General features: G+C 44.9%; 1 long non-coding RNA gene across 1 annotated transcript; it reads right to left on the reverse strand.

The window, feature by feature from the left end:
• Positions 1–49542: 49542 nt before the first annotated feature.
• On the reverse strand, positions 49543–110706 carry LOC133044513 (uncharacterized). Its single transcript, XR_009689960.1, has 2 exons — positions 110665–110706; positions 49543–50027 (listed from the first exon to the last, which is right to left on the reverse strand). It is a non-coding gene; the product is annotated as an uncharacterized LOC133044513 (long non-coding RNA).
• Between the last annotated feature and the right edge of the window lie 33473 nt (positions 110707–144179).

A 144179-nucleotide genomic window follows, 5' to 3' on the forward strand; every position in this document is an offset into this window, starting at 1 on the left:
GGCTTTGAATGAGCTTTGTGGAGTCTTTATAAAGCAAAAGAGATAAGAAAAGCAAAGTGAATGGGGAAATAGACGGGCTGTGCTTCAGAGTGCGGCTTTGTGCAGCATGGGTCACCGCACTCCCCTTGTCGCCGTGTCTCATTCTGTCTCCCTTCTACCATCCACACATCCTCCACTTTTCTGCTTTTCTAACTCTCTTCCTATATGTTTTTTCTCAAGTTCCCAGTCTTACACTCCACTCAGCCAGTAGGTAATTAGGGCTTACACAGGGCGTTAATTAGGGCGAGGGTGGAAACTCCAGTGCTGTCAGGGCTGTGGCCGGCATCTGTGACTCTTTCTGGTTACTCAAGGGTAGAAACCCCTTCTCACCTCTGGGACCCTTCTCCTCAAGGAGCAGAGCTGAGAGCACCAGATAGTCGTGTCCAGCTTCCCTTGCAGCTAGGGCACAAGCACGTGACCTAAATTCTGCCAGTCAGACACCCCCAGCCACCGTTGAATTACAAGTCTGCACGGGGCAGCAGGGAACTCATGGAACCCCTTCTGGGGAGAGAGGAAGCTGGCGCCACTGTTCTGGGGCAGAAACAGCACCTCGGGCCTGGAGCAGGTGACACATGCACAGGCGGCCATGTCTGGGTCTGCGGGAGGCAACCACGGCTGCGGCCAGGTCTCAGCAGCCTCAGCTCAGGGGGAAGAGCTGTGTGCCCCCCTGGGTGCATCAGTCCCAACCCCAGGCTTCCGTTCTCTAAGAGCCTATGAGCCACTGGATGTGAGTGCTCAGCACTCGGTCCTGTCTGCCTCTGCGACCCCATAGGACTGCAGCCCACCAGGCTCCTCTGTCCATGAGATTTCCCAGGCAGGAATACTGGAGTGGGTTGCTATTTCCTCCTCCAGGGGATCTTCCTGACCCAGAAATCGAACTCATGTCTCCTGTCTCCTGTGTCTTTTGCATTGGCAGGAGGATTCTTTACCATTGAGCCACCTGGGAAGTATCAAACCACTGAGTATACTCTAATAGATTCCTTTTCTACCAAATCAGTCAGTCAGCTCTTGTTGCTTGCAAGTGTGAGTCCAGATGGACACTGGGGCTAATCAGGAGCCATAAATGGGTGATGTCAGAAGGAGGGAATCGTGGAAAGGTAGATCATTTCCACCTCATCTTGAACAGGCAGCTGCTAGTAAACCTGGTTCAATGCCAGATGTTTGATTTTTCAAAAAAAAAGATAAGTTCTGATTTTTTGGTGAAACTTTCACTTTTAGATGTTAGCAACTCGTCCAAAAATGTTTGGGAGGTACACAAACATGACTGTATGCTACAAATAGCTCCAGAACTGCCAGTCCACATTCTCTTTACTTTGTATTTTTGTCATTTATGTGTTTGTGGTGTTTTTGTTTTTGCTTTTTGTTTTGTTCTGTTTTTTATTTTTAAGAAACATTTCAGAATATCTGTGACAGAGAGGCTTCTTTGAAGTAATATTCCTTTTTTGAAGTGCAGTGCTTTTTTAAAAACCTTGATTTTTGGCCTCACTGAGCAGCTTGCAGGATCTTAGTTCCCCAACCAAGGATCAAACTTGCACCCCCAGCAGTGAAAGTGCTGAGTCCTAACGGCTGGTCCGTCAGGGAAGTTTTGTAATGTTCTTATTTCCCGCTCAAACTCTACACTTTACAGGCGCTCGACTAGCTCACAGATTTATTTTTGCCTGTGCTGGGTCTTCCTTGCTGGGTTTTCTCTGGTTGTGAGCGGGGGCTGCTCTCTGATGGCGAGGATGTTCTCTTTTTTATGAGGATGCCCAGGCTCCTCACTGTGCGGCTTCTCTTGGTGTGGAGCGGGGGCTCTAGGCACTCGGGCTTTGGTAGGTGTGCCTCGGGGGCTCTCGAGTCAGGGTCAGTAGTCGTGGTGCACAGGCTTAGTTTCATGTGGGATCTCCCTGGACCAGGGATCCAACCCGTGTCTCCTGCATTGACAGGTGCATTCGTGGCCAACAGGGAAGCCCTACCTCACAGACAGAAAACTGTTGGGGAGTAGGCTGGTTTGAAGGGGAAGTAACAGTGCTGGTTCCAAACCATCACAGCTGCCCAGGTGGCCCCGCTCACACCCACCGCCCGCCTGGTCAGAGGTTTGACTCGCATGACCCCTCCAGCTCAGACATCACCTCTGACTCAGGGAAACATCTGAGCCTCCTCCCGATGTGCCTGCTCCAGCTGGGACGCCTGGCTCTCACCGGCCACGGGCCATGCCCTTTACTGTCCCAGCCTCACAGAACAGGCTCAGCAAATGCAAGAGAGGCTGGACTATGCATTCCTGGCATCTTTAGCCTTTAAAATGGAAGGTAATCCTTCCTCTTGGACTTCTGCTCCTGGGGACAGGCAACTGAGGCCACTTGTTCAACAAAGCCCATATGTCCTTCTGAGACTCAGAGCAGATCAAGCTGAATGTCTGCCTCTGCCAACCAAGACCTCCCAAATAACAGGGTTGTCTTTTGCTTTCAACAGAAAACAGTAAAAGGTGACAAGGGCAAATGAAATTTCTGTATTTTGGTAACCAATGTGAAATGCACATTTGCCTACTAACGTTTTATGACTCTCAGCTCTACCTAAGAAGATGCTTCAATTAAGGATTAAAGCTCAATGGTAAAGAATCCACCTGCCAGTGCAGGAGATTCGAGTCCCATCCCTGGTCCAGAAAGAGCCCACATGCTGTGGAGCAACCAAGCCCGTGCACCACAAGTGCTGAGCCTGTGCTCTAGGGTCCCACGTGCTGCGACTACTAAGCCCGAGCACCCTGGAGCCCATGCTCGGCAACAAGAGAAGCCACGGCAATAACAAGCCCTGCAACAGGGGAGGAGCCCCCTCACTGCTCCTAGAGAAAAGCTTGAGCAGCAGTGAAGACCCAGTGCAGCCAAAAATTAAATAAATAGATAAAAAAAATTTTAAGTATTAAGCACAAGGAAAGTATTAACAGAGGAACCAATGCAATGAGTGATGAGAAGGAGCTGTGTGTGTCCAGGACCTTTTGAGGATGACTCAGTGAGGACTTCAGTCCAAATGAGCTGTGAAAAAACTGCTCTTAACAAAGGCAATTAAAATGATGAGACTGAATCAATAAGAAGCCCTGAAAGAACCCTTATTTACTGGATCTTTGACAGAAGAAGCCAATCCTTCTGCTCAAACCCCAGTGGCTCTGAGGCTGGCAAGGGCAGCGAGGACAGAAGAGGCTGAGCCTTAGATACTGAAGGGAGAAAGAATGCGTTTCCAGTTGCACGTGGGACACAGACACAAACCCAGCCTCCCGCGAGCTTCCCCCAACAAGTGGATGCCGAAGAAGCCAGACGCGCGTGCAATTAGTGATTTTACATGGCTTGCCAGAGCCCCATCGAATAGCCTCTCGAAAACTCAAGTTCACATTGTTCACATTGCTATGGAAACACTCTCCTGTCAAACAGAAAGAAAACCACAGGATTGACTCTCAAGTTCTATACAAACTGTTACATCTGTACCTGCATGACCATGTGTGAGCACGCGTGCAGGTGCACACACATGCACACACAGACACACACCACACACATCCTGGGAGAAGCATGCAGATGCTCATCCTCTGGACTGCAGATTTACGTGAAATAGCCTTTTCCAAAAGGAAATGGCTAACCACATCTCCATGAAGGGGATCTACAGAAGTCATTTCTTGTTTGACAGGTGAGATGCGGAGGAGAAAAAGCACCAGGAAGCGTGCTGTGGTCTTTCAGGGAGGAATCCCTCCCAGTTCCCTTCCTGGCTTCAGCACTCACCCCCTTCCCTTGAACACCCCCTCCTTCTCAAGCACTTGAAGTCTCCTTTCCCTTTTTTCTTTTCTTTGTCAGAAAGTTCTGAAATTGTAACTTTCTTGGGACTAAATAAGGTATCTGCATTATAGTTCCACAAGACAGTGTCTAATGCTGTGATGAAACGTGGGCAGAACTGGAACATTCGCCTTTTCTAGAAGTAGGGGTGGGCACTTCATTTCTAAGGGTCCCCTAGACTTTCTTCTTGAAGACAGGTCCTCACCTATGTTTTGTCTTCATCCCCATCATTCTGGTTAAGCCACCAACGTCTCCCAACTGGGTACTGAGAGGCTTTCTAACTGGTTGGCCTGAATCCAGGGTGGCCCCATCTGCCATTCCCCCGCTGATGACAGAAGACCAAAGTCTGATGGTTTCATACCCTGACGAGACCGTCTCACTTGCTCGTTAGCTGCCATATCATGTCCGACTCTTTGTGACCTCGTGGACAGTAGCCCACCAGGCCCCTCTTTCTGTGGGATTTCCCAGGCAAGTATATTGCCATTTCCTTCTCCAGGGTACTTTCCTGAGCCAGGGATCAAACCTGTGACTCCTGCATTGGCAGGTGGATTCTTTACCACTGAGCCACCAGGGAAGCCCCTTACCTCTGAGATAAAAGCGGAAGTCCTCACCAGTCCACTCACCACCCCTGGAGTGCCCACACCTCCCAGACATACTCGGTTTGGGTTTCTTGTTGACTGTCACAATTACCACTCATCAGTATATTTTACTTTCTGATAGTTTACAAACTCTGTAAGACCTAGGATCACATCTGTCTTGTTCAGAATGATAATTCCTCTACTCTGCACAATACCTACCATACAGTAGGAATTCAATAATTTTGTGTTGAGTAAATGAGTGAATTAACAAATAGGTTCTGGAAACTGATGGTCTAGCTGTAAACCCCTTAAAGGAAAACTCCTTGGTGCTTCAGCCTGCTGTGTTGTTCAGTGTACAAGTATAAATCTGCATGACAAAAACAGATCTCTACTTATCCAAAATATAAGTGTCTGTTAGGCCCCAGATTAATATTATCCAGCCCTCTGCCCTCAAGGTGGGGGCAGGGGAAAGCAGGTGCAGGGAATAAATGAGGAGGAAAAGATACCTTTGGAGAAGGACTTAAGAACCGAGACTGAAATGTCCTGGAGATCACATCAAGACAGATGTTGGGCAAGACAGCTTGAAGTAGACTTGACCTTGGCAAAGGCAGTCAAGGTCACAGCAGCAGGATCTCAGGGCACAACCCCAGTACAAGGTCAGGCACAATATGGGAGGATGAATAGCACATTTGGTCCATCTGCGAGTGGAGAAGAGCTTTGTAACAAGCAGTTCAGAACTAAATCCAGGAATGGAAAATTCAAACTGGGGCATGGAGTTCACTTAGTACCCAGAAAGCGCATTAGGGACGTGAGTGCTGACTCTGACAAGCCTTGTTGGGCTGGACTTCATTCCCTGGGGTTTCCTCGATTCCTTTGGCCAGAGTTCCTCTCGCCTTCTCCAAAGACTGGCAGCAACCTGTGTGGAGCCCCTTCACTGCACTCAGCACATCTGGGCCTCAGGTCTGACTTGACCTTGGGCTTCTTGGCTGGCCTGGGAACGCATGTGCTGTGCTCAGTCATTCAGTCGTGTCTGACTCTCTGTGACCCCACAGACTGTAGCCCACCAGGCTCCTCTGGTCATGGGATTTCCCAGGCAAGAATATTGAAGTGGGTTGCCGTTTCCTTCTCCAGGGCATCTTCCCAACCCAGGGATCGAAACCATGTCTCCTGCATATCCTGTATCTTCTGCATTGCCAGCAGATTCTTTACCGCTGAGTCACCTGGGAAGCCTAAAGCATCTCAGTTCAGTTCAGTTCAGTCGCTCAGTCGTGTCTGACTCTTTGCAACTCCATGGACTGCAGCACACCAGGCGTCCCTGTCCATCACCAACTCCCAGAGTTTACTCAAACTCATGTCCATTGAGTCAGTGATGCCTTCCAACCATCTCATCCTCCGACAGCCCCTTCTCCTCCTGCCCTCAATCTTTCTCAGCATCAGGGTCTGTTCAAATGAGTCAGTTCTTCGCATCAGGTGGTCAAAGTACTGGAGTTTCAGCTTCAGCATCAGTCCTTCCAATGAATATTCAGGACTGATCTCCTTTAGGATGGACTAGTTGGATCTCCTTACAGTCCAAGAGACTCTCAAGAGTCTATTCCAACACCACAGTTCAAAAGCATCAATTCTTCGGCACTCAGCTTTCTTTAGAGTCCAACTCTCACATCCATACATGACCACTGGAAAAACCACAGCTTTGACTAGATGGACCTTTGTTGGCAAAGTAATGTCTCTGCTTTTTAATATGCTGTCTAGGTTGACCATAACTTTTCTTCCAAGGTGCAAGCATCTTTTAATTTCATGGCTGCAGTCACCATCTGCAGTGATTTTGGAGCCCAAAAAAATAAAGTCTCTAACTGTTTCCATTCTTTCCCCATCTATTTGTCATGAAGTGATGAAACTGGATGCCATGATCTTGGTTTTTTTTAATGTTGAAGCCAGTTTTTTCCCTCTCCTCTTTCGTTTTCATCAAGAGGCTTTTTAGTTCTTCTTCGCTTTCTGCCATAAGAGTGGTGTCATCTGCATATCTGAAGTTATTGATATTTCTCCTGGCAATCTTGATTCCAGCTTGTGCTTCTCCCAGCCCAGCGTTTCTCATGATGTCCTCTAAGTTAAATAAGCAGGGTGACAATATACAGCCTTGACGTACTCCTTTTCCTATTTGGAACCAGTCTGTTGTTCCATGTCCAGTTCTAACTGTTGCTTCCTGACCTGCATACAGGTGTCTCAGGAGACAGGTCAGGTGGTCTGGTATTCCCATCTCTTTCAGAATTTTCCACAGTTTCTTGTGATCCACACAGTCAAAAGCTTTGGCATAGTCAATAAAAGAGAAGTAGATATTTTTCTGGAACTCTCTTACTTTTTCAGTGGTCCAACGGATGTTGGCGATTAGATCGCTCATTCACGTCTATTACCTCCTGCCTGCCACAGGAGAAGCACAGCTTCTGACACACAGGAAGCAGACTCGTGGTCCCTCTCACCTGTCTCAGTGAGCTGCTGTAAGGGTTGTGTATCTTAAAGTGAAAGTCTTAGTCCTTCAGTCATGTCCAGCTCTTCATGATCCCAACAGGCTCCTCTGTCCATGGGATTCTCCAGGCAAGAATACTGCAGTGTGTTGCCATTTCCTTCTCCAGCAGATCTCCATGACCCAGGGATTGAACCCAGGTCTCCTGTACTGCAGGCAGATTCTTTACCATCTGAACCATCACGGAAAAATCATCTACAAATAAGTTCATAAATTGTATACATATTACCTATGTGTCCCAAGGTTGCATATTATTTAATATTCAAACTCTCACATGCAGAGATGAGAAAGAAGTCTAGTCTTTCTCTCTCTCTCTCTCCCTTGGAGGCATGTTCAAGAATCTAAGGAAGACATATCCAGTTCAAAGGGTCCATCCTGATAGCACTCAGGAGCTTATGGGGCTGGACAGTCCAAGTAGTCGAAAGCCCCAGGCTGAGGCGCTGTAGCTAGAACCACTGTTGTGATGGAACGCTGCCCTACCCCTTGCTGCTGGTACCGCTGTAATGGATCCCTGCCATGGCTCTTCAGGGGCCAGGAGGCAGTTCCTTTCCTATAGTTCTTTGTGTAGCCATGGGTGATCCTTGCCAAAAATGGCTCACATCCCCAAACTTAACTTTAATTCATTTGTTCCTTCTGTTTGGGTACAGAGAGCTGTTTCCTCTGAGACACAGGGATGAAAAGAATTCTGCATCATCCACATACTGTCTCCAAAACCCACCTTCCTATCCAACAGCATAGGCTTCGGGTTGGTTGAGGTCACCATTTCAGACTTCCTAATGATAAGTTAGTTTATGAGGCTTTTCATCCTCATCTGATACCCAGGCTCAAGGTCACATGATATTATGGGAAATGTGTCAGTAATTTTGAACCACAAGGGAAGGGGTCAAATTTGTATCTACATCCTCTTCAGATGCCCCCAGATTGCCCATTGCTCTAACACATCCCCATAAAGCTCCACGCTGCGATAACAACAGAATTGAAGTCCACGTGTTTCCCAAAACCGTTATCTCAGAACAACAGCTCAGTGCTTACTTTTCATTTCTGTAATAAAAGAATCAATTCTACTGTTTTTCAAAGTACAAAGGGTGACCCAAGGTGAACCTCAGTTCACCTCCACCACTAGAAAAGAATAGTACACCTCCCTTTTTAATAACTAGTTCTCCATCTTCATAAAGAAATAAAATCTCACCTCCACCAGGTACTTGATTATATGTGATATTAATGTTCTGGAGGTATTCGTATTATGGTGGGCACATACAAAACATCAATGCTTGAATGATGATCAAATTCTAATGCTTATTAAAATGGTGATGTGAGTGGTTTAGGGCCCACATAATTCACTTCAGAGCAGTGTGATGGTTAATTTTATGTACCAAGTGGACTGGGCTAAGGGAGACCCAGATAGCTTGTAAAACACTCTGGGTGTGTCTCCGAGGATGCTTCTAGAAGAGATTAGCATGTGAATCAGTGAACTGAGCAAAAAGAATGTCTCTCACCAATGCCAGTGGGCATCAGCCAATCCACTGGGAGCCTGAATAGAACAAAAAAGCTGAAGAAAGGTGAATTTCTCTCTGCTAAGCTAGAACACGGATCTTCTCCCACTTTGGACATGGGTGTTCCTGATTGTTGGATGGCTGGAATCAGACCAGGACTTACATCAATCCCCCTAGTTCTCAGGCCTCCAGACTCAGACTGAATTATACCATCTGCTTTCCTGGGTCTGCAATGTGCAGACAGTAGACTATGGGACTTCTCAGCCTCCATAATCACATGAGCCAATTCCTATGGTAATTCAGTCTCTCTCTAGAGATAGATTTTTTTATCTGATTCTCAGGAAAACCCTGGCTACTAGTAGAGATGTTGAGAAACAGAATTTTAAAGATGAGATTTTTATTATTTATTGAAGTGTAGTTGATTTATAACGTGTTAATCTGCTGTACAGCAAAGTGATTCAGTTATACATAAATACATTTTTTTACATTCTTTTTCTTTATGGTTTATCACAGGATATCGAATACAGTTCCCTGTGTTATACAGTAGGACCTTGTTTGTCCACTCCATATATAATAGATTGTATGTGCTAAACCCAACCTCCCACTCACTCTATCCCCGCAACAACCACGTCTGTTCTCTATGTCCATGATTCTGTTTCTGTTTCATAGATAGGTTCATTTGCGCCATATTTTAGATTGCCACAATAAGTGATATCATATAGCATTTGTCTTTCTCTTTCTGACTTACTCAACTTAGTGTGATAATCTCTAGTTGCATCCATGTTGCTGAAAATGGCATTACTTCTTTCTTTTTTATGCTTGTGTAGTATCCCATGAGAAGAGTGGAGAAATAACTCCAGAAAGAATGACTAGATGGAACCAAAGCAAAAACAATGTCTAGTTGCGGATGTGCCTGGTGATGGAAGTACAGTCCAGTGCTTTAAAGAACAATATTGCACAGGAACCTGGAATGTTAGGTCCATGAATCCAGGTAAATTGCAAGTGGTCAAACAGGAGATGGCAAGCATGAACATCCACATTTGAGGAATCAGTGAAATAAAATGGGCTGGAGATGGTGAATTTAATTCAGATGACCATTAAATCTACTACTGCGGGCAACAATCCCTTAGAAGAAATAGAGTAGCCCCCATAGTCAACAAAAGAGCCTGAAATGCAGTAAGTGGGTGCAATCTCAAAAACGACAGAATGATCTCTGTTCAACTCCAAGGCAAATCACTGAATATCACAGTAATCCTAGTCTATGCAACAAACACTAATGCTGAAGAAACTGAAGTTGAATGGTTCTATGAAGACCTACAAGACCTTCTAGAACTAACACTCCCAAAAGATGTCCTTTTCATCATAGGGGACTGGAATGCAAAAGCAGAAAGTCAAGAGATACTTGGAGTGACAGGCAAATTTGGCCTTGGAGTACAGAATGAAGCAGGGCAAAGGCTAACAGAGTTTGGCCAAGAGAACACACTGGTCATAGCAAACACCCTCTTGCAACAACACAAGAGAAGACTCTACACATGGACATCACCAGATGGTCAACACCGAAATCAGATTGATTATATTCTTTGCAGCCAAAGATGGAGTTCTATACAGTCAGCAAAAACAAGACCAGGAGCTGACAGTGGCTCAGATCATGAACTCCTTATTGCCAAAGTCAAATGTAAATTGAAGAAAGTAGGTAAAACCACTAGACCATTCAGGTATGACCTAAATCAAATCCCTTACGATTGTACAGTGGAAGTGACAAATAGATTCAAGGGATTATATCTGATAGACAGAGTGCCTGAAGAACTATGTACAGAAGTTCATGACATTGTATAGGAGGCAGTGATCAAGATCATCCCCAAGAAAAATAAATGCAAAAAGGCAAAATGCTTATCTGAGGAGGCCTAACAAATAGCTATGAAAAGAAGAGAAGCTAAAGGCAAAGGAGAAAAGGAAAGATACACCCATCTGAATGCAGAGTTCCAAAGAATAGCAAGGAGAGATAAGAAAGCCTTCCTCAGTGATTAGTGCAAAAAAAAAAAAAAAATAAAAAAGGAAAACAATAGAATGGGAAAGACTAGAGATCCCTTCAATAAAACTAGAGATACCAAGGGAACATGTCATGCAAAGATGGGCACAATAAAGGACAGAAATGGTATGGACCTAACAGAAGCAAAATATATTAAGAAGAGGTGGCAAGAATACACAGAAGAACTAGACAAAAAAGATCTTCACGGCCCAGATGGTGTGATCACTCACCTAGATGCCAGACATCCTGGAATTCGAAGTCAAGGGGGCCTTAGGAAATATCACTATGAACAAAGCTAGTGGAGGTGATGTAATTCCACTGAGCTATTTCAAATCCTAGAAGATGATGCTGTGAAAATGCTCCACTCAAATGTCAGCAAATTTGGAAAACTCAGCAGTCACCACAGGACTGGAAAAAGTCAGTTTTCATTCCAGTCCCAAAGAAAGGCAATGGCAAAGAATGCTCAAACTACCCCACAATTGCACTCATCTTACACGACAGTAAAGTAATGCTCAAAATTCTCCAAGCCAGACTTCAGCAATACGTGAACCATGGACTTCCAGATGTTCAAGCTGGTTTTAGAAAAGGCCGAGGAACCAGAGATCAAATTGCCAACATCTGCTGAATCATCAAAAAAGCAAGAGAGTCTCAGAAAAACATCTGCTTCTGCTTTATTGACTACACCAAAGCTTTTGACTGTGTGGATCACCACAAACTGTGGAAAATTCTGAAAGAGATGGGAATACCAGACCACCTGACCTGCCTCCTGAGAAATCTGTATGCAGGTAAAGAAGCAACAGTTAGAACTGGACATGGAACGACAGACTAGTTCCAATAGGGACCAAATCCAAATCAGGAAAGGAGTACATCAAGGCTGTATATTGTCACCCTGCTTATTTAACTTAAATACAGAGTACCTCATTCAAAATGCTGGACTAGATGAAGCACTAGCTGGAATCAAGATTGCCGGGAGAAATACCAATAACCTCAGATATGCAGATGACACCACCCTTATGGCAGAAAGCTAAGAACTAAAGAGCCTCTTGATGAAAGTGAAAGAGGAGAGGGAAAAGGTCGGCTTAAAGCTCAACATCAGAAATCTAAGATCATGGCATCTGGTCCCATCACTTCATGGTAAATAGATGGGGAATCAGTGGAAACAAGTGAGAGACTGTATTTTTTGGGTTCCAAAATCACTGCAGGTGGTGATTGCAGCCATGAAATTAAAAGGTGCTTGGTCCTTGGAAGCAAAGCTATAAAGAACCTACACAGCACATTAAAAAGCAGAGATATTACTTTGCCAACAGAGGCCCATCTAGTCAAAGTGGTTTTTCCAGTAGTCATGCATGGATGTGAAAGTTGGACTATAAAGAAAGCTGAGTGCCAATGAACTGATGCTTTTGAACTATGGTGTTGGAGAAGACTCTTGAGAGTCCCTTGGACTGCAAAGAGATCTAACCAGTCCATCCTAAAGGAGGTCAGTCCTGAATATTCATTGGAAGGATTGATGCTGAAGCTGAAACTCCAATACTTTGGCCACCTGATGAGAAGAGCTGACTCATTTGAAAAGACTCTGATGCTGGGAAAGACTGAAGGCGGGAGGAGAAGGGGATGACAGAGGATGAGATGGTTGGATGGCATCACCAACTCAATGGACATGAGTTTGAGCAAGCTCCAGGAGTTGGTGATGGACAGGGAAGCCTGGCATGTTGCTGCCCATGGGGTTGCAGAGTCGGACATGACTGAGTGACTGAACTGAACTGAGTATTCCACTGCATATACATCTTTTTTATCCACTCATCTGTTGATGGACATTTAAGTTGTTTCCATGTGTGGCTATTGTGAATAGTGCTGCTATGAACATAGGATGATTTTTTTCCTATTTCCACTATTAAAAAGAGCATCAACTGTCCATGACATGAGCTATTAATGGATATATATATATATATATATATATATATATATATATATATATATATATATATATGTCTGCACTGAACAGTCCTAATCAACCACTTGTAAGAAGTTAAGGAGCTAAATGATTCTGTATATATTTTCTAAAAATTTTAGAAAACTAAGGAAAATAATGACATTGGCTGTTTCTCTTAATGTTGCTGGACAATGTGGATGAAAAGAATGGGCTCAGGGATTCAACCATTAAATCCAAGTGATGATGCTGATTATACTGATCATAATTACTTAATTGTTTTAATTAATACTGATTATATTTGATCATATTGACAATGCTGATTAAAGCAGTGATGTGAATGATTTAGGTCCCACATAATTCATTTTAGTACATCCATGCATTAAATGAGAATTTAGTCAACACCCATCCCATATTTATTTACAGCTATCAGGTACCACATGTGCTCTGCACTCTTGCAGCCTCCAGTCCATTCTCCTCACTATAAAGTGATTTTTTTTGTTGTTGATGTGAAATATTATATAAGGTACAGGTTTAGCAAAGTGATTTTTTGAAAAACCAAGTCTGCTCATGCTTGGAACCACACAACAGTTCCTTCTGCTCACAGGAGGAAGACCCCACCACTGAAATGCCCTGCAGGTTCCGACACCCACCCTGACCCTGTCCTTGTACTGAAACACCCAGCCTTCCTGCAGGTCCGACCACATTCCTTCTCACGCAGCAAGTGCTCATGAAAGAGCATCTAATCCTAGAACGCCCACCTGCTCATTGCTTGATTAAATCACATATGTTCTTCCAAGCTGCCCAGCAGAACTTTCTACAGTGATGAGAATGTTCTGTGTCTGCACAGTCCTGTAGGCAGCAGTGGCTGTTGAGCACCTGAAATGTGACTAATGAGACTGAGGAACTGAATTTTAAATTTCATTTCACTTTGATTAAAATTTAAATTTAAATAGCCACATGTGGCTAGTGACTACCATACTGGATAGTGCAGCTCTAGTATTCAGCTAAGGGAAATGCAAGTGAAAATATCTTTCATTACCCTCTAAATCTAGGCAGATAGAGATGTTAACCCTGTACTTTTTAATCATGAAATTTACCACAGAAATGCCAGGTGTTAGGGTTTCTATGGTGGCTCAGTGGTATAGAATCTAACTGCAATGCAGGATACCATTGGCAGTGCAGGAGACGGGTTCGATCCCTGGGTCAGGAAGATCCCCTGGAGAAGGAAATGGCAACCCACTCCAGTATTCTTGCCTGAAGAATCCCAAAGGACAGAGAAGCTTGGTGGGCTACTGTCAATGGGGTTGCAATAGAGTCAGATGCAACTTAGTGACTAAACCACTAACCACATTAGTGTGATTATTTCTTATCTTCAATTTCCCCCAGTTGTCATCAATTTCCATGAAGTCAAAGGTGGGTCTGTTTTCTTCCACATTGATCCCTAAGACCTAGTACAAGTGCCTGGCACAGAACAGACAATAATATTTGTGAATCAATAAATTAATACAGTTCTGTGACTATCTGACTGCAAAAACTGGCTGCATACTTCTAACCTTCGATTTTGTCATCTACATGGTCTGTGGGTTCCTTCAAGCTTAAGCACTTTGTAGGTCAAGTCTAAATAGGAAATTATAGAAATGCGCACTAGACGAAAAGTTCTACTTATCACTTGAGGCCGTTCTGTCTGCACAATGAGTTTTCCTAGAGCATTTCAGAAAATGACAGTAATTTATCGTTCAAAGACCAAATACATTCCGAAGTATTATCAAAGCCCATTTCTGCCACTTCATTAAGGCACACAAAATAGATACAATCCATGTTTGACTATCGAAACAATTCATCGGGGTGACCACTTTATACTTTGCTCAGACTACAACACTTTTCAAACTGAAAAGTAAAATCTGGGACCTCAAAATATGAGAAACACTCCTGGTAATCACTCCACCTCTGATTTATGCATCCTCGCAACTAATAAAATATGGATCAGAGAGATTTAATACCAATTTATAATTATCTGTTACTTCTTATTACTTTTGGTAATAACTTTTGTAGCTTTCTCATCACACATGCTTCTTTCAGAACAAAGTAAACCATGCCAAACATAGAGAAGGTTTCATTTGGCCAAGTTGTAAAATAAATTGTGTAAAAAGTGGGATGATGGAGGGTTTACATGGAGGTTGAAAGCTTGTCATGAATTTAAACTGGCCGAGGTCTTATGTATTGACTCAAGATGCAGAATATAGATACCGCATAGTCATCTTCTGGACCTAGCTTAAAATCTATGCTTCTTCCTGTATTGCCCTGGCTGGGCAAAGGCCCTGCCCTCCTCTCCGTCTGGGGTGAAGGCTTAACAAATGACCTCAGTGACGAGCTCCCAGGGGTGACAACAAGCGGCACAGCACGGTGGTCACACGCACAGGCCCTGGAGGAAGACTGCTTGTTTGAGATGTGGCCTCCGCCTCCTCACGTGTGAAATGGAGGTAACCGTTGTGCCTTCAGAGTTGGCGTGAGGATTAAACAAGATAGTTATGTGAGAAGTGCCTGCCACACTGTATATGTGTCAGAGAAAAACAGCTCTCCTGCAGTGACAGAGGAGCAGAAGCGGACATTCTACAGATCTGTGTGCGAAGCTCCTTTGCTCAGCGACTCTGTAAAGCACACAGTATTGCCAACAAGTTTATTGCGCCACCCTCTTTAGTGGCATTCATGCTTAATAACTACCACTTCTCAAGCACCCACTGAGAACCAAGTACTCATAATCTCATGACATCCTCCTGGAAGGGGAAGTAGTTGCTGCAAAGGTAACAATAACAAAAACAACAGCCATAACAATAAAAATAATACTTAGTCATGTCTGAGTATCTGTTGTGCTGGGCACTTTGTGGTAAGTGTGTTATGTTCATCACCACATCTAACCTCCCTTGTCGTCCCATCCCTTCCTGCGATAATGAGGGAGTACGGTTTGGGGCTTCCCAGGTGGCTCAGTGGTAAAGAATCTGCCTGCCCACGCAAGAGGTCCCTGGGTTGGGAAGATGCCCTGGAGAAGGAAATGGCAACCCACTCCAGTATTCTTGCCTGGGAAATCCCATGGATGGAGGAGCCTGGCGGGCTACAGTCCGTGGGGTCTCAAAGAGTCGGACACGACTGAGTGACTAAACAACACCAGCACACACCTATGCTAGTAGAATGGCAGCTGCTGTTGTTTTAGAGAAAAGGAGCCATGGTCTAGAGAGCTAAGTAACAAGTTCAAGATCTGACCATCTATACACGGTCTAGACGGTCTCCTAGACCACCTAGGTCCAGTCTCCTAGACACAGTGTGTCTAACTCCTAACAGCTGCTACATCATACTCCCTTAAGCCTGCTGTCACGGGAATTTAGAATTGGAAAGCAGTATGAATCAGCTGCCAGTAAAAACATGAGCAGGGTAATAATGTGGAGGAGGGCTGGGGCTAGGATGAGGCAAATGAAGTGCCCAGGGTGACAAAGTCAAGGAGGAACAAACTCTAAGGAAGAACCTACAGTGGTTGGGACCGGACTGGAAACTTGCTGTGTGGGTCACTGGGAATGGTGGTTAGGGGGTCCCTCATTCTTCTACCGCTTGATTCCAAAACCCATGTCTTTGACCTACTGGGAGCACAGCATCATACAATGAACTTGACTCAGGGTATCTGCTGAAACCTGGATGATGGCAGCCCAGCCTCTCCGTGGGTCTCCAAGCCCCATGGTGTCTCCTACCAGGCAGCCTTGGGGACTGCAGGAAACAACAGTGCAGCCAGTGACCCTGACCACACCCTCCTCTACTGCAAAGGGGTCCACCACCACCTTACGGGCTTCCCAGGGGGCCAGTGGTAAAGGGTCTGCCTGCCAATGCAGGAGCCGCAAAAGACACAAGTTTGATCCCTGGGTTGGGCAGATCCCCTGGAGGAGGGCATGGCAACCCATTCTGGTATTCTTAACTGGAGAATCCCAAGGACAGAGGAAGTGACGGGCTACAGTCCATGGGGTCGTAGAGAGTTGGACATGACTGAGCGTGCAGGCACTGTGTTATACAAGATTCTGTATTTGTACACAGTATTCAAATACTATAAAATCTTTGGACATGGTGTAGGCACAGGCTCTGTGAGCAGGACAGGCAAGGCGGTACCTGGAATAGGTATTGACAGCAGTGAGAAAGTGTAGGAAGCAGACTGATGTAATCAACTGACCACCAAGTGGCCAGATGGGCCCCTCACGGAATGGCATTTTATCAGGGCCTCATGCGATCCAAGCCTGCTATGGGGCCCATATATATTTTTCATCCCTGCCACCGTATCTCCTCCATCATGCACGTGTGGCAGCACTGGGTGTGTCAATGACAGGTACTGCCTGGCACCAACCAGCAGAGTTATTCCGTCTCCCTGATTATTTGGTGCTTCTCTGCCGGTTGCTCTCTAGTGGGTGGTAACATGCAATGAAGGATCTTCACGCTTTGCACCTACTCCCATGGTTCACCCACATTCCATTCTCCAAACCATGTTGATCCTATTCTTCTTATCATTCTCCTTCCAGTCTCCTAACCAATCATCCAAGCCATTACTCACTATCCAGGAGTCCACGCTCTGTCCTTAGGGCCCACCTCGTTCCGCATAGTGTACATGTGGGTTCACCATCCAAAACTCTGTCATTGGGAGGGTTTCTCTTCACCTCCATTTTCTGGGACATTCCAAGTGTGCAACAGCTTTATTCCCACATGCTGAGCCAACTCAGTTCAGTTCACTCAGTCATGTCCTACTCTTTGTGACCCCATGGACTGCAGCATGCCAGGCCTCCCTGTCCATCAACAACTCCCACAGTTTACTCAAACTCAGGTCCATTGAGTCAGTGATGTCATCCAATCATCTCATCCTCTGTCATCCCCCTCTCTTCCCACCTTCCCAGGATCAGGGTCTTTTCCAATGAGTCAGCTCTTCACATCAGGTGGCCAAAAGTACTCGAGTTTAAGCTTCAGCACCAGTCCTTCCAATGAATATTCAGGACTGATCTCCTTGAGGATGTACTGGTTGGATCTCCTTGAAATCCAAGGGACTGTCCAGAGTCTTCTAATTTCATGGCTGAAGTCACCATCTGCAGTGATTTTGGAGCCCCAAAAAACAAAGTCTGTCACTGTTTCCATTGTTTCCCCATCTATTTGCCACAATGTGATGGGACTGGATGCCATGATCTTAGTTTTCTGAATGTTGAGTTTTAAGCCAACTTTTTCTCTCCCTCTTTCACTTTCATCAAGAGGCTCTTTAGTTCTCTGCTTTCTGCCATAAGGGTAGTGTCATCTGCATATCTGAGGTTATTGATTTTTCTCCCAGCAATCTTGATTCCAGCTTGTGCTTCACCTAGTCTGGCATTTCTCATGATGTACTCTGTATATAATTTAAATAAACATGGTGACAATATACAGCCTTGATGTACTTCTTTCCAGATTTGGAACCAGTCTGTTGTTCCATGTTCAGTTCTAACTGTCACTTCATGACCTGCATATAGATTTCTCAGGAGGCGGGTCAGGTGGTCTGGTATTCCCATCTCTTTCAGAATTTTCCACAGTTTATTGTGATCCACACAGTCAAAGGCTTTGGCATAGTCAATGAAGCAGAAGTAGACGTTTTTCTGGAACTCTTGCTTTTTCGATGATCCAGCAGATGTTGGCAATTTGATCTCTGATTCCTCTGCCTTTTCTAAATCCAGCTTGAACATCTGGAATTTCGTGATTCAAGTACTGTTGGAGCCTGGCTTGGAGAATTTTGAGCATTAGTTTACTAACATGTGAGATGGGTACAATTGTGGGGTAGTTTGAGCATTCTTTGCCATTGCCTTTCTTTGGGACTGGAATGAAAACTGACCTTTTCCAGTCCTGTGGCCACTGCTGAGTTTTCCAAATTTGCTGGCATATTGGGTGCAGCACTTTTGCAGCATCATCTTTTTGGATTTGAAATAGCTCAACTGGAATTCCATCACCTCCACTGGCTTTATCATAGTGATGCTTCCTAAGGCCCACTTGACTTTGCATTCCAGGATGTCTGGCTCTAAGTGAGTGATAACAGCATCATGATTATCTGGGTTGTGAAGATCATTTTTGTATAGTTCTTCTGTGTATTCTTGCCACTTCTTCTTAATATCTTCTGCTTCTGTTGGGTCCATACCATTTCTGTCCTCTATTGTGCCCATCTTCGCATGAAATGTTCCCTTGATAGCTCTAATTTTCTTGAAGAGATCTTGAGTCTTTCCCATTCTATCGTTTTCCTCTATTTTTTTGCACTGATCACCGAGGAAGGCTTTCTTATCTCTCCTTGCTATTCTTTGGAACTCAGCATTCAAATGCATATATCTTTCATTTTCTCCTTTGCCTTTTGCTTCTCTTCTTTTCATAGCTATTTGTAAGGCCTCCTCAGATAAGCATTTTGCCTTTTTGCATTTATTTTTCTTAGGGATGGTTTTGATCACTGCCTCCTGTACAGTGTCATGAACCTCTGTTCATAGTTCTTCAGGCACTCTGTCTATCAGATCTAATCCCTTGAATCTATTTGTCACTTCCATTGTACAATCGTAAGGGATTTGATTTAGGTCATACCTGAATGGTCTAGTGGTTTTACCTACTTTCTTCAATTTACATCTGAATTTGGCAATAAGGAGTTCATGATCTGAGCCACTGTCAGCTCACAGTCTTGTTTTTGCTGACTGTATAGAGCTTCTCCATCTTTGGCTGCAAACAATATAATCAATCTGATTTTGGTATTGACCATCTAGTGATGTCCATCTGTAGTCTTCTCTTGTGCTTTTGGAAGAGGGTGTTTGCTATGACCAATGCATTCTCTATTAGTTTAAACTCTAAACTCTATTAGTCTTTGCCCTGCTTCATTCTGTACTCCAAGGCCAAATTTGCCTATTACTCCAGGTATCTCTTGATGTCCTACTTTGGCATTCCAGTCCCCTATAAAGAAATGGACATCTTTTTTGGGTATTAGTTCTAGATTGTAAATCTTCATAGAACTGTTCAACTTCAGCTTCTTCAGCATTACTAGTCAGGGCATAGTCTTGGATTACTGTGATATTGAATGGTTTGCCTTGGAAATGAACAGAGATCATTCTGTCGTTTTTGAGATTGCATCCAAGTACTGCATTTTCGACTCTTTTGTTGACTATGATGACTACTCCATTTCTTCTAAGGGATTCTTGCCCACAGTAGTAGATACAATGGTCACCTAAGTTAAATTCACCCATTCCAGTCCATTTTAGTTCACCGATTCCTCAAATGTGGATGTTCACTCTTGCCATATCCCGTCTGACCACTTGCAATTTACCTTGATTCATGGACCTAACATTCCAGGTTCCTATGCAATATTGCTCTTTACATCATTGGACTTTACTTCCATCACCAGTCATATCCACAACTGGGTATTGCCCCGGCGGAGGCATGGGTCGGCAGTGGCCTGCTGCAGGGTTCGGGGCACTGAGTGTAGCAGTGGGAGCGTGGGACCTTTTGAAGGAGGTCACCATTATCTTCATTACCTCCACCATAGTTTGGCCTCAGGTCAAATAACAGGGAGGAACACATCCACCCGTCAACAGAAAATTGTATTAATGATTTTCTGTGCATGGCCCCTTCCATCAGAACAAGACCCAGTTTCCCCCTCAGTCAGTCTCTCCCATCAGAAAGCTTCCATAAGCCTCTTATCCTTCTCCTTCAGAAAGCATACAGACTGAAAACCACAATCACAGAAATTAACCAATCTAATCGCATGGACCACAGCCTTGTCTAACTCAATGAAACTATGAGCCATGCCGTGTGGGGCCACCCAATACAGTTGGGTCATGGTGGAGAGGTCTGACAAAACGTGGTCCACTGGAGAAGGGAATGGCAAACCACTTCATATTCTTGCCTTGAGAACCCCATGAACAGCATGAAAAGGCGGGAAGATATGACACTGAGATGCACTCCCCAGGTCGGTAGGAGCCAACTCATCCCTGCGACAAACCCGATTCCTTTTGCTCTTTCTCAGCATGTCCTAGGAGAGCGTCTTGCGGCCTCGGGTGTGAGCTGGCAGAGCAGCAGCGCGCAAGCGCGGTGAATGACACGCACTACGCCAGCTGCTCACGGAACTTGCGCGCTCAGCTGCTCAGTCGCGCTTGACTCTGCAACCTCGTGGACTGTAGCCCACCAGGCTCCTCTGTCCATGGGGCAAGAATTCTGAGTGAGTTGCCATTTCCTGCTCCAGGGGATCTTCCTGATCCTGGGATCGAACCCAGTCTCCAGGATTCTTTACTACTGAGCCACCTAGATTACCTGTGCTCTTTGGCCTTGCCCCTTCCTAAGCCCAGATATGCCATGTGCATTCACGATGCATGGCTGCTGGCCTGACAGACCCTAGATCTCCATGAACAGCCCTGGCCACAGGACCACCTGCTGTTCCACGGTCAGGGACTCCATCTCTACCAGGCTCAGCAGCATGCCAGGATTGACTTTTTAAAATTGTGTCTAATTCTCTGTTGGAGATAGCAAGGCTGTGCTCCAGAAACCCAGAGCTCTGCATTATTATTTTCCTAGCAGAGGTTGCTACAAACCCCACTCGGCGTCTTTGCCCACCACAGATGTCCCTAAAGTCATATGGACTGTCAGGTCAAGTGGTCCGAGCAGCAGGACAACTGCACGCAGCCTGGACCCGCAGTCTTTTCTGCTCAAGGCCCTACTCGCTGCTGGGAACTCTGAAGTTATGATCCCCATTCGGTTTCACTCCTTAAGAAAAGGGAGCCAAGTCTTCATACCTTCTTGACAACAGGACAAACAAAACAACCACAATACAGAAACCAGGCGAAGAGGCCCTCCTTAGCTGGAGGAAGCACAGAGAACAACTCCTCTGAGATCCATTACCACTGACGCTCTCTGCTGCTGGAGAAAGAACGCCTCAGTCCTGAAAGCGGGAGTCTGGGCAATGCACCACCCCACTCACAGCAGGGTCTGTTTAAAACGCCTTGAAGGAAGTTTGGAGAGACGGAAAGATTAAACAGATCACAGCAAAGGCATGTATCTCAGGAGAGAGAGAAGCCAAGGCAGAGACAGACATGAGCCTGTTTTGCCAGACCTTTCTTAAAACTGGTTTCTGTAAGCACCCTCTGTGTCTTTAGAATAACTTATGTCTCCATAAACTTATCTCATTGGGCTTCTGTTCCTCACAACTGAACATTCTCTGAGAGTCTGTAGGATTTTCTACCTATTGGTTGTAAGTCATTTGGAGAAAAGTAGTAGGAATTCAAACCTCCATGGTTTGGGAATGTAGTTCAAAGGTGAAAAGCACATTCACTGTTTGTTTAAACAGTCCTTTTAGTTTTACTTCAGCTTAACAGGAAGTAAAAACTGAAAAATGTATATCAAACCTAATGGTCTGATTAAAATGAAGACAACTCTTAAAATTAAGCCAAGCAATTTAAGGGCTTTATTTTACCAAAAACATGGTTCTAATAGCATTCAGATAATTTACTGCCTAAATATCATGCAATATTTTGGGATGGGAAACATTTTAAGTACAATAAAGGATATGGTCATTATAGGATCATCTACTTGTGATGATCTGTCAAATTATCTTGAAAAATAAGATCTGTTTTGCCTTTATTCCCCATTAATTAACAACTTATCTTAAGAAACCTGTCAAATCAGTTAGCTGTTGCTGCATAGCAAACCACCCAAATCTCAGTGCCTTAAAATAAGCATTTATTATTGATCATGAACCTAAGGGTCAGCTGAGAAGTTTACTTGATCTCTGTCTTCCCTGCTCACTCATACTTCTGAACTCAGCTAGACTTTAGGTGGGCGGTCCTGCCTTGCTGGGCTCCGTCCTACATATCTGGGATGACCTTAACTGGAACCACTGCATTCTTCTCCATATGGATATTTATCTTCCAGCCATGGGCTTGTTCTCATGGCAGAGGCAGGGGTCCAAGAGCCTGGATTAGAATTATCTAATATCTCTTGCAGCTGAAGCTCAAACTGGCATTCCGTCAGATCTATCACATTCTATTAGCCAAGGCAAGTCATAGAGTGAACGCTGATGCAGAGATCAGGGAGACACTTCCATGATGGGTGGAGCTTCAGAGTCACAATGCCAGGGCCATGGGTACAGAGGGGACTGCCCCGAGTCCTTTCTGTAACTCATCACAGCTATGAAGACTGATAATCATTCTGTTAAAGAACTGACCAGCTGCATGACCATGAGTAATTAATCACCCTGTCTGGTCTTCATTTTCTCAATTTATGAAATAGACAGCAATGTAAAACCTATCCCAATACTGTTCTAAGTATTAAACGAGGTAACATACAGTGCATGTCACAATGCCTGAAACATACTCAACAAATAACAATTATTTCTTACTGATATTGTTTATAACCTTCTCATGCGCATGTGAAACTTCTACAGATATGTGAGTGGGGGTGGACTTGGAGGGATGGGAGATGATAGTGTATTCAGACATGAGAAATGAACATCTTTACATTACATCTCACCAAATCCAATTCTCTCTGGTCTAAGCCATCTCTTGATGAGGAGATACTTTCATTAGTTATTTTATGCCAAAGCGAGAAATTCGTAAGTGGTTACCCAAGAAGGAAAAGAGTCCAAAGTGCAACTGCAAAGATGTCAAAAACAAAAGCCAGAAGATTTGAAAATAAATGCCCTGCTTTTACATTTGGCTTTATTTGCATTTTTCATCAGTATTCTATATCAGTACAGAACAGGAGCTGATCTCCTCTAAACTCACAGTTTGTAGAACAACTAAGTTATTAACAGGATACTTTCTCTGTGGCCTTTTCTTTCAAAGATGCTTTAAATGAAGAGGAGTTCCTCCATCTTAACTGAGAAGAACAAATTCAGAGAAGATTATGGGCAAAAGCTGACTAATTTTCAAATTTAATGTTTTATATTAATAGTAATTTCCTTTATCAAACTCACATCTCTTTGGATTCTGAATATCTTTGCTGAGTAGTTTCTTCATCTTCTATTACTGTATCAGTCTCATACTCTTTTTCAAGATGACTAGTCGAAATAAAGTAAAAATTTTAAAAAAAGGCATGTATGTAGACTAGAAAGAACATTGAACATGAACTTAAAATTAAGTGTAATAAAATGTGATTTCCTATTATGAACAACTAGTTGCCCACTAATTTGATAATTTAGATGAAACAGACAAAATCCTTGAAAAGTACAAGTGACCAAAACTCACATAAGAAGAAATGAATAAGCTGAATAAGCCTACATTTACTAATTGAATAGAAGACTAATCGTACCCTAAGAAAGGAAGCACCAGACTCAGATGGTTTCACTGGCAAATTCCACCAAACATTTGAGGAAGAAATGACATTAAGTCCCCACAAACTATCCTATAAAATATAAGCAGATGGAACATTTTCTACCTCATTCTATGAGAACAGAATTACCTAATATAAAAACTAGATGAATAAATTTTAAGAAAGAAAAACTATAGACCAATATCTCTCATATACACAGATGAAAAATCCTCAACAAGTATTAGCAAATCATATTCAATAATGTATGAGAAGAATCCCACAACTAAGTAAGATTTATTACAGATATATAAGGCTGGCTTAACATTTGAAAATCAATCAGTATAATGTGCCACATCATCAGGCTAAAAAAGGAAACTCACATAGTCATATATAGTTTATTGATGTAGTCAAAGCACTTGAGAAAATCCAGCATCCATTCATGGTAAAAGTTCTCAGCAAACTAGGGATGGCAAAGAGATGTCTCAACTTCCCAACTCAAATTAAAGAACAGTTACAAAACATCTGTTGAAAGAATCATACTTTTGGTGAAAAGCTGGGCCTGTCCCTCTAAAATTGAGAACACAGTGAAATTGGCCTCTCTGGTCACTCTTATTCAGTGTCATACAACAAGCCCTAGCTAGTACAATAAGACAAGGAAAAGAAACAAAAGGTATACATGTTGAAAATAAATGCATGAAATTTACTTTATTCATAAATTACATGTCTGTCTATGCAGAAAATCTGCAAGGATCTATGCACACACACACAAAATAAATTTCCTGGAACTAATGGATAAGTGTAGAATCAAAAGGCTTCATGTTACAAGGTTAATACACAAAGGTCCATTTCTTTTTCATATATCCACAATAAACAACTGAAATTTAAAATTATAAAAACAATACCATTTATAATGGCACACAAAATAGATGAAATATTAGGGATACATGTAACCAAATACAAATAGGATGTATATGTAAGACATTACAAAATTCTGATGAAAGAAATCCAAGAGAAACTAAACAAATGAAGACACTGCCAAGCTCATGGACGGGAAGAGTCAACAATGCTAAAATGTTTCACTACAACCTGATCTATAGACTTAATGTCATTTCAACCAAACTCCCAGCCAGTTATTTTATAAATAATGAAAAAAAAAACTGATTCTAAAGTTTATACAGAAAGAAAGAAGTTTAACAAACACAATACTGTAAATGAAAAACAAACTTGGAAGAATCATTCTATCTGATTTCAAGACTTACTACAAAGCTACAGTAATCAAGATAGTGTCTTATTGGTGAAAGAACAGACACATGGAATGAAACACAATGAAACAGAACAGAGTACCCGGAAATAGACTCACATAATTGGCCAGTGTTTGATGAAGAAGCAAAGGCAATCCTTAAAATGACTAAGAGTGTACCAGTGAATGGTAAGTTGAATGGTCAGCCTTACTACAGAAGTCTTCAGCCATGACCCTCAATAAAACAAAAACAGAGACAAGGCTCTTGAGAGAAGCTCTCTAGGTGTTAATTGAACTGACGCCCCTTATAAGCCAGACTATTAGTCTGAGGCTTCCTGGACTATGACACCTGCTGCAGTTGGACAAAATAATGAATTCATTCTCCTTTGATAAGGGCGCTCTAGCAATGGGCGTTCCACAATGAAAAGGAACCTTTTCTTGTCTTTTTTCTCATTGCCTTTTGAGTTTCTTCATTCGGATAGCCAAATGAGAGATCAAGCTGAATTCAAATCATGATGCCATCACTTAAGAATCTAATAATATCAAAATGCTTCAGAACCCATGAATTCCTTGAACCAATGGAATGAACAGAGATGTGGCCACTTGGAGAACCTTAAGTTAAGATGACCCTTATCCTCTGACAAAGTTTATGAAGTATAACTGGATATATCTGATTTATTAATAGTTTTAACCTTTTTTTGGAAGCAATGACACAAGCTGCTTATGCCTCCAGTACCATTGGCATCAATGACATGTCACTCCAAGAGCAAGAAAATAGAAAGTCTGAAAGAAACAGAAAAATCAAACAGTATAATGAGAAAATTGTATGTTGAAGAGGAAGGAGGCAATTCTTGACAATATTATAAGACATTCTTAAAATAGCAGCCATTTTTCTTGTTAACAGCATTGGAAGTAAGAGAGCAGCAGTATTTTGGTGAGCATGATATTTTTGCATTAGTAATAAGTTGCCAAAAAGATAACTGGGAAATTGCAGACTTTAGAAATTAGGTTCATTGGCCACATGTTCTCGCCTCCCTGGGGAGAAAGATTTGTCTGAACTTTTCAAAATTGAAAGGAGCCAAGATAAGCCACGCTTATTATTTCTCCAGATTTTCTAACTGAATGGATGTAAATTTCTTTATAGGAAGTGAAGTGTTTATGGGGAACTGCAGGTCAACTTCTGGCTCCATCTCCTCATAGCTCTGTGACCAGGTCTTCAAATGACATAAGTCCCAGCAGCCTCCTCTATAAAATGGTGGAGATGGTACTACTCACTCACCAGGGTCAGTGGAACGATTAGACCAAGCACCTAACACAGGGTCCCCCACACTAGCATTAAAAAACACAGCATATTATTCTTATCACAAGGCCCATTCATCCTGTCCCACAAACTCTTCCCTATTCCACCACATGCCCTGTGTCAGGATTCCTGTTTTACATCCCTTTCTGAACCCTCCAAGTAATGAGACGTGGACCTGACTTTTCAACACACATCAAAACCTGCCTACCCACCAGCACGCGTGCTGGATTGTTTCTCCTTCCACGCAGTCACGCATGAAGGCTACACACTCCTCTGAATTGTGGGCAGTGGTGGTGTAGTTGCAAAGTCACGCCTGTCTCTTGTGACCCCGTGGACTGTAGCCTGCCAGACTTCTCTGACCATGGGACTTTCCAGCAGGATCATCAGTCAAATCATTCTCGACATCTCACCCAGTTCAGTTCAACTATTCACCCAGGAAAACCTCTCATTTTTTGTCAGCATCCCTTGGTTTTTACCAATATAGCCACACTCAGCTTGTTAAATTCCTTCTTTAATCAGCTCGTATTTAACTGAATGATTACTATGTTCGAGGGGCTTCCCTGGTGACTCAGATGGGCAAGAACCTGCCTGTGATGCGGGAGACCCAGGTTCCATGTCTGGATCAGGAAGATCTCCTGGAGAAGGGAATGGAAACCTACTCCAGCACTCTTGCCTGGAGGTTTCCATGGACAGAGGAGCCTGGTGTGTCTGTGGGGCTGCAAAGAGTCGGACACAACTGAGTGACGAGCACTTCGCTTTTTCACTTTTACGTGCGAGTATGTGTTCAAATAAAACAATATGGCTCCTGACATTGTGACACTTACAACATAATAGAGAGACAAACAATAAACAAGTAATCAAGCAAGAAAAATAGGTAAGTACATAATTATACATTATGACAAGTGCTACAGAAATAATGAACCTGACCCAGTATTGTTGAGGGTAAGTTCTGGGGATGCACCTACTTAGACTGCAGGGAAGGGTGATCTCTTAATGCACAGGAAGGTGACTACAGGTTTACGCTAGAGAGGGACCAAGCCGGATCCAAGTTTTCCAGCAGGCACTCAGGTTGCCCTGCAGAGAAAAGAAGCACAACTGTGTGCATGAGGAAACCAGTGAGGAGCCTGTCATGGATATCCAAGCAGGAAAGGATCATCGTTTGGATGAGAAGAACCTTACTAGTAACTGGAGACAGAAATGCATGCTTCGGGGGATATTTGTGAAACAGAAATGGCAGAATTGGATGTTCAAGGTGGGGAGTGGAAGAGAGAGTATTCAGAGTCATGTCCAGGCAGAGGTGAAATCAAACTGTTGTGAAGCCATGGAGATAAGTCTCGGCTCCGTCCTTACAGAGAGACATCCAAGGGTATGGGGGGGGGGGGGCTGGGGGGGGGGCGGGGAGGAGAGGGTCTTAGCAGTAAGTCCATGTGATCCTTTTGTTGTAACAGTTTTCAAAAGTAAGCCATGTGTGCATACTTTTGAAAATGGAGTATCTTCAGATTATACACACCTCAACCCTCCAAAACTCTGTCTACCTGCTTCCAACTTTGAGCCTTAACCACCAGGTGGATGGGGTTCCTCTTTATGGAGATGGGGGAAATGTGAGGCTGGGAAGGTCAGGGTACCATTGGACCTGGGAGTTTGGGATGCCTGCCTGGCATTTAGCTCATCACACAAGATCCTAAACAGCTTCCGGATCTTTCTCAACATCAAATCCATGTTTAAAGAAAAAAATCCACCATTGGCAATACTCAACTTCTAAACTAGTGGTTCTTGAAATTTAAAAATTATCCTTGATAATTTAGAAAGCTTACACCCTTGTCCTCTCAGAAAATACACTTCAGAGTGATGGTTGAATTCTCCTGAGCCAAGAGCCCACCTCTTCTCCAAATGCCGTCACCACACTGCGCGAGAGGCCAAGGGCAGATGTTCCATCCTCCCAAAGATTATCCTGGTAGGCACAGCAGCTTGCTTTCACGCACGAATCTCAAGATGTTTGTTTAAAATCAACCATATTGGGCCTCCCTGGTGGCTCAGTGGTGAGGCCAATGCAGGAGACACGGGTTCAATCCCTGGTCTGGGAAGATCCTACATGCAACTAAGCCTGTGCACCACGACTCCTGAGTCTGTGTCCAGAAGCCACAGCTGCTGCGCCCACGTGCAGCAGCCCCTGAAGTTTCCCGCCCGAGAGCCCACGCTCGGCAAGAGAGGCCCTGCAGTCAGCAGCCCACACACGGCAGCAGGAGAGCAGCCCCCACTAGCCGCAACCAGAGAAGAGCCTGAGAGCAACGAAGACCCAGCTCAGCCAGAAATGAATAAGTAAGTTAACAAATAAGCTATTTAAAAAATAAAATCAGCCATATCGCCCTGTAGTCTCAACGTATCCCCACTACGGCGATACGTTGGAGAACCATGTCATGTTCTATGGTTTCTACGCTGACACCTTCTGAGAAAATTTATTTTCAAAGCACATTTTCGTCCTTTGCGTGTTCCCAGGCAATACTAGTTGAAAGAACTGAATGTATTTCTTAGCCTCAATAACATGTGCTGTTTTTTGTTTTTTGTGTTTTTTTTTTTTTAAGAGTATAGGCCGATCACTGGAGAAATCCATGAATACTAAATATTGCTGCACAGGGTGCCTTTTGCTTGCTCATTTCTCTGTTGTCTCTCAAATGTCCTTTGGTTTATTCACTGCTTCGTGTTACAATGTCTCTGACTCTTCTGCCTAATTTCACGACAAACCTAGGGAAAGGCAGAGTTGGGAGATGCTCCCGACCCACATCACTTATACGAAAATAAAAAGGTTGCTTATCAAATCATCAAACCATCAACACAAATTGTATTAAGACCTGAATTCAGTTCCTATGACAACGGTAACTTCGGCAAGATTGTCCCGAAATTAAAGGGATCCCATTAAACAAAGAGGGGCCTCTGTGAGTTTGGAGTCTTCACGTGGACCCCAAACTTGATTGTGCTCAGCAAGCCATCATTCACCTGTCACCTCCACTAGAGAGAGCTTCTTGAGGACAAAGATTTCCATGAACCTAGCCATGTGACCACATACTTTGCACAGAGTACATACAAAATACGCACAAAGGAACTGAATGGTGAGACTGGTTTGCCTACTTGACTTGCTGAATCTGAGGCTTTTGCATTTTGTTTTTCTGTTATATTTTGGGGATGCCCACTGTCTTGCAGGAACTTTATCAGGCATGCTCCACAGTCTCTTTGATTGCTCAGAGAATCATGCTGGTGATACTGTCCCCATTTTGCTAATGAAAAAGCAGAAGCTTCAAGGAATTCAGTCACTTGTCCAGCTTCCAAGAAAACCTGCTTGACGGCTCCTGCTTTTTCCACTCCATCACTCATGCTGCTGCTGTGAACCTGGCCTCTGGAATGTGTGCCAGACATGGAAGTATTCGTCAACCACAGGACCTTTGCACCTGCTTCCCTTGGGCCAAGAACGCTGTCTTCCTTGTTTATATACTCACTTCTTTCTAAAAAAATTTGTTTATTTGGCTGCACTGGGTCTTCGTTGAAGCACACAGGATCTTCCTTGTGTCGTGCAGGATTTTCTGCTGTGGCACACGGGCTCCAGAGCAGTGGGCTCGCAGGCCCAGGAGTTGCAGCACTTGGGCTTAGTTGCTCCACAGCTCGTGGGATCTTAGCACCGCAGCATGTAGAGTCTTAGTCCCTGGCCAAGGATTGAACCTGCGTCCTGCATCACAAGATGATTCTAAACCACTGGACCACATGGGAAGTCCCTACTAACTTCTTGTCTTCTATCTATCAATATCATTTCTTCAGAGAGGCTATCTGTGAGCACTCAATCCAACACTCCTTCTTTCCTGGCCACCTCCTATTCCTTTGCCCTGTTCTATGTTTTGTCACAGCACACACTGCTGCCTGTCAGTATGTTACATTGTGCAATGCATCTTGAGTTCAACTATTTCCTAAAATTTTAGAATTCAAGACATCTGTTGACTGGCTTCAGATGACTTAATTTTGTAGCTACTGGGCTTCTTTCCCCCATTTGTTTTGTGTTTGTATGTGACATTTTTCCATTTATGAGTTGATACGATTTAGGCAGATAATAGAAGATGCCAATTTGAAGGCATTGTGAGCAGCATTGTTCCACCCTTGTGGAACGTTTCATTGCATCCTTTATTTTCTCTTGCATTCTTCTTGACTGGTGGACCTTTATTATTTTCTGTTTCTTCTTTTATTGATATCAGCACCATGTTCCACCCCAAAGTTAACTAAAAATTAATCCACAAAAATATTAAAATGTGATACATTCCCTAAGCCTTGCTTTTCATTTATCATCTTTACGTCCTGCCAGTAAATTTTTTTGGCATTTCTTTTAACTTTGTATTCAATAAGAATTGATTGAGTGTGGGAGCAGAGTCTGGCTATGATCAAAATTTTACAACGGGATGTAATTAGTAACAAAAACAGCAATAAGGACGATAGCTGGCATTTGATGAGCGGACACTGTCTGTGGCATGATGTTTATGGGCTTTACCTGTGGTTTTGGATAGACCCTGCAGCAACCCTGTGAAGACAGCAAGCACAGCAATTGGAAAGCTTGTTGGTAAGTGGTAGAAACAGGGTTTGAACCAGGCAGTCTTGACTTAAATTGCTCTTAACTGCTCTGCAATGCCGCTGGTACATTTGGGAGCTACCGCCAGTTTTCTGTCCCTGAGATCCAGTACAGGCCCAGCGCAGGAAGGTGTCACTGCAGGCCGAGTTCAGCAGACGGACCCCGGAGGCCCGTGCAGTGAGGCGACGAGACGTGCCTTGAGGCTGACCCCTTAGTGCCTCTCTAAGTGCTCACACATTTCATAACACTTTTGATCTCATCAAATCTAAGAGGCAGGTGGTGATATCTGGCTCATTTTATGTTTAGGGAGACAGAGGTAAGACCAGGAGATGTCACCCGTCCAATTTTGCCCAGCTGGTAAGAAGCAGGAGAAGTAGGAGTCATGCCCTTGACACAAAACTCACCCCCTTACCAACATGGCTTTGTCCTCAACAGACAGAAGCTTCTTGTTAAGATGCAACACTTCACAATGACTCTTTATTTATCTTTTTTTCTTATTTCATCTAAAAACCTCAAGGGACAGCCTGTGCAGTGTAAGGAGCCTTGAAGCCATGAATACCCTTTAAAACGTCCAACAGTAAAAAATAATAGGAGAGTAGGAAAGAGAAACAGTTCCCATAAATCAAGGGTTTCCCTCCACCTTCATCTGAGCATTTCCAATTGGCGTGGAGTTTCTCAACTTTTATATTCGTGGGGGATTTAGAGTCAATCAATAGCCTCACATTTCACATTATTAAAGTAACTCTGAACCTGTCAAGAATTCTGACCCATAAACCACGTTTCTGTGTTGGAACCAGATCAACCACAGAATGGGTCAAAAATCTCATTTTTCAATATTTTTCAATCCACTTCATCAACCAGATGGTAACTGACAAGCACCCCCAGAGTAACATTTAAGAAAACAATTAGAAGAGAAGCTTCTGGGGGATCAAGAAGTGTCAGTCACAGGGAACGAACCATTAAATCTATGTCTCTAACACGTTTTTAAGCAGAGTCCCACTGCCATTTGAAAATACTGGGAAACAGTCAAGAAACTCCTGAGTCATGGTGAAAAGCAATGCTGACAATCACTAAGTTTTGTTGGTGCTTTGGCACAGAGTTGAAAGGTCAGGCAGCAAAGTGCTTCACAAGATTACCATGCACAGGAACCCCCGCGGAGGAAAGGGGAGGAGATTTGTTTAAACGCAAACTCTAGTTGAGTGCAGGAGAAGACTCTTAAGAGTCCCTTGGACTGCCAGGTGGTCAAGCCAGTCCATCCTAAAGGAAATCAACCCTGACTAGTCACTGGAAGAACTGACGCTGAAGCAGAAGCTACAATACATTGGCCACCTGGTGCAAAGAACCAACTCACTGGAAAAGACCCTGATGCTGGGAAAGATTGAAGGCAGGAGGAGAAGGGGGCAACAGAAGATGAGATGGCTGGATGGCATCACCGACTCTATGGACATGAATCTGAATGAACTCTGGGAGGTCCTGGGGGACAGGGGAGCCTGGTGTGTTACAGTCTCTGAGGTCACAAGGAGTCAGACCTGACTTAGTGACTAAACAACAACGAATTCAGGAGGTCTGGGTTGGAGCCTAAATTTTTAAATTCCTAACACTCTCCCAGGTGATGGGTTATATTTTGAGTGTAAAGCTTGCATCATGGAAAAGTCACCAGCTTTCAAATCAGAGAGACATAGGACTGACGCCCACCTCAGCCACTGCCTGGCTGGATGACCTCAAGGAATCTTTAACTTCTCTGAGACTCTGTTTCCTCATTTGTCAAGTTTGCCTGGTAAGACGGAACCCATATGACTGCCCCACAGTGTCTGGGAAAGAGGAGGAATTCAATTAAGAACAGCCATCCTGATAATAATGCATATTATTGTTATTATTGTCTCAAAAGGTGGAGACAAAATGTAAAAGATGCTAGAGGTGAAGTCAAAGATGTGGATGGGATCCCAAAAGCCATCAAAGGAAGTTTTCCTGTTTGTGTATTGAGCATCCTCCATGCAAGACTCAGCTTGAGAAGTTGACATGCATCACTCTTGTGACTAGGAGAGTAAATCATCTTGGGACTTTACAGGCAGTCCAGTGGTGCCAGTGCAGGGGTCAGCATTTGATCCCTGGTCAGGGAGCTAAGCGGAGAAGGCAATGGCAACCCACTCCAGTACTCTTGCCTGGAAAATCCCATGGACGGAGGAGCTTGGTAGGCTGCAGTCCATGGGGTCTCTAAGAGCCGGACACGACTGAGCGATTTCACTTCCACTTTTCACTTTCATGCACTGGAGAAGGAAATGGCAACCCACTCCAGTGTTCTTGCCTGGAGATGGAGCCTGGTGGGCTGCCGTCTATGGGGTCACACAGAGTTGGACACAACTGAAGCGACTTAGCAGCAGCAGCAGCAACAGGGAGCTAAGATCACACATGCATCATGGCCAAACAACCAAAACCTAAAATAGAAACAATGTTGCAACAAATTCAACAAAGACTTAAAAAATGTTACATACCCCAAAAAAAAAAAACTTTAAAAAAAGGGGGCAAATCATATTATTTAATCCTTATCATCAACCATGACTTCATGGCAAATAGAAGGGGGGAAAGAGGAAGCAGTGACAGATTTTATTCTCTTGGGCTCCAAAATCACTGCAGAGAGTGCCTGCCACCATGAGAAGAAAAGATTGTTGCTCCTTGGAAGGAAAACTATGACAAACTTAGCATATTAAAAACAGAGACATCACTTTGCCAACAAAGGTTCATATAGTCAAAGCTATGGTTTTTCCAGTAGTCATGTACAGATGTGAGAATTGGACCATAGAGAAGGCTTGACACCAAAGAATTGATGTTTTCAAACTGGTGTTGGAGAAGACTTTTGAGAGTCCCTTGGACTGCAAGGAGATCCAACCAGTCAATCCTAAAAGAAACCAGTCCTGAATATTCATTGGAAGGACTGATGCTGAAGCTGAAGCCCCAATACTTTGGCCACCTGATGCAAACAGCCAACACATTGGAAAAGATCCTGATAGTGGGAAAGACTGAAGGAAAAAGGAGAAGGGGCGACAGAGGATGAGATGGTTAGGAAGCATCACTGACTCAATTAACATGAATTTGAGCAAAGTCTGGGAGATAGCGGAGGACAGGGAAGCCTGGTGTGCTGCAGTCCATGGGTTGCAAAGGGTCAGACATGACTTAGTAACTGAACAACAACAGAAATTAAGACTGTACTAATACCACCTGCATCTCACAGAAAAGGAAACTGAAGCTCTGACTCATTGACTTATCCAAGATTGCATGGCCCACATTGGCAAAGGAGGGAACTGAACTCAGCTCTTATATTAACATTAATAGCTCTCAAGCTCTCACTCTTCATCATTAGTAAATGGCCTTGAGCATACAGCTGGCAGACCAAGTTGAGTAAGGTGTGTCCCTACCTTAGAGGAGCTCTCAGCCCCTTGGGGGAGGCTGTTGAAGACAATTTGAGATGCAGCTCCAACAGAAAAAAATCACTCTCCCTATTTAGAGAACTGAAAAGCCCCATCAAAATGAGGCATTCACTTCTATAGATTTGCAATGGAGATCTGAGTGTAAGGTGTCTTTGGGAGGAATCTGTGCTTGCTGAGGTCCACAGTTATTCTTAGAATCCCAGTTGCTCTAGAAGCAAGTGATTCAAAGCACTTTGCCTGAATCCCCTTACCTATTAAATGGAGCCACCTTCATGGAATTATTCCACTCCTGTTGTGTTAAATTGCTTTTCACATTTCCTCTGGTTCCTGCTATGTAATCCTGAGTATTTCATTTGCTGACTTCTTGATGCCAGACACAGGTGAGAGACCCTAGCAAATGAAGCTCAGTTCTCTGATTGTTTGTATAACTCAGGACTCTTTTTGCCACAAGTGACAGAAATCCAATTCAGATCAGTTTAAGTGGAAAAACAATGTTATTTATTGACTCACTCACCCGAGAAATCTAGGGTGATGATCTGACTTCAGGAACAGCTAGACCCAGGGGTCTGAAAAACTCCCACAGGACCTAAGCTCGCTGTCTCTCAGTTTGGCTTCCCTTTGCATTGGCTCAGTTCTCCTGTGTCCTGCTGGTGGCAAGCCAGCCCACAGGGGTTCTGCATATACACTGTTCTGTCCACGCATGTGCTCAGTCATGGTCGACTCTTCACAACCCTCTGGACGGTAGCTTGCCAAGTTTCTCTGTCCATGAGATTTTTCAGGCAAGAACACTGGAATGGGTTGCCATTTTCTCCTTCAGGGGATCGTCACAACTCAGGGATCAAACCAGCGGCTCCTGAGTCTCCTGCATTGCAGGCAGATTCTTCACTTGCTGAGCCATCAGGGAAGCCCACTGATATGCTGTCAAAATGTAAATTTCCTTCCCAATGATTGCAAGAGATGTGCTGGACTTATTACAATGGACTGATTTGGGACTTGTATCTATGCTTAAAACAATCCCCGTGACCAAGGGGATAAAATGTGCTGATTGGTCAGGAGCTGATCATGTGACCACCCCTCAGGTGTCATCCAGGGACCATGTGCAAGGCGTGTGGGAAGAGAGGTCTACTAAAATGCTGCCAAAACAAGTATTGGGCTGATGGAAACACTAGAAAGTTGCCACAGTGCTGATGGACAAGGTCTCACAAAATTCTTAGAAATGACAAGAGGACTGGAGAGGGCTGTGGAGTTAGGAGTTTGAGATGCACTGTAAGAAGATCCACCCTATCTTTCCTGACCACCACGTCCAATCACCTAATACAAAGACAGCACAGAGGAGGAGTACAGGCTTCTGCTGGGACGCGGTGAACTTCCCAGGCGGCACCGTGGTAAAGAACCTGCCTGCCAACACAGAAGACACAGGTTCCATCCCTGCGTTGGGAAGATCCCCTGGAGAAGGCAATGGCAACCCACTCCAGTGTTCTTGCCCGGAGAGCCCCAAGGCTTAGCCACTGAGCAATAACAACAAAGCTGGGACAAGGTATGCCATATGATCACTATAACTCCTGGTCTACAATGGCACTGCTTTGGAGGCAGCCATAAGGCATAGTCCTCCCCACCATCCCTGTGGCCCTATAGGTACGGGAACATGGTATAATTTCCCAAGTGAGTACAAAAGCAATTCATCTTTATCATCTACCTCTTAGGCTTTTCCAAGACCCCAAACAGCAATGACTTCTCTAAATGAGGCACCCTCCTGAGCAACCTAGTGGAATAGCAGTGCTGACTCTGGTGCTGACAACTGTAGCAAAACACTTTTTGATTGCCACCAAGCCAGCCTGAGAAGGGAAAGGGGGAGACGAAGTATTTGTGCATCGGCATGCGCACACACACGCGGGTTTATAGAAATCACTCAGTTCAATGCCGCAGACCGCCTGCTGCTACAGAGTGAAGCCAAAGGGAGAAACGGAAAAATTACTGGGGCCAGCACAAATTCTGTTCGAGGCCTCAGGGATCGGATACCATGGAAATAGTGATTGTATTCAAGGCTATTTTACATGATCCACATATCAATGAAGAAGTTTCATATTGGGGGAATTTAATGATCCACAGCAAACTGCCAGCAAGTTAAAAAACTATATTGTGTTGATTACTGTATTGGATTTCCACATCCTTCACAGTGTGATCTCTTGACAAGGGACACCGCAGGACTGATGACGTTAACACAAATAGTCTGGAAACTCAGTGAGAGTGCAGAGCTAAGGTGAAGAGGAGTTATTTTCTAGGATTATGACTTTTACAGAGCTGTCCATCTTTGCTTAGAGAATTTAGCATTCCTATTCATTGAAAGTGACAGAAATCGCAGCCCAAACTGTATTAAGCGGGAAACACAAGTTATCACGGAACTGAAGAAGCCCACAGAGGCTGAAGGTCTGACTGTGTCAAGGACTCCAGTGACGTCACCAGGTCTCGGCTTCTCTCTCCCTTTCAGCTCTGCCTTCCACCATGCTGGTTTCATCCTCAGGTTCATTCTGTGGTTCCAAGTTGCCCCAGAACTTCAACCATCCCAAGTTAAAGATGACAGAAAACAGACTCTCCTGTGTGTCTCCATCACAAGCCCTTGTGATACTCGTTGAACAAGGCAACGCAGATTCCGTGTCTGCCCTGGTGGCCCCTCACCATGCGGGAGGAGTATTATCACCCTAACTGTCCAGTTCTGGCTCACTGCATCCACCCAGTGAAGAGGAACAGAGCTCCTCTTAGCAGAGAAGGAGCTGCTTCCTCAGAGGACATGCAGGATAGTGTTACAGGAGAAAAAAAAAAAGAAAACAACACCTTCTTCATAGACAGAGAAAATATTTATTAAAAAGGATCTGGGGGCAAGGGAAAAGCAAATATGGTATATTAAAGTGTATGTGTGGAATCTAGGAAAATAGTACAGACGAACCTATTTGCATAGCAGACATAGAGAATAAATGTATGGACACCAACTGGGGGGAAAAGGGGTTGGATGAGTTGGGAGATCTGGGTTGACACATACACTGCTCTGCATAAAACAGGTAACTGATGAGACCTTCCCGGACATCACGGGGAGTGGCACTCAGGCTCTGTGGTGCCCAGGGATGAGGAAACCCCAAACAGAGGGGTGTGTGTGTGTGTGTGTGCGCACGCGCATGTGTGTGTGTGTGTGTGTGAGAGTGTGTGTGTGTGTGTATGTGTATGTGTGTGCACATGTGTGTATATGTGTGTGTGCATGTGTGTGTGTGCATCTCTGTGTGTGTTTGTGTGTGTGCATGTGTGTATGTGTGTATGTGTGTGCCTATATGTGTATGTATGTGTGTATGTGTGTATTTGTGTTTGTGTGTGTGTGTCTGTGTGTGTGTATTTGCATTTGTGTGTGTGCCTGTGTGTCTATGTGTGTATGTGTGCACATGTGTATACATGTGTGTGTATGTGTGTGCATCTGTGTGTTTGTGTGTGTACATGTGTGCATGTGTATGTGTGTCTATATGTGTATGTATGTGTGTATGTGCGTTTGTGTGTGTACATGTGTGTGTCTGTGTGTGTGGTGTGTGTGTGCATGCACACATGTGTGTGTATGTGTGCGTGTGTGTATGTGTGTGTATGTGTGTATCTGCATTTGTGTGTGTGCATGTGTGTGTGTGTGTGTGTGGTGTGTATAGCAGACACATTCTGCACAGCAGAAACTAACGCACACTGTAAGCAACTGGACGCCAATAAAAACTTTAAAAACAGATAAGCTTGTATTCTATTAAAATATTTTATAGGAAAAAATATCATGCATTCAAAAATATACAAAATTATAAGTAAATACATTTATAAATAAATACTAAATATTAAAGACAAACCAAACAAAAAAGGGTTTGCGGGCAACTGAAGCTTCCACCAAGGCCAAGAGCTAATGGCCGTTCACAGGTGGACAAAGCAACTTTCTTAGTTTTCCTGACTCCCCCCTCTCTGTGCCCTTTTCCTGCTTGTAGCCTACTCACTTCCAGCCCATCTGAAAATCAAACCACGGACTCCACAATCCAGAGCACACTGCTAGATGCACTTCTTTTCTTCAAGAGAAAGAAAAGCTTCCGGATTTTGTTTGTAAGCAATCCTTACTCTCTGTCCCAGGAGCTGAAACAGGCTGAAACTCTCCATTAACCAGAAATTATGTGGGCAGTCAGTGTCATGTCAAGTAAGCCTTCTAAAAGGCCGAGTGAAGAAAGTGCGCAGGAGAATCCCCAGTCACACAGAACTTCAGGTCCACGGGGAGCAGGAGAAGGACCTTAAACAGATATTAGACAGATACGGTCAAATCCCGAGAGGCGACAGACACGGTCAGGTCCCGAGAGGCGACAGACATGGTCAAGTCCCGAGAGGTGACAGACATGGTCAAGTCCCGAGAGGCGACAGACACGGTCAGGTCCCGAGAGGCGACAGACACGGTCAAGTCCCAAGAAACAACAGCTGCTCCCCTTTTGATGCACAACATAAGCAGCTTGATTTTCTTCAGTAGGGCACATGTTTTTATATTTTTGTCAATAGACATTCCCTTTTCCTAATTAAATTTTAGTAATTTTACCGTTAGTCAAACTCATAGTAAAACTTCAAAGAGCTTTCATTCCTTTTAGAAATCGTGGGCCTTAAAGTACTGATCTAAAGTTTCCCAGCTTCTCCTATCACTCTCGCTGCTAAAAATAAAATAAAGAATATACAGTAGATTATATTTCTAAATGAATAAGAAGTAATTTGAGGAAGTTCCTGTCTGAGAGATACAATCCTTCTCTAAAAAAGGATCATTTCCTACCATGGATACATGCATGCTTAGTCATTTAGGCGTGTCCAACTCTTTGCAACCCCGTGGACTGTAGCCCGGCAGGCTCCTCTGTCCATGGGATTTCTCTGGCAAGAATACTCGAGTAGGCTGCCATATCCTCTTCCAGGGGATCTTCCCCACCCAGGGGTCAAACCCTCTCTCCTGTCTTCTGCATTGGCAGGCAGATTCTTTCCCTGCTGAGCCATTAAGGAACCTTTTAATGTGAATCAGTTCAGTTCAGTGTCCGACTCTTTGCAACCCCATGAATCACAGCACGCCAGGCCTCCCTGTCCATCACCAACTCCCGGAGTTTACTCAAACTCATGTCCATCGAGTCAGTGATGCCATCCAGCCATCTCATCCTCTGTTGTCCCCTTCTCCTCCTGCAGCCAATCCCTCCCAGCATCAGGGTCTTTTCCAATGAGTCAGCCCTTCGCATGAGGTGGCCAAAGTATTGGAGTTTCAGCTTCAACATCAGTCCTTCCAATGAACACCCAGGACTGATCTCCTTTAGGATGGACTGGTTGGATCTCCTTGCAGTCCAAGGGACTCTCAAGAGTCTTCGACAACACCACAGTTCAAAAGCATTAATTCTTCTGTGCTCAGCTTTCTTCACAGTCCAACTCTCACATCCATACATGACCACTCGAAAAACTATAGCCTTGACTAGACAGACCTTTGTTGGCAAAGCAATGTCTCTGCTTTGTAATATGCTGTCTAGGTTGGCCATAACTTTCCTTCCAAGGAGTAAGCGTCTTTTAATTTCATGGCTGCAATCACCATCTGCAGTGATTTTGGAGCCCCCAAAAATAAAGTCTGACACTGTTTCCACTGTTTCCTCATCTATTTCCCATGAAGTGATGGGACCAGATGCCATGATCTTAGTTTTCTGAATGTTGAGCTTTAAGCCAACTTTTTCACTCTCCTCTTTCACTTTGTAATGTGAATAACCATTCCCAAATTCAGGGATAAAGAGCAGATACATGCCAACTCTTCTTGATTCAGTGACCACTTAGAGTAAGGGCCAGCAAACTTGTCCTGTGAAAGGCTAGATAATGAATATTTTCAGCTTTGTAAGTAAGCAACACAGTCTCTGTCATGACTATTCAACTCTGTCTTTGCAGTACAAAAGCAGCCATAGACAATATGTAAACTAGTGAATGGGAGACTTCTCTGGTGGCCCAGTGGTTAAGACTCCACACTTCCAGTGCAGAGGATACAGGTTCAATCCCTCTTCGGGGAAGTAAGATTCTCACATGCTGCACAGTACAGCCAAAAAGTTTAAAAAAGAAAAAAATAAACTAGTAAATGGGGCTGCATTCTAATAAAACTTTATTTATAAAAACATGCAGTGGGCCAGATTTAGCCCCACAGGCCCTAACTTGCTGATCCTCAGTCTAGGTCATTGTGTTGAGAAGAATTCTGAGGTTTGCTCCGAGCTCGGTAAAAAAAAAGACAGTCTAGTCAATTAGTGAGGTTTGCCAAAGGCTGGGGAACAAAAGGTCAGCACAGAAGCTACACGTCTGCTATTTCTGCAAGTTGACCAATTTGTTATTTCAGCCACATGCCCCCTTGTGTCCCCTATGTCAGGAATTGTGACCTCACTGCCTGGGGCAGAAGGTGTGGCCTGAGTTTTCTTTTGAGATTAACTAATTGCCCTAGATAGGGATCAAGCTCATGACCTTGGCCTCATTAGCACCAGCCTGAACCTTGTAGCTGAGACATCATGCTACAGATCAGGCTGCTGGAAAAGCAGAAAAAAAATAAGGCCCTTGTTCTTTGAAAATGGTAGCAACTCACACTGGGAAAATGATCATTAGGAGAAGGAAGAGTGAGTATGTGTCCCAGTTTAACCTCTGGTCACTAGATTTCCTCAACTCCCCTCTTCAGGGCTTGGGGATTAATGAAATTTACCGTGACCGTGCTTCCCTTTGAATGTACGCTGGCAAGTGTTATCTCCTTTACAAGGCTGACAACGTACTATTTAGTGAGAAAACGGAATCATTTCCAAACTTTGTAATATGAGAAAATGACAGGAAAGCACAGGTTGATATCACTTACATGTGGAATCTAAAAATAATGGTACAAATAAACTTATCTATGGGAGTAGGAGCAAGGCTCAAGAGGGAGGGGATATATAGATATATCTATATATAGATAGATATATATAGTTATGACTGATTCACGTTGTATGGCAGAAACCAACACAAACTGTTAAGCATTATCCTCCAACTGAATAAATAAAAGATCAATGGCAATAAAACCCAACTCAAAAAAAAATTATCTACAAAACAGAAACAGAGTCACAGATGTAGGAAACCATCTAACGGTTACTAGGGGAAAGGCAAGGGAGAGAAGCTGGGAGATGGGGATTGCCACGCACACTACTGTATATAAAATAGAGGACTTCCCTGGTGGCACAGTGGGAAAGAGCCCAGCTGCCAATGCAGGGGACACACGTCTGACACCGGCTCTGGGAGACTTCACGTGCTGTGGAGCAACTAAGTCCCTGCGCCACAACTGCTGAGTCTGCCTGCAGCAACCACCGAGGCCTGAGCTCTGAGCGTCCCTGGCACACGGAAGAATGGGCTCCACGACCAGAGAAAGCCCACAAGCATCCAGGAAGACCCAGCACAGCCAAAAACTAATAATTAAAATAGATAACGAGTAAGGACCTACCGCACAGCACATGGAACCCTGCTCGATACTGTGTAATGATCTATATGGGAAAAGAATCTAAAGAAGTGTTGATACATGTGTGCGTATAACAGATTCACTTTGCCATAAAGCAGAAACTAACATGACATTGCAAATCAACTATACTCCAAATTTTTTTTAATTAAAAAAAAAGCACAGAAATTCATAACATTGTGATTTTCCCCCTCCAACCATTTCATCACCATAGATAAAAACAAAGTGTTATTTTTCAGAAGAGATCTCCTAAAATGAAAGCAGAATCCCAGGCATTTCAAGGGTTTTAATTAGTTGTTTGGGGGTCTCTACACTGATTATGAAGGTGTTCAGGAAACATCTGTCAAGTGGATGATCCAGTGAATGAAACTCCTTAATGTAGAAGCAGAGCTGGCTTCACAGACACGTGACCCATATAGTCACCCATGACTCTGGGCTGAGAAGGGCCCCACATGGAATAGCCCTGACCTTGGTTTACTGCTCAGCTGTCACCATCTTCAATAATTTTTGAACCTGGGGCTCTACATTTTCATTTGGCCCTAGATACCACTTCATCCTCAATTACGTAGCCAGTACTGAAAGTACCAGTCACTGTGCTGGGTGCTAAGTCACTTAAGCCGTGTTCAACTCTTTGCAACCCAGTGGACTATAGCCCGCCAGGCTCCTCCGTCCATGGGATTCTTCAGGCAAGAATACTGGAGTGGGTTGCCATGGCCCACATCCAGGGGATCTTCTCAACCCAGGGACTGAACTCCAGTCTCGTATGTCTCCTGCATTGGTAGACAGCTTCTTTACCGCTAGTGCCACCTGGGAAGCCCAAGCCACTGCATATATTCCAATTAATTTCTAGTCTCCTCAATGCAATTTGGGAAAAGGTAACCAGGCACTGTTTTCTCTCTTTCTTTCCTTCTTTCTTATTTCTTTCAGTTTTTTCATTCATCCACACAACAATGCATATCTAAAGAATTTCTCTGTGCTCTCAAAGTCCTAAAATCCTTTCAACTTTGTTGTGAAAATTATATACCATGTGTAAAGTACCTGGAAAATACTTCATGACAAATAGAAGGGGAAAAAGTAGAAGCAGTGACACATTTTATTTTCTTGGGCTCCAAAATCACTGCAGACAGTGAGTACAGCTATGAGATGAAAAGACACTTGCTCCTTGGAAGGAAAGCTGTGACAAATCTAGACAGCATATTAAAAAACAGGGACATCACTTTGCCAACAAAGTTCCATATAGTCAAAGCTACGGTTTTTTTCAGTAGTCAGGTACGGATGGGAGGGTTGGACCATGAAGAAGGCTGAGCATTGAAGAAATGATGCTTTCAAATTGTGGTGTTGGAGAAGACTCTTGAGAATCGCTTGGACTGCAAGGAGATCAAACCAGTCAATCCTAAAGGAAATCAACACTGAATATTCATTGGAAGGACCAATACTGAAGCTGAAACTCCAATACTTTGACCACCTGATGCAAAGAGCTGACTCATTGGAAAAGACCCTGATGCTGGGAAAGATTGAGGGCAGGAGGAAAAGAGGACGACAGAGGATGAGATGGTTGGATGGCATCACCGACTCAATGGACATGAATTTGAGCAAGCTCCGGGAGATAGTAAAGGACAGGGGAGCCTGATATGCTGTAATCAATGGGATTACAAAAAGCCGGATACAGCTCAGCAACTGAACAACAACAAAAAGTACCTCTAGGGTCTGCACATAGTAATGCTTGACTATTAATACTTCTGTAAAGTCACAGAAATGACCTTTCCATCTTGCCCAGTAATTAAACTCTAGGGAATTTTTTCTAAGAAAAGTTAACAAAAGAATAAAACTCTAGGCACAAAGATAATCCTTCCAGGATCATCTGCATTTGTGTGTGTGTGTGTGTTTTTTTTTTTAATAAATGAATTAAAGATGCTTGTTATCTGTAATAGAATTAAAGATGCTTGTCATCTGTAACTGGAGACAACCTAATTGTTCAACAGCAATGTAATATTGAAGGCAATGATGGTACATCAATATGATAGACTATTTTGAGGACATTAAAAATGATAATGATGAAAACAGCACAGTTACATGGAAATGCTTTTTTGTATAATATTATGCAAGAGAAACAGTACAAAATGTCATGCTTGCTCCATAATAACTGGGATTAGACTGGTTTCATTCACAGTGATCCAGCTGACACCTAGTACAGAGTGCACACCAGGTGAGTATGTACTGAACAGACTCTAAAACCATAGGACCAGATCTGGAAGGTTGGGGGCAAACAATTTTCTTAAATACGGATGGTATTAAGAGTTTGGTTTTCCATTGTTTCTGCAGTTAGAAAGGAAGGAGTAAAGAAGAAAGGCAGGGAGGAAGCAAACAGAGGAGAAGGAGAAATAAGGGAGGAAGGGTCGGACTCAAGGCTCTTGTGTTTGTAAACCTGAAAGGCCCCATACAATAATGCTGAGAGCGATGATGCTGAGGTCACAGGGTGACCTAGAGGGTGGGAGAGGGAGGGGACACGTGTGTGGGCTCAGTCGCTCAGTCATGTCCGACTCTTTGCAGCCCCAAGGACTGTGGCCCACCAGGCTCCTCTGTCCATGGGATTCTCCAGGCAAGAATCCTGGAGCAGGTTGCCATTTCCTCTTCCAGGAGATCTTCCCAACCTAGGGATCAAGCCTGTGTCTCACATCTCCTGCCCTGGCAGGTGAGTTCTTTACCACTAGCACCACTGAAAAAACCTGCCTGTCTATGCAGGAGGCATAAGAGACAACACTGGCTCGATCCCTGGGTGGCAACCCCTGGAGGAGGACGTGGCAACTCACTGCTGTCCCATAAGGTCACAGAAAGTCAGACAGGATGGAAGCAACTTAGCACGCATGCACACCACCTGAGAAGCCCTAGAGCTGCTGCATGTTGTACATCAGAAACCAATACAACATTGTAAAGCAATTATCCTCCAATTAAAACTTAAAAAATAAATAAATAAAATGAAAGCACTTTCTTAACAGCAAAAATTCCTGAGCCTCTAACAGATAGCAGAGAAAACAAATAAAGATAAAACTCTGGCCTGATCCCTGGAAAGGGGCCACGCAGTCCCCTCAGGCAGACAGGTGCTGACCACCTGTCTGGAGCCGCCAGGTGGATCAGCTCTTCCGGTTTAAAGGGAGTTTGCCTGTCACAGCCTCACCGAACCAAAGCATGTTCTCATTGAACTGTTTCCTGCACGGACCAACTGCCATGGCTCCATCCACAGAAATAATTAACATGCCCCTGGCAGCCTTTATTGATATTCGGTTTATAAAGTGGTGACCTAGAGAGGGGGCATCTCTGGCAGATTAATGGCTCACAAGGGTCATTACTGGTGCGAAGGCGCTTCCAGGGGCTACTGACTCCTTTCCACTGGTTGTTAACCCAGTTTCAACTGCCAAGTGCAAGGTGCACACAAGGGTCTCCATTAGCAGCTGGGATGTGCATGCAATAACAAGCTTTGCCTTCAGACACCCCACTTTGCATTTTTCAAAGTGAGGAGAGAGGGACTTAGCACTGGAATCAAATATTTATTTATGCTGGCAATCTTCACACAAAACAACCCTGTTCTGCTGAAACCCAGGACAAGTCTGCACTGCCACAGTCGGGAGGGCTTGCTGCCTGGCGCACCTCCGTTCCCTTTTTCCTCTTTGGAGCAGAACACCAATCATATTCTGAGCATAACCGAGCACAGCCAAGTGGTCGCATCTCACAGCTTTCCTTGCAGCAGGGTAGCCACTGATATATAAGCAGAAGTCGCTTTGTAGAGATTCTGAGAGCCCCAGTGCCCCTCTCCCAGCTACCCACCTGTGCACCAGAAGGCACCTCGTGGCCTGAGGAGCTTGTGGAAGATGCTGGAGCCAAACGCTAAAGGCGCACGGTGCTGGCCAGCTTCCTGCAGCTGCAACACCAGCCTCGGGTGCCTACCCACCACCCTCTTCTGCACGTGAGCAAGGAAAGCTGCCAAGAACTAGGAAGGGTCCAGTGTTTCACCTTCCTCGCAAGGCAGCCAGCTGGCCAGCCACAGCTTCAGGGATTCTGAGAGAAGGACCAAGACCCTCCTACTCCCAGCACAGCCCGAAGCCCGAGCCTCGCGGGCCATCAGTCTCCTCTGTCCCCCTGGCCCCAGCGCCCAGTGCCCTAGAGGTACCGAGGATGGATTCTGTGCACGCAGTAGCTTGACATCACAGCTGAGGAACCCTGAACTTAGGGTACCCAACCTTTTTATAACTGGCTGTGAGCAAACCTGTCTGAACATCACTCTGTAAAGAGATGCTATCTTCATTAACCCGCACAGCAAACACGTCTTCCCTCTGCCCCAGGGGGAAACACTGTCTCTAGCCTCCAAAGCTGTTTGCAACAAACATCCTGCAGGAGATCCCCTGGAACAAAAGCTGTTCACAAACCGAGCAGAAATGAGGAAGACTATGCAAAACCACCACCCAACAGGAACCATCTGTTTTGTCTAAGCCACTGCTATCTGCAGTCTGTTACCTGCCACTGAGTGAAATTCCCCGCTAGTTCTTTTTTATATATGTATACAATTTTTTTTTTTTTTTTTTTTGGCTGCACTGGGTCTTCACTGCTGCCTGGGCTTTTCTCTCTTTGTGGACCACGGGCTCTGGAGCAAGCAGGCCCGGTAGCTGTGGCACGCGGGCTTCGTTGCTCTGAGGCGCATGGAGTCTTCCCTGACGAGGGATGGAACCCATGTCCCCTACACTTGCAGGCAGGTTCTTCACCCTGAGCACCAGGGAAGCCCTTCCTGCCAGCTCCCCCGGCGTCCGCGTCAGCATCGTTTTCCTTTACACAGAAATGCGCGGGTCACGTGACTCTCCTGGCTCCAGCGCTCCGGTCAGGTGGACTAAGTCTGGAACCACACTGCTCGGTTCTGATCCCAATCCCACCGCGCATTAGCTGTGTGACGTAAGCAAGTGACTCAGCCTCTCTGGGCTTGCTTTCTCATCTCAGAGTTAGGAATGACACGAGCAGCAACCTCACAGCTGGGGTGAGAAGCACGAGTGTTAATGCGCACAAAGCGGTAGGTGAGTGAAACGTGAGCCGCGTGCCGAGAAAAGCGACGAGGGGAAAGCAAATCTGAGACTGGTCCCAGGTCCTCCGCTGACAGCAGAGCTCGCGTGGAGTCAGCACCTCAACCTCCCCGGATGTCTTTATCTGCAAAACAGCACGGGATGCAAAGGGACAACGCACACAGCAGGTCCAGCGCATGGCCTGGCGCCCGGCAAGCCCTTCACAAAGCCCCTGCTAGTGTTGCTACCGCTGCTCATTTTGTGTCGGACTTAAATTTTGTTCTTTAATCATTTAGAAGCATTGGAAGACCTTTGTACTCCTTGCTTTATCTCATGAATACTTTTAGTCAAACATTATTAAATATCTCTGATTGCAGACTCCTTTAATCTTCTGGTTTCGTTCTGACAGAGGTCACCTGGGGTCATCCCAACCTCACCAAATTCTCAGTCAATTCAATTGCATCACAGAAAGACAGAGGCCCTCAGAGCTCACCATTTCTATGCTTCTGAATCCGCGAAAAAGATTCGGTCTTTTTCTTTTAAAAGGTCTCTGAACTCCATTTGTTCTAAATAATACTTTTTAAGAAGGATCCAAGTGCTAATTGAAAGCATTTCATTCCCCATACATTAAATAAAAATGAGATCTGAAATTCTTCATCTACATTAAAATTCTCCTATGCTATTCACATATTTAATGTGAATCTAACATACTGAAACAATGTCAGAAATTCTTAAGTTGAAAGATTTTATAGATTTTCTTAAAGTAAGATTGATTTGAATTATTTTTTAAATACAACATTTACTAGAATGTCACTATAGAATTTCTTCATTTCATCACATGTTTTTGACAGCTAAGAAAGGTCTCTTTCATCCTTCTAAATTAGATCCTTTAATAAATTCACAATCTTGACTTGAGACAGGTTGATTATATGACCAAAACTCCCAGCAGTAAGCTTATAATTAAGCAGTAATATTAACAGACAGTGAGCTTGGGCATGTGTTCCAATAAAGTGCAAAGATTTGAAAAGAGCTGAATACTGGGTAATAGGCAGAGTCCCCGTTTATCCGAGCACTTGGGATGATACTCCAACCCAGCAAGCTCTGACAGGTGTGTCTCTGCTCCTTACCACTCTTCCTGACATCACTGAACTGAATTCTCAGACTCTCCAAAATAAATCCTGGGCTCCTTCTGCTAATATATTTTTCAATTTCAGGACTACAAAAAAAAAGAAAAGAAAAGAAAGAAAGAAAAATAGCCCCAGGAGCTTTGAGGGTTGTCATTATTGATGCAAGGAGTCCAAGTATAAAGTTATACCAGAGTCAAGCACAATTCAGTAAGCATTTCCCGAGGGTGGATAATGAACCATATATGCGAAGTTCTCCCTTAATTGTCTGACAAACTTCTATTCATCCTCCAAGGAATTCCAGGTGACCTTCTTCTAAGAAGCCTTCCTTGATTTCCCTTAGCCCAAGTGGAACGGGCATCCCTTCTGCGTCATCTCAGTGCCCTGAGCATAGCTCAGTCATTGCATTTATGCCTTTCCATGTGTTTTTTAATTGTCTATTATTCACTTTTACCCTTAGTGCTCAGCTCATGACTTAGAGCACAGGAGACGCTCACGTAGGCGCTGTAACAACACGCGTGCGCAATGTGCCCAGTCACTCAGCAAAACCCTCTGGACTGCAGTGCACCAGGCTCCTCTGTCCAAGGATTTCCCAGGCAAGAATACTGGGGAGGGTTGTAATTTCCTCCTCAAAGGGTTCTACCTGACCCAGGGATCAAACATACATCCCCTGCGCCTCCTGCATAGGCAGGCAGATTCTTTACCACTGAGCCACTTGGGAAGCCCAGTTATTAATGTAACAGCGCCTATAAGAAAAACCTTTAGGAAGATTAATGTGAAAAGAGAAAACTAGCTAGAAGTAAGGCATGGGTGGAACTGCAGCTCTCCAGGGAAGGCAGAGGCAGGTCGTGAAGGTGCTGTGTGCTACATTACGGGCCAGGATGTGAAGAACAGTCAAATATCTACCCAGCACAGAGGGGTGAATTTAAAAAGGAGAATGCAGTGAGTAAAGAATAATGGAGATTTTAGTAAAATGATCATTTAAAAAGTCCAGAAAGCAAAAGATCCTAGTTCCTTTTTTCCCCCTAATTTCTAAAGCAGTGTGTGCATGCTAAGTTGTTTCAGTCATGTCCATCTCTGTGCAACCCTAAGGACTTCAGCCTGCCAGGCTCCTCTGTCCATGGGATTTTCCAGGGAATAATACTGGAGTGGGTTGCCATGCCCTCCAAAGGATCTTTCCGACCCAGGAATCGAACCCGAGTCTCTTATGTCTAACTGCACTGGCAGGCAGGTTCTTAACCACTAGCACCACCTGGGAAGCCCTTTCTAAAGAAGGCCTGTCTTCAAACATGGCAGGATATGGCCACCAGTTTGAAAGCTGGAGAAATTTCAGTTTCCAGTCCAGGGTTCCAAGAGTGGTCTTCTCTGCTTATTCACTAGTGATAAAAGGAAATGATCACTGGCACCTACCTGGTGGTCAAATGGCTAAGACTCCATGCTCCCGATGCAGGGGCCCAGGTTCAACCCTGGTCAAGGAACTAGATCCCACAGGCTGCAGCTGAAGGTCCTGCACACGGCAATGAAGACCAAAGACCCTGCGTGCTGCAACCAAGACCCAGCACAGATGAATAAACAAATAAATATCAAATACAAACAATCACCCATAAGCCTTCAGGCCACAAGAGCATGTATTTCTTCCATTTACTAAAGAGAAAGTCAATCTCAAGGACCTCTGCCCCAGGAGGTTAACAGGAGAGTTAACGGGACCAGATTTACCCTCCAGGAAAGACATATGGGAAAAAATTGGTTTGTTCCAATTCATGTCCATTAAGCCAGTGATGCCATCCAACCATTGCATCTTCTGCTGCCCCCTTCTCCTTCTGCCCTCAATCTTTCCCAGCATCAGGGTCTTTTCCAATGAGTCGGCTCTTTGCATCAGGTGGCCAAAGTATTGGAGCTTCAGCTTCAGCATCAGTCCTTCCAAGGAATATTCAGAACTGATCTCTTTTAGGATGGACTGGTTTGATCTCCTTGCTGTCCAAAGGACTCTCAAGAGTTTTCTCCAGCACCACGGTTTGAAAGCATCTATTCTTCAGCTCCCAGCCTTCTTTATGGTCTCCACGCCAGATGGCCTCACTGGTGAATTGTATACATTCTTTAAAAAAAAATGTAAAACAAGATGATACATGATACATTTCAAGACATTTTAGAAAAGCAGCATTATTAAGTTTGCAGAACTAAAAAAAGACACTATTTTTAAAAAGAAAATGAACTGTGTACATATGTATCTCATGTACCTGAGTGCCAAAATCCTTTAAAATCTTTGAAAACTGAATCCAACAATGTGTAAATCAAGTGGTGTTCATCCCAATAATGCAAGGTGGATTTAATTTTTGAAAAGCAACTGATGCAAGTCAATATATTAGCAGACTAAAGATGAAAAAAACTAACCTTTCAAAAAGATGAAGTGAAACATTTAATAAAATTCCACACCTGATATTCATGATAAAAACTCTCAGCAAACTTGCAAGAAAACCCTTTCAACCTGATAGAAAGGTCTCTGTGTTAACCCTGTTTGTTGTTCAGTCACTCAGTCATGTCTGACTCTTTGCGACCCCATGAACTGCAGCACACCAGATTTCTCTGTCCTTTACTATCTCCAGGAGTTTGCTCAAACTCATGTCCATTGAGTCAACGATGCCATCCAACCATCTCATCCTCTGTCGCCTCCTTTTCCTTCCACCAACAACATAGTGAAATATTGAAAGATTAGACCTTAATTCTCAACATCAAGAACAAGGCAAGGATTTCTGCTCTCACCACTCCTAGCCAACACCACACTGGAGGTCCCTGCCTTTCTAATATAACAAAAACAAAATGTGTATGAATTGGAAAGGAAGAAGCAAAACTCTATTTATTGTTAGACAACATGGCAGAAAATCCTAGGGGGACTACAAAAAATAGCCACCAGAAGTAATAATTGAGTTTATAGAGATTCAACATCAATGTACAAAAGTCACTTAGATTTCTAGATACTAGCACTGAAGAAATGGAAATTGAAATCTCTACTTAAAATATAATCCAAATTATTAAATACTTTGGAATAAATTTAAGAATAAAACATTGCTAAGATGAATTAAAGAAGGCCTAAATAGGGTTTACCATTTGGCGCAGTGGTAAAGAATCCAACTGCCAATGCAGGCAACACAGGAGACATGGGTTTGATCCCTGCATCTGGAAGATCCCCTAAAAAAGGAGGAAATGGCAACCCACTCCAGTATTCTGGCCTGGGAAATCCCATGGACAGAGGAGTCTGGCAGGATACAGTCCATGGGGTCACAAGAGAGTAGGACACGACTGAGTGACTGAACACGAACATGACCAAACAACCAGAAGTATATGTCAGGCTCTTGGATCCAAAGACTTGCTATTGTTAAGATGTCAGTTATCATCCAACTGATATACACATTCATTATATTCCCAATCACAGTTCTTGCAGGTGCTTTTATATAAATGAATAAGCCAATTTTAAAATTCATATGGAAATGCAAATAACCTAGAATAGCCAAAATAATTTTTTAAAAGAAGAGCAATAATAGAGGACTAAATAGGCTTCCCAGGTGGCTCAGTGGCAAAGAATCTGCCTGTGAAGAAGGAAAGGCAAGAGGGTCAGGTTGTATCTCTGGGTCGGGAGGATCCCCTGGGGAGGGAAATAGCAACCCACTCCAGTAGTCTTTGCCTGGGGAATCCTGTTGACAGAGGAGCCTGGTGGGCTACGTCCGCGGGTTGGCAAAAGGGTTGGACAGAACTTAGCAACCACACGACAGCAGCGATAACATTACAGTCACGTTGGGAAACAGCTTGGCAGTTTCTCATAGAGAATCCATCCACAACACCCAGTATCTCCAGGCATTTACCCAAGACAAATAAGCTACACAGTCACAAGGAGACACACACTCTAATGCTCATGGCAGCCTTACTCATGATCACTGTAAACAAAACACAACCCAAATATCCATCAACAGGGAAATGGATAAACAAAATGAAAGAGGGAGCCATTCCACAGAGCACCACCCACCAAGACAGAGCACTAAGCACTCATTCCCACGCCAGCACGGCTGAGTTTCCGAATCATGATACCAAGTGAAAACAACCTGATGTAAAAGATGACAGACTGTAGGGTTCCACTCATCACAAATTCTAGCGTGGCTTCTCTGGAGGTCGGGTGGTTAAAACTCCACACTTCCAACACAGGGGACTCGGGTTCAACACCTGGTCAGGGAACTAACATCCCACATGCCACACAGAGTGGCCAAGAGATTAAGTAATTAATTAAAATTACCTACAAAACAATTCTAGAAAAGGCAAAACTAGAGTGAAACCTAGAAAGCAGATCTGTGATTTCCTGGGGCTGGGGGGTCAGGGAGATTATTCTCTAAAGGAACTTCTGTGGAGTGGGAGGAATATTTCGAGTCCTGACTGTGGGAAGGGCCTCATAGCTCTACACATTTGCAGTCGTGTTAATCTTCTGTATTTAATGTATGTCCTTCTCATCTTTTTTCTAAATTTCCTGAAATTTGTCCTTAAGAAGTAATTTTCAAATGTACCCAACATGTTAAAGAACTTAAAAACATTGGAAATGATCAAAATATCTAACGATGCAGAAAAAAGCAAAAGATGGTACATCTGTTTAAGGGAATATTATGAGTGCAGCCAATAAAAATTACATTTTCATACAATATTTAATGACATGCGGAAATATTCATGACACAATGTAAAACACAAAAGCAGTAGGGAGTACTTTATATTCATAAAATCCTAACTCTGTTTATATATACAATATATGTATGAGTACATGCATAGAACTGTGTGATTTCTTTGTTCTGAACTAGTGCACACTCTGCCCAAACAATGTAAAACCAACAAAGCACCTCCCAGAACTGGCACCTGAAACTGTCATAGGCACCCAGGCTGTGCCAAGCAAACTTGACCACCCAGCTTGTCCAGGGAGCAGGCAGTGCTGCTGGCCCGACAATCTAGTTGTTAACAGCTGCAGGACGAGCCCCCGCCTCAGTACCACTCACTCTGGACTCAAATGCAGCACTACAAAATACACCCTACGCTGAAAACTAGACAAAAGGCAAATGTTTCCAAATGAACTTGAAGGTATGTTTCAGGGACCTGGGGCCTCGAGAACCCTAGTAGAACAATCTTCCTACTAAAAGGCAGCGTCATTTCACTGGGAGGAGCAAGTGTGATTTACAGCCTCTGGAGCAAGTCACAGAAGCAGAGTTCAGCCTTCCTTTCTAGAGAACCAGGAACAACACCACCCACCAAGCCTGCCTCTCAGGGAAGGCCATAGCAAAAATCCAATGAGTCCAATGAATGACATTAATTTTTAATTTACAGACCACAAGTCCAAGATGAGGTAGTTTTATTTCTGTAACTCTGGGGCCATTCACAACAAGCAGCTGCTTGACTATATCTCTGATTTAATTTTATATATAAATGCATTTAAGAGCTTCTTTGGGAAGGAGACAGAGAATCTTTGGTGTTCAAGAGAACTGACCACAATCACAGAGGTGGACAGACTGATTTCAGGACCCCTATCCTAAAACCTGACACTAACAGGGATGGTAAATAGAAAGACCATGGATTATGAAGCCAGACCAACCTAAGTTTAATTTCCAGCTAAGTGTCAAATGACACAATATTTAATTTCACTGAACCACGGTTTTATCCTTTTTTTTTTTTTTTTTTTGGCCATACCATACAGCATGTGGGATCTTTGTTCCCCAATGAAGGATGGAACCCAGGTTGCCTGCATTGGAAGTTCAGAGTCTTACTCGCTAAACTGCCAGGGAAGTTACTTTATCCACTGTTGAATGAGGGTGGTAAGACCTCTTCCCTGAGGTTGTAATGCGGTACAAATAAGATCAAATATGATGCATCCCAACACTTACCGGGATTCCCTGGTGGTTCAGTGATAAAGAATCTGCCTGCGATGCAGAAGACACAGGAGACGAGGGTTCTGTCTCTGGGCCGAGAATAGTCCCCTGGGGGAGGGCATGGTGGTCCTCCCCAGTATTGCCTGGACAATCCCATGGACAGAGGAGCCTGGTCCCTACAGTCCATGGGGTCACACAGAGTTGGACACGACTGAGCGACTGAGCTGGCAGACACAGCACACATGCTCACTCTCCGTCCTGACACTGACTTTGAATTCCACTTGTTATTGTTCAGTGGCACAGTCTTGTCCAACTCTTTGCAACACCACGGACACTGCAGCCCTCCAGGCTCCCCTGTCCATAGGATTCTCCAGGCAAGAATACTGGAGTGGGTTGCCATTTTCTCCTCCCGGAGATCTTTCTGACCCAGGAATCGAACCTGAGTTCCCTGCTTGGCAGGTGGATTCTTCACCATTGAGCCAGTGGGGAATCCCATAAGTTCTATAAACTTCTCTAATGAAGGACACTCAGTGACAACTCTTAACACACAGGCACAGGATTAGAGATAGACATAGAGAAAGAGAAACATTCTTCCAAATATCCAGACCAAAACAAACAAACAAACAAAATTGAATCTCTTAGACAGCGAGAACTTTTAAAATCTCATAGTTAAGATGCACACAATTGTGAAAAATGTCATGATCCTATTTGTCCCAAATCAAAACTAAGTTATAGTAATAATTAAAAAAAAAACCCATAGTAACTTTCTCCAGGGAAAACAGTTTGTGACTTACTAGTGTCTAACACTTAAAGAGGGCATCCCTGATGGCTCAGAGGTAAAGAATCCCCCGGGAGAGCAGGAGATGTGAGTTTGATCCCCGGATCAGGAAGATCACTTGGAGAAGGAAATGGCAACCTGTTCCACTATCTTGCCTGAGAAATTCCATGGACAGAGAAGCCTGGTGGGCTACAGTCCATGGGGTCTCAAAGAGTCAGACCCGACTTAGTGACTAAACACCACCACCACTTCAAGAGCAGCTTCTATTTAAGAAAAAATAACCAACTCTGGCTAGTGCAAAAGATTTTGTTAAAGGAGGGTGCAAACCAAGGTGAAACTTCTTCCCTTTCCTCGAAGCAGAGATAACTACAAATAGAACACAGTGATAATAGGCAGGTGGGGCTATTATATTCTTTTAAAAATTGGGAACAGCAGGAAGTTGATAGCTCCTAGGTGAATGTGACAAGAACAGAAAGCACAATAGGGTCTAAATCCATCTGCCTGCCAAACTCGGTAATGTGCTGAAGACGCTTTACCACCATCTCCTCTGCCCACCAATGACATCTTAATTGATGGCGACTGACTGGGGTTTCAGTCACCCCAAGGGCTACCCGTGGGCCCCACCCCAGGGCCACTCTAAAGCAGTATGTTTCAGGAATACTGGGTGTTCGTGTAGATAGCAAGTTCTTAATAGAATCTGGGAAGATGTTCTTTGGCAGAAAATGATTTCGTAGACATTTTTCATTATGATAGATGTGGTATTACAGCCGCTATAAAAAATTTCAAGCTGTGTTGCAGCTTTGTCACCAGTGTTATAAATCACTCACTTGCATATTAAAATCTGCAGAAAGCCACTGAAGAAAAGCGGGGGAGGAATACTTGCATTCCTATTTACGGACTAGGTATAATTTGGTATTATTCTTAAAGGTTCAAGGCAGCTTAGAGGATCTGTACACAGTCCTTCCGCTGGGATCAGGAGATCACATTCCATGACTGCTGAGCGGGGAAGGCACGGGCACGCAGTGAGCAGTGAGCGGACACCTCCTGCTGCAAACCCTGACGTGAAAGGGAGAGCCTGGGAGAGCCCAGGGATGGAGGCAGAGCAGCGCATTGCCGTTGCAAGATGAGCTGCTAGTGGAATTAATGAAGAACTCACACACACATATGTGAGAAGCAGACCCGGGCCACTGATGTGACTTACGTGACCCGCACGGAAGCCTGTGTGCGGGGTGGTCTCTCTGACTGCCCTCACGGGCACCTGCAACAGCGCCTTATGCGCTGTGCTGTCAGCGGGGCAGGGGAGGTCCTCATCTGGGGCATTCAAACCTAAGGACGCTCTCTCTCTAAATTCTACTGGATTTTAGACACTTTTGACACTATACTATGGCCATCACTGTCGTTTAATCATGTCCAACTCTTGCAACCCTCTGGACTGTAGCCTGCCAGGCTCCTCTGTCCATGGGATGTCCCAAGCAAGAATACTGGAGTGTATTGCCATTTCCTTCTCCAGGGGATCTTCCCAACCCAGAGACCAAACCTGTGTTTCCTGCATTGGCAGATGGATTCTCTTTAACACTGAGCCACCTGGGAAGCCATATAACCATGGCACAGAGGAGCAAAGACCCAGGATATCATTATACCCATTGTTTTCTTGGTCAAAAGCACTGACATAGACACACAGTTCAATTCAGTTCAGTTGAGTTGCTCAGTTGTGTCCGACTCTTTGCGACCCCACGGACTGCAGCACACCAGGCCTCCCTGTCCATCACCAGCTCCTGGAGTTTACTCAAACTCATGTCCATTGAGTCGGTGATGCCATCCAGCCATCTCATCCTCTGTCGTCCCCTTCTCCGCCCGGCTTCAATCTTTCCCAGCATCAGGGTCTTTTCAAAGGAGTCAATTCTTTGCATCAGGTGGCCAAAGTATTGGAGTTTCAGCTTCAGCATCAGTCCTTTACACGACCACGTGCAAAATAGACAGCCAGTGGGAAGCTGCTGGATAACTCAGGGAGCACAGCCCAGCGCTCCATGATGACCCAGCGGGAGGGGTGAGAGGGAGGCTCCTGAAGGAGGGGACAGAGGTACACTCAGTGCTGACTCACTCTGCCATACAGCAGACACTGTAAGACCGTTAAACTCCAATTAAAAATAAATTAATAAAAATATAAAAGTTTACTGGGTCACAGCCATAAAGAAAAGGCGCATACCTGAGTTCAGTGCACGCTGCTTTAGCCTCCCTCACAAAAGCGGGGCTCCTCAGGATCACAGTGGTCTGACACCCCACGTGGCTGAATGGTGAGGCGGGAGGTGGGCAGGGATGACAGAGGGGCTGCCCCACCATCTGCAGCTCAGCCTCGGAAGAGTGGTCCTCAACCAGGAATGACTCTGCTCTCCAGGGCACATGAGGCAATGCATGGAGGCAGTTTTGATTGTCACAGCTGCTTTCCCAGAGATAGACAAGGGCTGCCACTGCACCTCCTACGGTACACAAATCCCACTTCCCCCGAGATGCCTCGTCCAAGCACCAACAGAAGAGAGCAACCCATCACTCCATCCCTTCATCACGCTCTTTCAATAACCTCTTCATTCTTCATGGTACCCAACATGCAGCCGTATCTTGACTTGCTTGCCTGCATATTGCCTGAACCCCTGACCCCACTGTCATCTCCACAAAGCAGGCTTTTTATTTGCTAACTGCATCCTCACTGCTTAAAGAGGCCCAGGCACATAGTAGGTGCTTAACGAATGTGTATGGAATGAATGGAATCTGGAGGAGAGGAAGAAGGAGGAAGGAGACGGGAAGAGGATGAGAAAGGGAAGGGAGCCAGGAGCAAGGAGAGACAGGTGGAGGGAAGAGTGGAGGAGGAGGGAAAAGGGGTGGGGGGGCCACAGCTGAGGAGGTGCATGGTCCTGGGGAGGTCTCAACTCTGCCTCCTCTGTCTGTAACAGGATGCCATTTCCCGGCTCCTGAGAGCAGACCCCTCCCTCTGACAGGGCTCTGTCAAAAGCAGAGGCCCAAGCTCGTGTCTGACAGGATGGTGGGTTCTGGGAGACCCCGTGGCTCCCCAGTGCAGCGGGAGGAAACGGCACCTTACTCTTCAGGAGCTGATGATGGACAGGGAGGCCTGGCATGCTGCGGTCCACGGGGTCACACAGAGTCGGACACGACTGAGCACCTGAATTGAACTGAGCTGAACTGCAAAGGGACTATAACCAGGGTCCTTCAGTGCCTCTTACCCAGCTTCTCATTTCAGCAGTTACTGGTGGCTCACTGAGAGAATCTAATACCATCACAAATGCCTGGTTGGGTTTTAGCTGTTTGCACAATTGCATTTTCTGCTTTAATAGCTGGAACACAGACATCTTAGTTAAGTTCAGGCATGAGCCTTGAATAAAATGAATCCTTTAATCAGGAAGAAAATTCCCCAGCTGAAGGAAACAAGCAGGTTTTCAATGTTCTGCCCGTAGTCCGAGTCCCCGGTCGGGAAAGAAGACTCCTCGAAACAATGCAACTTGCAATAGGGGAATTTATTACTGACTCGAGCCAGGGCCTCCCGCCCTCACCAAGGGTGTGAGGACGAAAAGGCCCCGAGCCCCCGTTCTCTCGGGTATTTATTAGGTCAAAAAAAGCAGCAGGTAGTTGGCGCAAGCGGATTGGTTACACAGCGGGTAGTTGGCGCAAGCGGATTGGTTACACAGTTGCAAGGCAATTTTTGTTGGCCCAACGTGGGGCTTTCAGCTTTCCCCTGATAGGTTCCCTTTTTTCTTGCTAGGCACATGTTGATTGGCTGGCTCCAGGTGGCTTGATAATTATGTTACCCCGGGAAACCAGGCCTACTCCTAATCTAGGCTGCCTGTCATGGCGTTAGCCGTGACAGCCTCACATCCAACTGTTCTATACATGTAGGGTTTCATAATAATCTCAAAGGAGATGTCTATAGAAATGATGAATGGCTCAGACAGTAAAGCATCTGCCTGCAATGTGGGAGATCCAGGTTCAATCCCCGGGTCGGGAAGATCCCCTGGAGAAGGAAATGACAATCCACTCCAGTACTGTTCCCTGGAAAATGCCATGGACAGAGGAGCCTGGTAGGAGCCAGACACAACCGAGTGACTTCACTTTCACTTTCAAAACGATCCTCCTCTTTGGGGCTTAGAGAGCTTCAACTCTAGTGAATGGAAGTAAAGCATAAAAATGAAGAAACCCTGCATTAGAACACTTGCATCATTGATCATTTCAACATGATGCTGGTCTAAAATCATGAGGTCTGAGGCATCAAACTGCATGATGGGAAACATATAGTAAAACCTGTTTGGGTCAGACCCAGACCCTCAAATATTTCTGCTGTTTTCCCTGTTTGACTGGCATTTGGTTGGTTGATTGCCATGTCTGTTGTTGGTTTTTCTGCCTCTTTGCTGTGGCTGAGACATTTACAATGAATCTGCATTACAAAGAGCTTCAAGGAAATCCCACTCTTCAGCATGGTGGGGACAGGAGGCAGTGAGCATGCGACAACACAGGCAGAGGCAGCTCTGAAGTCCTGTGTGATGAGAGTCAGCAGCTCCACCCAGGCAGATCCTGTATCCGGAGCAGAGAGAGGGACAGTCTCAAAGCGGCCCATCTCCAAGTCAACTTCAGGCTACTCAGGGTTCCCTTGGTTTTAAGAACTGGAAGCCAGAGATCAAAACCCTTTTGTAAACTTCCTCTGAATAACGCAGCGAATGGCATCTTGAAGCCAAAACTGGATTGTTAGAATACGAAGAAACAGCACTAAAGTTGTAGACTGTTTTTTCCCCCAGGGAAAGGCTCATTTTCTATGGAGAATTTTTAGTTTGCAGGGGGCTCCTTAATAGTATCTAATTGATGGATTCCAATCACAAAAGAACAAAGAGTGAGTGAGCTGCCCCTCATGAGCTGCTGATCATTCACACATCCCTGAAACCTTCTCATCATTAGAGGAGGGCCAACCTTTGGCCTGAGTGAGGGATTTTACTCATCTACCCAGAATATGATTAAAAGGAAGCCAGGATATAATGAGAGAATCACTGCCGGGGCCAGCGTGTACAGGATGGGTTTTTAATAAAGCATGAATTATTCTCAGTGGTTGAGACCTCAGTCGGAGGAAGGGGAAAGCCAGAGGGACGGTACAAAAACTAAAACGAAAACCTCTGCCCCGAGACCCCACATTCAGTGCTCATCAATGTTTAATTTTCGTGTTTCTCTTATCTTTCCATTCCTGCAGTCCTATGTTCTCTCCACTGAAAGGCTCTGGTGTCATATTTTGTTGTTGTTCTTTAGTCACTAAGTCATGTTTGACTCTTTTGTGACCCCATGGACTGTAGCCCACCACACTCTTCATTCCATGGGATTCTCCAGGCAGGAATACTGAAGTGGGTTGCCACTTCCTTCTCCAGGGGATCTTCCCAACCCAGGGATTGAACCCATGCTTCCTGCATTGGCAGGCGAATTCTTTACCACTGGCCCCCTGGGAAGCCCTGTCATATTTTAGACACCAACAGACACTGCTTGGCTCACTCTCATGGTGACCTGTGATGTGGTCAGTTTAGTAAGCACTCACCATAAGACTACTACACCCAGGGCTCTGAGAATATGATGTGAAGGAAGACCATGTTCCAGTGATAATTAGGAATCCAACACTGGAGCCAGAAGGCAAGGTCTTGCTCACCTTCCTACTCTGTGATATCAGCTAACTTTTCTCATCTGCAAACTAGACAGATGGTAAGCATCTACCTGTCACAGAGTTGGGCAAACATTATAAGTGTCATTATTGTTGTTCACTTGCTAAGTCGTGTTCTAAACTTTGCAACCCCATGGACTGCAGCATGCCAGGCCTCCCTGCCCCTCACTGTCTCCCAGAGTTTGCCCTAGTTAATGTCTATTGAATCAGTGATGCCATCGAATCACCATGCATAAATACTTAGAACAGTGACTGACTATGAGGTCATGCAAGCTTAGCTATCATTTTTCTGAGGTCTCAGACTACAGAAAGAAGCAAGAACACACATCCCAGCCTTGTGGACTAAATGCCATGATACTGACCAGCACGGGAGTGAGTGCTGAGCCCTGAGCGAGAGGGAGGGAAGACGGGTTGGAGTAAGGAAAGATTTTCAGTATGAAACGGAATGGAAATTTTCTAAAACCAAAGAAAACCCAAAGTGTAGCTGCACCTCTCTACAAGTGTCCACTTCTTCCTTAAGAATGAAGGTTTTCTCAACTGTTCAATCCTTCCCTCAAGACTAAACATTTGAAGTTGGCTAAAAGAGTAGACCTTAAGTGTTCTGATCACACACAGAAAGAAGGTCATTTTGGGAGGGGAAGGAGGTGTCCATCAACTTGATTGTGATGTGTCTATAGTGTGTATATATAGTATAGATAGCCACATCTATAGATAGTATAGTATCCACAGTGTCTATAGATATTAAATCATCACATTGTACATCTTTCAGAAATCACATTGCACAACCTTAATATACAATTTTTATTTCCAGTTATACCTCAATAAAGTCAGGGAAGGAGGTGGAGACTAAAGCTGAGAACAGTATTCATGAGGTAAGTTGATCCTTCCTGCTCCAACTTCATCCAAGGATATAATGTGGGCGTCCCTGGGGGCTCAGTGGTAAAGAATCTGCCTGCTAACACAGGAGACACGGGTTCAATCCCAGCTCCGGGAAGATCCCACATGCCAAGGAGCAAATAAGCCCGCATACCACAACTGCTGAGCCCACACTCTGGAGCCTGGAAGCCATAAGTAAGGAGCCCATAACTTCAGCCCATAACTTCAGCCCATAACTTCAGCCCAGCCGCTGAAGCCCCCGCACCCTGAGCCCACGCTCTGTGAGACAGAAGCCACCGCTCACTGTGACTAGAGAAAGCCTGAGCAGCAATCGAGAGCTAGCACAGCCAATAATCAAGAAATAAAATTTCAAAAATAAAAGAAATTCTTAAAAGGGATATATCTTCAGGCCTCCACCCTAGTTCTGGCCCCAGGTTAAGAGTAAGGAAATGGATGTAGGACAGCTAGGGGTTAAATCCTAGCTTTTCCACTTACAGTTTGGAAACCTTGGATAAGTTACCTAAGCTTGTGGTGACTCAGTTTCCTTATGGATAAAACAGGGACCAAAATAGTCCCTACCTATATGGTGGTTATGAGGATTAAATAAATAAATGCATGTAAAGCATTTAAGACAGTGCCTGGCAGAGTATGAAAGTGAAATGTTAGTCACTCAGTCGTGTCCGACTCCTCACAACCCCCATGGACCTCTCTGTGACTCCGCCAAGCTCCTCTGTCCAAAGAATTCTCCAGGCAAGAATACTGGAGTAGCCATTCCCTTCTCCAGAGGATCTTCCCGACCCAAGGATTGAACCTGGGTCTCCTGCATCACAGGCAGATTCTTGACTGTCTGAGCCATCAGGGAAGCATAGTATGAGGCCTGTATAGATAGAGATGGCAGTGACTGTTCTTTTAAAATGACAGCATCCTCAGGATCAGAAGTGGGAGTCTGGCCTAAAATTTATTGGCCAAGGGATGTCCCTCATGGTCCAGTGGTTAAGACTCTGCACTTCCACTGCAGGGGGCACAGGCTCAATTTCTGGTTGGGGAACTAAGATCCTAGGTGCCATGCCCAGTGCCGCAAGAGAAAAACTCTTCTCATTTAAAGAAAAATAAATAAAAAGAAAAAACCTATTGACCATCCCAATTCTTTTTTAAAAACCATTTTAGTAGTTACAAGACACGTATGATAGACTGCATGTATTTGAAGAACAATATCTGAAAGCTTAGACATATGCATACCCTTAAATCCATCACCACAATTAAATACCCTTTGTAATCTCTCCCCAAGTCACCCCCTTCCCTCTCCCACCCCTTTGCAATCACTAGCCTATGTTGTCACTATAGATTAATTTGCATTTTATAGAATTTTATAAAATGAAGGCATCCAGTATGTACTGGTTTTCGGTCTGGCTTCTTTCACTCTGCATAACTATCCTGAGCTTCACACATGTTACAGTATGTGTCTGTGGTTCATTCCTGTTTATTAATGAGCAATATTTCATGGTTGTTTATTCATGCACCTGTAGACACTTGGGGTTTTTGTGATGTTTCTACTTGGGGCTATTGTAGCTACAGCTGCTATAAACATTCATGTGCAAGTCTTTTTATGAATGTGCATTCCTTTCTCTTGGGTAAATAGCTAAAAATAGTTCAATCATAGAGTATGCATATTTTTCCATTTAAAAAACTCAAATTCTTTCCCAAAGTGACTGTGCCATTTGACACTCCCTCCAATAGTGTATCAGAGTTTCAGCTTCTCCACATGCCCATCAACTCTTTGCTTGGTTCAGTCAGTTCAGTCGCTCAGTTGTCTCTGATTCTTTGGGACCCCATGAACTGCAGCACACCAGACTTCCCTGTCCATCACCAACTCCTGGAGCTTGCTCAAACTCATGTCCATTGAGTCAATGATGCCATCCAACCATCTCATCCTCTGTCGTCGTCCCCTTCTCCTCCCACCTTCAATCTTTTCCAGAACCAGGGTCTTTTCAAATGAGTCAGCTCTTCACATCAGATGGCCAAAGTATTGGAGATTCAGCTTCAGCATCAGTCCGTTAAATGAATATTCAGGACTGATTTCCTTTAGGATGGACTGGTTGGATCTCCTTGCAGAGATCTCCCAGGTTGGATCTCCTTGCAGAGATCTCCCAGGTTGGATCTCCCTTGGACTCTTGAGAGTCTTCTTCAACACCACAGTTCAAAAGTATCAATTCTTTGGCCCTCAGCTTTCTTTATAGTACATGACTACTGGAAAAACCATAGCTTTGACTAGATGGACCTTTGTTGGCAAAGTAATGTCTCTGCTTTTTAATATACTGGCTAGGTTGATCTTCCCTCATAGCTCAGTTGGTAAAGAATCTGCCTGCAATGCAGGAGACCCTGGTTCAATTCCTGGGTTGGAAGATCTGCTAGAGAAGAGATAGGCTACCCACTCCAGTGTTCTTGGGTTTCCCTGGTGGCTCAGCTGATAAAGAATCCGCCTGCAATGTGGGAGACCTGGGTTCGATCCCTGGGTTGGGAAGATCCCCTGGAGAAGTGAAAGGCTACCCACTCCAGTATTCTGGCCTGGAGAATTCCATGGACTGTATACTGTATAGTCCATTGGGTTGCAAAGAGTCAGACACGGCTGAGTGACTTTCACGTTCACTTTCAGGTTGATCATAGCTTTTCTTCCAAGGAGTTTGGTTAGTCTGTTTAATTTTAGCCATAGACATGCAATGGTATAAAAATTTGGTTTTAATTTGCATTTTCATATTGATTGATGATGCTAAGCATCTTTTCATGGCTTCCTTGCCATACAAGTAAGTATCATTCTTTGGTAAATATTCTTTTCAAACCTTCTGCCCATTTTAAAAACTGAGTTATTTGATTTCTCATCAGTGAGTTTTGAGAGCTTTTTATATAATCTCAGGGCTTCCCTAGTGGCTCAGCTGATGAAGAATCTGCCTGCAATGCAGGAGACCTGGGTTTAATCCCCACATTGGGAAGAGACCCTGGAGAAGGGAAAGGCTACCCACTCCAGTATTCTGGCCTTGAGAATTCCATGGGCTATATAGCCCACGGGGTCGCAAAGAGTCGGACATGACTGAGTGCCTTTAACTAACTACATAATCTGAATGTAAGTTCTTTATTAGATATATGACAGTAAACATTGGCTTTCAGTGTGTTGGCTTTTTTCATTCTCTTACCAGTGTGTTTTTAAAAGGGTTATTTTTCATTTTGATGAAATTCAATGTATCCATGGGTTTTCTATGGATTATATTTCTGGCCCAGTATCTAAGAAATCCTTGCCTAACCTAGTTCTCAAGGAGTTTCTCCTGTTCCCCCCCCCCCCCACCCCCTAGAACTTTTACAGTTTCAGGTTTTTCATTTAGATTTATGATCCAGTTCATTTTTATATATATAGAGGTATGGACCAAAGTTTATTTACATATGCTCTCCAATTATTTTCACCCCACTGTTGACCAGACTATCCTTTCTTCACTCAGTTAGCTTTGTACCTTCGTCAAAAGTCAGTTGTCATATAGGTGGGGGCCTATTTCCAGATTCTCTGTTCCATTGATACATTTATGTTTCTGCCAGTCTTGCTTATCTTTTCACATTGTCTTGATTACTATAGATCAGTAATAAACCTTGAAATCAAGTAATATTAGTCAGTTAAGTTTTTCTTTTTAAAAGTTGTTTTGGCGATTATAGGTCCTTTGCACTTTCATATGAATTTTAGAATGAGCTTATTGATGTTGACAAAAATTTCAACTGAATTCTGATTGGAAGTAGATTGAAAACATAGATAAATTCTGAGGATTCACATCCTAACAAAATTGAATCTTCCAAATGATGAACATGGTATATCTCTCCATTTATTTAGATCCTTAATTTAATCATTAATATGTCATTTTCATGCATGCAGTTTTGATTATAGGAATTTCACATCTTAACAGATTTATCCCTAAGGCTTTCACATTTGTGAAATATATTATTATGAACTATATTGGATTTTTAATTGCAATTCCCAATTATATGTAACAAGAATATAGAAACAAAATTGATTCTTATATGTTGATTTAAAACCTGCAAGCATGCTAAATATAATGAGTTTGTTCCAGTTGCTTCTTTGAAGATTCTCTTAAGAGTCCACGTAGAAGACATGTCAGCTGCAAGAAAGGCAGTTGTGTGTCTTCCTTTCAAATCCAGATCATTTTTGTTTCTTTTTCTTGCCTTATTCCACCACCTAGAAGGTTTAGTACAATGTTGGGTGAAAGAGGTAAGAACACACATCTTTGTCTCGTTGCTGATCTTAAGAACCTCATTCTTTCACCATTAAGCATGAGGTTAGCTGTAGGTTTTCCGTCGATGTCCTGTATCACCAAGGAAGTCCCATCTATTCTGAACTTGATCTGTTAAAACATTCAGCTGAATGTTCATGGGGACCTTCAGCAGATCTCTGCGATTCTCTCTCCCCTCTGGCATTCCTCTGTAGCGTCTACCCACCTTCGCTCCCCCAAACTCTCAGGGAATCGACTTGGGCCCCTGAGTTCCTTCTCTCTGTGGCACCATCTGGAAACTCTCTCTAGGTAGTAAACTGAGGTAAATGTGGGCTCACCCTTTCTATTTCTCATCTCTCAGGGATTGCTGTCCTTCACTGCCTGAAGTCCAGTGTCTAGAAAGCCATTCTTTTATATACTTGATCTCTTTTCAGATTGTTTCAGTAAGAAGGTTAAATCTTCCATCTTAGAAGTGGAGGTCTGTGTCTCAACCTTTACCCATTTACTCTGGTTTCTAATGAGGATCACTCCTGTGTCCCCCATCAACTGACCGCTATGCCTTGAGGGTCATTTTCTATCACCTCCTGGTTCTCCAGAGGAAAAAACATGCTCCTGGGACCAGAAATATCTCAGTGCAAGTGCTGCCTGTGGCATAACGACACATAGTAGTTAGTTTGACCATATGTAAATTGAAGTAATCTGTTCTACAGGATCCTTGGAGAGATTAGATGCTGTTACCAGTTAAGCAGCATCTCCAGAGACTGGTAAATCACAGAGACTCGATAACTTATGGGCGGCATCACCGTCACTAGGCTTTCTGTTCCAGTTTACTCTCTCCCCCCTCTTCCTCCCTGCCACCACTTCCCTACCTCCGGATCCTTTCAACCCTAATATTCGATGACTGTGGGCTGCAGTGACAAATTACACTTTAAGTCTCGAGCCCCATGACAGCTGAGTCACGCCATCAAGAGTCGTCTGTAGAGTGGGATTCAGTCCCAGCCCTGAAATATCAGGGTGTGTGGGTGGTTTCTGCAGGAATTGCTGACGAACACCTGTTAAATATTTTACTTTTCTTAGACAATCCTCATTCACTTTTAAGACTTAAAATAGTCTCCCTACACTTGACAAAAGACTGAATACTCCTGGGCCAGCAGCTGTGACTGTTTTGATGGTTCTCTGCACAGCTCCGTGGGGCATCTATCACCCTAAAAACACTGGACATTTGTCAAGTGTGGCACGTACCTGACCGATAGCAGCAAAGCACATTGAGAAGAGACACCTTTCTCTCCTTTTCATAAGTAGAATTTTTACAAAGACAGTAACAGTGGTTGAAATCATTCAAAGGGTACCCCACTAGTTTCATAATGGAATAAAGATTCAACTCCCTGATGGAATCTAGCTTGGCCACCCCTTCTAGAAATTTGTTTCAGGCCTGAAAAATAGTCTGATCGATGGAGGAGCGGTATAGTTTACTGGCTAAGAACGCGGGCACCCTACCAGCTGGGATGGGCTTCAGTCCCAGTCCCAGCCCCACCATTTATCTTCCAGCAGCACTGTCTTGGGTGACTTGTTTGACCTTTCTGTGGACTTGTAAAACAAGAGTAAGCATGTCAGGGTGGCCAAGGGGTCTAAGGCCCCAGACTCAAGGAATGAAAATGAGAGTAAACGCATCTGGTTAGGTGAGAGCATATGTGAGGCTGGCATGAGATAACATAGGTAAAGTGCCCTGCATGTACTGCATGCCCAGGAACTGGTGAATTATATCATTACTGTTATCATCACTATCAACATCACCATCAGTGTTTGCTATAGCAGTAGTGTGTCTAAACAGGACGACACTGTCTAGCAGAATTTTCCATGATGACAAGAACGTTCTGCCTCCTTGCTATCCAATATGATAGCACAAGACATACATGGATATTGAGCACTTGCATTGGATAGCAAAGCCCTAGGGAATACAACTGCCTTAGCCTGTTCCAGTGGCTATAACAGAATGCCATAGGTTGAGTGACTTAGAAACAACAAATTATCTCTCACGGCTTTGGAAGCTATGAAGTCCAAGATCAAGGCACCAGAAGACTGTCTGCTGGGGACTGCCTGGTTCATAAACAGCTATCTTCTCACTGTGTCCTCCCGTGACAGAGGGGGTAAGGGAGCTCTCCAGGGCCTCTCTTATAAGGGTTCTAGTTCCACTCACGAGGGTGGAGTTTAACTATCACTTCCAAAGGCTCCTCCTCCAAACACCATCACATTTGGAATTTGGCTTCAATCTATGAAGGTAGCTCAGCTGGTAAAGAATCCACATGCAATGCAAGAGACCCCGGTTTGACTCCTGGGTTGGGAAGACCTGCTGGAGAAGGGAGAGGCTACCCATTCCTGTATTCTTGGGCTTCCCTGGTGGCTCAGCTGGTAAAGAATCCACCTGCAATGTTGGACACCTGGGTTTGATCCCTGGGTTGGGAAGATCCTCTGGAGAAAGGAAAGGCTACCCACTCCAGTATTCTGGCCTGGAGAATTCCATGGACTGTATGGGGTCACAAAGAGTCGGACATGACTGAGCAACTTTCGCTTTTCACCGTGAATTGGTGGGTTGGGGTGGTGAGACACAAGTGTTCACTCTGTAGCACCAACGATGGGACTCACTGATTGGAAAGCAGCAGGACCCTGTGGTCCTTCTCTCTCATGTCCTCTGCTGCCACTTGCCTGTAAAAGAGATTCAGCCAAAGAGTAAATGCAATCAGAGAAGCGAGAAAATTCAGAAGCAAAGGGAAATAGTCAAACAAGACCAAATGATAACAGTTTAATCATTAAGTAAAGTCAAGGGCTTTTAGTTCCTCCTGGAGGACTATAAATAATATTCTGAGCCATGTCCTTTGAGCTGTGCTGTAGATACTAAAACTCCCACCAGGGGGAAGAAGTTAACTACACACTGATCAGACTATAGCCATGACATAAACTGCCGCAATTCCAAGAACTGGCCTCAAAGACATGGGAACAAACCAACCCTGTAACTCAAGATTAACGGTACTCAAAATGATGGATATGACATTGATCAGATGACTGATGACCAATTTCAAAGTAACTGTCAGAGCTGACTGTGCTGTTTCTGCATGTGGCCCCATCCCTTTACCTATACACCCCCCACCCCACCCCACCCCACCCCAAAACCTTTGCTCTTTATCCACTGATTGTCAGTGGGGAGAGTCAAACTTTATGGACATGAACTTGGGCAAACTTGTGCAAACTCTGGAAGGTGGTGAGGGACAGGGAAGCCTGGCGTGCTGCAGTCCATGGGGTCACAAAGAGTTGGGCATGACTAGCAAAGTGAACGACAATCACCACCACCCTCTCCCCTGGTTGCTGGCCTCCAAAATGAAGCAAACTTTCCTTTCCACCAATCTTATCTCTGGAGTATTGACTTCTGAATGGTGAGTAGCCAGACTCAAATTTCAGTAACAACTGGGAAGTCTTATAAAAATTTTGCAACCCTTTATAAAGGGATGACATTCCCAAGGATCAAGCCTGTGGAGATGGAGACAGCACCACTACCAGGAGAGCTAACAGCCTGCCCCATGACTTTCCGTCTCTATTGCTGCTTTGCAGACATGCTGTCTCCTACCCCTAGGAGGCAGGCTTCATGAGGGCAATTTTTTTTTTTTTTTTTTCCTGTTCAGATAAGTGCTTGGTCTTGGTACCAAGAAGGCACCTGGCCTGTTGTAGCGTTTCAATAACTGTGCACTGAATTTAGCATGACCAGCTTACCTAAAGAGGCCAAAGGTTTATAAGCATCACGATACTCCTGTAAAATTAAAATGCTCCTGCCTTCCCTTCCAGCCTTCCCCGCCCCACCGCATGTTCAGACAAGGGCCTGGGGACCGGCTAGCAACCACCAGCAAGAGCTCTGTAACTCTCAACCCTCAGCTTGCAGGCGAGGGGCCTCGCTTTCAGGTTGGGAAACGCATCCTGAATTCTGAACAAAGCCCGACATTCAACATTGCATGTTTTTCTGTCAACAGTTTACTTTCCTCGCAACTAATGTGATTAAGCATTCACAGCGATGGATGTACATTTTTATTAGGATGATGACAAGTGATTTGAAGGTAATTAAGCAATGGAATGTTTCACACAATGCCCATTCCACTTAAGAAATAAACTCTATGTTTTGCTAGATTCACAGGAAAAGGGGGAAAAACATTCAAAGAGTATCAGTGGCTGAAACAAACTACTATGGGAACTATTTTAGGGTCCTGGATAATCTTAAGAAAGTGAGAATTCTCATCCATACAGAAGAATGGGAAAGACACAAAAAGATCAATATAAAGATGTATATTGCACAGCTGATGTCACAGTCCTGTTTTACTTTTTTTTTTAAAGGCAGCATCTTAAAAGTATATCAATAGAGGGATGAGTCCATAAACTGGAATTTTATGTAGCATTTAAAAGAATGAGGCAGAATGATGGACACGTCTGCTGTGGAAAGGTGGCTGTGCTGCACTGATAAGGAAAGAACTGCTGTAGGGTGGTTCTTATTTCTAAAAGAAATTTAATCAATATGTGTATTTTATCCACATATTGAATAGTGATTCAAGGACACGTGTCAAACTGTGGCACGTGGTAACTTCTAGGGAGTGAACTTGGGTCTGAAATTACAATAAGCATACATTATTTTGCATTTGTAAAAGATACTAAAACATTTAATTTTTTTAAAATTAAGCTAAAGCAAAAAACAAACAAAAACCAGGAGCCAGAGGACTACAGGAGTAACACAACTGTTGCAAGGAAACTGCCACTTTGACAAGGTGCCTCCCCCTCACCATTCCTACCCCCAGTCCCCAACCCCCACCACACACTCACACACCTCTACACACACACAGTTACTTTTGCTTTTCCAGGAAATATATTTATGTTTCAACATTAATGAAACAATTTATATTAACTGGATAACAGAAGAAAATCTGTCTAAATTAGGAAGAAAGTAAGTTTATACAATATAACAAAGCCACAAAGGGCGCTGATCTTATAATAAGATTCTAAAGCCCTGTTAGCCATTGTGTAAGAAAACAGTTATGTCCAATAAAGAGTCTCAACGTCTTCACCACTTTCTTACCCAATCCACCTTTTGCACAGCGAAGGTTTAACATCGCTCTTCTCATCCTTGTACACAAAATACCAGAGAGTGGAGTGAAACATCTCAGTGACTTCATTTAACTGACATCCAACCAAATACATTCTCCCAAGGTAGGAGAGAGAAATGACACTGCAGAGCTTCCAGCTGATTCTGCCTGGCCACCACAGTCAATGAGTATAAAATGGTTCTGGGTGATAGCAATTCCCCCTGCCACCCTAGTCACTGAACTCAGGATGACCCAGGGACAGCGGGGTGGCCGAGGTCGTACGGCTCGTGGGCATGGGCAGCAGCAGCTGGAAAGCTAGCCCCAGGGCAAACCCAGGCACGAGGCGATGGTCAGTTTTACTGTAACCTGAAGTGGAGAAGGACTTCCTGCGTATGACATCCAAGCGTGACAGCATACAGGAAATCTGATAAATCTGACTAGATAAGAATTGTAAACACTCTCGTGTCAGAAAACATAGTAAACAAGACTGAAAGGTAAATCATTATCTATGAAAGAATATTTTCTAAAACACTAATCCCTTATGAAGTATATAACACAAATCAGCGAGAAAAAGGCAAATACTCCATTGGAAAGAAAATGGACAGAAGATGCAAAAAGGAATCTTACAGTAAAGAGTAAAGTACAGAACAAAACACTCAGCCATGCCAGTCATCAGAGAGATGCAAAGGACATTTTTAATCAGTGGCGGTGAGATTTTTTTTTTAAAGATGTAAAGGAGATCATTTGCGGGACATATATTAATGAGATGTCCTCCATTGCTTTTCCCATGCTTAATCCTTCCCACATCCATTCTGCTTAAGTCAGTCATCCGCTCCATGGGAGGTCAGGAATCTTACCAGTGAATTGCAGAAAGGAAGGAAGGACTGAAGGAAGAAACAGTCCATGTTTAGCCTCTGACTAACAGAATTGGTGTTTTCTTTTCTTTCTTTCTTTTTCTTTTTTTTGAGCTTCTAGCCTCAAGAAAATAAACTTAACATTTTCATGATTGTCCCAAACTAAAGAAAGGTAAGAAGGATAGAAAATGCTAGCTTGATGGGGCTCCCAGTTTTCAAGGGAGGTCAAAGTTTCTCCGAAGAGGTGACATTTCATCAAAGACCTGAAAGAAGAGAGGAAATCAGACAGGCAGCGCCGGGGCAGGCACCGAGGCCCTGTGGCAGACGGCTTGTCCCAGCCAGAGAGGAGCAGTCTGAGCAGAAGGCGGGCGCAGACGCGGGAAGGCGTGCAGCCCGCCCTCACCCGCTGCCTCCGTCCCACGCCGGGCGCTCTTCCACCTGCCACCGGGGTCTGAGTGTCTGCAGGGGTAGACGGGGCACGGGCCGAGGTCTGGCCCAGAAGCGTCCCCGGGCTTCTTCACATCCTGGCTGAGATGCTTAGGAACCAGCGAGCCACACAGGAAGCCAGGACAGGTTTGACTTTCTTGGATCCAGAATCACTGCAAACAGTGACAGCAGCCGTGAAATTAAAAGAGCTTACTCCTTGGAAGGAAAGCTATGACAAACCTAGATAGTGTATTATAATAAAAAGCAGAGATATCACTTTGCAGACAAAGGTCGATATAGTAAAAACTATGGTTTATCCAGTAGTTATGTAGGAAATGTGAGAGTTGGGCCATAAAAAAGGCTGAGCACTGTGGTGCTGGAGAAGACTTTTGAGAGTCCCTTGGAGTAAAAGGAGATCAAAGTCAATCTTAAAGGAAGTCAACCCTGAATATTCATTGGAAGGACTGATGCTGAAGCTGAAGCTCCAATACTTTGGCCACCTGATGCAAAGAGCTAACTCACTGGAAAAGACTGATGCTGGGGAAAATTGAAGGCAAAAGAAGGGGATGGCAGAGGATGAGATAGTGGAGGACACAGGAGACTGGCATGCTGCAATCCATGGGTTCACAAACAGTTGGACACGACTTAGCAAATAAACAATAGTGTCAAACCCACATCCTCTCTTGTCTGGAAGCTCGTATGTTGAGACAGTGAAGTCACACTGCAGAGGGATACAGGGCCCCTTCAATTCTTTTGAAGCAGAAACTTATCTAATTATGTAACATGAAAGTTCCATTGGATTTTTTTGGTTTTGATAAAAATAAGCTTTACTGTAGCATTTAACAGATTCATAGAAGATGCTAACATTTTTAAACATTTTCTTCAGATTTGGGGATCCACTAATACACTCAGAACTGAAATCCACAGTGTTTGTGTGAAAATTTTCTAGGGTTCTTATTGAGTTACCAGATTGTTCTTTTTTATGTATTTATAAGTTGTGCATCTTCAATTGACTTCAGAGCACTAATAGTCTTGCAAAAAAAAAAGTGATTTTAAGCAAGGTCTGCCGTGTATGGCAAACTGAGACAGTCTGGTAAGCAAAATTGCGCTGTCAGCAAGGACTCCTTAGAAACAAAATCCGTAGTTGTAATTTATGAACAAAGAGCAAAGAACAATAATTTAAATAATAAGAATACATCCAAGAAAAAACGATTAAAGTGAGACAAAAGTGAAGCAGAGTTTTCTGTGATGTTGATATCTTGCCTATCCATCATTTTCATCAGTACCTAAGAAAATTAAGCTGGATAGTTCCTAACAACTTAAAAATGCAAATGCTAACAAACTTCAAGTTTCTTTTCTCATATTTCTTAGAGGTGTAGGTTCAGCATGTCATGAACCACAGAAGGGAAATGGGGAGAAAGAACCAAACTGTCTGGACGCTGGAAAGCAGACTTCACCTGAGGTGGACAGGTTCACTTTATTTCTGTTAAGAGAAGGAACACCTTGAGGGTCCACAGGATGCCTAGCATCTGGCTTTTTCACCAACTTTCTCGAGTGGATGGTCCAGCAAGAACAGTGCCTCTGTCTCATCTCTCCACCAGCTATTGCTCCCGCAGTGGACAGGTCTGATTCCATTATAACCAGCGTCCCGCGCCATCTGCCTGGGACCAGGTGCCTGGCAGAACCGTCAGATACCGCAGGAGGGCAGACACTCCCGTCACACCGAGGGAGGCACTCTGTGAGACCTCCTCCAGCCAGGCAGGTTTACTGGGCCCAGCTAGGGGCAGAGCCCGCAGGGTGGCGTCCACGCCTGCAGGGCCTCAGGGACGCTGACCTCAGACGCCCTGCAGTGCGTCCCCGCATCTCTCAGCCCCGCTCAGTCTCTGTTGGGGGCTCAAGAGTCATCAGCAAAAAGCCATTCTTTTTTTAGAAAAACTATTTGCTTTTAATTGGAGGAGAATGGCTTTACAATATTGTGTTGGTTTCTACCATACACCACCATGAATCAGCCGTGAGTATTCCTATGCTCCCTCCCTCTTGAACCCCCCTCCCACCTCCCACCCCATCCCACCCCTCTAGCTTGTCACAAAGTACCATGTTTGAGCTCCCTGCAGCATACAGCACATTCCTATTGGTTATCTATTTTACATACAGTAATCTATATGTTTAAATGGAAGCAACCTAGATGTCCATCAACAAATGAATGGATAAAGAAGTTGTGGTACATATGTACAATGGAATATTACTCAGCCATAAAAGGAGTGAATTTGAGTCGGTTCTAATGATGTGGGTGAACCAAGAGCCTATTATACAGAGTGAAGTAAGTCAAAAAGAGAAAAATATTGTGAATTAACTCATATATATGGAATCTAGAAAAATGGTACTGATGAACGATTTGTAGGGCAGCAATGGAGAAGCAGACAGGGAACAGACTTATGGACACAGTGGGGGAAGGAGAGGGTGGGACAAATCAAGTTGTTGCTTTGATGGATCTTTCTCGGTCCCATCCGCCCCAGGGAAAGGAACCCAAGTCCCCCTTTCCCATTTGCTGGAAGGGAACGTGGCAGCGCCTGCAGAGAATGGGCCCAGAGACCACCAGCAACCTCTCCACGGCAGGACTGAGACAAGCGGAGCACACAGGACTTCCGAGACGACGCCAGACAGACAGCTGGGGGTGGAGAGCGTGGAGCCTGTGGCCCCGGTGTCCATTTGGAAGGAATGAAAGACGTGAGAAAACTCTCGAAACCTGTCCTGTCTCATGTGGTTTTGAAACTGCCATCTCACTGGTGGTTTCTTTTGAATTTAAAAAGAAATCAAACTATGGTCCATTCCAGAAGAGAGCAACATCCTCAGGCTGGGAAGACTCCATTGCTTACTTCAGGGGCGAGAAGCAGGTGGGATGGCTTAAGGAAGAAAAAACTGCAAAACTGTAAGAAAAGAGTTTTTCTCCTTTTCCGAGATTTCCAGAGTAGACTTCAAGGAAAATTTTACACACACACGATTCCACAACAGCCCTGCTCTCTCCTCACACTCACCGCAGCGCTCTCCAGTGGTGAACGTGATCTCTGGCCTTGGTCACCTTGCAAACACCCAGCACTCCACTGAAAACCCTGCTTTGAACTCACAACCACTTCTGGAACTCTTAATCACTTTCAGCTTCTCCCCAGATGCCCCATTCCATGCCTGGCTCCAGTTCTGGTTTGTTTTTAAGCACTTTGTTCCTTACAAAAAATCATGGGACACTTCAAACTCTTGGTGAATGGTGGGGCTTTGATTTTTGTAAATAACTGTTATTCCCTTCATGTTCATTTCTTGCATTTATTTTTTAAATATGGAAACACCACAGAACTTCATGATGACATGTAATCCAGATCGTTTGAGGAATCATTCTCTTTGCTATGAACATTTTATTCTCATTTACTCTCACTTTATTTTGAGAAAGTGTGCCTCCTTTTGACAAAATTACAAAGTAAAAAAAAAAAATTGCTCAACAATATTTTCCAGTTAAAAGATAAATTTCTTCCTTAAAAACAACTGCAACTTGAATAGCACAGATTTCTATTTGAGAGTAAAATTATTTCCTCACAACAATCTTCATTCTAGAAGAAAAGTTAAGAGTGGCTATGTGACCTTGGTGAGGAAAGCAGGGGCTCAATTTCCTCATCTATAGAATGGGGATAATACTAGAAAGTATTCTCGTCTGGAAAATCCCGTGGACAGAGGAGCCTGGCGGGCTATAGCCCATGGGGTCACAAAGAGTCAGACATGATTGAGGGTCTGAGCCCGCACACACACAATACTAGAAATAAGGACTCATATTGAAGGGGTGTTTCTAGATGACACCTCTTTTCTCTGGGAGGTCCCCTCCCCCAGGGTCCTCTTCTCGACCAAAGCAAACACTTTTTCCAATCAGATTCTCTCTCTCAGGGTCTGGAATTAGGATTCAGACATAGCCAGTCACACCACATGAGGAAAGTAAACCTGCCAAATTTAGGAACAGCCTTCTGGTGCTCACAGAGTAAAACCGATGAAGCTGGTCAGCGGACATAAAGGGGTGAGACATAGATGAACAGTGACATCACAGGGAGGTGAGCAGGTCAGAGCAGCCTCCAGAGTTCCTGCTAATGGTCCACTTCTCAAATCGGGTTCTATTAAGTATGACCCCATGCCAACATTCAACTTCCTTAAGACATCATGGGGTGAGGAGAGACGGATAAATTAAGAGTATGGGATTAATAGATACACACTACTAAATATAAAATAGATAAACAACAAGGACATGCTGCGTAGCTCAGGGGGCTATATTCAGTATCTTGTGATAACCTATACTGGTAATGTAACGGAAAGGGATCTGAAAAGAAGATACATACATATATACACACATATATACAGACATATATACACACACACACACATATATATACAATATAGTGGGGGTTTAGTTGCTAAATTGTGTCTGACTGGTGGGATCCCACGGACTGTAGCTCGCCAGGCTCCTCTGTCCATGGGATTCTCCAGGCAAGAGTACTGGAGGGGGATATATGGGATTCCCCAGTGGCTTAGATGGTAAAGAGTCTGCCTGCAGTGCAGAAGACCCAGGTTAGATCCCTGGGTCAGGAAGATCCCCTGGAGAAGGAAATGGCAACCCATTCCAGTATCCTTGCCTGGAAAATTCCATGGACGGAGGAGTCTGGTGGGCTACAATCTATGGGTTCACAAAGAGTTGGACATGACTGAATGACTTAATTTTCCTTTTCCTCATACATAGGTATAAATATATGAGACTAAGAATATATATGTATAAAAATAAATATATATATATATGTATAAAAATATACATGTATAAGAATATATGAAGCCCCTGGTGGCTCAGATGGTAAAGAATCTGCCTACAGTGCAGTAGAGTCGAGTTCAATCCCTGCGTCAGGAAGATTCTCTGGAGAAGGGAACGGCAACCCACTCCAGTATTCATGCTGGAGAACTCCATGGACAGGAATCTGGAGGGCTGCAGTCCAGGGGTTGCAAAGAGTCAGACACGACTGAGTGGCTAACACTTTCACTACATAACAGAATCATTGTGCGGTATATCAGAAGTTAACTATATCAACTATACTTCATTTTTTAAAAAAATACAAACTAAAAATTTTAAAATTAAAAAATATAAAAATTAGTTTTCCCAAAAAGACATTACCATAGCTTCATTAAAAAAAAAAAATGAATACTACTACCTCCCTCTCCTTTTTAAAATTTATTTTCACTTTTAATTTTTTGTTAAATGCACCATAGCTTTGTTTCTCTTTCTGACAACTGGAAGTATGTTAACTAAAATGCAGAAGGAAAAAGAATGCCAAAGATGTCTCTCTTGATCCACATTGGCCCTTCTTGTGCAGCCAGAACTCCCGTCAGTCTCTCCCAGGCAGATTCCAATTAAAGAGAAACAAGGTCTTTACAGCACGTGATCATCAATATGCAAAGAGGTGACACCAGGCCAACATCACAAGCCCAATTACCCAAATGTCTTGCTCAGGTAACAGCCTTTAAATAGTCAAAGGCTCTTTGGCAAATCGTCTCCTTTAGAGAAATTAAAGCCAACATTTTATGCAGATGATTTCACATCCTCTTAACAGCTCCTCTCCAAATAATTGAAAGAGCTTCCCATCATAGAGCTCATCAGGTCAATGGAGCCTGCAGAGCCATGTAATTTAGCCAGAGGAGTTCATTCCAGCTCAAGACCCCATTTGGGTTTCCAAGTAGTCATCACTCAAGAGAGGGCTCCAGGTGAAACCCCTTCCAACTTGCCCTTTGAAAGGAGTCATGCCTGGGTGGTCCCTGCTGCTCCAGATGCATCACAACAAAGCAAGTGGACAAAGTCCACATCTGGCTGCTGGCTGATGGAGAAGGAAGGTCTGAGAGTTCAGACCCTGCAATGTGTTAAAGCGGGGTCTCTAAAAGACTGTTCAAAGAACTCCATCAATGATTTCTGGAACTTGGAGCAGGCCAGCATGGAGTGCACAGGTGAACCATTTGCCAGGGCACAGATGTTAGCACAAAGAACCCTCTTTATTCTCCACACCCAAAGTTTTCTGCTCCGTGCATGCGAATAGACCTATTTAGCAATGAATGGCCCCTAGTTTAGAGAGCAGAAATTCACACTTACTCTGCAGCTGCAGGGCAAAGCAAATTCAAAGTCTATTTTTCATGCAAAGCGACTCACTCTTTTGTATTTCTAGCTGATATTTTCTCTGGGCCCTTGTTAATCAAGGCAAACATGGTTCAGTGCAGACTCCTCACCTCCCAAACAATGGCACAAAAATATAAAGGCTTTGGCAGAGTTAAGTCCAGAGTTCAAAGTGCGAAATTATTAGAAGACAAGCTTCTTGCAGTGTAGTCAGTGTCCCCCACATTTCTAGGGACATTAACGAATTCCTAGAAATGATGAGGACTTCTCAGTAGTGGAGAAACAAAGCCACATTGGGGCTTTGTGTAGGTGTGTATTGACTTCTGGCTTCAGTGCCCCGTGTAAACAGTTAAGAAGTTTGTCATGCCATCCTTCTAACAAGAGAAAGCTTGACAAGCTGGAACTCAGTGTTGGAACTCAGTGTTGGAACTCAGTGTTGGAACTCAGTGTTTGGTCTGGGAGCCCACAGAACTGAGGCTGTGGGGCAAACTGCCATCATGAAATCTGCAGAGACAGGAGAATTCAGAGGGTCATGGCCAAGATGGGCTCACCTGGAGCAGCAGCCACTGAGACTGGAACTGGCAGCAACTCTTAGATGGCAATTTTGATGAACTGCTGAAGGCTGAGTATGAACCAGTATGCGGGTTTCAATCTTAGGGGCCCCCACAATTTCATGGCCTTTACTTCCAGAATCCCCACCAACTTTTAATGGCAAAGACTAAGATTGAATCCCCTGGAGGCTCTGAACTGGGCAGAAGTGTCATCCTTCAGAAACTTACAGAGCCTTGCTCAGATCTCAGGCATTACTGATCTCAGAGTCCATACTGCCAGACACATCACAGTTTTCACGACACTGTGGTTCAGGGGAATGACTGTTGGACGGTGGACATTTGGGTGGATGGGTGAATGAATGGATGACATGGCATCCATGCCCTCAGGGAAATGATAATGCAGAAATTCCCAAATCTGTCTCACCAAACACTAATAGCATAAGCTGTGCCATGGTGCCAAAAGTTCCTCTACACTCAAAAAAATTGAAGGAAATGCTCAGTTTGGCAACTTAAACAGATTTCTTTATTACAAGAGCCCGGATATCACGCACCCTTATCATCCTAGAATTTAACACATCTGTTGTTAGACACTCAATTAGATAATCAAAAAGAGGAAAATAGAGAATAATCCACTCCTGTTCATTCATTCCACATATATTCACTGAGCGTCTAAGCACTGCAGGCACTAAGCCAGGGTCTAGAAATATATGGGAGCAAAAACGGGCAAACCCTGCCCTCATGGTCGGGGCAGTATGACAGGGGAGATGGGCATTAAACAATCAATCCCACAGTGAGTATAAAAGTGTAACCACAACAATCACTGCAACGGAAAAGTAGGTGGAAAAGATACAATAAAGCAAACACCCTGGTCACAGAGGTTAGAAAAAGCTAACAAAGGAATTGAGAATTAAAGCATCAAGAAGCATCAGTATGGTAAAATGGATGGGGGTGGCGGGTGGTGAGGGAGTTTGCTAGGAACCTGGCAGAGGAAACAGTATGTGTTACCAAATGCCCCTTTGAAGTCCTGTATCAGAAAGAAGCATGGATCATACAAAGAGTAGAAATGGAGACGTCCCTGATGATCCACAGGTTAAGATCTGCCTGCCAATGCAGTGCAGCCAAAAAATTAATGAATATCTAGCTTTTTAAATACTTAACCAAAATAAAAGAATGGAAATGAGGCCAAAAGGACTGAGAGTAGGGGATTCCAGGGTCGGTTCCTGTTTAAGCCTCTGAGAGCTGTGCTGTTTTGTTACACAGCAACAGATAACTCACACAGGTCACTAACTCAGTGAGGGTCAGCCCTCACCACTCTCTCCCCTACTTTCTGCCTTGGAAGGGACTCTATGGGCTGAACCACCCCGGCTCCCTTGCCCTCCAGCTTTCGCTGGAGTTTGGCCAATGGGCAACCTCAGGAGACAGTCAGAGCGTAGGAGGAGGGGAGTTCAGTGGTCTCCTCTCTCGGCTCAGCTGGGTGCCCTGTGACACTGACTGCATCCTTCACCCCTCCCTCCCCAGGTCCCCTCCCTCAGGTCTCTCTGGGTTCCAGGCCCTTGGCTGTCACTGGCCCTGGGGCGCCCCACCAGCCCCTGTTGGTTTCCATGCTTCCTCCTGCCCACACCTTTGCAAGCAATTGTTTCCACTGACCTGCTCTATTCATCCCCTCTGAGTGCGCCATCTGATTCTGGGGGACAGATATAACTCCTCAGCTAGAAAGAGGTGAAGCTGGGACATAACGTTTCAGACCTTAAAGTTACTCTTTAAAAAACCAGAGTAACAGGACTTCCCTGGTGGTCTAGGGGTTAAGAATCCTCCTTGTAACCCAGGGGATACTGGTTTGATCAGGGAACTGAGACCCCACACGCCCAGGAGCAACTTAGCCCACGAGGTCCAGAGCCCGCGTGCCACAACTAGAGAGCCGTGCGTGGAAACAAAAGACCCTGCATGATGCGAGGAAGACCCGGCAAAGCCAAATAAATAAGTATTAAAAAGGAAAAAACTAGAGTAATTATGCCTCCCCCGGTAGCTAAGCACAGACTGGAGATGCCCTTCAAATTCAGATCAGCATGGGTCCAGAGGCCAAACTCTGTGGAAAGGGACAACATCTTTGAGCCTCAGTTTCTTCACCAACAAACCCTCCCAGTCACTACATAAAACTACCATTAGAATTAAATGCAGGCACGTAGGTGAAAGAAGGCTGAGCACCCAAGAATCGATGCTTTCAAACTGTGGTACTAGAGAAGACTCTTGAGAGTCCCTTGGAATGCAAGGAGATCAAACCAGTCCATCCTAGAGGAAATCAACCCTGAATATTCCTTGGAAGGACTGATGCTGAAGATGAAACTCCAATACTTTGGCCACCTCATGCGAAGAGCTGACTCATTGGAAAAGACCCTGATGCTGGGAAAGATTGAGGGCAGAAGGAGAAAGGGGACGACAGAGGATGAGATGGTTGGATAGAATCACCTACTCAATGAAGGTGACTCTGATCAAACTCCAAGAAATAGTGGAGGACAGAGGAGTCTGTGTGCTACAGTCCACAGAGTCTCAAAGACTTGGCAACTGAACAACCACAACAAACTTGTGAGAATCACAGGGCCCACAGTAAGGGGCCAGGAATGATCTGCCCTAGGACGCCACCAGCAAAAGAGCTCCTTTCACTAAACCAACCTGACCCAATTGCCATTCTCTACTGTCAACAGCCCCAGGGGCACAGTAGCCCCCAGTTCAACAGGCAGACCCCCAAGAGGATCCTGGAATCATCCACAGAGATGTCACCTAACCCATTTTTAAACGTGCCTTAGCCCTGCAGAGCTGTAGCAAGCATCACTTGCCAGCATCACGTGCAGCTTCCTGGTTCAAAGGAGCAGCCCCGCCCACTGAAGCGCTGCCGCTGTCAGCCTCTCAGCGCGCTCAGGCGCAGGCGCTGGCGGAGGAGTCCAGGCGCCTTGAATTTTCTCCTCCTGGGGTCACACACTGCCCGGTCAGGCTTCTGAGTGTGCAAGAGCATGAAGGAGGGGAAGAAGAAGACGGGACTCTGGACCTCGTGACAGTCCCAGAAACATATTTGGACTTCAGATTATGGTTCTCAGAAAGGGCAGCGCTGTGCCCCGTGTTTACAGCCGTTCCTGGGTGGTTTAATGAGTCCCGGAATGTGGACGAGAGGGCCACTTAGATGGGAGCTACTGGGTCACACCGCAGCCTCCCAAGGACACAGGGCAGGCTACGAGGTCTGCATCGCTGGCCGAGAAGAAGCTGGTGGACATGATTCAAAGTCAAGGAAAGGGACTGGAAACAGGAAACAGGCCAAGAACTAGAAGGTCCCCGGGTGGACAGCACGACCCAACCGCGACCGCAGCTCTGCCAGCCGGGCGGGCCGCCCTTGCCGTCAGACAGGCTCCCCCCGTCTGCCCTTGGTGTCTGTAACCATGGTTTCTGCAGGCTTACATCCACTGTTGTGTTAGTTCTTCACTTTCTTTAAATCAACTCAATGGCTTACTTACATTTACTTTAGTTGAAATTTTATTATCACAACCACCATGGAAGCCAGCATCACTTGCCGTAAATAGACAGCAACAAACAAAATAAACACAATGAAACGAGCATCATTACTAGACTCCAGCAGGACCCTGTTTCCTGTAGAATCTGCCTCTTGGTGTCTCCTAATACAAAAGAGGGATTGGCAGGTTTTCCAGCCATAAGTGAGATTTTTTTTTTCTTATATAATTAGAAACATTAGCATTGAAACATATACATTACCATATGTAAGTCAGATAGCTAATGGGAAGCTTGCTGCGTAGCAAAGGAAGCTCAAGGCCAAGTTCGGTGACAGCCTGGAGGGGTGGGATGGGGTTGGGGGTTGGGGAGGTTCAGGAGGGTGGGGACATATGCACTTACGCTGAAGCACGTTGTTGAACTGCAGAAGCCAACACAAATCCTAAAGCAGCTATCCTTCAATTAAAAATAAATTTAAAAAAAAAAGAATGGAAAAGAGAGTAACTTTCCAAGTATGCTGTTCAATTTTATTTTATGCTAAAGTCCCCTGGTAATGCATCCACAGTCATCTTGTTATGTAAAGCAAAGATGCCCATCTGAAAGACAGCGTGTTCCTTAACCCTCCTAAAGCCTAGCCCTAAGCAATAAAGTTGGCTCTTGAGAGTCCCTTGGACAGCAAGGAGATCCGACCAGTCCATCCTAAAGGAAATCAGTCCTGAATATTCATTGGAAGGACTGATGCCGAAGCTCCAATACTTTGGCCACCTGATGTGAAGAGCTGACTCATTTGAAAAGACCCTGATGCTGGGAAAGACTGAAGGCAGGAGGAGAAGGGGACGACAGAGGATGAGATGGTTGGATGGCATCACCGACTCAATGAACATGAGTCTGAGTAAACTCTGGGAGTTGGTGATGGACAGGGAGGCCTGGTGGACTGCAGTCCATGGGGTCGCAAAGAGTTGGACACGACTGAGTGACTGAACTGCAGCAATGAAGCCATAAACCATGGCTTGTGGCACTGAGGCACATTATGAGAGATAATTATTACCATTAAAATCCTCCACGTACCACTTAAAACCACATCATCTCCTCCCCAGGTGACAGACGACATTCTTTGGGAAATGCCGAGACACACAACCCTCAGGGCCCTCAGTCGAAGAGCACATGAAAATCTCCACCCTGCTCTGTGAAAGGCTCCACCTTCCGGTGCGGAAAGGCCTTCACGGCTGGAACCCCAGTGAAAGGTTCCACCCCTCCTGTTGCTGGAAAGGTCCTCATGGTGGAACAGTGTCAGAGAGCCATCACCCTCCAACAATTCTGGGGAGAGACCATCAGGGCTCGCATCCTGGTGAGGACCCCCTTCCAAGGCCTTGGGGACAGAGTTGAAAATGAAAACTGTAAGGTAAGGGAGTTAGAGAAGGCAAGGTTTGGGGGAAAAAAGTGAGCCCGGCACTTTACAGGAAGAGATCACCGTTAGTGAGGGAGACCGGGGCGGCAGTGAGAGCAGGGGGCTGCTGCGCCAAGTCAAGAAGAGAGTAGGTGTACACAGAAAACATACATGTGCAGAGATGCAGCGTTTTGAGGGGGTCTGTTTTTTCTCATGATTATTTTGATTAGTTAGCTTTCAACAACTGGGGTAAGGAATTCCTGAGACCGGCCGGAGACTGGGATCGACTGGGAGCTGAACGTAATCAATCTTAATGTCCATTCCTTTCTTCAGGGGAGAGGACCTGGAGGGGAGTTTTGACTCCAGGCTATTTTGAGCCTGTAGCTTTCCTTCAGAAATCACAGTCGTGTCCTCGGGGACCTGCAGCCAACAGGTCGGCATCATCTCTGCCCTGCACTGGTTTGTTGGAAAGCTAAGCTTTGAACTTGCATGCCAGTTGGTTCCAAAATCCATGTTCTTCCTTAACCTGACCTGCTGTCTAACTGTCTAGTAACAGAGACAGAGTTTTAATATTAATGCATAGTTTTTATGGTGAATCCCATGGAAGAGTTTTCCATTTCAACTCCCCTGACTCTCTCAAGCTCCTTTGCGTGTCTCTTTGGCCCTGAATGACTATCTTGGGGCTGCTTTTTCCCAGAGCCATAAACACAGGGAATTAAGGGACAAGGACTAACATAAGAAGACTGGAGCCAGGAGTGCCAATTACAGATGGCACTTGCCATCTCTCCCTCTATTTCTGTAACTGCCTCTGCTGACCTTCAGCACCCCTGAAAGGAGTTCATAGGGAGAGAAGAAATAAGGGGTCTGTGCTCGGGGGAAAATCTGAAAGACAGGTCTTTAGATAGATATTGTCAGGAGCTGATTTTATGAGCCCAATTCTTATATCTCCCCGTATCTAAAAAAGCATCAAAATCCTTCATGGTGACGACCGCTCCTCATGACTGGCAGAGGCTTTGTAATACTAGCATTAATTGAAATCTTCTGGAAAGACGTGCTGGATTGCATGTATCTCCCCCTTCACCAAAAATCACATATATACTGACCTTTCCCCCCTACCTCTTTGGTCCAATTTCTCAGAGCTGTCTGAAGTGCTGTCTCCCAGACTGAGGTCCTCATTTTGCCCCAAATAAAACTTAACTCTCAGCTCTTATATTGTGCATTTTTTAAAGTCTGACGGGAGGAAGCTGAGACAAGTGCTGGCCATTCAGATACGCTTAGTTTCTTTACACATTTCTATTCTCCTCTGCACAACCCACACCTTCCCTGTAGACCACTTGGAGTCTCTCTTTTTAAACTAAAAAAGTCACTGCCTGCCCAACAACCAAGCAAGGAAGTGAGGAGCTGACATGATGATGAGATGATAGAATGGCCCAACTTCCCCTCTGGCACCCGAGGTCCATTTCCCTGGTCCCACAGTTGGAGAGACTTTGGTTAGAAGAACCAGACGGAAAAGACACCACCACTCACTGTGTGACTTTGGGTAAGTGGCTTAACCTCTCTGAGCCTCAGTGTCATCTGCCTGAAACAAGAGTATCAGGGATATTAACCTCACAGGTGATGCAAAGTTTGGGAGAAATATGTAAAAAGGGATTTGCAACATCTGCCCCGAGAAGACACTCAGCAAAACAACAAAGACAAAGCAGCTGCTTTTACTGAGAAGCTCTTTCATTTGACAGGCGGTGGCAAAATCCCCACCAAAGTCAGATGGCAAGGAAAACCCTGGCAGTTCCCCCAGAGCTGCGTGGAGTCCCGACATCTCCACCTCCCTGTAGTCTGACAGTGTAAACAAGGTTCTGATTAACTTTGCCAGAGATATTTCTAATTTTAACTGAATGCTGTTGGACAGCTCATCTTGTCAGGGAGAGGAGCATAACCACCACTGACCTTTTCAAGCAAAGCTAATTGCTCAGGTTTTAAGGTTACAGAACTGAAATTTTGCCATATATTGATCCAGGGGTGCAAAGTTTCTTCCTAATTTCTAATTTCCCCTAGAGGAGAAAGTAGGAATTTGCCTCGATGGAGCCCATCTTCTCTGGGAGGAACACAGCTATTTAGAAACTTTCTGTTTCTGAATCCACTTGGGCAGCAACTTCCTTGCAGGTCCAGTGGTTAAGACTCCACCTTCCAGCACAGGGGGCATGGGTCCATAGTTAAGACTTCCCCCTCCAGTGCAGGGGGTGTGGGTTCGATCCCTGGTTGGGGACTAAGATCCCACACATCTCACAGCCAAAACACCAAAACATAAAACAGAATCAGTGTTGTAACCAATCTGGATACTTGGCCAATGATGCAGCCTCCCTTCTTAGCTGAAGAGTCTAATCTAACTACTCAGGTTTTCATTGAGTCAGTAAATGCGTGTTACTGTATGGCCTGGTGGGCCAGGCCATGTGCTGGGCTCAGCAGACAGTGAGCCAGTCCTTGCAAGCAGAGGGGAGAGACAGCTATTAATCGACAGTTATGCAAACAGAGGAAGCGGCCTGTGCTGCTGCTGGGAAGAACCATGGCTGGTCGAGTGGGTTGAATGGATGCTCCTCCCAGGCAAGGAGAAGTGGGGGCTTTGTCTCTGGGGGATTTAAAAGTGACTCAGTCTGCTTTTTATTGTCACCAAACGCTGGAAACCCCAGACATTATTGGTGATAAAATGCTCCTCCCTTAATGGACAGACTCTCTCCCCACTGTTCATCTTAGGTATCCAGGAGATGAGAAAGACTGACCAGATCACTCAGGTAAGGGCACTCCCAGAAGATGCGCAACTTGAACTTGAGCTGGAATGGGAGAGCAGCAGGTATCCAGGCAAAGCTGTAAGGGCGGGGGACGCTTGGAAGACAAGGCGGAAGCAGGAACCCCAGGCCAGCGGAGACCCAGGAGAATCGGGACGAGACAGCATGCATGAGGGGAGTGGGCAGGGGGTCTAGGGGATGAGAGAGTCTGTGTCCCAGAAAAAAACAAAAAAACAAAAAACGGTAACAGTTATGCAGCTGCAGCTGATTCACTTTCAACAAAAGCCCCAATTCCTGATTTTTATGTAAAATACACTCTAGATTTTTTTTTTAAAGTATTGGCAACTTATTTAACAAATCATAGCTGCTGGCCAAATGGGACCTCCTGGGGCCTTTGGGTGGGTGGGGAGACAGGCCTTCTTCTATCCTCTGCTTTAGCTCCTCTCTGAAGTACCTGCTGCTGCTGCTGCTGCTAAGTCGCTTCAGTCGTGTCCGACTCTGTGCGACCCCATAGACGGCAGCCCACCGGGCTCCCCCGTCCCTGGGATTCTCCAGGCAAGAACACTGGAGTGGGTTGCCATTGCCTTCTCCATCTGAAGTACCTAGGTAACAGTATTTGATGCAAATTTCCTGAGTTGTTCTGAAAGTGTGAGAACCCCACCAAACAGAAGGTGTTAACTACTTCCTGACCACAGCACAAAGCCCCGGGCCTCTTGGAGGGAAGGACTGATGATGTGAACCCCTGCGGCCCACCTGCTAATCAGAGAACCGTGCACAAGCTAACCACACACCTTCCATGCGCAACCCCCCACCCCCCCCTCAACGACCAAAGGGGCACATCACAGAGCAGCCACAAGCCACAGAGGATAACACCCAAGCCTAACAAACGGGCTTCCGGGGGCTCAGTGGTTATGAACCCGCCTGCCAATACAGGAGACCTGGGTTCGTCCCTGGGTCAGGAAGGTCCCCTGGAGGAGGAAATGGCAACCTACTCTAGTGTTCTTGCCTGGAGAATCCCACGGACAGAGGAGCCTGGTGGGCCACAGTCCACAGGGTCGCAGAGTCAGACACGACTGAAGAGACTTAGCATGCACACACACGCATGAGTTGTGATAAAAGAAAAACATTGTTCACATACATCAAACATCTTTAAAAATACTTTGTACCCAGTTCTGACACTCCCCATCCCCTCCATGAACATGGCCTGCTCCCCGAAGTCTTACTTCTCCTGAAATCTTTTCCAGAAACCCAGACTGGACAGCTCTTCCGGTGACTCTCTCCCCACGCCCTCCTCATCCCACGCGCTCTTTATTTGCTCCTACAGCTCCTTATGCAGATTCCTTGGGCCTGACTCCTTTGATCTTTGCTCTCTCATCCCATTGCTCAGATTCTGCTTCATCCAGGAAACCTGAGGCCTGCTGCCCCAAGCAAAAATCATTGCTTTAGACAGCAAGAGGGCAAGGGAAAGACTGAAAATTTACAAACGGTATTTTTAATCCTATTTATTCACAAATGTATTTTCAAGATGCATTTCTGTACATAGATTTAAAAACGTGCTGTCTTTTGATCACAGCAGCTGGTGGCAAAGCTGTCTGTTTATAGTCAACTTAATGTCAAGAGCTGGTACAGAAGTTCACAACAACAGAGAACTCTATCGTTATGAAAATTTTGAGGAGGAATTTACTGTGATCAAATGGGAAGCCTCAGATCAGTCTCTTAAAGCACAGGTAGGAAAAAAAAAAGGCAAAAACAAACAATACATAGAGTGGGCCGCTTAGTAGATACTCAGTAAACCTTAGCTAAGGGTTAAGGGGCTTCCCAGGTGGCACAATTAGTAAAAAGCGTGCTTCCCAATGCAGGAGATGCAAGAGACATGGGTTCAGTCCCTGGGTCGGGAAGTTCTCCTGGAGGAGGAAATGGCAACTAACTCCAGTATTCTTGCCTGGAGACTCCCACGGACAGAGGAGTTTGGGCTACTGTCCATGGCATCACAGAGAGCTGGACACAACAGAGCATGCACATGCACACTCTCTCTCACACACACACAAGGGCTAAGGAAAGCATACAGCTGAATTCCTGCAGTCCCTAAAAAGTGGTACTTTAAAAAAAAAAAAAAAAACAGTTGGATCCATTAATTTAATTCCTAGGGGGAAGGGTTCAACTTCATTTTTCATTATTAAAGCCAATTCTTACTTCCTTCAGTTAAAATGTGCATCAAATACACTTTCCTCTGGCTCTGTTAAGAAAGACTGAGCAGCAACCTCTGCCCCATTTGTGCACCATCTTCGGATGGGTTTCATGGGTTGGGGCCTGTTTGCCTCACACTGAGGTCTGGAACACACAAGGTGGGGAGGCCTGCTTGAAGGAGGTGGAGAAAGAAAAGAAGAATGAACTATCCTGCTTGTTCATCTGATACCCAGAAGAATCAAACAGGAAGACAATGGTCACCACAGACTTCTTGAGCTTACTTTCTGTTTGTTCCCTAGGGATGTCACCTTTATTTTATGATTCTAGTGCCCACAAGACCCTGTATTGCATCACACCCCACCACCACCATCACAAGACTTAATCTGGAAAAAAAGCAAACTCCTTTTTGATGATTCTCTCTCTCTCTCTTTCTTGGTGTTCAAAGTGACTTTATGTTCAGATCATTCTGGAAGAAATCATTTTAAAAGCCTGTCACTGCACACTGCAAATGGCTGCAAGGACACCCTGGTGTATTTCACCATTATTAAAACAGCTACCAAAAATAAATAAAACAAAGAGGGAGCCCGTGTGAGGCCTCAGTAATACAATGATTAGGAAATCGTCTCTGCTCTGGTAGATTAGAATCAAGGAATGCAACCATTTTCATCACTGGTATAACTCTTTGTAACTGATTTCAGCGATGGCCCCACAAGGGTGGTGCCTGCTCTTTTGTTACCCACTGTTGATAAATGTGCATCAATTTTTCACTTTGAAGCGTTATTTCCTTTTGCAATTTGCCAAGTGCCTTTTCATGCTGCATTTGAAGACTGTCCCATGAACAAAGCTCCTTCAGGAAAGACAAGTTAATTGTCTGACTGCCATTCTGATTGTTGGCTGCTGGAAAGAAAATTCTTTGCTAGCTCCAGTGGTGAGGCACCAATGCTGCTATTTGACAATGGTCAAAATCCTACAGGATCTGTCACTGGGCGAGTAGGACAGTGATGGTTAAGAACTCAGACTTGGAGTCAGACGGAGCTGGATGCAAACCCTGCGCTTACTTTGGCCAAGTAAATCAGCCTCTATGAGCCTCTGTTTCCCCATCTGTAAAATGGAGGTAATACTGGTTCCTAGGTTGTAAGATTACTACAAAGATCAGATAGCAGAATGTGCGCTTGGCTCTTGTCACCTAGTGAGCATTATACAAAAATTTTGTTCTGATAAAACATAACTGCACAATTCCCTTACATTCACCAGAAGATACTACGGAAGGTTATTTCATGATGCTTCCCTAGAGGTTATTGCAGAAACGTTTCCACACCAGACACATTTCTTCATTTACCATAAGTTTAGGGTTGCATTTGATGCTGGGAAATATTGAGGGCAATGGGAGAAGGGGATCACAGGGGATGAGATGGTTGGATGGCATCACTGACTTAGTGGACATGGGTTTGTTCCTACTCCAGGAGATGGTGAAGGACAGAGAAGCCTGGCAAGCTGCAGTTCATGGGGTTGCAAAGAGTCAGACACAACTCAGCCAACTGAACAGCAGCAACGACAATGAGCAAACTTCATGAATGACACTGAAAAGTGTTTTTTTCTGGGTGTGCTCTTTAAGATTCCTGTTGTGGATCTATAACACATCACTGCTTATTTGGGATGTTTTCCTAAATGCAAATTAATATTCCTAGGCACTTCTTCTTTTTTCCTTAAGCATATAATTGTAGCTTGTTTACTAAACTCTCACTTCTCCAAATACTTTCTTTTTAAGTCATCTCATTACTAACCGTCCAAATGGAAGGGATCTGGGACAATGACATTCCTCCAGTTAAAACAATTAGTTTAATATAAGACAAAAGAAGGAAGGGATAAACCAAAGTCCCTTTGGTTTAGTTTAAACATTCAAGCTGTGGGATGCATATTCTAATCCGAGCTTCAGAAGAGGAAAATAAACAGTACAAGAGCCAAATATGTATTAACTATGGTTTATTTATTTAGTGCCACTGATGTGTATCGAACTATGCAAAGGTAAATTGAAGGGGGAAAATCAGATCCCATTTCAAGAGAGCAAATCTTAACTGCACATCTGAATTCTTTAACTATACAGAATTCTTTAACTACACATCTGAATGTTCTAGGAAAAGCCTGGTGACTGATGATGACAGGAAAGTGGAATTAAATCCATGGTGAGGGGCAGGGTGGGACTAGGAGGGGATTAAAGAAAGAAAAACCCCTTTACTGTTAAGATACTGGCCAGGCTGGGTCATGTCAATGGAAAATTCCCACTGCCTACTTCCAGCTCCTCAGAATCCTTCATGAACAGGAAAGACAAGATTCCAAACCAGAGGCAGTTGTTTAGGCCGTCTCACTGCATAGCTCACCACTAATTCTAGTCATGCAGACAGAGGCCCAGGACGCCCCTGGCAAGACATTTCTCCCTTGATGAGTTAACAGAGAGAGAATCACCAGCCCTGACAGCAATATGTAACTGGGTTTTCATGGATGCCATTATTAAAGTGTTCTGGCTTAAAAGAAACACCTGCTAGATGATTCTAAAATTCTGAACCTGTAGGCGGGTGCAAACCATTTTACCAGAGTAGAAACCAAGGCACATTTCTCTAGCTGATTTCCCAAAAAGACTTTTTTTTTTTTTTAATCTCCCTTTTTTGAGGTATTACTTATATACAACGCAATTTATTCACTTTAAATATGCAGTCTGATGAATTTGGACAAATGTGGACAGTTACAAAATCACTACCAGAATCATTATATAGAAAATGTCATCACCCCAGAGGATCCCACATGGCCTTTTGCAGTCACCCCCACTCCAGATGCTGGCAACCACCAATCCACTTTCTGTTGGTATAATTCCTGCCTATTCTAGAATCTTCACATGAGGTCTTTTGTCTGCAGTATTTGTTATTCGGCACTCTGATTGCTGAGTAGCATTCCCTCGTATAGACATACCACAATTTGTTTATCCGAGGGCATCTGGCTTGTTTCCAACTTGCTGCTTGTATGAATAAAACTACTATGAATATTCAAGTAAAAGTCTTTAGGTGAACATATATTTGTATTTTGGGGGGAAAATACTGAGGAGATTGATTGCTTGGTTATGCAGTGAATGCTGTTCACATTTATAAGAACAGCCCACATGTCTTCTAAAGAGGTTGTATCATTTTGCATTCCCATTCTTGTCAACACTTACTACTGTTGGTCTTTAATTTAAGCCGATGTGAAATGATAGCCATTGCACTTCTCTACTGACCTATAATCACACAACTTTCTTTTACACATGTTTACTTGTCACTCATATGTAATTCTTGGTGAAATATCTATTCAAATCTTTCCTCAATATCTTTAGTAGGCTGTCTTATTTTATTGAATTGTAAGAGTCCTTTATATAACTGGGATACAAGTCCAAATAAATCAGATAGTTGTTTTGCAAAAATTTTCTCTCTGGCTAAACATTTCATTTTCTAACAGTATTCTTTAGGAGGAAAAGTTCTTCACTTTGACAAAATCAAAGTTAACAATTATTTCTATCATGGTTACCATTCTCTGTGTCCTAACGACTTCCCGCCTAACCCAAGATCAAAACAATTTTCTCCTGTTTTTCTAGAAATCTTATATTGTCACATCTTCCATGGAGGTCTATGGTCTAGTTCACTTTATTTTTTGTGTATGAAATGAGGTGAGGATTTAAGTTCATTTTCTTTTTGCATAAAAGTATCCAGTTGTTCCAGCACCATTTGTTGACAGATAATCTCCTTCTCTTTGAGTCAGTTTTGCTGTTGCTGTTCGCTTGCTTCTTTGGCTGCACCGGTCTCCGTTGCCGTGCCTGGGCTCTCTCTAGCTGCACAGGCTTCTCTCCGTGCAGGTCCTCTTGTTGTGGAGCATGGACTTAGCTTGCCCCATGGCATGTGGGATCTTAGTTCCTGGACCAGGGATTGAACCCCTGTCCCCTGCATTGGCAGACAGATTCTCAACCACTGGACCACCAGGGCAGTCCCTTCTGAGTTAGTGTCAAGCTGTATTCTTGGCTGGGCTGCTGGGCCGCTGGATCACCCCTGCACTAAGATGCTCAAAGTTTCTACATAAATGGTCTCCCAGAAGTCGCTGCAGTGAGAGGCAGCAGTGAGATGATTCTTAAATAATGACAGAAGTGTTTAATACACATACTACAGAACCCTACTCCACAGTCATTTAAAATGATAAAGATCAATATTTATTGATGATGGAAAGATACTTAATAAAGTCTCACATAATGAAATGATAAAAAATTTATCAATGAAATAATAAAAACCATATTATAAAACAGAATAGATGTGATGACTTCATGTCTCTAAATAGAGTAGGAGACAACAAGATACACAAAGTGACAAAAGACTTATTCCGAAAAGTTCACCCAGATCCTCCTTAGGTGGTGAATTAAAAGTGATTTATATTGCTTGCAATTTTCTGAAGTTTTTCAATGCATGTGAGATTTTCACTATTTTTTAAAAAGCTATTTCTGTTTTGAAATAGTGAATAGGCAGAAAGAGACAGGCATGAGGATGAACAGTAAGGTATTGCTCCAGATCTGAAAGGCGAGTTCATACCATTTAGTACTATGAAACCTTAATGGGTCTCAACATCATGTGAACAGCATGGAAACAGTCTCAAAGCACTTCCAGACAAGGTACCTGAAGAATATGTTCTGACATCTGTAACTCTTATATCTGAGGATAATAAAGCTGAACGCATGGCAATAAGAAAAACCCAGGAAATGTATAAATAATGGTAGAAACTAGTAGTCAAGCCTTTTCAAATTGATTTTAATTCAGATTTGTTGTTTATGGCCATAGGGCAATACCAAGCTACTTTCTAAAGAATCTTGGGGTGACTTCTAATTACCTATAATTGGATTTTCTGCCTTGCAGATTATCTTCAGTAGCTCTGGAATTATTACCCCATTTATCTAAGGAGCTTTCCAGCTGAGTAGGGTCACATAGCCCAACACCTATCAAGAACAGAGTTTATAACTGATTCAAAGAAAACAAGATAAAGGAATTGGGAATGGATTAGCATAGAGAAGAGATGCCTAAGGGATTTCTAAATTACTGCCATCAGATTTTTGATAGTAAAGCTATTAACTATCTGGGCAAGAAACAAAAGGGAGTAAATAAACTTAAGTTAAAATCAGAGAGACGTCATTCTGACTAAAGGATGTGTTTTCTTAATAACATTCTCACATTTATTCACTGGGCTTCCCAGGGGGCACAGTAATAAAGGATCTGTCTGCCAATGCAGGAGACATGGGTTCAATCCCTGTGTTGGGAACATCCTCTGGAATTGGAAATGGCAACCCACTCCAGTATTCTTGCCTGGGAAATTCCATGGACAGAGGAGCCAGAGGGCTACAGTCCTTGGGGTCGCAAAGATTCAGACATGACTGATCACACACACACACACTTGTTCACCATGGCTCAGTCCTGTCCAAGCTGCTGAATTTTTCTAAAGCTGACCTGTCAGGGTCTCAGATTCTGAGGGAGCCACGTGAGGACATGTGCTTGGATTACTAAAAGAAACCAGGCGTTAGGGATACAGCTCCAAAAGTTTGACCAAATACCAGTAATCTAAACTGTCACTGACTCCATCGACTAATACCTCCTGAAAATCAAATATAAGCTGGCCACTGCCCATTCCCCCTAGTCTCTTATTTATTTGCTAGGTGCTGTATAGAACATAAGTCAGAACAAACAACTTCCATAACAAGCGTGACATACCCCTTAGGTTTCTAGTGTGAGAAGTAGGACTCCCAGCATTCATAGCTCTGACAGTCATGGAAACCCCTCTGCCCCACACTCTCTGTCAGCGTCAACTTTTCCTCTAGGTTCGAGGGCTGCTGAATGCCAGAAAGTGAAGGCAGGGGAAGATGTGGTGGTTTGGGAAACTGGGAGGAGAGGCGAGGAAGTCCTGCAGGCCTGGCCTTGTAGGAGCAATGATTTTTAAAAACCATTTGCAAGTCTGACTTCAGAAAACAATTTCACACAAGCTGAGCCAGCATTCTCAGGAGGAAACCTCCCTTTTCTCCCATTCTTGGATCCTGCCTCCTTTGAGGATTCTTAAATGAGGACTTTTGGGTCACACATCTCTGCCCTCAAAGATTGTCAAGGAATAAAAACTGAGTGATCTGTTAAACTGTATTAATCAGCTCACCTAGTTAACATGGCAAACAAGTTCGCCTGTATAAATGTCTTGAGTTTGTAGGCAAAGAGGACACACAAATAATGTTGTCAACACATCACAATAATAACAGCTAATCATTATCAAACATCCCCTATGGGCTTCCTTGGTGGCTCAGTGGTAAAGAATCCGCCTGCCAATGCAGGAGACGCAGGTTATCTTCCTCGGTCAGGAAGATTCCCTAGAGAAGGAAATGGCAACCCACTCCAGTATTCTTGCCTGGGAAATCTCATGAACAGAGGAGCCTGGTGGGTTACAGTCCATAGGTCGCAAAAGAGTGGGACATGACTTAGCTGCTGAACAACAACAATGGACTGATACTAAGGCAAGCACTTTAGGTCATCTAATTTTATCCTCAACCTAACCTGTGAGGAGGCTGTTATTACCACCACTTTTTCATGATCAGAGACCTGGAACCCAGAGAAGTTAAGTAAACTGTTCAAGGTCATACAATGGTGGACTCAGGGTTTGACCTCTGAGCAGACTGTGGCTAGGCTGGGCTTGCAGTCGCCCACTGCCTGTGGGCTTCAGATCGGAGAGAAGCAGACTGAACTCGGGGAGCAGTTACTGATCTGATCTCAGTGTCTTTGAGGTTTTATGTTTTCCTTTGGCTTCTAAATCAGATTTGCCTAAACAGAGCTCGTCACAAGCCCATGTTTGATCAGGGTCAAGAGGCACCATTGAAGGCTCTGTACAGTCCCGGGGCAGGACAGTTACCGGCCCCCCACCCCCCATCACCTTCCTTTATTTGGAAGGTTTTCAGATTTTTCTGCTCACACCCTGTGCGCGTTTGACAGAGCCCACCTCGAAAGCTGAGAGGAGACTTTTTTGGTGCTTGTGCTTCAAGAAAAAAGGAAAAGGAAGAGAAAAGAATGAACAACATGAACAAAACAAGGGAGGAGGCTGGTGATCTTTTTAGCGCTCCTTCAAGCAACTCAGAGTTGCAGTTGACGTAGTTTCGTAAATTGTCAAGCAATTATTCTCTAAATCAAGAAAAAAAACTGCCAGTTAGAAAAGAAACCAATTCAGCAAGGCCTCTGCAGTCAGGGGTTTCATCACCGTGACCTCCACTAACAAAATGGTGTTAGTATTAATAATTATTTTAATAGCTAAAAAAGGTTTTGCTGTTGTGCCAAGTCTAGTGCAAAACCATTTATATCCATATAATATTAGATTCTCAGGACTTCCCTGGTCGTCCAGTGCCTAAGACTCCATGCTCCCAACCCAAGGGGCCTGGGTTTGATCACTGGTCAGGGAGATTAGACACCACCAGACAAGAGCAGAATCGTCTCCCTAACACATGAGAAAAGAACAGACACCGGCCTGCACCCATTTCCTGCTCCTCTGCCTGCCTGGCCCATCCGAGAGCAAAAGGTGTTCCTCCTCTGGGCAGAAGCAAACCCCAGGTAAAGGACTTAGATGTAAAGGAAACCAGAATATTGTCTTGAGCTACAGATACTTTGGAGCCTCCCAGGTGGCTTAGATGGTAAAGAATCTGCCTGCGATGCAGGAGACCTGGGTTTGATCCCTGGGTTGGGAAGATCCCCTGGAGAATGGAATGGCAACCCACTCTAGTACCCTTGTCTGGGGAAGTCCATGGACAGAGGAGCCTGGTGGGCTACAGTCCATGGGGTTGCAAAGAGTCAGACACGACTGAGCAACTAACACACACACATACATACACACAGGGAACTAGGTCCCACAGGCCCCAACTAAGAGCTCACAGGCCACAGCAGAAGATCCCACAGGCTGCAGCAAAGACTGGAGATCCTGCATGCCACAGCTAAGACCCGCACACCCAAATAAATACAAATAATTTTTTTTTTTAAGTAGCAGAAAGTACAAATATTAAAATATGTATTTGATTCCAATAATTTTATGAAATAAGATCCTTCATTATCCCCATTTTACAGATGAGGAACATGAGGCTCCGAGGGATTAAGAGATTTACCCCGATTGTCAGTCACATAGTATGGACTTGAACCCATGCCTGTTTGAATCCTCAGCTCGGGCTGCCAACCACTCTTCTGGACCAAATGTCAGCATGTATTTTCTTTAAAATGTCAGAGAGACAATGTTTTCAGCGTTGTGGGCCACATATAATTTTCTGCTGGCACTACCCATATTCTGTGCTTTTATAGCACAGAACCATCCAGGTAAGTGAGCAAATGGGCATGGCTGTGTGCCAATAAAACCTTATTACAAAACAGGTCACCACCAGATTTGATAACCCCTGTTCTCTTCCTTCATAGAGGAGACAAGATTTGAACTGAATCTGAGAAGAAGTGGGTATTAGTCAGCTAGAGCTGCCATAACAAAGTGCCATAGACTGGGGGAGGCTTCAATAACAGAAGTTAATTTCTCACATTTTTGGAGACAAGAAGTCTGAGAGCAAGGTGTCCAGAAGTCTGGGAGAAGGGTTGATTCTTTTTGAGGCATCTCTTCTTGACTATTTATAGATGGCCATCATTCTGCTATGCCTTCACATTGTCTGTGTGTGTGTGTGTGTCTGTGTGTCTGTGTGTGTGTGTCTGTGTCTTTGTGTCTGTGTGTGTCTGTGTCTGTGTGTGTCTATGTCTTTGTGTCTGTGTGTGTCTGTGTGTGTATGTGTGTGTGTCTTTCTGTGTCTGTGTGTGTGTCTGTGTGCGTCTCTGTGTGTGTCTATGTGTCTGTGTGTCTGTGTGTGTATCTGTGTCTGTGTGTCTCTTTGTGTGTGTGTGTCTGTGTGTGTGTGTCTGTGTGTGTGTGTCTGTGTGTGTGTCTCTGTGTGTGTTTGTGTGTGTCTCTGTGTGTGTGTCTCTGTGTGTGTCTGTGTGTGTGTTTCTCTGTGTGTGTCTCTGTATGTGTGTGTGTCTGTGTGTCTGTGTGTGTGTGTGTCTGTGTGTGTGTTTGTGTGTGTGTGTTAATCCCCTTTCTTATATGTCATTTTGGATTATAGCCCAACTTAATGACCCCCTTTAAAAAATTATATGTATTTATTTATTTGGCTGTGCCAGGTCTTGGTGGCACACAGGATTTTTGGTTGGGGGATGTGGGCTCTAACTCTGCCAGGGATTGAGCTCAGGCCCCTGTATTGATCGCATGGAGTCTTAGCCATTGGACCACCCTAATGATCTCATTTTAACTTGAAGACCTCTTTAAAGACGTATTCTCCAAATACAGTCACATTCTGAGGTATTGAAGTTGAACTTAAATATGAATATGGAGGGACACAACTCGGCCCCTAACAAATGGAATATATTTCAGCGGGTGAAGCAAGGAAGGAAAGAGGAGCAAGGAAAGGCACAGGGAGGTGTGAGTGGCTACATAAGTGGGTCAGGTCTTACACTGGATGGTTAGAGATCTTTCTCTGAAAAAGATGGTATTTCCATGGAAGCTGCTTAAGAAAATCATCAAGCAATCAGACAAATGAAACAAAGAGTATTTACTGGCTTATGGAATTGAAAAGTGCAGGCATGGATATGGTAGGCACTCAATCAATGTCACCCACAGAAGGTGGTACAAGCAGAAATGTGCCTTCATTTATTCAACAGACATTTATTCAATTTCCTTTTCACGCCAGCCTTCTCTTAGCTCTGAGGTTCTCCAATGCATAGGGTTTGGTGCCAGTGTGGTGGATTCCACCATAGGAAATAACCTGCCTCTACAGGAGAGAAGAGAGCAATGCTGAGAAATGGGGAAGAGAGAGCTGATGACACGGATAAGGCACCTGGATCAAGCCACACCTGAAGCTGAAGATCCTGAATTTTTCAATTCCATGAGCTAAAATATAATTTCTTTTGATTTTGTTTGCTTGCTTTTTGCTGATTTACTTAAACAACTTCAACTCAAATATCCCATCTTCAGAGAAATTGATGCTGACCATTCACAAGGTTAGATCTTCCTTACTATATCCACTCATAACCCCCAGTGCTTTTCCTTCACAGCTCTTATTACAACTGCAAGTACATCATGCAATTAATTTTTAAACAGCTGCCTCCCCTGGGAGCTCTATATTGACACACAATGGGTGCTCAATAAATTTAGTTTTTAATATAATTTGTTTGTAAGAGCAGTTTCGAAGTTCACAGCAAAATTGTGCAGGATGTATGGCGACTTCTCACAGCCTCCTGGCCCCTAAACAAGCACAGCCTCCCCGACGATCAGCATGCCACACCAGAGGGGACACTTCCCAAACAGCAACTGAACCTGCCCTGGCTGACACAGCATTGTCACTGAGTCTGCAGTCTGTACAGGGTTCACTCTTGGTGTCGTACCTTCTGTGGGGTTTTGGCAAACAGACAATGACAGGACCTTCCGCTGCAGCATCACACAGGGTGGTTTCACTGCTCCACCTCCTCACCTCCCTCTTCTTCCCAGTCCCTGGGAAATTCACTTTCTAAAGAAACCAGAAAGCTATGTCCTTATGCCCCCACTAATCTGAGACTCTGGTTTTCATTCCATCTTCTCTTCAAGCCTCCAGGATGGATCCGACCAGGTGACTGGTGTCTGGCCTCCTGGTTCAGCAGGCAGGGACACGGGATGCTCAGCAGACTCTCAGGAGGGTGGCCTGGGAGCTTCTAGGCTTATATTGTCTATAGCTTCCATTCTATTTTTCAACCCAGCAGTCCCGCTGTTTTTCGCCCCAGTGCCAAAATGCATCTGGAATGAGGCATAATCCTCCCACTTCCAACAGACTAACTTAGTGTAACGTCACAGGTAAATGTATCAAACAAAACCCAGTAGATGTTCTGCTTACGGTAATTGCGCAGAAATGTTACCAACGCGTCTCAAAATATAGGTGTTGTCTGGAGGCATGTGATGAGAGCGTGAGCTATGCCCCATTTCCCTCTCTTCTTCCTGGATCCCCTCATGAGACAAAGGCTCCCAACAGTTAACTACTGCCTGTTTTCTCAGTTTATTTCCAGCGAAAGGTACTCAGAGCCTCACAGTTCAGGTCTGACCTCACTAAGCAACTTATGCAATATTTACCATCGCCAACGTTAAAGAAAGGAGCCAGGCTGCCGCCTCCCCGACCCAGCCCCTGAGAAACACTGCCTCTTCGTAGTCTCATCTGTCTTCTGGGTCTTCTGACAAAGACAGACTGGGAGAGGGGGCGGTGATGCGCCACAGAGGACTCCTCCTGATGGAGTCTGTTTCAACCCCAACCGATTCAGGAATAAGAGGCCGCACGGCTGCGTCGCCAGCATCCGCCTCCTGGAACGTCCCAGAGCCGCATGCCGGCTCCGTCTGCCCGGCCCCACGTTGGAGCTTCGCCTCACCTCCCGCCGCAGGCACCCATCTCCAGCCTGAGGAACAGAGACCTCGGCTCAGGAGTGCGGGCTGCTCAGAGGGGTCTGCTGCCTTGGGATCTGCAGCCTCCCAGGGTAGGTCCTCCAGGGATGAGAGGGAAAGGTCAGGACGGGGGACTTCCCTTATATGTCCATTGTTGACCCCACAGATATTTACTGAGTGTGTTCTGTCTGCTAAACAGGCTGCTGGGAATAAAAGACTGATGGGAAGAGGAAAAGGAAAAGATAGCAGTTTATGCCCTTGTGGATCTAAAACTCTGTTCAAGAGACAAATGTTGATCGCAAAATGCAAACATATGTGTAGACTGTCCAACCACTATTAACAATGCAAAGACGTACGGTCCTTTGTGGGGGACCCATTCAAAGGTTTCCCTGGGGACTTGCAAATCCCAGTTGACTTTCTCTGCTCATTCAGATCTTACTTGACCATCATCTCCTCTGAAAACTCACCCTTGACCCCAAAGTAACTGACCCCTCAACCCATCTCTCCTAACTGCCGCCCTTCACTCTGCCTCAGTGGCCTCAGCTCACTTGCCACAACCTGGAACTGCGATGCTCACGTGCCTTCCTTTGTTGAGAGAACACAAGCTCCACAAAGGACAGGATTTTTGTCTTCTTTCAGTTGTGCTGGGAGCACCTAGAGCAGTGCTCAGCACATAGTAGGTCCTCAGTTGATATTTGCTGAATGAATGGATCAGTTGGGCTGATTTCTGACGAACCACCAGGTGGCACCCAGGAAAAATGAAGTGAAATCTGGGACAGTGCAACCGGTGGTGGGTGAGACCACAGGAGGGAAACGGCCCAGGGAGAGTGAGGACCATGAGGCGACGCGCTGCCTGGAGGAGGGGCAGCGTGAGGGCTGCAGCTGCTTGAGATGAACTGTGCCCGGTAAGGGCTCTGGTTTTCACCTGGAACAGAGCAGGGAGCCAAGGAAACAGTGCAAGCCAGGAGGGAGGGAGGCGTGGTGAGGACGCAGTCTGACTGGCCTCAGGAAGAGACCCGTCTGGCTGCAGGTCAGAGTGGACCCGAGGCCCCTTGGGCCCAGGAGGGCGGCTGCTGCGGAGCTGGGGGAGGAAGCAGCTTGGTCTGGAGTCACTGGGATGGACAGAAGAGGAAGCAGCTTGGTCTGGAGTCACCGGGATGGACAGAAGTTGAGACAGTCTAGGAGGTAAAATCCGCAGGGCAAGGTGAAGGAATGTTTACGAAAACAAAGTGGGGGAGGTTGGGCATTTCCAGATGCCCCTCAGGGAACTGCCAGACCCACCGTGAAGGCTGAGCTCCTCACCTCCCAACCGCACAAGCTTCCTGGAAACCCTGGCTTACATTTCTGTTCACTAATTCCAAACCCACAAAGGTGCCTCTGATCCTTTCCACCCACCTCTCTGCACTGTCCTTCCCCTGGAGTCTCTGATTTTCCACCATATTCACAGTTCTCTTGCTTCTCTTCTCGCTAATCCACAACAGCCAGCCAAACATGAGGAGGGGCTGCCCTTCCCCGAGCAGGGAAAGGAAGGCTGTCCACAACCAAGCTACATCTCCAAGACCCATCAACAAATTACAATCTCATTAACGTTTTACATTCTACCGACAACCTAGCTGTGAATGTAATCCACCTTTGAAACCCAGCAAGAGCCTGCACAATATCAAATACACAGGGTTCTTGTAGAATTTCAAAATTCGGGGTGCCCATGTTTGGAAGTGAAATCGCTAGGAGATAAATCTTTGATTGCTACCCAGCTTAGCATGAGGGGAGAAGGTCAACCAATAGAGAGAGAGAGAGAGAGAGAGTGTGTGTGTGTGTGTGTGTGTGTGTGTGTGTGTGGCTTCCCTTATGGCTCAGCAGGTAAACCAGACATCTGCAGGGCAGGAGACACAGGAGATGCAGGTTTGACCCCTGGGCTGAGAAGATCCCCTGGAGAAGGGAACGGCTACCCACTCCAGCATTCTTGCCTGGAAAATCCCATGGACAGAAGAGCCTGGCGGGCTACAATCCAAAGGGTTGCAAAGAGTTGGACACGACTGAGGGTAAGCACACACACACGTGTGTGGGCATATGTGTGTGTGTGTCTGTGTCACGACGGGAGGAGATAGAAAGCGCCAATCCAGTAGGAATACCCCTTCTCTCAAACACACACACACACACACACACACACACACTCCCGAATGTAACAGGGAGCAGCCTGACCCTGTGCTGGGTTGCCATCACTGCTTGTCAGCGTGTGCTAACGACAGCCCACAGCACTGCACCTCTCTCTGATACATGTAAACAAAGCCCAGAGCTGTGTTTGGGATGACATGGATTGCTCAAAACACAACTGTGGCTTTCAGAGACAGATGTCGGGGAAGGAAAGGCGGAGTAGGTAAACCCACCCAGGTGTCGTCTGAACACAACAGCAGTTACAATCTTTTATTCCAGTCCAAGGCCACGGGGCACTGACAGGAAACGTGTGCACCACACAGGCCAGCTTCACCCTCCCCTCTGCATGGTGCTCACACCAGCGCGTCCCCAGAAATGCCCTCCCTGCTCCTTTCAAACCTCTGCACAGCCTGTGGTCATCCTTTTCTGACCTTCATCCACCCTTTAATGTCCACTGCTCACATCTACAGGTAAATCTTCAACCAAGAGGCTAGTGACAGTGAGCTAGAAAAAAGAATGCAATGGAAGAAGAGTCCTCAAAAAGAAATCTGAAAGCAAAATCTGGAAGCCAATTTCTAAATAGACTAAGACAGAGACAGCAACAGAGAACAGGGAAGACAGTGAGCCCAGTGCTGAAGCTATTTAACAACATCTCTTTCTTTGGTTTAAAAAGAAAAACCAGAAGTCTCAAGCTGGTATTCAACAAATTAAATATAACCCACAGATATGTTTGCATTAATTTTTTTTAATATGGAGAAATCATATGAAAAATTCAGATCTCTAGCTTCTCTTTTAAAAATCAGAAGATTTGGGACTAATGGTCCAGTGATAAAGAATCTGCCTGCCAATGCAGGGGGTGTGGGTTCCATCCCTGGGATTGATCTGGGAAGATCCTACGTGCCACAGAGCCACTAAGCCCATGTGCCACGACTACTGAGCCACACGTCCTTGAGCCTGAGCCACACAAGAGAGAAGGGACCGCGACTAGAAAAAGCCCACACACAGCACTGAAGGCCCAGCGCAGCCAAAAATAAACAATAAAATCAGAAGATTAACCACCCTGCAGTCACATCCACCCCCTTCCCCAGCAACTCCTGTCTGATCTGGATAGAAGCTGCTGTCCTTAGTCAGGCATCCCCTCTCCCTCTGCAATAGTCCCCACAACCCCCTATTACTCAGCACTGAAGTCAAGCTGTCATTTAAACTCATGCACGCGCCCCTTCTTTTCTTGGAGTAAAAGCTGCTTTTTGTAACTTAGTGTCTTATCACAAGAAGAAAACCCTAACACAGACCAAAAGGGACACAAATTTCAAGGCAAAAAAGGCAAATACCTTTTGTGTGCAAATGAAGAACATCTTCCATCTTTACTGTGCAAACCTCTGCCTGACTCACTCTGCTCTCCTATCCAGCACTGTAGGCATTTGCGCTTGTGAGCCTGTGTTGACAGCATTCCTGGGACTTGGACCTTCTTGCCAAGCCTTGCTCCATGGCTATCATGAACTAGGTCCTCCCCCAAAGGCTGGGTCCAATGCCCTCAACCTGTTTGTAACTTGCTTCTGCTTCCAAAACATATCCTCCTCTTTGGATGCCTGATCATTCAGATGGCAGGTGATCACATAAACTCATCCTACATAAGGTGTGACGCCTGATGACGGCTCATACTCTCTACCCCTCGGGGTACGATTTAACAGGTGCCTACAGTGCTTTAAGCTAAGGGTTATAAACGGGTTCCTGACGTTTAAAGTTCGTAATAAGCTCCTCTTAGGTGCTGGTGTGGGAATTCAGCAATGGGGAATGAAGTGGAGGGAGACCAGATGACTCACCTGACTGGCTCTGACACCCCTGAATCAGAAAATGAAGTTCTGGGTAAGATTTCCTGGTGGGGCGCAGGGAGTGGTGGGGTGTGGAACCAGCTTTTAAAACGTAGACACTTTGCTTCTTGGAAGCTGGGGGACCATCCCACACTCTACCGCTCCCTGCAACCCGCCATGTGGCAGTTGGAGTTTTTGTTGGACACTTAGGAACCCAACTGTAGCTAACAGAGTCTACAAGAAGCATCACGGCGGGAGGAGAGCAGCGCTCAGTCACAGAGCCCCAGAGCCCGGCCTGGGGTGACAGCGGGGCCCAGCACCAAGTGACAGAGCCCCGGAGCCCGGCTGGCTTGAGAGCGGGGCCCAGCGCTGGTGTAGGACGTGCAGCCGCTCCAGCAGGTGACTTGGGCACCCCCACAGCCACTGCGGCCACGGCTGGAAGGAGCGGCTCCCTGTGGGACCACCTGCTTCCTTGGCTGACTCCGAATTCTACATCCCAGGAGAACACATGTGCGCAGCTGAGGACTTCTCGTCAGCAGCACTGCTGACATTTGAGTCTGGAAAACTCTGGTCGAGAGGGGCTGTCCTCTCAACCTTGGCTGTATGTGGTAGGACGTTTGCAGCATCCCTGCGTCAACCCACTAGATGACAACCGAAAATGTCTCCAGGCATTGCCAAAAGTCCCCTGGGAGCTACACTACCCCCTCAACTGAGAACCACTGAGTTAAACACCAAACATCAGACGCACCCAGGTTGTCTCAGGTTGGGCCAGGGTCTGGGCCTTCAGCATTTATACCAGAAGGCAGGTGCCTATAACTGCCCTCAATACTCAATATAATGATCCACCCCCCCAACGAAATCAAGGGCCACCAAGGTAATGAACAACAGAAAGCTACAATTCCACAGATGACCAGCTCCAGGGCCTTAAGCGTCAAGCTGTCAAGGCTCTCAGTCATGGCGAAGCAGCCGGTGGAAGTGACAGGGACATTCCAGGGGGTCTTCACGTCAGCTATCAGGCATCCCCACTGCCCAGGGAAGCTGCCATCAGGTAAGCTCTCCAGACCCCACACACAGAGAAATGGCAGCTTCAGGGAGGGGGTTCCCAGTCTGCACCACCCCACCCCACTCTGGGAGGTTGACAACATTCGGAAATCCTTCTCATCAGGGCTTCCCTAGTGGCCCAGAGGGTAAAGCATCTGCCTGCAGTGCGGGAGACTTGGGTTCGATCCTTGGGTTGGGAAGATCCCCTGGAGGATGAAATGGCAACCCACTCTGGTACTCTTGCCTGGAGAAGCCCATGGACAGAGGAGCGTGGTGAGCTACAGTCCATGGGGTCGCAAAGAGTCAGACATGACTAAGCGACTCCACTTGCACTTTCTTCACTTTCATCAGGGTGGAGCAGGACCACAGTTGATTCTTCATCAACCCGGACCACAGATTTGTTCCCCTGGCTCTGCACTCAGGACACAGCGAATGTATACCATGCGGTTGTCACGGGTTTAGGATTCTGTGAACTTGGGCAGCATGTCCACCAGGGGCTTTGAAGTCTTCTTCCCACCAGGACCCAGCTAAAGAAGCTTCATCACAAGCTCTTCAAAACTCTCATACCTGATCCCACCTAAAGAAATGGCTTTAAGATCATCCAAACAATGAGGAAAGAAGGGAGGAAAGCAAACGTAAGTACAAAAATAAAATAAATAAATCTCTGAGTGACTTCCACATATTATATCTGATTTTTAAGTTTGCTCTATGTTTGTGATTCATTCTTAGTACACAATTACATCTTAAGTCGATAATCCTCTATAGGACAGCTCTTATGTAAACAGCCAGTAATTTTGATATATTAGAATTAAAAGAAATATCCTAAGGCCAAGTTCTGCCATCTTTAAAGAAATATGCCTTGCTTATTCCAAGAATAATTTTGCTTCAGGGACCCAATTAAAGTTATCAAAACTGTACTTTCTTCTGTATGCTAAAGATGCAATATATTTTGCACTTACCTCTATGGCAGAAAGTGAACAGTAACTAAAGAGCCTCTCAATAAAGGTGAAAGAGGGGAGTGAAAAAACTGGATTAAAACTCAACATTCAAAAAATTAAGATCAGGGCATCTGGTCCCCTCACTTCATGGCAAATAGAAGGGGAAAAGTGGAAGCAGTGAGATTTTATTTTCTTGGGTTCCAAAAATCACTGTGGATGGTGACTGCAGCCATGGAAATAAAAGATGACTGCCCCTTGGAAGGAAACCTATGACAAACCTAGACAGCATCTTAAAAAGCAGAGACATCACTTTGCTGACAAAGGTCTGTATAGTCAAAGATATGTTTTGTCCAGTAGTCATGTATTGATGTGAGAGTTGGACTATAAAGAAGGCTGAGCACCGAAGAATTGATGCTTTTGAATTGTGGTGTTGGAGAAGACTCTTGAGAGTCCCTTGGACAGAGAGTCCCTTGGAAAGGAGATCAAACCAGTCCATCCTAAAGGAAATCAACCCTGGATATAATTAGAAAGACTGATGCTGAAGCTGAAGCTCCAATACTTTGGCCACCTGATAGAAAGAGCCAACTCATTGGAAAAGACCCTGATGCTGGGAAAGATTGAAAGCAGAAGGAGGGGAGACAGCAAGGGATGAGATGGTTGGGTGGCATCACCGACCCAAGGGACATGAGTTTGGGCAAATTCCAGGAGATGGTGAAGGACAGGGAAGCCTGGTGTGCTGCCGTCCATGGTATTGAAACGAGTAAGACACAACTTAGTGACTGAACAACTACAAGTTATTATTTTTCTGTATATTTCATTTCACAAATTTTTTTTAAAAAGTCATCAGCCACTGGCAGGGATTTAGATGATCCCATCATTCTAAATTGCAAACAGAAAGCATAAAGCTCTGTAACCATGAAGGTTTGTAGTGAAGGCGTGAACAGGTTTGTTCATGAACAGTTGGGAAAAGCTTGCTTCAAACAGATTTGCTTGTGAGATGCTGAAGTTTTCAAAGTTCTGAAGTTGAAGGTGCAGTAAGCATAGTCCGTGTGAGGCATAAACAAGAAGTGGTTGTTTCTGTAGCTGCAAAATTATGAAGTGTCCCTTGTGGGCTGGTATCTCACATGTCTGCAGATGTGCTGAGCGCCCTGTGAGGACCCTGACCCTCAGCATGTCCTTGAAAAGAAAGGGAAACAAGGGCAGGGGCAGCTGACAACAGTCTTTCACGTTCTCGATCTTCATGGCTGCAACAGTGTAAGGTCCGAGCCACCAGATCAGCCAAACAAACAGCCAAAGAGACCAACGGAGGAGGTGGTGCCCGCGAAACCCACCAGGCAAATGAAGGCAGCCCCGGCAGTCAGCACTTCACGTTATCTGTCAACCTGATAACCGGTTGACGTTTCTGACATGTTTCAGTTAGCCAGGCATTTTACTTGCAAAGAAGTTTTGAGCAGTTTGACCTTTATCATTTTATAGTCAAGAACTTGCCTGTCACACCCTCATTTCTGTTATATAGCTTCAAAAAGCGGAAGACCGAAAAAAAGAGTAAAACCACATCCTTCCATTTCGCCCACTGAAACATCAACACAGTCTTTCTTGTTACAGGGTACGACAGAGGGACCCCCCAGAACTAAGAGCTGGCTTGGGGGCAGAGAAAAGGCTTCCTGAACCTACAATGACAGAAACTGAAATTTCCAGATTTAAAAAAACAAAAAAATTTGGATTTGGACTTCCCTGGTGGTACAGCGGATAAGAGTCCACCTGCCAATGTAAGGGAGAAGAGTTCGATCCCTGGTCCAGGAAGATTCTACACGCCTTGGAACAATGAAGCCGGTGTGCCACAACTTCTTCTGAACCCTCGTGCCACAACTACTGAAGCCCACGCACCCGGGAGCCCGACTCCACAAGACAAGCCACTGGGTGAGAGGCCCACGCACCACGATGAGGAGAAGCTGCAACCAGAGAGAGTCCTCGGGCAGCAACAAGACCCAGCGTGGCCAAGTAAACACATTATCTAAAAAACTGCACTCAATCTGCATTTATAAAATAAGTTGGGTTTGATTTTTTCCCATAGTCTCATGCAGGCGACAATGAATGTTCTCCACAAGAGGCCAGGCAGTAACTATTTCAGGCTTGCAGCCACGCAGTCTCTATTGCAACTACTCAACTCTGCGCTTGCAGCCTGCGAGAAGCCACGGCATTTACAGTGAACGAGCAATGCTGAGTTCCAACAATACCTTGTTTAACAAAAACAGGCATCAGGCCAGACATGGCCAGCTAGGGTTTGCTGACCCCAGCCCTGGTAGCTGGGCTGACTCCATATACCTTCAGAGCCTCGGAGACGCTACAGGCCATCTGTTGTTTGGATAAAACTGATGTAACAGCTGAAATTTTGCTTCAAACAGTCAGAAAAAAAAAATACAAAAACAGCAGAGCTTTAGTCACTTATTACTTTTATCTCGGGTATTCCATCTTCCTTGTACAAATCCACGACAGATACTTTCTAGGACCTATCGTGGCAGAGTTGCCTAAAATGATTTCAAATAAGAGGACAGTCGTCCTTGGTCCCTGGTGGTTCAGTGGTAGAGAATCTGCCTGCCAATGCAAAGGACACCGGTTCGATCCCTGGGTCGAGAAGATCCCCTGGAGAAGGAAATGGCTACCCACTACAGTATTCTTGCCTGGAGAATCCCATGGATGGAGGAGCCTGGCATGGCTACTGCCCACGGGATTGCAAAAGAGTCAGACATGACTTAAGGATTAAACAACAAACTCTGGTCTCTCCTGCCTTGTGGGCAGGTCTGATGAGAGGCCGAGGGAATGTGGGGCCGCCTCTGATCGCCCCCATCCGCTTACAGTCCCAGCAAACACCCCAGCTCTGCTTCTGACCAGGCTGGCTGGATGCAACATGAACTCTCCCCCACAGACCACCTTAGTAGGATCCTCCAAGCAGAATCAGGGGCTTCACTCCACAGGCTGATAATGCCTGGTATGTGGGTACGTTCCAAGAGTTCGGATTTTTCTGAAGTATCACTTTTCTCTAAAACTAAATCCCACCCCCCCACACACAACTTGTGATGCTTTCTAAAAGAGTCGGCTCTTTCTATTACCAAAAGCCACCTTCCCTCCACCCATATTGATTTGAAATATAATTGCTAATTTCACATTTAATTCATGTGTTTTCCAAAGTTCTTGAGTAACAGGAATTAATTCTCTGCATGATTTTTCCCAATGCTATGCTTTAAACTGTGTTACTGTAACATCCTATTAATACCAATTTGTAAAATTTGAACGTTAAAAAAAAAACCCCAATTATGAAATGGGCATTCGGGTAGCTCCCTTGATCTTTCCTTTGATCCCTCAACGTTCTTTTTCTTGATCCCTCCTAGCCATTAATAAGAGAGTCACACACTTGGATATCTGATTTCAGCACTTTGGGCATCTTCCGCTCGCTTTCTGAGACCCTTAATGGAAAAGCCCAGAGGCTCCAGCTCTCAGGGTGAATGGGCTCTGGCCTGGCCTTGCTTAAGACCCAAGACTGTCACTCAGGCTGAGAGATCCCCTGGCCCCATCCTCAGGGCGCTCCACGTAGGAGCATGAATAGAAAGGGCTTTGCTCCGCCAGCCCTGTTAGCGAGGGTTTTTAAGAGGCTGAAGGCAGCTTTTCCAGCCCTGCTGGAGCAATTTAAATAACAAGGGTCAGGATTAGCCCTTCATAGAATCGAGGTGGAAAAAAAAAAATCCGTGGAGGCGGTGAAATGAGAAAGGCAGCTGAGGACGCATTCTCCTTCAGTAGACTGGTCCCCATCTTGCTCACACACACAGCCGTGATTACACTGCCTTCACCATCGTGGATGGACACCTCCTCCCTGCCACAAACACACGCGCGCCTCTATAGACAAAAACAGATTTTTATATAGAAACCCTGGTATCTATAATTCATGCTCTTTAGCCTTTACATATTTATTCTGCATTTTAATTAAGGCCAAAATCTGAATACTTTAGAGGGGTGGTTTCTTTTTTCTTCTATGCATAGCTTATAGGCAAATCACCTGGCAGACACCCAGAAGTTACACAAACACAGCAGAGCCTGTGACAAGGAACCTACTGTCTGGAGACGCTGCGGAGCTCTCTCCTCCAGAGGTGCCATCTCCAGACAGGAAGGGCTCATCTCCTCGCCGCAGGCATGACAAACCGAGAGGCTGAAACAGCAAAGTGTGGGGACTGCCAGCGCCGCGCAGGAAGCAGCAGTGGGTCACACCCGCTGACCACTGAGTGGGGTGGGCAGGAGGGACAGCGAGAGGGAAGGGGGCTCGGGAAGGCCCTGAAGTGGGCCAGAAACTCGTCATCAGTTTAGAACTGAAGTTCTCCAGCTGCTGGAATGATCCAGCCGACACAAAGGCTGGATCTAAAATTAGAAAAGCCAGAAGCTCACATCTGACGTTGGGTTGGAAGGGCCGGACTTTTTGATGAAATGCTGATGCTTTGAAACCCTAGGAGGTTTTCCCATGAATAATATATCAAGGAAGGTGATCTTTAAAATGTGAAGGTCTACCCAAGCCTTGCCCAAGTAGGCACACCTAGGCTTTCTTTTTTTTTAATTTCTAAAGCAGGCTGAATCTGGTCTGATGCCTGTCTTGTCAATAAAGTTTTATTGGAACACAGCTGTGCTCCCTTGTTTACACATTCTCTGTGAGAGACATCAGAGTGGAACACTTAGAACACAGACCATCTGACCTAAAAAACAAACAAACTAACAAACAAAAGCCTAAAATACTTAATCTCTGACCCTTCACGGAAAACGTTTACCAACCTCTGCTCCCAGGAGGTGCTCCTTCCTTTTCTGCCTTCTGTTTTCTCCCTTCAGAAAAATAAGGGAAAAATGGATCTGAGACATTTGGAATTCCCAAATTCTCACCATTGTACTATTTCTTCTAATCTTTACAGAAGCAATGAAAAAAAAAGAAAAGAAAACTGCAGAAAAATCCTCCCCAAGCATCTCTGTGGTGGGTAAAACAGTCCATATTAATTTTTCAGGCTTCCTAATAATATCCTGCATCTAGACGAGCGAACAGTGATGGAAAAAAAACAAAAACAAAAAAAAAGCACTACAGGCAGGGTTAGGGCTGCCTAAAGACCGGACACTGGACTACAGTTTTATCTCATTTTTCATATTCATATCATCACAGAGTAGATTCTGCTAGAATACCAATCTTACACTGTTGGTAAGGGACAGTGGAGTTTTAGAAAATCAGATATATCTTGTTCCAGATCTTGTCTTAACTACCGCACCTCTGAGGATGGGTGTCTGGCCCTGCCGTTGCTGCTGACGGTAACAGCTGACACACATTTACCCTCCACGCTCTGTTCTCTTCACCCTGAAAACAGACCCTTCATGAGAAAGGTAACACGCAGTAACTGGGTCTGCACACCCATTCCGCTGACCAGAAAGCCAAAGATTAGGAAGGCAAATGGCATGCCTGAGGCTTCTGTGCTCGGGAGGTGGTGCTGGGGAGCTGGCATCAGACGGCTCGTGCTGTGTCCTCCCAGGCTCAGCTTTCTGTCTGTCAGGCAAGAGCTGCTACTGCCCAGAATTGAGGAGCTGAGTAAAGGGTAACTTTGGAGATGCAGCAAAAACTGACATGCTAACCAAATGATGTCTGTGGGCCATGGAACACAGCTGTCCGGGGGCCCCTGTGGACGTCGAGATCCCGCCTCTCGGCCCATTATAACGAACGTGCAGTCGGCACAAGTGGAGGTGCTGTGCAGTGCTCCACAGTGATGCACACTGCTCCCCGTCACCTTGTGAGGACTTTCTCCAGTCTTCCGGGTTTCCCGATCTCCAGGTACGACGCAAGCTAAATACATAAGTAGACGGGCACATGATAGACAGACAGGTATAGAGAAAGTAGAAGAGGATACAGACGACACCTATATTCACGCTGTCAACTGACGCTTAGAAAGGACATTATTTCTGGCCACCCAGAATCCATCCTTCCTGTCTTTGGGACAAGTACCCCAATCCCCTTTTTAGGAGCCACCTTCTCCCTCGTGATTAGTCTGATTGAACTGAACCTGGAATGTATTCTGCCCTCTCCTGGCCAAACCCCAGCTTTCTCAGAGCTGGCGGGGAAATCTCCAAAAGGGGGTCTTCCCAAGCAGGACTCCTTGAAGACACACAGACCCTGGCAGCAAGACTCTGCAGTGGCCGATATCTGGTACCTGCCAAGCGTGGTTCCAGCCTCCCCCTTCGTTTTACATTAGAAAGCTTAAGCAAACATATGCTTGCAACCAACCAACACCAACTTTCCCAATTCCAGGAGCACTATTCTTGAAAAACAAATTGCCTTCAATTAGTGTTATTTCAGTCTCCCTTGGGGTCTCCTTTCTAAGAATATCTGTTAACCAATTTTGTTTCTACTTTCCCTTTAAGAAAAAAAAAATCTAGACAGACATTTTCAGATGTCGGGGAGGGTAGAAACTGACCAAATACAGACAAACCTCCAAAAAGGAATTTTTAAACTAAACTTTATTAATACTTGTTCCAAAGGGTAGTATGCGCACATATTTTTATTTCATTTCTGATCCTGTCATAAGGTCTGTTCACTCTCCTCCCAGCACTGACTCTCTAGAACTTTGATAAGCAGAGATTCTCTAAACTCAGCTGGGTCTTGACCTCAATCTACTGACCAAATAGGTGCAAATTTTCTGCAAAGCATTACTGTCTACTCCATGTTCTACTATCCTATCCCGAGTTACTTCATTAAATGCTTTCATAAACATGATCCACAATGTCTACAGAATTGCTTTAATCTCTTGCTTTCATAAATATTACAAGAAAGGAAACAGAGTTACTTGGCACACTTTGTTCACAGGGAACCCATGGGAACCCTTCAAACAACTGTTTTCTTCTCAATGTGCTTACAAATGCTCTGTATAAATAGCTGCCCTACAGTTTAGAGCCTGCAATGGTTTCGCATAGCGTTTGGGGTAATATCCACACTTCTGACCACAGCAAGCAAATCCCCTCTCCCCTTGCATGAAATGGCCACCGCCTAAAGCGCCGACTGCATCACAGACCCCGCCCCCCATTCCCCACCCCCTGCCCCCATCCCTGTCCCCTCCTATCCTCTCTCTTCCTGGTCCCAGGCTGTCTGCCCCTCGCCTTCCCCGCACTCAAGCCTCCTCTCCCCTTGGGACCCTGCCCTGCCCTTCTTCTGCCTGGAACATTCCTCTGATCTCCAGGACTGGCTCCTGCTCCCTGCTCAGGTCTCAGACAAAATGTCACCACTTTAAAAGGCTTTTCTAGACCACTTGACCTACACTATCACCTGCTTTCTCCAGTGCCCGGTTCTGCTTTGCTTCCCAGAATTCAGTGCCACGCAAAGGATATTCCTTGTGCTTTGTCTCCTTATCTGTTGCCTCAACTACAATATAAGATCCGTGAAGGGGAGGATTTGCTATTTCTAGTAGTTTTGTTTGGAACAGCATGCTGGTGGAAGAAAGGGAGGTGAGAAAGGAGGGAGGGAAGAAGGAAGGCGGAAGGTGGAGGGGCTGAGAATGAAGCGTCTGCATCCCTTTGGCTGCTTATTAATTTTTGAAATCTACGCTTTCAAAAATTAGGACACCATTTGCCTCTCCCTAAACCTTCTGATCAGGATAACAATAATGATTCATCAGAGGCAGAGTTAAGATTTGTGGTAACCCATACAATTTTGGAGAGCCTCTTTAAGAAAAAGGATACAAAGGATGAACATAACAAAACAGTATGGGAGTGCATATGTATTAAAATAAGAAAAGAAATCATACATGTCTTGGAAATTCACATCCCTTTTTAGATCTCTCTAGGAAATTTGCCAAAACCGCTCAGATAGAAATGCTTCCTCCAGTGGCCTGGCCTCAGCTACACACCTAGGACACTGGGACCCGCAGCACCCACAGAGCTCACAGCGGGCCAGATGCGGTCCTGAGGCTGGCACCCCACTGGTTTTCCAGCCCATCTGCCTCATGTCTGTAAAGGACCACTCCCAGCTGTCTAAGTCTCCACTTATGCTGTCTCATTTTACCCTCACGGCCACCTGATAACAAAGCCCCACTGATAATGAATCCCCAGTTTGCAGACGGGGAAAGTGCTGTGGGAGTGTGCAGTGTTTCTCAAGCCCATCTGAGAGCGCGTTCAGCACCCAGTGATGTCCATCCCCTTCAGAGGAAAGCACGAGCTCATTTGAAGAAGTTCAAGAGCATCACCGGCTCCCCACCTATCTTCCAATTTGACTCCATCTCAACATTAATGTTTATTAGTCATTTCCTGTCCAAACTGTGGCTCATTTTTCTCTCCTTCCCTGACCACACTTCTCACATCTTTATGTTGGCTTTCATTATTGCTCTTTGCAGTGGTTCTTAATTCAGCGTGCTCCCGAGTTTCATCAGTATGCTCTTTGCTCCCTCTTGCAAATCACAAAAGCAGATACATTTAAGGATGCTAAAGTGCATCTTCACCATGAGAGTGAACCCTGAGCTGGGAGGAAAGGCAGGGTCTCTCAGCGATCACGTTGGCTAGAGTCAAGAACAGGGGTCACCTCCTCTCTGCCGGTGAGGCCGTGTCTGTTGGGTTCCGTCCCCAGGAGACAAATGGGCACAACCTCTCCATATGCACGTGGCGGTGCCTATCAAAATCACAAATGCATTTACACTTTGAGCCACTCTACTTCTAGGGATGTTCTTATTTATATACAGGTAATAGTTACACATACTAAGAAACTGATGCCAAAGGTTATTCATCACCGTGTTATTTCTGTAACAGGAAGTTATAAACAGCCTATATGTCCCACATTAGGAGTATGGTTAAATAAATGATGATACCAGCCATACAATGAAGTGTTATAAAGCTTTAAAAAAGGGACTTCCTTGTCAGTCCAGTGGTTAAGACCCTTTGCTTCCACTGCAGGGGGCTTGGGTTTCATCCCCAGACAGAGAACATAAGATCCCACATGCCAGGTGGTGTAGGCTCCCAAATTTTTTTTTTAAAGAAAGGAACATTTTATATTCAAATATGAAAGGAATTATAAGACATATCGTGAAAGTAGAAGAAGTAGGTGTGGAACACTATGTACAGTTGGATGACTTTTTATTTTAAACATATTTTTTTATTTAGATGAATAAACACATGAAGAATAAACAAGAATCTGCTAACAGGGTTTGCACATTTGTTTTGGAGGGGCATGGGAATTAGGACAGGAGAAATATTTTCCACTGCTTATCTTTTTATCATTTTTTAATCTACTTGACTGGATTACCCTGTCAAATATTAGAATTAAAAATTAAATGGAATTGAGAGAGTAGCATATACATGACCATTTGTAAAGTAGACAGGCAGTGGGAATTTGCTGTCTGACGCAAGGAGCTCAATCCGGCACTCTGTGCCAACCTCGAGGCGTGGGATGGGGCGGGAGATGGAAGGGAGGTTCAGGAAGTTGGATCACGTGTATTCCTGTGGCTGATTTGTGTGGCAGAAACCAACACAATATTGTAGAGCAATTATCCTCCAATTAAAAACAAATTAACCTGGACTTCCCTGGTGGCTCAGTGGTAAAGAATCTGCCTACAAAGGCAGGGGACATGAGTTTGATCCCTGGTCTGGGAAGATTCCATATGCAACTAAGCACATGCACCCCAGCACAGAGTCCGTGCTCTAGAGCCCAAGAGCTGTGACAACTGAAGCCTATGCACCCCACAGCCTTGCTCCACAATGGGAGAAGCCACTGCAGTGAGAAGCCCCCACATGGCAATCAAGAGCAGCCCCTGCTCGCTGCAGCTAGAGAAAGCCCATGGGAACTGATGAAGACCCAGCTCAAGCAAAAATAGAGAATTTTTTTAAATTAAAATAATTAATTAATTTGTAAAAATTAAATGGGTCACCATAACCCCATTAGAATGACCACTATGAATAAAAAAGAAAATAGCATAGAGTTGACCAGGGTGTAGAGAAATTGGAACTCTTTTGCACTGTTGGTGGAAATATAAATGAAAAACAGTATGACATTTCCTCAAAAAAAAAAAAAAAATAGAATTACTATATGATACAGCAATATCAATATATCCAAAATGGCTCAAAGATAAGAATCCTCCTGCTGATATAGGAGATGTTGGCTTAATCCCTGGGTCAGGAAGACAGAAGGAAATGCAACCCACTCCAGGATTCCTGCCTGGGAAATCCCATGGACAGAGGAGCCTAGTGGGCTATAGCCCACGGGGCCGCAAAGAGTCAGACACAATTTAACAACTAAACAACAACAGACAAAAAAGAATTGAAAGCAAGGTCTCAAAAAGATATTCATACACTCATGTTCAGAGCAGCATTATTAACAACAGCTGAAATGTGGAAGCAGCCTAGAGATCCACTGACAGATGAGAGAATAAGCAAAATGTGTTGTACACATACATACCATGGAGTATCGCTCAGGAATACTCTTAAAAGAGGAGTGTCTTACACGTGCTACCACATGGATGCATCTTCAGGACTCCGTGCTAAGTGAAATAATGCAGTCACAAAAAGACAAATACTGCATGATTTCACTTACACCAATAGTTGAAATCATAGAAACAGAAAGTAGAGTGGCTGCCAGGGGCTAGAGGGAGGGGAGAATGAGAGGCTATAATTTAATGGTTATAGTTTTAGTATTATAAGATGAAAAAAGTTATGAAGATGGATGGTGGTGATGACTGCATAACACTGTGAATATATTCAATACCACTGAACCATACACTTGAAGATGGGTAAGATGTATGTATATTACCACACACACAAAAGTTCTTATGACACCAAAAGCAAAGGCAACAAAAGCAAATATCAAGTGGGAGGACATCACACTGAAAGCTTCTGCACAAAAGAAAACCATCAACAGAATGAAAAGGCAACCAACTAAATGAGAGAAAGTATCTGCAAATCATACATCTGATAATGGGCTAATATCCAAAGTACATATAAAGAATTCGTGAGACTCAATAGAAAAAAAAAATCCAATCACAAAATGGACAAAGAGCCTGGATAGATATTTTTCCAAAGAAGACATGCAAATGGTAACAAGGACATGAAAAGGTGCTCAACAGCACTAATTATCAGGAAAATGCAAATCAAAGTCAAAGTGGTACAAATAAATAAACCTAGTTTCAGAGCAGGAACAAAAACACAGACATAAAGAACAGACATGTGGACACCGGGCAATGGGAGAGGGTGAGGTGAATTGGGAGAATGGGTTTGACATAAATAATTTACCAGTGTAAAACAGCTACTGAAAACCTACGAAACAGCATACGGAGTGCAGCTCTGTGCTCTATGACGACTTGGAGGGTGAGACGGGAGTGGGTGGGGAGCGAGGCACAGGAGGGAAGGGGCAGATGCATACATAGAGCTGATTCACTTCATTGTACAGCAGGACCATCACAGTACTGTAAACCAGTTACACTCCGCTAATAATAAAACCACAATGAGGTATCATCTCATACCTGTTAGAACGGCTATTATCAAAAAAGTCTATTACCTTTTTACAAGAGGTAAAACGTTTTGAAGAGGACATGGAGAAAAGGGAACACTTGGGCACTGTTGGTGGGAATGGAAATTGAAGCGATCACTATGGAAAACAATATTGAGAGTCCTCAAAACATTAAAATAGGACTATCAAATGATTCAGCAATTCCAATTCTGGGTATGTACCCAAAAGTACCCAAACTATTTAAAAGGATATATGCACCCCCATGTTCACTGCAGCATTTTAAAAATAGCCAGACATGGAAATACCCTAAGTGTCTACTGATAAATGAATGGGAAAACCAAGTGTGGTACATATACACCACATACTATTCAGCCATAAAAGAGAAGAAAATTTGCCATTTGCCACAACATGGATGAAGCTTGAAGGCATTATACTAAGCGAAATAAGTCATACAGAGAAATACAAATATTGTACAAACACTGTGGAACCTAAAGAGAAACAAACTCATAGATACAGAGAGCAGACTGGTGTTTGCCAGAGGTGGGTGATGGGGAGGAAGAGGCAGGCACAAAGCATGAAGGAAGCAAAAGGCACAAACTTCTGGTTATAAAATAACCAACTCATGAGGATGTAACACACAGCATGGTGATTATAGTCAATAACACTCTATTGCGTATCTGAAAGTTGCTAAGAGAATAAATCTTCAAAGTTTTCATCACAAGAAAAAAAATTCTGTAACTGTGTGTGGTGATGGATGCTAACTAGACCCTTGGTCATCATTTCACAATGTATACAAATATCAAATTGCTACATTGTACATCTGACGCTAATAAAATTTTATATGTCAATTATATCTCAATTAAAAAAAAAAGAGCTGATCTGAAACCTGCAACTTAAAATGAAAAAAAAGACACTAGAACATCTAGAAGAGAGAAGTTTGGCTTAAATATTGCTCTGAAATATAGAAATGATTGAACTTTATAATATTCTTAAAAGGGTATAGCTTAGGGGCTTCCTGGGTGGCTCAGTGGTAAAGAATCTGCCTACTAAGGCAGGAGACACAGGTTTGATCCCTGGTCCAGGATGATCCCTGGGACAACAATATGCCCTGGGACAACTAAGCCCGTGTGCCTTAACTATTACTCTAGAGCCCAGGAGCCACAACTACTGAGGCCTGTCCACTCTAGAGGCCGCTCTGCACAAGAGAAGTGGCTGCAATGGGAAGACCATGCACCTCAACTAGAGAATAGCCCCCACTCGCCATAACTAGGGAAAAGCCTGCACTCAAAAGACCCAGCATCACCAAAGAAGGGGATAAAGTTATTCCCAGAAAAGAGTGAGCTTAATACTTTTCAAATGTATGTTATAGCATAAATAAATGTTATCAAGATGTTTTCAGAGGTAAAACAAACTTGTTTTAAGGACTGGGTAGTACTCAGAATAACCCTACAGAATCCCAATAATATATAAAAAGAAGTTTTAAAGATAATGTCCTTAAGAAGAATGTGTATCTGACAAAACACTTTGCATTGACTAGATGTTCAATAAATACTTCCTGAGAGACTGAAAAAAAAATTGGAAAAAAAAAAATGGGGAGACTAGAGACTGAATCATTCAACATCCCAGGGCCCAAAGAACAATATCACTGGCCATTAGTCATCATTTGAGAATGGATATGGTATCAGAAAATCTTAAAATTCTTTTCATTGAGCCAAAACTTATCAAAGTTCAAAAGGGGGACCCTCGCAGTTACCCATTGGTGAGTTCAGCATCCTTAGCAAGAAATCTGTTGTGAGAGGTGGAGGCAATGTTATTATTCACGCCCCTCTCCACTCCCCCAGCACCATCCTCCTGTGACCCTGAGGAGCCGCCATCACCGGAAGACATGCTCAGTCCCGGGTCCTCCTCCCGCTCACAGGTCGGGCATGTGACTCAGGTTGGCCAATACAAGCCCTCTGATTCTGAGCAGTGATTGGCCCAAGGTGGAACACGTGACACATACAGTGGCTAGGACTCTGTTCCCAGTGCAGGGGGCCCACGTTTGATTCCTGTTGAGAGAACTAGATCTCACATGCTGCTCCTAAGAGTTTGCCACAACTGAGACCCGATGCAGTCAAATAAATTAATGATTTTTTAAAAGAAAGAAGTTTAAAGAAGAGTACTGACTAATATGCACTCAATGTCAGCAACACTGCACTCTTTGTCCAGTGATAAGGGTGGGCCCCTTACCAGTTTCTCCTGGGTCCTTCTTATGACTAACGACTAACCGTGTCAATAGTTGCTACAGTCTCGCTCTCATTAGTTTCACAGTCTCACCTACTGAGTTAATGCCACAAATCAATCAATACTTCAAAGGCATTGTTCTGAGGATAGTAAGTGCTGTCAAAAAGAACAAATCTCCTTTGACAGTGATGTCCTAGGAATGAAGATAAGGCACACGAGTGGGCAACAAAGTCACTACAACCTTGGGCTATGATGTCATTTACTCCTACCTGATTCAGCCTAAGCCCTACTCACAGCAAGAGTTGAGTCATGGAAAATAGTTAGAGAGACTCAAAGACACACACTGCTCAGAATTCCTTACAACTAAGAAAGCTAGCAAAGCTGGGCGGGAGGGGTTGACACCAGATAGAACCCAAATTCATAACCCTGCTCTGCTGTGTGCTAGCTGTGTGTCTCTGGAAAGACACCCAAGCTCCCTGCAACCTCAGTTCTAACTGTAAGACAAGGATGGTTATTGTTCCTACATCATAGGAATATTGTAAGGATCCAATGTAATAACAGGGGAGGAACTTGCCACCAGATCACACACACAGAAAGCATTCAAAACATGCTAGTATTCATTTTTTAATCTTTTTAATTTTTTTTTTTGACCACGCCATTCAGCTTGTGTGATCCCAGTTCCCCAACCAGAGATTGAACCTAGACACCCAGCAGCTTAAGTGTAGAGTCCTAGTCACTGGACCGCCAAAGAAATCCCAATGTTAGCGTTCAGTATCATTTATTCATTCAATAACACTGAATGATCTCTTGGCAGCAAAGTTCAGTGAAAAATGAAATGGAGAATTAAAAGTTTCTCAAACATGGATCCTGACTTCAAATAACTTACAGTCTATTAAAAAGAGAGCTAGGACTAGTATTTATGTAACTATTAATAACGTAATAATAATACATTTCCTGTGCCAGGCCCTGGAGACTCAATGATCAATAAGACAATGATCTTTGCCTTCCTGGAGGGTATATTTTATTGGAAGAAGCTGGCAATAAATAATTCGGCATTTAATTTAAAGTTCTGCTAAGGACCTCCAAGGAGGAGTCCACAGCATTGGGAGAGCAGTAACAGAGTTTAAGGTGGGGTGTCTTGGTGTGAAAGTGATGGATCTTCCCCCCACCTGGGGAGAGACCAGGAAGACAGTGGGACAAGAGCAGGCAGCAGGAGGTGAGGGAGGGGGCCAGGCAAAGGGGTGCCTCCTGCAGCTCCCAAAGGGGCGCCTCCTGCAGATCACAAAGGCGCACCTTCAGCCCCGTCTGCAGGGGCCTCAGGAGCGCAGGTTATGGCTCCGAGTCATCTCAGCCTGTGGTCAACAAGCCAGGGTACCACACCCCAGGCCATCCGCGCCCAGCCAAGGGCCGCCCTGGGAGACACAAGCACAGGTGTTCCCAGGGCTCCCTGACTGGGTAAGGCAGCCTCAGTGCTGATGGGAACCCTCAGTGCAGTCAGAGGGACTGCGGGGATGTGCCTGGCACTCCACAGCACCCATTAAGGTCCAAGGGACCTTAACCCCATTAGGGGCCAGCAGGAAGCCTTCTCTGGAAAAGTGCCACTGCAGCTGAGCAGGAGTGGTTTGGCAGAGAGTGGGCACAGCCCATTCTCTGAGATTATTTAGGGGATGGTTCAGATGTAACATGTCTGTGGGAAGGCAGTGAGTCCAGGACCCTGTAGGATGCCATTCCCCATGTGGGTCTGGTCTGCAGACCTGGTCCTTTCTGCCAAAGTAGAGTTGGTGGCTGCCACTGGTGACACACACCCTAACCAGCCATCAAGGGCTGTTACCAGGACGTGCTGGCCAACCTCAGAGCTAAATGACTCAACCTTTTAGTGGCCGATCCCTTGCTTACCACAAATTCTCCTAAACATGGAGTCCTTGTTGCTCCTAGCACCCCTTCCCACAGCCCCTGCTGCTGATCGTGTTTGCCCCATGCAGAAGTTCTGAGAGACCTTGACTTCCCTCACCAAGCATGTTCCTAGTGACTACTGAAAAAATGAGACCCAAGAAACAGGTTTTAGGAGAAATCAGATCTGGATCTCTCTAGGGCTGGGGGGTGGGGTTACTACTGGCATTAGTGGGTGAGGCCAGGGGTGCTGCTAACCCCTCACAACGCCAGGATAGCTCCACCACAGTCTGGCCTAAAACAGCAGCTGTGCTGAGGTTGGGAAACCTTGATGGAGAACAATGACAGAATGTGTGACAACGGTTGGATCTACAATCTACAGTGTCCTCCATTTTTGCCAAGATCAGTAATGTTATGTGTGTAAGGCATGATTTCTTTTTTCATTGTCAAGAAACAGAAGCTACATTCAAACTATCTTAAGCATAAAAGGTTTCTTACTCAATAATTGATGACTCCAGACACACGTACTCTGGTGATTCTAATGATGTCATCACAAATCAATCTCTCTCCTCCTTCTCTTTCTCCCTTCCTCCCTCTCTCTCTGTTTCCTCCCTTTTAGCCTCATTTCAAATAGCCTCTCTCTGTAAGAGCTCTAAGGAGAATAGACTAGTTGTTGTTTAGTCGCTAAGTCATGTCTGACTCTTGCAATCCCATGGACTACAGCCCACTAGGCTTCTCTGTCCATGAGATTTTTCCAGGCAAGAATACTGGAGTGGGTTGGCATTTCCTTCTCCAAGGGATCTTCTCAACCCAGGGATCAAACCTGCACCTTCTGCACGAGTCACTAGGAAAGCCAGACTCTCTATGTGAGACCTCCAAGGAGCACAGACTTGAACCTGGCAACACTGATAGCCCCCATGCGCATCCCCCTCTCTAAGCTGCATGGCACTGGAGTGACTTTGAGAACATACCCCATGTTCAAGGGCAGAGAAGCCCCAGCAAGATGGTGGGAAGGGTGAAGTCATGTTTAGAATCAAACTCCAAACCCGCCAGAGACACTCAGGGGGCTCAAACACACCTTGTGTGCACCAGGACCCAGGGACCTGACAGAGACTGAGCCAGAACTGTGTTTGAGTGTCTCCTGAGGAGGAACAGGTCAGCAGCGGTCTGCCGCATGGACAGGGGCTCTGGGTGCAGTAGACCTGGATGTGGCATAAGCCCTCTTGGAGGAGATCGCCACTAACCCCACCACAGAGCCACCAGAACTTACACAGGACTGGGGAAACAGACTCTTGGAGGGCACAGCAGAACCTTGTGCACCAGAACCCAGGAGAAAGGAGCAGTGACTCCACAAGAGACTGACCCAGACTTGCCCGGGAGTGTCCAGGAGTCTCCGGCAGAGGCGTGGTTAGCAGTGGCCTGCTGCAGGGTCAGGGAAACTGAGTGAACCAGTGTGTACATGGGACCTTTTGAAGGAGATCACCATTATCTTCATTACCTCCAACCATAGATTGAAGTGAAGTGAAAGTTGCTCAGTCGTGTCTGACTCTTTGCGACCCCATGGGCTGTCCATGGAATTCTCTAGGCCAGAATACTAGAGTGAGTAGCCTTTCCCTTCTCCAGGGGATCTTCCCAACCCAGGGATAGAACCCAGGTCTCTCACATTGCAGGCATATTCTTTACCAGCTGGGCCACAAGGGAAGCCCCCAGGTAAATAACAGGGAGGGAGCATAGCCCTACAATCAACAGAAAATTGAATTAAAGATTTACTGAGCATGACCCCACCATGAGATGGTTGGATGGCATCACCGACTCAATGGACATGAGTTTGAGAAAATTCTGGGAGTTGGTGATGGACAGGGAGGCCTGGTGTGCTGCAGTCCATGAGGTGGCAAAGAATTGGACACGACTGAGCAACTGAACTGAACTGAATTGAGCATGGCCCCACAGTCAGAACAAGAAGCAGTTTCCCCCTCAGTCAGTCTCTGCCATCAGGAAGCTCCCATAAGCCTCTTATCCTTCTCCATCAGAGGGCAGACAGACTGAAAATCACAATCACAGAAAACTAACCAATCTGATCACATAGACCACAGTCTTGTCTAACTCAATGAAACTATGAGCCATGCCATGTAGGGCCACCCAAGATGGACAGGTAATGGTGGAGAGTTCTGACAAAACATGATCCACTGGAGAAGGGAATGGCAAACCACTTCAGTATTCTTGCCCTGAGAACCCCGTGAAGAGTGTGAAAAGGCAAAAAGAGTGGACATTGAAAGGTGAACTCCCCAGGTCGGTAGGTGCCCAAAGTGCTACTGGAGATCAGTGGAGAAATAACTCCAGAAAGACTGAAGGGACAGAGCCAAAGCAAAAACACACCCAGTTGTGGATGTGACTGGTGATGGAAGTAAAGTCTGATGCTGTAAAGAGCAATATTGCATAGGAACTTGGAACCTTAGGTCCATGAATCAAGGCAAATTGGAAGTGGTCAAACAGGAGATGGCAAGAGTGAACACTGACATTTTAGGAATCAGCGAACTAAAATGGGCTGGAATGGGTGAATTTAACTCAGATGACCATTATATCTACTACTGTGGGCAAGAATGCCTTAGAAGAATTGGAGTAGCCATCATGGTCAGCAGAGGAGTCCAAAATGCAGTCCTTGAGTACAATCTGAAAAGGAGAGAATGAGCTCTGTTCATTTCCAAGGCAAAACATTCAATGTCACAGTAATCCAAGTCTATGCCCTGACCAGTAATGCTGAAGAAGCTGAACAGTTCTGTGAAGACCTACAAGACCTTCTAGAACTAATACCCAAAAAAGATGTCCTTTTCATATAGGGGACTGGAATGCAAAAGCAGAAAGTCAAGAAACACCTGGAGTAACGGGCGAATTTGGCCTTGGAGTACAGAATGAAGCAGGGCAAAGGCTAATAGAGTTTTGCCAAGAGAATGCACTGGTCATAGTAACCACCCTCTTCCAACAATACAAGAGAAGACTCTACACATGGACATCACCAGATGGTCAATACTGAAATCAGACTGATTATATTCTTTGCAGCCAAAGATGGAGAAGCTCTATACAGTCAGCAAAAACAAGACTGGGAGCTGACTGTGGTTCAGATCATGAACTCCTTTTTGCCAAATTCAGACTTAAATTGAAGAAAGTAGGGAAAACCACTAGACCATTCAGGTATGACCTAAATCAGATCACTTATGATTATACAGTGGAAGTGACAAATAGATTCAAGGGACTGGATCTGATAGAGTGCCTGAAGAACTATGGATGGAGGTTCATGACATTGTACAGGAGGCAGGGACCAAACCATTGCCAAGAAAAAGAAACGCAAAAAGGCAAAATTAATGTCTGAGGAGGTCTTACAAATAGTTGTGAAAAGAAGAGAAGCAAAAGTGAAGGAGAAAAAGAAAGTTATACCCATTTGAATTCAGAGTTCCAAAGAATAGCAAGGAGAGATAAGAAAGCCTTCCTCAGCGATCAATGCAAAGAAATAGAGGAAAATAATAGAATGGGAAAGATTTTCTTCAAGGAAATCAGAGATACCCAAGGAACATTTCATGCAAAGATGGGCTCAATAAAGGACAGAAGTGGTAGGGACCTAACAGAAGTAGAAGATATTAAGAAGAGCTGGCAAGAATACACAGAAGAACTATACAAAAAAGATCTTCATGACTCAGATAATCAAAATGGTGTGATCACTCACCTAGAGCCAGACATCCTGGAATGTGAATCAAGTGGGCCTTAGGAAGCATCACTATGAACAAAGCTAGTGAAGGTGATGAAATTCCAGTTGAGCTATTTCAAATCCTAAAAGATGATGCTGTGATAGTGCTGCACTCAATATGCCAGCCAATTTGGAAAACTCAGCAGTGGCCACAGGACTGGAAAAGGTCAGTTTTCATTCCAATCCCAAAGAAAGGCAATGCTAAAGAATGCTCATATTACTGCACAATTGCACTCATCTCACACGCTAGCAAAGTAATGCTCAAAATTCTCCAAGCCAGGCTTCAACAGTACATGAACCATGAACTTCCAGATGTTCAAGCTGGATTTAGAAAAGGCAGAGGAACCAGAGGTCAAATTACCAACATCTGCTGGATCATAAACAAAGAAAGTTCCAGAAAAACATCTACTTCTGCTTCATTGACTATGCCAAAGCCTTTGACTGTGTGGATCACCACAAACTTTGGAAAATTCTTCAAGAGATAGGCATACCAGACCACCTGACCTGCCTTCTGAGAAATCTGTATGCAGATCAAGAAGCAATAGTTAGAACTGGACATGGAACAACAGACTGGCTCCAAATCGGGAAAGGATTACATTAAGGCTGATATTGTCACTCTGCTTATTTAACTTATATGCAGAGTACATCATGAGAAATGCTGGACTGGATGAACACAAGCTGGAATCAAGACTGGTGGGAGAAATATCAATAACCTCAGATATGCAGATACCACCACCCAGATGGCGACTGCAGCCATGAAATTAAAAGATGCTTGCTCCTGGAAAGAAAAGTTATGAACAACCTAGATAGCAAATTAAAAAGCAGAGACATTACTTTGTCAACAAAGGTCCACCTAGTAAAAGCTATAGTTTTTCCAGTAGTCATGTATGGATGTGAGAGTTGGACTATAAAGAAAGCTGAGCGCTGAAGAACGGATGCTTTCGAACTGTGGTGTTGGAGAAGACTCTTGAGAGTCCCTTGGACTGCAAGGAGATCCAACCAGTCCATCCTAAAGGAGATCAGTCCTGGGTGTTCATTGGAAGGACTGATACTGAAGCTGAAACTGCAATACTTTGGCCACCTGACATGAAGAACTGACTCACTGGAAAAGACCCTGATGCTGGGAAAGATTGAAGGTGGGAGGAGAAGGGGATGATGACGACAGAGAATGAGATGGTTGGATGGAATCACCTATTCAATGGATGAGTTTGAGCAAGCTCCTGGAGTTCGTGATGGACCGGGAGGCCTGGCATGCTGCAGTCCATGGGGTCTCAAAGAGTCAGACACGATTGAGCGACTGAACTGAACTGAACTGAACTGATCGGCAGGAGAGTTCCTCTTTTCCAATACTGTAGTTAGGTAATGATTTAGGAATTGGGTTAGTCTTCTGTCTGGAGTGACTTGATCATCCGTGAACTAAGCACTGTGACCAGGGCATACAGTACTCTCATAGGTAAGGCCAAGTCAGCTTTCCATATCTGAGGCCAGGGTAGGTAAAGCCACCCAGAATCATATACTGAGATTAGTTATCTAGGAAAATATGGTGCTTTATGTGTGACTGTGTATTCAATCCTCACGTCAACCCTGGAACAGAGTTGTCATATTGTACCCATTGTACAGACACAGAATCCATCAGAAGGCCACGTGGTGGAGTGGTAGGGCTTGGCAACGTCGGGGGTCAGACAGACGTGGTTCAGTTCCCAGCTCGACAACTGACACTGCTCAATTACTTGCCCTCTGTGTTTGGTTTTCTTATCTGCAAAGGGAAATGATCTGTTGTAGGAATTAGGTGAGTTGTTATAAAGCAAGGGCATTGATCAATCACTAGGCACCGACTAAGCACTTAAAAAATGTCATTCATCATTTTTAAGGGGGCTTCCCTGGAGACTCAGATGGTAAAAGATCTGCCTGCCGTGCAGGAGACCCGGGTTTGATACCTGCATCAGGAAGATGCCCCTGGACAAGGGAATGGCACCCCACTCCAGTATTCTTGCCTGGAGAACGCCAAGGACAGAGGAGCCTGGCGGGCTCTAGTTCACAGGGCCACAAAGAGTCAGATACGACTGAGCAACGAACACTTTCATCACTTTTGAGAACTAGTCCAAGCTACTCACTTTTATAAAAGGGGACACTGAGATCTGGAGAGGAAACTTCTCTTCCAGGGTGAGGGAGGCAGGACAGAAGAACCCAGCTGTCCTGGCTCCGGTGCGCCTCTCACGGCACCGTGGACACACCTGAAGGTTTCACTCCACATCATCAGCCTCGATGGCTGGAAACACACCCTGAACCAGCACTAGCTGATTTGATAGCTTCCATCCAGGCCCCCTCCCCAGTGGAACTCTACGCGGACGAACGCAGACCCTGCCCTTCCTCGTCGGGGTCGCTTGGCCAGCTCCGGCGCCTGCAGAGGGCGAGGTGGGCTTACAGGGTCCTCCACATACAGCCCTGGCTTTCGCCAGCCTCCCTCCCTCCTTCTCGGGCTCCCTGGAAATCCATCAGCCTCCTGATATTTATTACCTACTCCTTCCACTCATGCCTTAGCTGAAAGAGAAGCTGTGCGCCTTCAGACAGCATGAGAGGCCGAGAGAAGAGAAGGTTACGGACGTGTTTACTTCGTGCTGTTTTCCCGGCTCCTCACAGTCCGGCTGCTTATTATTAACCAAAGAGCTTTTTCAGAGAAACACCCGACGGCTGCTATGATGACACAGGGCCTAGGTGGACAGGCAAAGACAAATGCTAATTTTAAAACTGAATTGCTCTCTCCCTGATCCTCTCAGAGACTGGGACAGGATAATGAGCAGGAGTGAGAGGCAGTTAGGGTGGACAACCCCATTGGCGGGAGGCACTCATTTCTGCAGAGGTTAGAGCAGCGTAGCTGAGACCGTGGAGAGAACTAACGCTCGCTGAGTGCTCACCACATGCCAGACACGATGCATTATTTCACAGTGCCCACAAGGCCCTTATGTAAACTGAAATGTCTCCAGTACCCCCACTTTACAGATGGGGAAACAGGCTGACAGAGGCCAAGTCACTGGGATAAAATCATGCTGCCTGTGAGCAGAGAGGTCAGGGTTTGAAAGCAGATGGGCTGGCTCTGAATCCCATGAACTTAGACCTGATGCTAAATGGACCCTGGGCACAGGAAGCTGACATTTCCCAGATTTGAAGGTGCCTTTTGAGTTAATCAGCTACTCGTTTAACAAATATAAACTAACTTCCAGTCCATTAGCCACTATGAGATGGGGACCACCAAACTTTCTCTTGTTTCCTTGCAAAACAGGCTTATATTTGGTTGGCCAAAATGTTCATAACATCTTACAGAAAAAAAAACTCAAGCGAGCTTTCTGGCCAGCCTCATGCATATGCTGGCAGAGGGAACCCAGGCTGGTTCTGAAGGAGAGCCTGACGCAGGACAGCAGGCAGGGGTCCAGGGTTTCCCTCTCTGGTGACCAGGAGCAGATCCACCACGAAGACCGTGTGGGTCAGTGGTTACGCCATTGAGAGACCTCAGCTTCAATCCCCATCTCCCCTCCCATGGGCCAGGTGCCACTGCAGAAACGTGGCACAGTCTCTCCAAACATTTTTTTCCTCTTAGTATAAAATGGAGAAAATAGTCATATCTACCGCTTGAGGTTCTTGGAAAGATTAAACAAAGACCGTTATCATTCAGCTGAAGGCCCATGTTTGCCTGCAGGAATGAGGCTGTGGACAGCTCCCCCACTGCTCTGAACAGTCAGGCGTCGTTTTTCATCACCCGGGTGCCCCTGGCCTCAAGAACCCCCGGCCACCCGCTGAAATCGCATTGCCTCCTGTGTCCCCTGGTAGAACCAAAACTTTCTGCACCAACCGCGCGCGGCCACACCCTGGCGAGCATCAGTTGACACTATTTTCACCATGAAACCCGAACTGAGTGTCTCCTTAGGAGTTTGAGTGAGAGAGTGGGTAATAGCGGGCATGTTGACAGAAACTTCTCCTTACTAAAAACTCCTCCCACTCATGACCTGAGATCACCTGCAGTCAAGCCACTTCTGACTGTCCTGATTCTCCATTAAACACAGTAGTTACAGCAAAGCCTGCCTAGGGTGATAATAGCCAACACATTCAGCACCTCCCCAATGCCAAGCTAGGCTTAGGCACTGCATAAACATGAGCCCACAGCTGTGACGATGCTGCAGCTCAGGAAGGACCATCCTTTGTCCCCAGACCACACTCCTTGCAGGAGACAGAAATGGGCTTCAAACAAAGTCTCCCGGCCACAGAGCCCTTCTGCCGGTGGTCAGTCTGTCTGCAGGAATGGAAGCCCGTGGGTTCTTGGCTGCTTTCTTCACTAGCCTTCATAGAGATGAGAACATACCCCAAGAATCCCCGAGGCCAGACCAAAAGCCCCGAGTAACAGCCTGCACCCTCCAGGTTTCCAAAACCAGCTACGTCCCCAGCTCAAGAGATGAGTTTCACACTCATTACCACCTACGACATTAGCATAACTTGACCCTTGTTGTAACCCAGAGTAAGTACTTTACTATCTAACTGCTGCATTAAACAGCGTCTGTGAGTTAGAGAGGATAGGACTCAACCCAATTTGGATTAAGAGGGGGAAAAAAAAAACATAAAATTTGCTGGCACATACAACTAGAAAGCTCAGGGGCAAAGGTTAATTCTGGCAAGAAGGACCAAGGTCCTTAAATAGTTCTGGTGACATCTACTCTTTGACTCCGCCTTCCTAGGTACCAGCTTTATGCTTAGATATTCTTTTCCTGGGGCTTCCCACGTGGCTCTATAGTAAAGAATCCATCTGCCAAGCAGGAGACTCAGGTTAGACCCCTGGGTCGGGAAGATCCCCTGGAGAAGGGAAAGGCAACCCACTCTAGTGTTCTTGCCTGACGAATCCCATGGACAGAGCAGCCTGGTGGGCTACAGTTCGTGGGGTCACAAAGAGTCGGACATGACTTACTGACTAAAGAACAACAATCTTTTCCTTGCCAAGAGCAGAATGACACCAGGAGGTGAAGGCAGACTCCCCGGCTCAGCAGTCCTGTTGGAACAAAGCCTCCCACGCTCAGTCCTTGCAGCAGAGACCTCAGTTTGCGCCACTGGTCTACTGGGGGTGGGGTGGTCACATGCTAATCCTGCACCAGTGACTTCCTGTGATGAGGAAGGACTGTCATTTGATTGGACAGACCTGGGTCACAGGAGCGTTCCCACACCCTGAGGATGGGAAGCCCCATCCAAGAGACAGAGGGAGACCGCAGTCCTCCAAGTGGAGATCAAGGAGCCAGCCGCTAGCACCAGAGGACGCAGCGTGAGATGCCAGACACACAAGGGCCGCAGACACCCTCGATTCACCGCTCTGTTTTCTGCTCTCCAAGTCGAAAGGCACTTCGGGTCTGATGCTCTTTCCTCCGCTCCCTGTCTCCTGACCTTGTTTGGCTGCTTAAGAAGCAGCACAATACAGTGCAGGAAGCCGTGTAACCCTGAGGACGTTCAGGAGAGCAGAGGACAAAGACAGAGGAAGACAGACATGGCTTCATTCTTTTCCCACGTTTCACAGCAGCCTGGAGGTCTCTGGCTTATGGATGCACACTAAAGAATCTTTTCATGAGGGCTGTTCTATGAGAGAAAGTCATTTAAGCAAAGAGGCACTTGGCTTCTCCTTTTAAATGGAAATTTTCAATTAGTCTGAAGGAGTTAATTACACCATCGTCTAATAACCACACTTGTGATTCTGCAAATCCTCTATTAATTGATTCAACCATCCACCCCCAAACCAAGAATCAGCAAACAGGTAGAAAAAGACAAAGAAAAAAGCAGCAGTGGGGGAAAAAAAGACAAAGATAAAGACACGGCGTGTTTCGGCGTGTTGTCTGCTGGGCAGGCAAGGTGCAGGAGACAAGTGCAGGAGAGTTACTGAAAATTGTGGCTGGTGAGAGATTTGGGAGATTCTTCCTACAGATCAAATGAGCTTTCGCAGGCTGCTTGCAGCACACACAATGCTAGCAGGATGCATCTTGCTGCTGCAGCATCTCAAAGGGAAAGCAATTCCACAGAAATGGTCCTGACATGTAAAAAGAGCTACTGGATCCACACTCCCCTCCCCAAGGGGCTTAGGAAGATGCTACAAATAGCAACTTTCTGTGGGGGTAGAGAGGACAGCAAAGCAGAAGCTAAAAACTAGGCGATTCCAATCTGGCTTTGAAAAAAATGACCGCATCTGTCCGCCTGCAACTCACAGTGTAGGACCCTCTAATCTATAACCCAGACTGGCCTCAAACCCTGGTTCTGCTTCTGACCAGCCACATGGCCCTGGATAAGACCTCCTTGACTCAATTTTCCCATCTATTAAATGGAGAGAATAAGCATAATTTATATTGTAGGGATCTTTTAGCAACTAAGTAGGCTAATGTCTGTATACTGTTTAGCACGGGTTCTTGAACATGGTAAGAAATTAATAAATACTTAATGTATAGTCAGACTAGTGTGGTGCTAGTGGTAAAGAACCCACCTGCCACTGCATGAGACTTAAGAGACCTGGATTTAATCCCTGGGTCAGGAAGATCCCCTGGAGAAGAGAATGGCAACCCACTTCAGTATTCTTGTTTGAAGAATCCCATAGACCGAGGAGCCTGGTGGACTACAGTCCACGAGGTCACAGAGAGTCAGACAGTACTGAAGCAACTTGGCACAATGTATTGACCAGCTGTTACCCTAATGATGACACGTAAGAAGTCAAAGGCATCCAATAACAAGGGTTATCTCCTCCACACACACCCACAGTTGAGCTGGAATTCAGCTGGGCTTGGTTTCAGGGTGAGGTTGGGCCCAGGTCTACTCCGTGTGTCTCTCATCTTCCTAGACTGGGTAGCTACAGAGACACGATCTCTTCCTGGGAAGTGTTGCTTCAGGGGGCAACTCTAACCTGCGAAGCACACTCCAAGGCTCTGCTCATAACTGCTGACTTCCCATTGGCCAAAGAAAGTCACATGGCCGAAACCAAAGTCAAGGGCAGAGGAATGAGATGAGAGGGAAGAAATTCTATTTGCCAAATAATTATCTGACCTAGCATAATCATCTTATCTATATGTGACAAGCACACAAATTATATTGCAAAGCAAGTTGAGATATGAGTATGAGATGAGTATCTATTATGGACTTAATTGTGTTCCCCCAAATTCTTATGTTAAAGCCCCAACTCTCGGTTTAACTGTATTTAGAGACAGGGCCTTTAAAGAGGTAATTATGGTCACTAACACTAGCAAGATCAGAAGAGGACTTTCCTGGTGGTTAAGACAGTAAAGGGTCTGCCTTCAGTGCAGGAGACCCAGGTTCAATCCCTGGGTTGGGAAGATCCTCTGGCGAAGGGAATGGCCACCCAGTTCCCTACTCTTGCCTGGAGAATCCCATAGACAGAGGAGCCTGGTAGGCTACAGTCCACGGAGTTGCAAAGACTCTATGGGGTCGCAACGAGTCAGACACGACTGAGCAACTAACACACACACACACACGGTCAGAAGAACAGGGCCTAATCCAATAGAATCTTTATAAGAAGAGGAGGAGACATGAGACAGAGCAAAAGGCCACGTGAGGACACTGCGAGAGGCAGCTGTCTGCAAGCCAAGGACAGGCCTCAGGAGAGACCAAGCCTGCCGACGCCTTGACCTTGGACTCCCAGCCTCCCAAACCATGAGGAAATCACTCCTTCTGTTTGATCCACCTAGTCTATGGCACCTTTGCTAGAGGAGCTGCAGTAGACTAATCAGTGGGAGAGAAAATAAATGCGAAAGCAGAAAGGTATTACTTAGAGAAGAAATCATGTTCTGTGGCAAAGCTATTTTCAGGTTTTAAGCCAGGTGGTAATTCAATAGGTGGAGATGGAAGAGTCAGGAGGATGACGTCCAGGTGCAGAGTCGGCCTGAGCCAGAGCTCCAACGAGGACAGAGGACGGACCCGCCACTTCACTGAGCTCTCAGTCACAGACGGTGCATTAGGCTCTTCACATCAGGCACCTGTTCAATCCTCAAAACAACCCTAAAAACCACATGCTCTTAATAGCCCACATTTTAAGGATAAAGAAGCAGATTTGTGAAGATAAAGGTTAACATCCAAGGACATGATGCAGCAGAAGTGAAATAGGTAAGCAGTTTCTACTCATTGGTCTCCTTTAGCTGAGGTCTGGAAAACAAGACTCTGTGACATAATGATGAACAAGCCATGCTCTCCTAAGAAATATCAGACACATTGTGAAGGAGGGATGCAAAGGATCCCCAAGGCAGGGAGAACTGCAGAGTAGGAAGGAGAAAAGCAGAGAGGAGAAAGGCAGGACCCATTCAGTAGGAAAAAACAGCAGCTAAGAGTTATCAGGAGCACAGCATGTCAGGCACTGTTCAAAGCACTGTTTACCTTTGACAATCAATTGACTTATTCTGCACAGGAACCAGCCCTGTGACACAGGTACTAATAGAGTTCCCATTCCGGGGCTCCCCAGATGGTTCAGTGGTAAAGAACACGCCTGCCAGTTCAAGAGATGTGGGCTTGATCCTTGACCCGGAAAGATCCCACATGCCGCAGAGTGACAAAGCCCGTGAGACGCAACTATGGAGCCTGTGCTCCAGAGCCTGTGAGCCACAACTCCTGAAGCCGTGCACCCAGAGCCCATGCTCTGCAATAAGAGAAGTCACCGCAATGAGAAGCTCGCACACCAAACTAGAGAGGAGCCCCCGCTCGCCCCAACTAGAGAAAATCTCCTGCTGCAGTGAAGACCCAGTTCAGTTCAGTTCAGTTGCTCAGTCGTTTCCAACTCTTTGCGACCCCATGGACTGCAGCACGCCAGGCTTCCCTGTCCATCACCAACTCCCGGAGTTTACCCAAACTCACGTCCATTGAGTCAGTGATGCCATCCAACCATCTCATCCTCTGTCGTCCCCTTCTCCTCCTGCCCTCAATCTTTCCCACCATCAGGGTCTTTTCAAATGAGTCACTTATTCACATCAGGTGGCCAAAGTATTGGAGTTTCAGCTTCAGCATCAGTCCTTCCAATGAACACCCAGGACTGATCTCTTTTAGGGTGGACTGGTTGGATCTCCTTGCAGTCCAAGGGACTCTCAAGAGTCTTCTCCACACCACAGTTCAAAAGCATCAATTCTTCAGCAGTCAACCCGAAGCCCGAAGTCCCAGCACAACGAAAAATAATACATACATACAATTTTAAAGAAAGTTCCCGTCTGCAGATGAGAAAACTGAGCCACACCATGCTGCCAGTCAGCAGCAGAAGCCAAGACAGGAAATCAGGCAACCTGAACGCAGAGTCCACAGCCCCAGCTCCTGCCTGTCTCCTCCCTCTCATTCTGCAGAAACACATTTCAGGAAGAAATTCATCTTGCTGAAGAACTGCTTTGATCCTGACTCTTCATTCACAAAGCGTCAGTGGCCTCCACTGCCCTCAGGACAAAGTCCAAAATCATGACCTTGGCTTTCAAGGTCAAGTTCAACCTGTCCCCATTTGCCACTTACAACTTTCATTTCAAAATGACTTGCTAATCCGTATGCAAGCAAACACCCCAAAGTTGCCCCCTACCCCCAGTCTGGGTTGGCCTCTCACCCTCTTGATCACGCCCCCTGACCCACCACGGGACGCCTGCCCAGCAGCAGCTCCACAGCCAGGTCCAGCGCCGGAGCCCAGAGCCAGCGGCCGGCACAGGGCGCCATCTGGTGGCAGGAACCTGATCTAACGCAATGGCTAGGTGGACTCTGGGCTCTGGGGGCTGCTTCTGCCAGTTCTTGCTCTCAAATCCCTAGGATTACACAGTGGAAGTGACAACAGATTCAAGGGATTAGATCTGATAGACAGAGTGCCTGATGAACTATGGGCAGAGGCTTGTGACATGACAGCAGGCAGGGATCCAAGACCATCCCCAAGAAAAAGAAATGCAAAAAGGCAAAACAGCTGTTGAAGGAGGCCTCACAAATAGCTGGGAAAAGAAGAGAAGTGAAAAGCAAAGGAGAAAAGGAAAGTTATACCCATTTGAATGCAGAGTTCCAAAGAATAGCAAGGAGAGATAAGAAAGCCTTCCTCAGTGATCAGTGCAAAGAAATAGAGGAAAACAACAGAATGGGAAAGACTAGAGATCTCTTCAAGAAAAATTAGAGATACCCAGGGAATGTTTCGTGCAAAGATGGGCTCAATAAAGGACAGAAATGGTAGGGACCTAAGAGAGGCAGAAGATATTAAGAAGAGGTGACAAGAATACACAGAAGAACTATTAAAAAAAGATCTTCCTGACCCAGATAATCATGATGGTGTGATCACTCACCTAGAGCCAGACATTCAGGAATGTGAAGTCAAGTGGGCCTTAGGAAGCATCACTACAAGCAAAGCTAGTGGAGGTAACAGAATTCCAGTTGAGCTATTTCAGCTCCTAAAAGATGATGCTGTGAAAGTGCTGTAATAGGCCAGCAACTTTGGAAAACTCAGTAGTGGCCACAGGACTGGAAAAGGTCAGTTTTCATTCCAATCCCAAAGAAAGGCAATGCCAAAAAATGTTCAAACTACCACACAATTGCACTAATCTCACATGCTAGTAAAGTAATGCTCTAGGCTTCAACAGTACGTGAACTGTGGACTTCCAGATGTTCAAGCTGGTTTTAGAAAAGGCAGAGGAACCAGAGCTCAAATTGCCAACATCCATTGGATCATAGAAAAAACAAGAGAGTTCCAGAAAAACATCTATTCCTGCTTTGTTGACTATGCCAAAGCCTTTCACTGTGTGGATCACCACAAACTGGAAAATTCTTCAAGAGATGGGAATACCAGACCACCTGACGTGCCTCTTGAGAAATCTGTATGCAGGTCAGGAAGCAACAGTTAGAACTGGGCATGGGACAACAGACTGGTTCCAAATTTGGAAAGGAGTACATCAAGGCTGTATGTTGTCACCCTGCTTACTTAACTTATATGCAGAGTACATCATGAGACATGCCAGGCTGGATGAAGCTCAAGCTGGAATTGAGATTGCTGGGAGAAATATCAATAACCTCAGATATGCAGTTGACACCACCCTTAGGGCAAAAGGTGAAGAACAACTAAAGAACCTTTTGATGAAAGTGAAAGAGGAGAGTGAAAATGTTAGCTTAAAACTCAACATTCAGAAAACTAAGATCATGGCATCCTGTCCCATCACTTCATGAAAAATAGACGGGGAAACAATGGAAACAGTGAGACACTTTATTCTGGGGGGCTCCAAAATCACTGCAGATGGTGACTGCAGAAATTAAAAGATGCTTGCTCCTTGTAAGAAAAGCTATGACCAACCTAGACAGCATATTAAAAAGAGAGACATTACTTTGCCAACAAAGGTCTGTCTAGTCAAAGCTATGGTTTTCCAGTGGTCATGTATGGATGTGAAAGTTGGACAATAAAGAAAGCTGAGCACTGAAGAATTTATGTTTTTGAACTGTTGTGCTGGAGAAGACTCTGAGAGTCCCTTGGACTGCAAGGAGATCCAACCAGTCCATCCTAAAGGAAATCAGTCCTGAGTGTTCATTGGAAGGACTAATGCTGAAGCTGAAGCTCCAATACTTTGGCCACCTGATGCGAAGAAGTGACTCATTTGAAAAGACCCTGATGCTGGGAGAGATTGAAGGCGGGAGGTGAAGGGGACGACAGAGGATGAGATGGCTGGATGTCATCACCGACTCAGTGGACATGAGTTTGAGCAAGCTCCAGGAGGTGGTGATGGACAGGGAAGCCTGGTGTGCTGCAGTCCATGGGGTCGCAAAGAGTCGGACATGACTGAGCGACTGAACTAACTGACTGTTCTGTCAGGAACTGGGAACTTCTCTGTTATCTGGCACCCACTTCACCAGACTGATGCAGGAACAGGGAGACCTTCGGGACCTGCGCCCTCTCTCCCCTGCTTCCGGGCACAGGGTGGTTTGTGGCGGGGGCCCCTGGCTTCTCTGCAGACTAGCTGTGCTCCTCCACATTCCCCCCTCCTTAAAAATGGTAAACTCTTGAGCTCAGCCCTATTTGAGAAGCAAAGAGAAGAAAAGAGTCAACCAGCAGCTAGGTTACATCATCACTCATGATATTTCAGGGTTCATTTTCTCAAGGTTCTGTTGTACTATATTATTTGAAATCTTATAATGATCATGGATCTTTCTTATAATCAGAATAAAACAGCAATTATAATTTTGAAAGTTAAGAAGGAAGGAAACTACACTGTGTTTCTTTTCTACTTTTACAGTTATACCAATGTGTATGGGTAGGGGTGGGAGATTTTTAAAACTACATCTTCCATCAGAGTAAATTCACTTACAGCTTTTCCTGAACAGCAATTCATGAGTTAATAAATGTTCTGAGCCTTAGTCTTCCCTTTACCCACCTCTGCTTTCTTTCACAGGTATTGTATTTCCTTGATTTCTCAGGTGGGGAGAGAACTTAACCCTCAACCTCCCCATACAAAATAAGTGGCCTTGATAAATCGAGCTCACACTACACTCCCAGCAGAGCAGCTAAGATGGACCAGATAGACATTCCAAGGGCTGGTGAGGATCCAAAGCACCTGAGCGTCTCAACAGAGGACGAGACAGAGGATACAAACCGCTTTGGAAAACTCTCGTTGGCAGTATTCATGCCACGTGAGGTCCCAGGAATTCCATGCATGTTCCTCAAAAGGCAAGCACTAGAATGTTCACTGTGGTGTCACTCACAGTAGCCAGAATCGAAGAACCTCCCAAATGCTCATCAGTAATAGAATATATCACTGCATGTTCACATGGGGGAATATAATAACACTACAGAAATGTTACTCATATTCAGTATGAATCAATATCACAAGCATAATATTAAGAGAGAGAGACCAAACTTCTGTGCATACTGTTGGAGCCCATTAACATAAAGTACTACCTTTGGATACAGAAGTCAGGGTAGTGGTAACTTTCGGGGGGCAGTCAGAGGAGGGGTGTGGAGCTTTTGGGGCGACTTATCACCTTCCATTTTCCTTTACATGGGCGTATTCAGAATGTGAAAGTCTAAACTGTGCACTTATGGTGTGGGCAGTCCCCTTTGCATATTATAATCCCCAAAGTTTTTAAAAATAGATATAGGTCCTATGAAGGATGATGTTTTAATTGGTGTAATTCACTTAGTGACTTTTTCTCCAATTAATAGCTAAGGAGCCCCTGCAGGTTGAAAACACCTTACAGATGAGAGGAGAAAAATCAGATTGTATGCCATACCCACAATCTTACCAAAAACCAGATGCATATCTTGTCATCCACAGGTTTCTTAGCAAGAGGAAATATTAATATTTCATCCTCCAAAAGGCCAAAGAGTCTTAATCTGTGTGCAGGTCTATCCCAAGATCTTTAAAGGTGGCTGGGGGTCATTCCTCTGCCTGCTGGTTGTCATGTTAAGTGAAAGATATTTTCTGGAGTCTTAGAAGGACCCAGAGAGTGGCATACTGCCATTTGACCTGATTGTGATTAAGTTTAATCCTCTCCAAAATACGTACAGAAGGTTGAACAGACCTATAGAATGAGGTTGTCTTTTGAATGCCTTGTGCCCAGGCAAGCAGAAGGAAGCCCAGGTGGGCGTCTATTAAATCTTAACCACACTTCCGGCTCTACAACCCAGCATGGGCGCCTCGTCTCCAGACAGGTGGACAGCGACACCTAGTGGGAGTACTGGGGAACAAGCTGCCTTTGGGAACTGCTGCTGATAAACACCCTGGGCAGGCCTTTACTTCAAATGATGTAATAGGTCTCAGTCTTTTTAAGCACACATGAGAGTCACCGATTTAAAAATGCATCAAGTATACAAAGAAGGAGATGAAAGAGTAACCTTTTCAAACAGAAAATACATGTATATTAAAAGATCTAAATACAACTAGCAACTGGAGAAAGGGAAATTAAAACACCAATTAAATACCAGTTTCACCCACCTGACTGGAAAAATTACTCAAGTTTAACAATGTCAAGGACTGATGAGAGTGAAGGGAGACAGGGTCCTCCCAGGACCCTCATGGTGCAGGTGGAACAGTAAATGTGTTCTGTATTATGGGGGGCAATTTGATGTTCATTTTCAAGATATTAAATGTGCACAACCCAACAGTTCTCATTTCAGAATTAAGCCTAAACAATCACTTTCATTTCTGCACAAGAAAATGAATACAATGTAAGACATACTGTTCTAGAAAGCAAGAAAATACTCAGTGAGTAATGGGATCCTGTCCTAAGGAAGGGGCACCCAAGAGCAAAAGTTGAGACAAGCAGAACATGGAAAACAGTAATGGCTGTAATTGATTAAAACAGAGCAAATATATAAAAATCCATGAATCTATATTGATATATGAGAAAGGTGCCAACAAAACAAAACAAACATATCTGCCATCACTGAAAAGAACTATAATACCATCTCTTTACTCTAAAATTTGGTAATTAATAGGAAATAATTAACTATTGGTCTTAAAGTTCTAGCAGGAACTAAAACCCTATAACCTCAGTAAATGAGATAAATTTCTTCTTTACAGACGACTGTCATCAGTGCAGAAGATATGGGAGAAATTGCAAGTCAAAATTTGCAATCGCAGATGAAATATTTGACAGAGCTAAGTACCAGTGCTTAGGGCAAATGACAGGGAGCTGGACATTTGCTTGGTGCCAACATACACATCCACAGATTATTATCCATTTTCAAGAGGAAATCTGTAACTTGACAACGCAGGGAGGTGACTCCCTCAATCTTAACCTAATTATCAACATTAGCAGCTCTAATGTGGGGGTGGGGGTGCCTGCCAGATGTTAGGTGTTTTCTGTTGTGATGCAATGTGGAGTATATATTTGGTACCTCTGCCAAATATTCTTCCCCCAAAACTTATCCTGAATCTACTCGGATCTTTAGAAATAACTCCCAGTTTGCAGAAAATTTAGGTGATAGCGAAACAAATTAATCATAAAGAAACAATCTCAAAATCCAAAAAATAAGACATTCTATAGGAGAATGGTCTTATCAACATCTCTGAGACAGATTAAAGTGGGTAGGGGATGTTACATCCTAAATTAAAAGAGACTTTCAGGACAAAATATAACAACCAGATGTAATGTATAATGTAGACTCCTTGATTGAATTCTGATTTGAGACACATTTGGGAAACTATTAGGAAAAACTGAATGTGAACAAGATATTCAGAAGCTATTGTTAGGGATGGCAAGGAATTGTGGTCATGCAGGAAAACATCTTTATTTTTTAGAGATGTATACTGAGATATTTTGGGGTGAAATGCTATAATGTCTTATTCACTTTAAATCTGGCCCCCAAAATAGGTTAAACCAAGATGGCAAAATATTAACAATTATTAAATACAAGAGATGTAAATATAAGTACTCTTGATACCACACTCTTTGTTTTTCTGGGCTTGGAAGTTGGAGTTGGAAGTGAAAGTGGCTCAGTCATGTCTGACTCTTTGCAACCCCATGGACTATACAGTCCATGGAATTCTCTAGGCCAGAATACTGGAGTGGGTAGCCTTTCCCTTCTCCAGGGGATCTTCCCAACCCAGGGATGAAACCCAGGTCTCCCATATTGCAGGCTGATTCTTTATGTATTAAAATTAAAAAAAAAAAAAAATAGACGGGGAAAAAACAAGATGACTTGTACAAGAATGTTCAATGTGATACGGCTTATCATAGCAAACAGTCAGAAGCAAACTCAATGTCTTTCAACACCAGAATGGATAAATAACTGAACTTAATAAACGGACTTCACACTATAATCCCACCAGAATGGCTAAGATGAAAAGAACAGAATATTTAGCACTATTAAATACTAGTAAGCAGTAAAATGACAAATATTTTTCTACTTTTATGTATACTTATCTCTAAAATTTGTTTATATTTTCCTTTACACTTCATCATAGTCTTAGATTTTGGATCTCTCTCTCTAGGTACATAGTCGTGTCTGACTGTGACTCCATGGTCTGTAGCCCACCAGTCCCTCTGTCCATGGAATTCTCCAGGTAAGAATACTGGAGTGTGTAGCCAATCCTTTCTCCAGTGGATTTTTCCAGCCTAACAATCAAACCCAGGTCTCCGGCATTGCAAGCAGATTCTTTACCCTCTGAGCCTTTAGGGAAGCCCTAATAGGTACTATGCCTCTATCAGATAAGGCTATTCAGGTCAGTAGTTCCATTTTTGAATTTCATGAACTGGTAACATTTCAAAATTCACCTCTCTCAAAAATGGCATAAGGACTGTTGGAAATGGCATAAATTTCTTATGTAAGAAAACAAAACACTATTTACTAGCATCATCTTTTCAGACAAGAAAGGCTATTATCACCGACAGGTACATATACACAAATATAATCCCAAATGAAACACGGTCCCTTACACAGAATAAATTTAGATTTAAGAAGAGCCTCTGTATCAGCTGAACAACCAGTAAAATCTTGGCATTTGAGGAAAAAACTAAACTCTGGCAGCTGGGGCTTTAAGTCACCTTGTTTGGACACGGAGTATTAGAATGTGATGCATTATTGGGCAGAATTCAGACTTGTGAGTCATGTCATCTTATTTCTAGGGGAAAGCTCCATTGCCAAAAAAATGTTAACAATTGTACATGACAATCAAAATTCCAAGCCCCCAATGCATTGGAACTTACTAGACAAGTTGCCTCCAAAAGACCTAGAGCTCAGAGTCTACCAACCACCTGAGGTTTAACCCGAGTTCAAAGGCTCCTCTGTGTCAGCTAGTATGTGTGGTGAGTAGAACCCTGGGCTTTGGGCCAACTTCATTTAGATTCGAACTCTACTGGCTACTGACTCTAATCTTTAGTATCACATGGGGATGAAGTGGAATACTGCAGGTAAATACACAGTTCAGTACCCAGCTCACAGGCTCAGCAACAAAAACACCTACTGTTACTACACTTTCAATCCCGATGTCAAATTCCAAAGTTGACGATGCTTCAGAGATCTAACTCGGAAGGAGAGCGCAGGTGTGAGCATAGGGTAACATCACTAAGCACTAGAAAGTTCCACGGATGACCAGGTCAGGTGATCACCTACCTGCCATAAGTGTGGTTGGAGGTGAGAAGGGAGACCAGCAGACTTTGCCAAACCCCTGGAGGGAAGCGGGGTGGGGACAGGTCGCGCAGACTCCATATGGAGGCTGGAGTTTCTTGGTCCTACGGACCCTTTCCTTCTCGAGACCCCTGCCACCCAGGCCTTTGATCTGGCTGAGACTGTCAATCATATCTCCCCGCCCACCTCTGGTGATTGATGCGAACTACAGCCAATCAGATTCTGAGTGTCCCTCTCTTTGAAGCAATTACTGCAGGCCAGAAAACAGTCAACTGATCTTGACTTGATGATATCCTAAATGCCCAGAGCTGCCTGGGGCCACGTTCCATCCAAAGAAAAGGTTCTACAGAGTTTCCTTTTATCTAAAAAGGCCCCATAACCCTCCAATAAAGTTAAACAAGATTAAATCCCATTTCAAATACTACTCAGTGGTAAGAAAGAATGAAATAATGCTATTTGCAGCAACTTGGATGCAACTAGTGATTATCATACTAAGTAAGGCAAGTCAGAAACAGAAAGACAAATATCAGTACCATACAATATCAGTTATACGTGGAATCTAAAATATGGCACAGATGAACCTACCTACAGAACAGATGACTGCTAGACAGAGAGAACAGATTTACCCTTGCCAAGGGGGAGGGGGAAGGAGGGATGTGCTGGGAGTTTGGGGTTGGTGGGTGCAAACTTTTCCATTTAGAACGGGTCAACAACAGGGTCCTTATATACAGCATGAAAGTGAAAGTGGACTCGCTCAGTCGTTTCCGACTCTTCTCGACCCCATGGACTGTAGCCCACCAGGCTCTTCCATCCGTGGGATTTTCCAGGCAAGAGTACTGGAGTGGGTTGCCATTTCCTTCTTCAGGGGATCTTCCCAACCCGGGGATCGAACCTGGGTCTCCTGCATCGCAGACAGACGCTTTACCATCTGAGCCACCAGCTTGTATGGCATAGCCGCTCTATTCAATAAACCATAACAGAATGTTTAAAAAGAAAGTATATGTGTATAACTGAGCCACTTTGCCACACAGCAGGGATTGTCACAACGTTGCAAATCAACTATACTTCAATTAAAAAAAAAAAAAAGATTGATTCCCATTTCATGCAACCCCCAAATTCCAAAAGGCATCATCATCTCCACTGCAGATCCAGACCCTCCAGCAGCCCCATGCCTGCTTCTCCCAATGCAGGAGTCACATTCAGTGATTTTGCTTCAAGCTTTTCATTTTGTATTGGAAATATAGCTGATTAACAGTGTTGTGAGTTTCAGATGAACAGCGAAGGGACTCAGTCATACACATATACATGTATGCATTCTCTTCCAGGCTCCTCTCCCATCCAGGCTGCCACATAACATTGAGCAGAGTTCCCTGTGCTGTGTAGTAGGTCCTTGTTGGTTATATATTTTAAATATAGCAGTGTGGGCATGTCCATCCCAAACTCCCTAACTATGCTATTGCCCAATCCTTCCCCTCCACCCACAATCATAAGTCCATGAGTTCATTCTCTAAGGCTGTGATTCCCCGTTTTGTAAGTTCATCATTTCTTTTTAGAGTCCACATACAAGGGATGTCATACGATCTTTCTCCTTCCTTGTCTGACTCACTTCACTTAGTATGACACTGTCTAGGTCCATCTGTGTCACTGTAAACGGCATTATTTCATTCTTTTTAAAGGACATTCTGTGATTTTTCTATTGAATGCCTAGAGATGTGGAGCGGTGCACCCGGCTATGGGAGCAGCAGTGGCTCTTGCAGATGCCCCCAGTGACTGACGCAGACTGCAGCCAGGGTGGTCCACGCCCTGGGCAGATAAGTGCTGAGGCTCCTGGGCATGGGGGGTGGGGTTCCCCAGATTGCCCCAATGGCTTGAGTGAAAAGTTAGCATACTGTGTGTGACTGCAGAAATGCTAT

This window comes from Dama dama, chromosome 23 (assembly GCF_033118175.1).
Source record: "Dama dama isolate Ldn47 chromosome 23, ASM3311817v1, whole genome shotgun sequence".
Lineage (NCBI taxonomy): Eukaryota > Metazoa > Chordata > Mammalia > Artiodactyla > Cervidae > Dama > Dama dama.